General features: G+C 39.3%; 4 protein-coding genes across 9 annotated transcripts; 2 read left to right on the top strand and 2 right to left on the bottom strand.

Moving 5' to 3' along the window:
• Positions 1 to 6,675: 6,675 nt before the first annotated feature.
• Positions 6,676 to 33,880, bottom strand: LOC127432240 (dematin-like). 3 transcript variants are annotated; one of them, XM_051683159.1, is made up of 15 exons: positions 28,196 to 28,305; positions 21,596 to 21,656; positions 21,212 to 21,274; positions 19,180 to 19,335; positions 18,326 to 18,370; positions 17,654 to 17,786; positions 17,437 to 17,481; positions 17,118 to 17,261; positions 16,343 to 16,452; positions 14,568 to 14,673; positions 13,215 to 13,279; positions 12,653 to 12,712; positions 12,132 to 12,197; positions 9,644 to 9,724; positions 6,676 to 8,126 (listed from the first exon to the last, which is right to left on the bottom strand). In XM_051683159.1, the coding sequence occupies exons 2-15, from the start codon at positions 21,602 to 21,604 to the stop codon at positions 8,013 to 8,015; spliced, it is 1,197 nt and encodes a 398-aa protein (XP_051539119.1). In that variant the 5' UTR covers positions 21,605 to 21,656; positions 28,196 to 28,305; the 3' UTR covers positions 6,676 to 8,012. The 3 variants fall into 3 exon arrangements, with proteins under 3 accessions (XP_051539119.1, XP_051539116.1, XP_051539118.1); XM_051683156.1 differs by lacking the exons at positions 6,676 to 8,126; positions 9,644 to 9,724; positions 12,132 to 12,197; ... (3 more) ...; positions 16,343 to 16,452; positions 28,196 to 28,305 and adding an exon at positions 33,396 to 33,880 and having other exon boundaries at positions 16,484 to 17,261; XM_051683158.1 differs by lacking the exons at positions 6,676 to 8,126; positions 9,644 to 9,724; positions 12,132 to 12,197; ... (3 more) ...; positions 16,343 to 16,452; positions 28,196 to 28,305 and adding an exon at positions 32,609 to 32,744 and having other exon boundaries at positions 16,484 to 17,261.
• An 822-nt stretch (positions 33,881 to 34,702) lies between these two features.
• On the top strand, positions 34,703 to 36,470 carry LOC127432241 (protein PBDC1-like). The gene is made up of 6 exons (XM_051683160.1): positions 34,703 to 34,761; positions 35,214 to 35,279; positions 35,427 to 35,486; positions 35,574 to 35,714; positions 35,796 to 35,907; positions 36,105 to 36,470. Exons 1-6 carry the CDS (start codon positions 34,732 to 34,734, stop codon positions 36,215 to 36,217), a joined length of 522 nt encoding a protein of 173 aa, XP_051539120.1. The 5' UTR covers positions 34,703 to 34,731; the 3' UTR covers positions 36,218 to 36,470.
• Positions 36,471 to 36,827: 357 nt separating this feature from the next.
• On the bottom strand, positions 36,828 to 82,674 carry LOC127432236 (exportin-7-like). Of its 4 annotated transcripts, none has more exons than XR_007895729.1 (29): positions 82,599 to 82,615; positions 81,788 to 81,850; positions 67,487 to 67,633; positions 67,227 to 67,320; positions 66,493 to 66,659; positions 62,048 to 62,113; positions 61,806 to 61,910; positions 59,943 to 60,108; positions 59,285 to 59,358; positions 59,064 to 59,183; positions 58,098 to 58,244; positions 57,739 to 57,911; positions 54,564 to 54,757; positions 54,371 to 54,476; positions 53,711 to 53,846; positions 52,338 to 52,411; positions 52,174 to 52,254; positions 51,965 to 52,028; positions 51,761 to 51,869; positions 47,877 to 47,983; positions 47,611 to 47,699; positions 47,283 to 47,390; positions 47,115 to 47,197; positions 46,713 to 46,927; positions 44,364 to 44,502; positions 44,032 to 44,192; positions 43,520 to 43,664; positions 42,668 to 42,766; positions 42,416 to 42,543 (listed from the first exon to the last, which is right to left on the bottom strand). XR_007895729.1 is itself a non-coding variant. In XM_051683151.1 (28 exons), the coding sequence occupies exons 1-28, from the start codon at positions 82,614 to 82,616 to the stop codon at positions 39,063 to 39,065; spliced, it is 3,264 nt and encodes a 1,087-aa protein (XP_051539111.1). In that variant the 5' UTR covers positions 82,617 to 82,674; the 3' UTR covers positions 36,828 to 39,062. The 4 variants fall into 4 exon arrangements, 2 of the variants coding, with proteins under 2 accessions (XP_051539111.1, XP_051539110.1); XR_007895730.1 differs by having other exon boundaries at positions 43,520 to 43,569; positions 82,599 to 82,614; XM_051683151.1 differs by lacking the exons at positions 43,520 to 43,664; positions 81,788 to 81,850 and adding an exon at positions 36,828 to 39,156 and having other exon boundaries at positions 82,599 to 82,674.
• A 3,245-nt stretch (positions 82,675 to 85,919) lies between these two features.
• Positions 85,920 to 115,658, top strand: LOC127432237 (docking protein 1-like). Its single transcript, XM_051683152.1, has 5 exons — positions 85,920 to 86,226; positions 87,390 to 87,686; positions 89,240 to 89,348; positions 110,502 to 110,674; positions 110,967 to 115,658. The coding sequence occupies exons 1-5, from the start codon at positions 86,167 to 86,169 to the stop codon at positions 111,864 to 111,866; spliced, it is 1,539 nt and encodes a 512-aa protein (XP_051539112.1). The 5' UTR covers positions 85,920 to 86,166; the 3' UTR covers positions 111,867 to 115,658.
• The last annotated feature ends 28,521 nt before the right edge of the window (positions 115,659 to 144,179 follow it).

Raw genomic sequence — 144,179 nt, forward strand, 5'->3', positions numbered from 1 at the left:
CACCTTGGAAGGGGTAAAACCTGATGGAGACAAAGTTCAAGCAATTGTTAAAATGCCACCACCTGAGAACAAGCAGGTGCTTCAGAGATTTCTGGGAATGACCAGGTATTTATCTCAGTATATCCAAAATGAAGCAACACTAACTGCTCCGTTAATGTATTTGTTGAGAGAAGAAGCTGACTGGCATTGGAGCCCTGAGCATGATAAGGCTTTAGCAAGTCTCAAGGTAGCCTTAACTCAAGCAAAAGTCCTTAAGTACTATGATCTTGTCAAACAGTTGGTAATTCAAGCTGATGCATCAAAGGATGGCTTAGGAGCTGTGCTCATGCAAGAAGGGCATCCCTTGTACTATAGCTCACGGGCACTTACAGATACTGAGAAAAATTATGCACAAATTGCAAAGGAGTTGCTGGCCATTGTTTTTGCTGTCAAATACTTTCATCAGTATATGTATGGTAAAGTAGAGACAGTGCAGTCTGATCATAAGCCTCTTGAGAATATTTTTAGAAAACCATTGAATAAAGCACCAGCAAGAGTGCATCTTCGTTTACAAGGATATGATCTGAGGATTCAATACACACCAGGTAACTGTATGTGGATTGCAGACACAATGTCACGGACAGCAGTGAGAAAACAAGATGCTAATAAGGACAACGAAGACCTGTTTCAGGAGAAAGTAATATATTTGCTAGAAGCTACTGATTTTCTAAGTCCAGAAATGTTGAAACAACTAAATGAAATTAGTCAAACAGATGACGACACAACATCAGTATGCAGAATGATGTGTTAATGATGTGAGATAGAATCATCATTCCAGAGAAATTAAAGTCTACTGTGTTACAGAGGTTACATATTGGACATCAAGGTATACAATGAACTAAAGCACAAGCAAGTTGTGTTTTGGCCTGGTATGTCAAAAGATATTGAGAGCATGGTAAGCAAATGTGGCATATGTCAAAAGTTCCAACCTCAAAATCAAAGAGAACCTCTTCAGTCACATGACATCCCAGATGTTCCCTGGTTGAAGCTTGGAGCAGACATCTTTGAATTGCAAGGTCAGTCTTTCCTGGTGTTAGTTGACTATATGACAAAATACCCAGAACTGCTAAATTTGAGAGACAAATCTGCCCATTCAGTCATACAAGTTATGAAAGCAACATTTGCAAGATACGGCATACCAAAAGAAATTGTGAGTGGCCATGTACCATTTGCTATTCAAGAAATGAGAAAATTTGCTGATATGTGGGGAATAAGGCTTTTGTTTTCCAGTCCAGGATATCCACAATCAAACAGACTTGCTGAGCGAACAGTGCAAACTGTGAAACGTGTTCTGAAAAAGGCCCTGTGTTCAGGTGAGGATATACATCCAGCTTTGTTATCACTGCAAAATACACCAGTCACAGGATTAAGTATATCTCCAGCACAAATGTTGATGGGACGAATTCTTCACAGTACTATACCCTGTTCCACCAAGATGTTGCAACAAAGATCTTTTGTGCAGAAGCACAGTAGACTGGTAGATCTACAAGTTTGTCTGAAGAAGTACTATGATGTCAGATCTAGAAGATTGCCAGGGCTAGTAGCAGGTGAGACTGTACATATGCAAACTCGAGAAGGATGGAAACCAGCAACAGTACTATGTAAGAGAGAGGAACCATGGTCGTATAATGTACAGTCACCAAATTGTCAGATCTTTAGATGAAATAGATGTCATTTGAGAAAGATACATCCAGAGGTATTCAGAGCTGTTGAGTTAAATCCAAGCAGTGATAATGATTTATCTGATACAGTGGCACCAGACCGGCCTGATCCAGTGACCACTAATTCAATGCCAAAGACACCTGTATCTGAGGAAAATCTTGAACAAGCAACTTTGCTGTGTGTCAATGAGGAATCAACAATTCGCACAAGAAGTGGAAGAAATGTCAGACCTCCAGTAAGATGTAAAGATGATACTACATAGTGACTGACATTAACTGATGATATATGCATTTTAAACTCGTCTGATTATGATTGTCATCCTGTGGAAGGACTATTCTTTATGCTGTTCTGATTGTATTTATGACAGTGTTTGTGATGGGATATCATGATTCATGATTGTGGTTATTAATGCTTGTTGATGTGGTGATGTAATTGTATTTCTAATTTAAGAAAGGAGGATGTAATATGATGTTGTGTGTAATCACTTTCAGGTGTGTATGATCACATGGTCCTCTTTTAAGAGATGTGGTTTGAGACTAAAGATACACACAATAAGCATGAAGTGGCTGTGAGTCTGTCTGCAGCAATTTGAGTAGCTCGCAAACACAGAAAGAAACCCACATTAACGACAAACGTAATAAAAAAAATACCATGGTACTTTGCTATATGATTACCATATTCATATAGCCTACCAATGTATTAACATAGTGCGTCTAGGTAATGGTACATGTCCAAAACCATGGTAATGTCATGCTACTTTTTTGTGTTTTCGTGTAGGCTAATACATATTTTGATCCTCTTTTGGCTGGAAAATGTATTTACCTGCAGAAGTCGTTTACAAACTGCAAACGTGTTGAACTTTATAAAGACCTTCATCACTGGCAAACGATAAGACGCATTTGCAGGTTTCGTTTTCAATGATTGTAGATCCACTGCAACCAGCGTTATCTTTATTTTCCGTATTTTAAAATATTCCGTGGAGTTTATTGGCAAGTGAGAGCGCGCGCAAGCTTTGAGTCATTCAGATTGAATCGCGAACCGATTCAGACTGGTTTCCTATCACATGTGACCAATTCATTTCAAAGAACCGACTCAGATGAGCGATTCATTTGTGATCGGACATCTTTAGTTTTAATTCAAAACTGGTGATAGTAAACACCGGGTACAAGGCATGATGTAGCGGTGCAGCTTTTCTCAGCGTTACGCCACTACCTTGTCAATAATATAGCTGCGTTACTGAAAAGCTACTTGATTTAAAAACGAGCGAAGCTACCACTCACTACTCAGAAATGTAGTTAAGCTAATAGTTTCGCTATTGCCCATCACTGCGTGTAAAAATACATTTGATCAAACAGCGTGCCATACGTCTTTGTACGCGCAGAATGCGAATGGGCCTGGACATATTTGCACGCATTTGTGGATCCACAAGACTCCAACACATTTGAGCCATTGCTATAAAGAAACGCAAGAATATTTAACAGGAGACGAAGGTAAAAACAACAGAAGATATGCACGTCAAGAGCGCGTGTGTAAGAAAATCAGGAGATAACTGCATTTGTATAACTCGAGTCTGAAAGAATATTAAGACAACTTTATGAGTCTGAACTCCTGATGAGAAATAGTTCGGTATCTTACAGCAGTCGTAGCGCACATGCGCCAACCGCCTGTGTATGCACGCACAGGTTCGACTGTACGCCGTTCCCTTTCAAGAAGGTAAGTTTGGCTGTGTCTCGTTTGGAAGGCTGCGCAGGTCGCATTTGTCGGACGCATACGTCATCGAGGCTATCTCGTTTCATTTATAAAAAAAAAAAAAAAACGAGACAGCCTCAATGGCATATGCGGCCGACAAATGCGACCTGCGGAGGACGCAGCCTTCCAAACGAGACAGCCTTTGACGCTGCATCAGAAGCTGATAGAAACTGTCGGCACGGAAGCCCCGCCCACCAGTGGGGGAAAGCAAAGACCCATTACCAAATTTGGCAATGGATCCTTTTTACAGACATGTGATGAGACGTTTCTGCCTTATTTAGCCGTGTAAATTTAGAAAAAAAATATATTTGCAATTTTTACATTATTTTTAAATCATCTAATTAGTTTATAAATTATATAACATTGTATTTTATATTATATTACCCTGGATTCTGGAATAAGTTACCACAGATGTGATGAGGCTTCCAATACAGTTGCTGAGAGAGTGACAAAAAGAATTGCCATCTTTTCTTTTCTAACTGTCGTAATCCACCGCTCTGTATTTTTTCTTTCTTTGAAACTTTGTGGAAATGTAATATTGGCATATTTCTTTTGATGTTTAAGCAAATGAATAAGCAGAAATTATATTTCCCATGGTCTCCCATACACTTCCATTCACCACTATCGAAGTTTACCATACAATCCCTTACTTCCGCATTTCAAAACATGGAAGTGTGAAAAGGGTCCATTTTAACAACAAGAAACATGATAAAAAGCTGTTTTATGCACTTCAGGCAAAGCAAAAACCCAGAACTGATTTTTATTGCCTTTCAACCGAATGTAGAAACCTAAATAAGACCACTTCTCAAGGTGTTGAGCTGCAGAGCCGTACCATTCAGCACTCTCAGGACAAAGGTTTACATTTACAATTTTCAAGCTAAGGTTTTGTTATTCGATTGGTATCTAAAACATGCTATTGCGCTTGTGTATGATTCGAAAGGCATACAATGTCCCATGGGTATAAAAGCTTATTCTACCAGAAGTATAGCCTCCTGGGCATGATTGGCAAAGGGTGTGTCACAAGAAAACATATGTCTGGGTGCAGGTTAGGCTTCCCCTAACACCTTTGCCAGGTTTTACAACCTGCATGTATCTTCCCTCTCCTCCCACATGTTCACAGAGGAAGAGGGTTGATGACTGACCAATTGGTTAATATCGGTGTTAGATCAAAAACTTGGTCTCTCTATTCCCACTGGTGTAAATGAGAGCATGTGTGCAATGTTTCACTACCCTGTTGACAAGTGTCATTGTGCCAAAGCCCTTGGCCAGGTGATTGCTCTGCTCCCCTCTTTTCTGCTAACCAGGAAGATGTGCTAAGACATTGGACCACTACCCAACATGGTAGTGTCTCTGTCTTAGTGTCTCTTAGTGTGACCTAGTGTCTCTCTCTTGGCATCGAGCCATTGATTTATTGTTCCCATTTTCTTTCCTATTTCTCAATATGAAGGGGTGGCTACAGCAATGCTTTTGACTACACTGTAATGCTGCTATGCATTGCAAATCAGTACTATGGCATTATGCTATATGGCTCCCATATCACCAGCTTCTAATGCAGCATCAAAATTACCTTCTTGAAAGGGAATGTCTCGGTTATTCAAGTAACCTTGGTTCCCTGAAATGATGGAAAGAGATACCTGCAGCACAACTATGCAATACTGATTTTTCATGAGATGTGAGATACACTCTCCATTCCTTGTCAAAAATCCTGATGGTGTGGCGCTGGGCTCCAGTTTATATGCCTACAATGATGTCAGCACAGGGAACCAAGGTTGTGTGTTATCAGGTTTGGGGAGTAACGGAATACATGTAACGGGATTACGTATTTAAAATACAAAATATAAGTAACTGTATTCCACCATAGTTACAATTTAAATCATTGGTAATTAGAATACAGTTACATTCAAAATGTATTTTGATTACTGAAGAGATTACTTTGCATTTTATTGTCATTTGTTTCATTTAATATTTAGTCCTTTCAGATGGGAAACATTTATACATATAAATGATGCGATCCAAAGTGCATTTGATCAGAGGTGAAACACTTTCTTATGATGTGTTACATTCATACGAGCAGACAGAGAAGTAAGTTTGAAGTAAGTTTGGAGCAGAAGAAATAGAAATAAACCTTGTGTAAATTGTCAGCTTTACGCTAAGCTAAAATGCTATTTCTAGTCATTTTACATGCACATGTTTCCAGGTACAATCATTTGTTTTTATCAAGAAAATTCATGTTGGATCATAATTTCTATTTTTCTAGTAAGACCTTTGATGTTAGCGCAAAAATCGTATTCTTGATGCTAATTTTTGTATTGTTTTCCTGTAAAAATATCTAAAAATCCTTAAAACAAGATCAATTTGATTGATCTTGTTTTAGAAACAACACTGCATAAGATATTTCGGTTTTTCAGAGAATGTATTTTTAACATGTGTATTTTGTCTTACTGTACTGACAGAGTTTTTATAGTCAAAACAAGTGAAAAAATCTACCAGTGCTGAAGAAGTAATCCAAAGTATTTAGAATACGTTACTGACCTTGAGTAATCTAACGGAATACGTTACAAATTACATTTTACAATATGTATTCTGTAATCTGCAGAGGAATACATTTCAAAAGTAACCCTCCCAACCCTGTGTGTTATATAATACATAGACATTTTAATGTGGATGAGAGGCATAAATGAAGCAAAATGAATTAATGTAGACGTGGCCTTATTCAGTGACTATGTCTCATGGAAGTTCTAAAACAGCTAACATCTCTTACAGTACCTTTAAGTAACATCAGAGAAGCAAGGTTGCTGTTGTTCTGAATGCAGCCTTGATTGCGAGTGTGATATTGCCTTTATACAACAGTTCAACAAACATGTAAATAATGATGAATAACTTACATTTCAGACTGGCCAGTTAGTCTTCGTCTTCATTGCCAGTAAAAATAGTTCCAAAAGAAGCCTAAGCATTAAGCATAATTTCACTTCCATTGTTTTAGTTATTAACAACTCTGTTTTCTTATTGAATCAGTTCACTCAAGGTTCAGTGACTCAATCATAGCATAAAAGACACTCATTTGTCACCACCTGCTGGGATAAAGATGTAATCTGTAAAATATACCAAATTGGCATCCTGTAATACCGGAAACATAAAATAAAATAAAAAAAATCTTTTTTTTACTTAAAGATCTGGCAACATAGAACTTTGACAAACAAAATGGCACAAAATCTAACATGAAGCTTTTATTGTGAACATTGCACAATGTTGTTACAGAAAAATGGTGATAAAACTTATGAACATAACTGTTAGACATTCTCCATTGTAAGCATGCAATGCATGGTTTAGTAACACCTATGCAGTATTCCAGGACACTGCAATGCAACTACTGAATGCAGTAAAAAATCCGACAGTGAATGTAAATTCTAACATTAGAGTAGCAATGGATAGACAACTGACCAAACCAAGCTTCCAAACCCAAGTAAATTGGATTCGCTAGTGGCATTATGTGGAGCAAAGATCTTCTAGTGTAGTTTTGGAAATGTCATTTACTCAAAAGTTATGACCTATCTAGTGCCAACAGTGTATGAGGACCAAAAGCCTGAGCTTAGCACCAAGCCTGAGCTTAGATATATTTCCACAATATAAACACATATCTATATTTGCATGATTAGGAGTCATACGTTGTAGTGTCTTTTAATGGTCAAACTGAATAAATTATATATAGACTTAGGGTCCATGCATTATTTTAATGAATGATCAAGAATGTTTTTTTTTATTATTTTTTTATAGGTGTCAGAAAGTTGATCAAACGATTGTTGAAGCTGAATTTTTACATATCAACACCAACAATAAATAAAAAACATGAAATATGTACAGCAGCATACATGTTTGGAATACAATAAATTAAGTCTGATCACATTGTAATATAAAAAGTGTAGTATCAGTGACCACAATTGAAGAAAAGTGATGGTTTACGATTTAAACATTGTGTAAATATATAGGCCTATATAATACATTTCTCTGGGCACTTTAAGAATTGAAATAGAGACATAAGGCATAAAGATGGGGACTGGAGTAATTCCATTCAACCTGGTCTCATAGAATCATGTTAATATAACTACATTTCTGCAAAATGAGTTATGCTTAGTTCTACAGTATGTATCACAGCTGTTTTCTGCTGAAATAAACACAAGAGGCGCTACAAGTCATTTTCACATAAATCTAAAGTAAAACAACGATTTCAGCGCCCCTCAGTGGACATTTCACATTGAAACTGCCGCAATTCGTATAATGAACCACATAATATCATTTTGCTAATGTTTCCTCAGTCATGTAATTTTCATGAGATCAGGCTGATTCCATCACTTGTAATCTGCTTTTTCAGATATGGAGCTTGTCATTAATGTACACCGCAGACAGACACAGACTGCTGTATATGTGAAATATCATCTGGTAATGTGGTCATCTTGCTTTCTTATCTTGAAATGTCTGCATAGCATCCATATTAGATTAGAGTTGGTTTTATTGGTTTCTCAGGAGGGAGAGAGTCTGAGTGTCCAAGTCCAAATGTCCAAATGTTAGAAAAGGGACATATTCTTCTTCAGGTCATTCCGTTTCCATAGTGACAGACGATCAAATTCTGTGATGGACATTCCAAACAAGCTCTGGAACTCTTCTGGAGACAAATGTCTCTTTAAAGGTAGATACAAACAAAATAAAAACAATCAATGAGTTTATGTACAGTCAGAGCTGACACGTCCCCTCACCCAACTACGTGACAACATCAAATTGTCAATATTAGAATTGATATTGACAGTATATTAATTGAAATTGATTGTGATTGTAACAGTATACAATCAATACTGACAATACAGGCAATTTCCTGTTTATTGTATTCCTCAAGATGAGACGAGAGCTCCAATACAATAACCTAAATATATATATATACATGTGTGTGTGTGTATTAAGTCAGTTTTAAATCATAACCATTCCGCGGTGTTGCAGGTCATTTTGACACATTTTTTAAAATGACACTAAATGTAATAATTACATACTTCTGTTATTAAAATAAACACACTATAGTTTACGCTGTGTTAGAGAATGCTGCTAATGATTTTAATTGGATTTGTGAAGTCACTGTAGTCTTCTTTTCAAACTGAATTGAAATGCCTTTAAAAAGAATCTTATGCATTTTTCTTCGTCAAAATATGTAAGTGCCAAAACAATTAAATTTATATATATATATATATATATATATATATATATATATATATATATATATATATATATATACACACATACAAACACATATACAGGGTTGGGGAGTGACAGAATACATGCAATGGGATTACGTATTTAAAATGCAATATTCCACTACAGTTACAATTTAAATCATTGGTAATTAGAATACAGTTACATTCAAAATGTATTTTGATTACTGAAGAGATTACTTTGCATTTTATTGTCATTTATTATTTCATTTAATATTTAGTCCTTTCAGATGGGAAACATTTATACATATAAATGATGTGATCCAAAGTGCATTTGAACAGCAGTGAAACATTTTCTTATGATGTGTTACATTCATACGAGCAGACAGAGAAGTAAGTTTGAAGTAAGTTTGGAGCAGAAGAAATAGAAATAAACCTTGTGTAAATTGTCAGCTTTACGCTAAGCCAAAATGCTATTTCTAGCCATTTTACATGCACATGTTACCAGATACAATCATTTGTTTTTATCAAGAAAATTCATGTTGGATCATAATTTCTTTTTTCTTGATGCTAATTTTTTTTATTGTTTTCCTGTAAAAATATCTAAAAATCCTTAAAACAAGATCAATTTGCTTTATCTTGTTTTAGAAACAACACTGCATAAGATATTTCGGTTTTTCAGAGAATGTATTTTTAACGTGTATTTTGTCTTACTGTACTGACAGAGTTTTTATAGTCAAAACAAGTGAAAAAATCTACCAGTGCTGAAGAAGTAATCCAAAGTATTTAGAATACGTTACTGACCTTGAGTAATCTAATGGAATACGTTACAAATTACATTTTACAGCATGTATTCTGTAATCTGTAGTGGAATACATTTCAAAAGTAACCCTCCCAACCCTGTGTTAGCTTACTTAATAAATATAACTGAATACATTTCAAAAGTAACCCTCCCAACCCTGTATATATATATATATATATATTGCTTAGTGATTTACCTCTAATCTTGTCCTGTCAACACCTGGTGGAAGTTTACTGCGCCCTCTGTGGGTCACAACCAGCATTTCATATGGATATATCTGATGAGAGGGAAATTCATTAAGATTTGTGGACATCATATGCAGTACTTGTCCTTTTTGTTTCACTAGACACAGAAAACTCGCCATCTCATACATCAATGGCTTGCTCAAGGGAGAATGTGTTATACATGCTCAGCCTCCAAAGTTTTCAATTTTATATTAAAAGAATAGTTCACCCAGAAATGAAAATTCTCTCATAATTTACTCACACTCATGCCATCCCAGATGTGTGTGACTTTCTTTCATCTGCTGAACACAACTGAAGATTTTTAGAAGAATATCTCAGCTCTGTACAACAATGCAAATTAATTGGTGCCAACATTTTGAACCTCTAAAATCCACATAAGGGCAACATAAAAGTACTCTAGACGACTCTGTGGTTAAATCAATGACCACGTTTACATGCACTTAAGAAAATGGTTTATTCCAAGGTTTTAGCAGAAAGCGGCATTCTGAAACGTAATGTAAACAAGAACGCTAATTTACTTACGCCGATTAAGGGATTAAGAAAAAACGGTTTAACACACCTAGGTTTCTCTCGGAGAACGCAGCTTATTGTGGTCATGTAAACGCATAAGCAGCGTTCTGATGGGTGTTTGAAGAGTTTGTGTGCATGGAAAACACCGGCATAACAAACGTCATAGGATGGAGCCCAACAACATGTCAACACAGCAGAAAGAATTAAAAATTTCTGGGGGTACTCTGGAAAAATCACATACACATAAACCATATCCATTTATACACACCAATGTAAAATATCGACTGTTCTTTATGTCCGCATATATGCGCTAGTACACTGGGGGAATCCCGGAGTTTTATGTAAGAGGGAAACCTCCACTACTGCGTCGCAATTCAGCTGCAGGTCATGATAGTAAGTTAAGGAAACAAACACAGCGAGTACAATAGTGAAGTCTTCCTCGGACACCATGTGTGTTTACACAAGTGTCACAAGAAAATTACGTTGCTTTGGAGAAAGCTGCTTACTGACCAAGCCGCATGTATATGGGAGTAAAGAGCATGCCGTCTAAACTGTGCATGTAAACAGGAATGCTGTTTTCTCGCAACAAGCCACTTTCTGATGTCCATGTAATCGTAGTCAATATATTCAGAAGTGATATGATACTGTAGGTGGGGGTGAGAAACAGATAAATATTTATGTCCTTTTTTACTATAAATTCTCCTCCCTGCTCAGGCATTCTCCACTTTCACTTTGACTTTAACATTTTCCTTCTTCTGTTTTTGGTGATTCACATTCTTCATGCATATTGCCCCCTACTGGGTGGGGAGGAGAATGTATAAATAAATAAATAAATAAAAAAGACTTAAATATTGATGTGTTTCTCACCCACACCAATTATATTGTGTCTGAACACACAGATTTAACTACTGGAATCATATGGATTACTTTTATGCCCCCTTTATGTGGATTTTGGAGCTTAAAAATTTTGGCACCCATTCACTTGTATTGTATGGACCTACAGAGCTGAAATATTCTTCTAAAAATCTTTGTTTGTGTTCTGCAGAAGAAAGAAAGTCATACACATCTGGGATGCCAAGAGGGTGAGTAAATCATGAGAGAATTTTTATTTTTGGGTGAACTATCCCTTTAAATTCAATAATACTATTATATTGAATTCTACATTCAATGGATGCAAGGCTTAAAGGCAACATGAAATGTAATTGAATGCAAGTCATTGCGTTAGAAAAGAGGAAAATGGCATAAAAATTTTGGAGGTGTTCTTATTGTGAGTGTTAAGGCCGAAACCTACGCTAGTACGTGAACGCAGACGCTTCTAACTTCGCAAGCTTGATTTCATGTGTTGTCATGTTCCAAAATGATATAACTGCAGGCAGAGCTTCAAAAAGGGGTGAGAGCTCCAAACCGCCAGCAAAGCTGGCCTACAGAGCCCCTAACCTAACCCCAACCGTGTACGCCCCCTTTTGGAGTTGGAGTGTCGCCCCCTTTTGGAGTTGGCCCAACCCCCTTCTAGAGTAACTCTGCCCCCTTCTGGAGTTACCCCACCCTCTTTTGGAGTTTCCGTCCCATTTGGAGATCTCCAGGCTGCAGCTATACCTACTTGCCAAAACGTGTCAAACAGCAATTCTTAACACATGTACACGTTGCATTCTCAACGTTGCCACTAGGGGCGGTATAGTGGACATTAGTGTGAATGGTCCGCTTCTATGGTAATATTTCTCTTTTAAGTCAACTACTATCATGGCGGAGCAACAGTTTGAAGAGAATATAGCTGAACAAGAATGTTAAAGTAAATATACTTCTAGAAACTTATCTAAATAATAATATTCAATGTAATGACACAGACTTTTGAAGGTAACTCTATCGCCCCCTTGAGTATCAAGGTTTGTTACACAAGTGCATTTTATTAAGCATGTATATCTGCCTCACCTTCTGTTCCAGAATACTAGGAAGAGAGTTTCCTCTGTCCATTCTCCCATTCTGTAAATCGCCATTCTATAAAACACCACCCAGCCCATCAAAATGACCCCCAGGACAAAGGAGACCAGAACGAGACAGCAAATTTATTGAGGTGGGCCTCACTACACCCGCAATAATGAAAGTCATTTTTCTCATTATTAATAAGTATGCAAAAAGTATGTGATCAAATGAGTCTGAATCCATGGTTAAAGGTGTGTTGGCTAATGTCTTCTATACAATGCCAAGCTATATTAGTAGCAGGAAGAGGCAAACAAGAATGTGGTTAATTTATTGAGCCAGCTGTGGGCATATTCTAAAATGCTATAGCCATGCATTCAATTGAATTAAGAAAACCATCTTACCTGTACACCTGTGGAACATACAAAAAACATACATATAATAATATATTAAAAATATTAAGTAATTTAAAAAGAACTCTTAAAGAAATATTTATAATATGTGGATGGCACAATTTGCCTGCTTGTGCAAACTAAAACATTACCTGTTTTTGCTTTTCCGTTGTCTGTGGAGGTAAAGTCTGCTGATTGCAGCTACATAAATTAGAAAAATAATTAGTTCACCCCAAAATTTCAATTCTGTCATCATTTACTCACCTTCATGTTGTTTCAAAACCATATGACTTTCTTTCCTCCATCAAACACAAAAGATGATACTAGGTAGAATGTTAGTCTCAGTCACCATTCACTGTTATTGCATTTTTTCCCATTAAATTAAGTAAATGGGGACAGAATCTAAATCCCAAAGTATACTTGTGTTTGAATGTGTATGTGTACGAATATGCGTACAGAGCGTGTGATGTAAATTTTGTCATTAGCAGAGTGATTGAGCACTGTACAGCCGATTATTCTAACTGCACTTCCTCTGAACCCATAGTCTGTGCATGTGCCGGGAACTGTTTGCACTAATTAGTGGCTCCATATAAGAACATAAAAAATATAAAATAATAAAAAGTATAAAACATTTTTTTATTTTTTATTATATTATGACCCCTTTATACTGTATGAATTAACACAAGGAAAGGACCTCTCCTACCCTTGTGAGGCCTGTTCGACTGCAAGGAGGTAGAGAGGTGGATTTATGACCACTGGCTGATGATTCTGCAATGAAACATGAAAGAGTTGTTAGAAGAGCGGTCATTCTGATATTTAACTATCCATTTAACCATTTAAACTGGACAGGGACAATATGGGCAATTCATCATTTAAACACTAGGTGTCCTCTGTGAGCTGCTGATTGGGGCAACGTGCATTATATACTCTTTGAGATCAGCAGAATGCAGTGCATTTACTGATTGCATACAAACATGGACATTGACATGGACAGAGTACACCCATGAAATAACACAACCACACACTTACTGTTAAATCTTTAAAGGGATAGTTCACCCAAAAATGAAAATTCTCTCATCATTTACTCACCCACCATTTACAACCTGCCATCCCAGATGTGTATGACTTTCTTTATTCAGCAGAACACAAACAAAGAGTTTTAGAAGAATATCTCAGCTCTGTAAGTCCATATAATGCAAGTGAATGGCGATTAGACCTTTGTTGCTCCAAAAATTACATAAAGCAAACATAAAAGTGATCAATTTGTCTCCAGTGGTTAAATCTATATCTTCAGAAGCGATATGATTGGTGTGGGTGAGAAACAGATCAATATTTAAGTCCTTTTTTACTCTAAATCTCCACTTTCACATTCAGATGTGAAAGTGAAACTAAACAGGCACATGTGGTGACTTTAAGATGTAAAAGTGAAAGTGTAGATTTAGAGTAAACAAAGGACTTTTGATCTGTTTCTCACCCACACCTATTATATTGCTTCTGAAGATATAGATGTGACCACTGGAGTCTTATGGATTACTTTTATGGTTGCTTTATGTGATTTTTGGAGCTTCAAAGTTCTGATGACCATTCACTTGCATTGTATGGACTTAAAGAGCTGAAGTACTTTTCTAAAAATCTTCGTTTATTTTGAGGTGAACTATCCCTTTAAGGTAATACAATGATTCATTTAAAAAGCAATATCTACTTTTAGTAGATGGATCTTCTATATCAAGTAGGTTCTGGATACATATATTAAAGAGATAGTTCACCCAAAAATGGAAATTCTGTCATAATTTATTCACCCTGATGGTGTTCCAAACCCATATGACTTTCTTCCGTAGAAAACAAAAAGAGATGTAAAGCAGTATGTTAGTCTCAGCACTGTTCACTTTCATTGCCACTTTCATTGACAGAATTTTTATTTTTTGGGGGGTGAAATATCTCTTCCAATCTTCCTAAAATCACTAATGCTGAAGTGCATTACGTTTTCTAAAACAGACTGTGTTCAAATTAAATAACTCAAACACAATTTGCACACAGTTTTGAACACATCACGTACCCAAGTTTATATTTGTCCCATCTGGCAGGGAACGTTTTTTTCTGCGAATGAGCACTGATTTCTCTATTTCCTCTTTCAGAATTAATTTGCCCAAGTTGGACTGTATCTGAAAAACAAACAGGCCAGTCATGATTAGAGAGCTGCATTAAGCCCTGGCCTCATGTGCGTGCATATCCTTCCAGCACTCAATTTAATGGCCCCAAAACAAAACACTTAATCATCAAGATGAAGAGAAATTATTCCCAGTTCTGCTTTATTCAAGACAAACTGCCACCACTTTTTGAAACAGCTTGTGTCAGTAACGTGCCTAATACAGAGAACACATCTCCAGTTTTTGAGTGTTTGGTGTGTCATAGTAAGTGGCGATCCGGTGCTGATATTTGTTTTTTTTAATATCATGGGTGCTTGTTGTGGCTGTCTGGTCGCGATAAGTGACAGTGGCAATGTTAATTATGTGAAATATTCATTGGACAGCAAGAATGACTGTTTATGAAAACAGTTAAATATTATTTAAAATGATCAATGCATTACTTAAAGAGATAGTTCACACTAAAATGAAAATTCTCCCATCATTTACTCACCTTCATGCTATCCTAGATGTGTAGGACTTTCATTATTCTGCAGAACACAAATGAAGATTTTTCAAAAAATATTTCAGCTCTGTAAGTCCATACAATGCAAGTGAATGGTGGGCAGAACTCAGAAGGTACAAAAATGACATCAGTGACTCCAGTGTTTAAATCCACGTCTTCTGAAGCGATATGATAAGTGTGGGTGAGAAACAGATCAACATTTATGTCCTTTTTTAACTGTAAATCTACACTTTCACATTCAGCCACCTACTGGTTGGGGCTGGTCAAAGGTAGAGATTGATGGTAAAAAAAAAAAATGACTTACATATTGATCTGTTTCTCACCCACACCTATCATATCGCTTCAGAAGACATGGATTTAAACACTGGAGTCGTATGGATTACTTTTATGCCTTTATGTCATTTTTGGACTTTCTGAGTTCTGGACACCATTCACTTGCATTGACTGAACCTACACTACCGGTCAAAAGTTTTGAAACACTTGACTGAAATGTTTCTCATGATCTTACAAATCTTTGATCTGAAGGCGTATGCTTAAATGTTTGAAATTAGTTTTGTAGACAAAAATATAATTGTGCCACCATATTAATTTATTTCATTATAAAACTAAAATGTAATTAAAAAAAATATAGTTTTTAAAATTGATGACTTGGACCAAATAATAAAGAAAAGCAGCAAATAAGTGCCCAACATAGATGGGAACTCCTTCAATACAGTTTTAAAAGCATCCCAGGGTGATACCTCAAGAAGTTGGTTGAGAAAATGTCAAGAGTACATTTCTGCAAATTCTAGGCAAAGGGTGACTACTTTGAAGCTGCTAAAATATAACACAGTTTTGATTTATTTTGGAATTTGTTTAGTCACATCATAATTCCCATAGTTCCATTTATGTTATTCCATAGTTTTGATGGCTTTACTATTATTCTAAAATGTGAATAAAAAATTATAATAAAGAATGAGTAAGTGTTTCAAAACTTTTGACCGGTAGTTTACAAGAGTATTATTCTAAAATTATTCATTTGTGTTCTGTTGAAGAAAGAAAGTCATACACATCTGGGATGGCATGAAGGTGAGTAAATGATGAGAGAATTTTCATTTTTGGGTGAACTACCCCTTTAATTAATTCATGAGCCTCAACATTTTGTAACATCACAGCCAGTATGTCAAGACTTTCTGCTCTAACCTTCTGAAGTTCCTGTTCTTGCAATAACTTTGCATCTTCAGTCAGGTCTTCAAACTCATCATCCTCGATTGGTTTTCCCTGCTCGACTGCCTTTTTCCTCCACTCAATCTCTGAGAGAAACTGACAGGAATTAAAAAAGAAAAAAGATAGAAAAAAAAAACGCATCTTCCTGATGTCCTTATGAGAAGAATATGTTCTAATGAACTATATGACAATACACATAGTCATTATAACATGCTTTCTTCACCATAACAGTTTAAGACCAGCTATTTCCATGCTGGTCCAGGCTGGTTTGTGCTGTTTAGTACTGGTTTAGTGCTAGTCTTGCTGGTGAACCAGAATGGTATTGGTGCCATGGTGTTCACCAGCCAAATTTAGCTGGTGTAGGTGATTCACCCCTACATAAGCCCCTGAGCAGGAGATGTTGTCGTCAATACTTTTGGTCCATCTGGATTAAAAAGGCCATTCATTCTGTGATTTATTAGGAGAAAGTTAGCATATAGCCTCAAGCTAATAGACACGGAATAAAACCCACACAATTCCAATTTTGATTTCATGGGAGTCTTTAATATATAGCTGTGGAGCGGAATTTTGGACAAAAAGATTTCACTGTGGCACCAAACAACATAAATGAGTCTTTTCGCTTGTACCTTATGTTGTTGCTTATGTAAACAACACAGATAAACATGGAAGAGATGGGCCTGGTTAGGACACGGTACATTATATGAGACTGAGAGATGTGAACTTGGACCGATGAATGTTGGTGTGCATTTACCCATAGTAGCTCGAGAGGGTGGACATGGCCAGTACTCTGTCTCTATCTTTGAAGGCTGGTTGGGATCAGGCGGCTGGGCTGCTGGGAACTTGGAGGACTCAATGATATTATCCTGTTTATTATTGGATGTTCCAGTATGTCTTTCTGAAAAGAGGGAGAAGATAAATGTCAAAACATCACCAGCACAATGATACCAGTCATTATCTTTGAAAATCAATTATTCTATACAGTATGTAGTTAAACAGTCCCTTAATAAAATACTCAGTTTATTTATTTTTTTAAATCATGAATTAATAATAAATAATAAAAGAACAAATACCGTGTTTGTAAATTGGAGGCTTCTTATAGATATTGGTGCCACTGTCTGAAATAAAAATAGATACAAATCCTGTTATATATTAGTGCAGTAGAAGTACAGTTGTAATGCAATAGATCTGCAGAAACAGTAAGATATAGACACCCAAATTGCAATGGTAAGGTAAAAAAATAAATAAAAATTATTTGGTCAAAAGAAGTACTTTCATGACTTATCCGACCTGGTCTGTGGAAGTGGTGCAGGGGACCCTTGGATGCAGGGCTGATATTACAGAGCTGCACTGTGGAGCCCATGTTGGATCCTCCGGGAGACCACTGCTCGGGCCACTCCTTTGGCTCTTTTGAGGCAAATATCTAAAAAAAAAATCAAGAAATTTGCAAACTTATCACATGCCTTCTATTATTCTGTAATATGCTAAATTAAATGTTTATGCTTATGGTAACATAACCTTTCTTGTGCTGTGATCCAAAGTGCAGATTTTGACAACTAAAGCACAACTCAGCATGTTAACGAAAGCCAGACCATCATATTTCACTGCCTGCGTCAATAAAATGACACCGCAAACCTGTGCCTGATTGTAAACCATGCTAACAGCAGCTAGCAGCATTGAGCATTGCTTTATGCGATTCTTCATTGTTAAGCCAATAAGTGATATCTAGGTTGTATCATTAAAACATTATTACAGTCTCAATGTTCAAGAATATCATCTTTCATGTGATTCCCATTGATTCCAATGAAAGTTCTGTCATCATTTTAGTGAAAATCTTGTGAGTAAATGATGACAGAATTTTCATTTTGGGGTGAGCTATCCCTTTAAGTGTTTAGGAACATTAATGTGGTAGTTAGAGCTAGTGACCAGTGACTATCCTGATTGAAAGACTTGATGTCTCACCTCAGGGGAACGAGGGGGCGAGATGGAATGAGGTGACATTGATCTCTGGAGGAGACAGGGAGAGAAAACAGAACACACATATACATGCATTGTTTTCAAGGCCTGACATTCAAATGGCTCAGTATCAGGCACACAAACACAAACACACAATTATTTAACATGCATTAACAAAGTTTGACTAATAATAACAAATTAAAGTTTAAAGCTACATCTTACTATTAAATCTAGCTTCCTGTTGTCCAGAAGACTTGATTTCACTCTACAATAGCTGTTGTAAAGTGTGCAATAAACTTTTTTTAAATGCATCCTGATGGAACAATGAAACAAAGACTTGATCTAAAAAGAGACTCACAGGCAAATTCACTAAACAGTTGCGGCAGTTTTGCACATGGTATTTAAAGCGCAAAAACTTGCATTTTACTTACTAACCACCCGCAATCCAGTTTAACCATGTGCCTGATGCACGAGAATAGCGCTCCACTGTATTTAAGTAATTGTCATTGTCATTCTTTTCAGTGCAAACACACCTCCTATCTACGTAAATAAGGCTTTTTAGCTTGTGCCTTATTCACAAAACTAAAGTGGCCATTCACTTATGTGTCATCTTACGTGCAAGATGTGTCTTATGTGTGTCAGGTGTCTTAATGTTAGCAAACATTATGTCATTGCTCAGCTGTTTCAAACTCCTTTTTGCCCTAAGCGAAGAACTAAGAAGCACTTTGCCGTGAGTGTGCCAGGCCTTTATTGAATTGGGTGCTAAAACAACGCAGACAGCATGTGCAAATAAACAACGCTATTAATGGGTGCAATACATTCTTTATTAATTCACCCCTCATTCTCTTTGGTATGCTAACCTCTCTGCTTCTGGAGAGACCGGTCCGATGCAGGGCCGAGATATTGAAATGTGGCTCGTACACCATCAGATCGGGCCGTTCCACCTCGAGTATGGCTTTGTCTTTGGGGATGGCTGCCAAGTCCTTATATCCAATGACCTGATTGTCCATTCTTGCCTTTGGGAAAAGAGAGAGAGAGAGAGATTAAAAATCTGCTTGATTTATAGAGAAAGAAATAGTTGTCCTATGAAATGCCTCATGGGGTTCCTTGGAACTGGGATATCAAGCATGTGCTTTATGCTAGAAAATAGAGCGGAATTTGTTATCTTTGAAACCGAAAGCTTTTGACCTTTCAGGCCAGAATCGTACCATAATTGTAAGTCTCAGGACTAACTGACTTTAGTACAATGATTAGCATTGCCAGATTTAGCCAAAACCATGATACAGGTGCATCTCAATAAATTAGAATGTCGTGGAAAAGTTCATTTATTTCAGTAATTCAACTCAAATTGTGAAACTCGTGTATTAAATAAATTCAGTGCACACAGACTGAAGTAGTTTAAGTCTTTGGTTCTTTTAATTGTGATGATTTTGGCTCACATTTAACAAAAACCCACCAATTCACCATCTCAAAAAATTATAATATATCATAAGACCAATAAAAAAAACATTTTTAGTGAATTGTTGGCCTTCTGGAAAGTATGTTCATTTACTGTATATGTACTCAATACTTGGTAGGGGCTCCTTTTGCTTTAATTACTGCCTCAATTCGGCGTGGCATGGAGGTGATCAGTTTGTGGCACTGCTGAGGTGGTATGGAAGCCCAGGTTTCTTTGACAGTGGCCTTCAGCTCATCTGCATTTTTTGGTCTCTTGTTTCTCATTTTCCTCTTGACAATACCCCATAGATTCTCTATGGGGTTCAGGTCTGGTGAGTTTGCTGGCCAGTCAAGCACACCAACACCATGGTCATTTAACCAACTTTTGGTGCTTTTGGCAGTGTGGGCAGGTGCCAAATCCTGCTGGAAAATGAAATCAGCATCTTTAAAAAGCTGGTCAGCAGAAGGAAGCATGAAGTGCTCCAAAATTTCTTGGTAAACGGGTGCAGTGACTTTGGTTTTCAAAAAACACAATGGACCAACACCAGCAGATGACATTGCACCCCAAATCATCACAGACTGTGGAAACTTAACACTGGACTTCAAGCAACTTGGGCTATGAGCTTCTCCACCCTTCCTCCAGACTCTAGGACCTTGGTTTCCAAATGAAATACAAAACTTGCTCTCATCTGAAAAGAGGACTTTGGACCACTGGGCAACAGTCCAGTTCTTCTTCTCCTTAGCCCAGGTAAGACGCCTCTGACGTTGTCTGTGGTTCAGGAGTGGCTTAACAAGAGGAATATGACAACTGTAGCCAAATTCCTTGACACGTCTGTGTGTGGTGGCTCTTGATGCCTTGACCCCAGCCTCAGTCCATTCCTTGTGAAGTTCACCCAAATTCTTGAATAGATTTTGCTTGACAATCCTCATAAGGCTGCAGTTCTCTCGGTTGGTTGTGCATCTTTTTCTTCCACTCAACTTTCTGTTAACATGCTTGGATACAGCACTCTGTGAACAGCCAGCTTCTTTGGCAATGAATGTTTGTGGCTTACCCTCCTTGTGAAGGGTGTCAATGATTGTCTTCTGGACAACTGTCAGATCAGCAGTCTTCCCCATGATTGTGTAGCCTAGTGAACCAAACTGAGAGACCATTTTGAAGGCTCCGGAAACCTTTGCAGGTGTTTTGAGTTGATTAGCTGATTGGCATGTCACCATATTCTAATTTGTTGAGATAGTGAATTGGTGGGTTTTTGTTAAATGTGAGCCAAAATCATCACAATTAAAAGAACCAAAGACTTAAACTACTTCAGTCTGTGTGCACTGAATTTATTTAATACACGAGTTTCACAATTTGAGTTGAATTACTGAAATAAATGAACTTTTCCACGACATTCTAATTTACTGAGATGCACCTGTATATTGCACACAAATACGATTCTAAAACTAATGACTTACCACAATGGAGGTGGCCGGTGAGCCTGGCGCACTAGGACCCCGGGAGGAAGGGGCCGTCCCCGTCTGCAGCAGTAGGCCAAATCAAAGTGGTCACAGGTCATAATTAACAGGTGCGATTCAATGACATGTTGTTAATGAAAAATAAGATCTATATCTAATATCATCAATCAAACTGATGACACATCTGTCACTCTGCCACGCCCCCTTTCATTTCTTACTATGTGAAAAAACACAGCAGACCTTATCATACTTTAATGGGTTTACTGACAAAAATAAAATGGATCAGCCTTTAAAATAAATAAAAATAAAATAAAATAAAATGTCAATAACGTCCATTAAATTAAACAGCATATTCAGGAAAGTATCATAACATGCACATATTACCTTCTGCATGACAGGGGCAAACTATAAAACTCTCGTCTTTTGTTTTTCCAGTCACACAGTTCTGCAATAAAGCATAAAAGGGGCAAATGTGAATAGAAAATGGAAGCAAATTAGGTTATGGATCTTAAGAGGCAGCAGTAATTCAATTGTTACCTTTATATTTAGGCATGCTATCATTATTACTTAGGGTTGGGGTTGTTCAAACCTCTAAGCCAAAGTGTTACACTTTGGCATGTAACTGTCCTGTATACACTATTTGTGTTATAGACATGAACGATACCTCAAGTCATGTGGCTTATTGATAGGTTGTATTACTTTTCTAATTGCAGACTTGCAATTTAATAAACAAGTGAAAAATCCCATACACTTACATTCATGTCATAAATTTTATAGAGACTTGACTTGGTCCAGTATGCAACCACCCAGAACACCCTAGCAGCCACATAGCAACACGCAAACAACCACTCAGAACACCTTAGCAACTGCATAGCAACATTCTAACAACCATCCACAACAGCCTAGCATTGTGGTTATAATTTTTGGAAATATTTTCTTCATAAAATGTAACGATTAAATTAAATTATGCTCCTGTACAATGTAATACAATGTAAAGTTTTGATATAATTTAATATAGACCACAATATTACAAAGATGAAAGCTGAAATTACAGTCTCTGTACTCCAAAACAGCATGGTGAAATTCTGAGGAGTTCATCTCAATTCCATCTGAATGTTGCTGTTTCAGCATAAAGCATTACATTACCCCATCTTAGATTAGCAGACCATATCACAAGAACAGTCCTGAAATTCAGCCAATCTATTTCATTTCCCTCCCACTAAGGGTGTTCAACACACCCATTGATATTTGACACATTTCATTATTCATCTGAGGATATTTAGATAACAAGGTTATTTCAGATGTTGCATCTGTCACTGCAATCACATATTTAGAAATGCTTGTCCTTTATCCAAATAATTCCTCTTAAAGGGACAGTTCACCCAAACATGAAACTTCTAGCTTTATTTATGCAACCTATGTTGTTACAAACCCATACTACTTTCTTTCTTCCATGTAACACAAAATGAGATATTTGTCAGAATATGCAATGAAACTTAATGGTGACTGAGGCTTTGGAACAACATGAGGGGGAGTAAACGACAGAATTTTCTTTTTTGAGTGAACTATTTCATTAACGACTACTTTCAGTATGAACAGGCTTTGGGGAGTCGTCTGATTTCCACTAAAGGGATCAGTGGAATAATGTCTTTCTGAAATGAGACGCTAATTCATTTGATGCAGGGACATCCTGTTAATGTGGGGGAAAGGAGTGACATCAAGCTGGCTCACCCAGTTTCAACTTCACCAGCTTTATGGTCTTATAGGAATCTCAGACCTGAGCTATGCTACACTGTCCATAGAATTTACTAGGTTCTATCTGGCATCAAAAAACTTTTGAATGAGCTAAAATGGGAATGAAATATAGTACAGATGGTTTTGGGTTGGAACTCACTAACTGTGCTAATTAGCTTTAATAGTAATTTAAATTTAATATAAGGTTGAGGAACCAACAGCCCTGAATATTTTATGACAAGACACTCACTCGCCTAGGAAACAAGTTCTGAGTAGAGTACGAGAGCCTCAAGGCATTTTAAATATATTTCCTTGCTTCTAAAATTGTAGACAATGATGCTCTGTTTGCAAAAACAGATTTTTGATCCCAATTCGGGGGAAGTTCTCTCTGGGTTGCTAATGGTTTTCAATTGTTAGTTTGTTTTGGCCATTATTGACTTTCACACATGAGGTGAGGTGAGCTGAGCTTTCCATGTCATTTAAATAAAAAAATTATTTAGGGGTAAAATACGACCCGGGCATTTCTTGACAGTTTTCAGGGCATTCATCGAACCTAATTTCACGAGACTTCATAAGAATAGTACAAGATGGTGAATTCGTAGGAAATCAAAACAACTTATACCAACCAATCACATGCACTTCTCTCATCTCCTTCAAACCCCTCATATATCCTTTCTTCTGTCGTACACAAAATGTTTTTATCAATTACAATCAGGTTAAAATGTATGGTTAGGTTTAGGTATGGGGTTTAGGTCAGGGGTTCAAATTAAAAAATATATCACGAATGCACATTCTGATCCCGGAAGTTTAGCTTTATTCTGTAGTACACGAAATGGCTTTTTATAGTACTATCATGGTTAGGTTTAGGGTCTACGTAAAGTGATTACACTTCTTTGTAAGATTTACCTTTTGCAGTATAAGTCATACATTTTCACACAAACAAGGCTGTATACAATTTCTAACAAATTCACCATCTCATACTATTCTTATGAGTTCCCATAAGATCATCATGTTGGATTCATCCTTACACAGCCTAAAACCTTCCTTCTATAGTTGATGATTCCAAAGCCAAGAACAGTGTCAACAAAAGGTGGCACCTTAATGCTTGCCACTAAAATAATAGACCTTCAAGAAAAAAGGCAGTGGGTCATGATTTCTAATTCCAAACCAGCCTCACTGTTACTCTTATTCGGACAATATCTTTTTCCCCTGCCTGATTTAAATCATAGGGAGCTGTCCCTGCTGGTTAAGATGGTTAGTGATCAGCTCAGGTCGGGTCCACTCTGGCATGAAAGACGTTGTGAGACTGTGTGCTAAAAAAGCTCAGCGCCTCTTTGACAAGATTGATCACCCTGAGGACAATATAAATGGCCTGCCATCTGAGAAGAAGGGACCCATCTGCATCAAGCTGTCTGTAATTCAAGTCCAATCTGGCTAAAAGGGAGTCCTTGAGCACAATGCTCTGATGTAAAGTTTGATTTACCAGTGATTTAATCCTGGCAGGACCATTTCCTACTTCAATAAATATTTAACGTTAACATATATGGGCAACCTATATTTCCATTTGCAAGCATGGTCTTTCATTGTCCACTAGTTATCTACTGCAGTTGTTCTCAATCTTTTTGACTCCAAGGCCCCCCATTGTCTGAGAAAATATTTGAAGGCCCCCCATGTAGGCTATTAGATATTTATATTATAAGATATATATATATATATATATATATATATATATATATATATATATATATATATATATATATATATATATATATATATATTTCCTTAAAACTTGTGATTCCAGAAATGTCTAGAACTGTATATTCTTCATAAAAAGCAAGCTGTTGAAGGGAGTTATTACATTTTTAGCATTTTCAGTAAGTTGAATTATAATAATTATACAAATATTGTAAAAATCTTATCATATTTTAAATAATTTTAAGAGATTTATTCAATAATAGACTTCTAAAAGGGCAAACATTTATACAAAACAAAAGGCAAAGCAAAATGTCATTGAAATAATGACCCAAAGATTTTAGGAATGAGCTGAGTGAAAGCAATAGATTAGGTCCCGTATTCACAAAGATTTGTATCTTACCACTAGGAGTTCCCCAAATAGTTCCTAGCTAGGAGTTTTTGCTTAAAACCTATTTCACAAAACTGCTAAGAGCAACTTTTTGTACAGAAATCTTAAGATAAGAGTAAAGGCGGAGTTGACCTCGTTGCTATGGATGACGTCAAGTTTTATTAGCGCACTCTTTTAAATTGCCCTCAGTGATTGATGACTGGGAACCTCTATCTATCCATCTATATATATGTATATACAGTATATTATATATATATATATATATATATATATATATATATATATATATATATATATATATATATATATATATATATATATATATATAGTGTTCCACGGTTCGCCTGTTTTCAATTTCAGGTCTTCAGTGTTTTCACCCGCATCAGCGTTTATTCTTAGCAGGTAAAGTATTACATGTGTAAAAGTTGTCAAAAAACATGTGAATCTATAGCGCCGATACTTCACATAGTTAAGATGACCGTTTTTTATAGACAGTGCCTCACCTGAGTATGTAGATGTTATGAAGCGATGGTCCGAGGTTAGTTACCATATCATTAACTACTTTGAGTTGTTATGACAGCCAACAACTGCACAAGTTGAGCGTGAAATTAATTTATAGGCCTACTCCAAATAACACTTAAATGGTTGTTGTTTGTTCTCCGTCTGAATCGCTCGTTTCAATAGTTTTTACATTGTGTCTCGAGACCAGGGGCCGTATGCATAAAGCCGTTAAGAGTAAAATTTTAGTCTTAAGTGTGTCAAAATTCTAAGAATGACGTCATTTTGCTCTTATTCCTAGAATTAAGAATAAGTGTGATTCATAAAAGTTCATAAGTATTAAGACTTGGTCTCAGCTCCTAAATTATTTAAGATTGCTGGAGAGGTATCCTAACCTAGTTAAGAGTAGCACGATGACTATTATGTTAAAACCACGCACTCTCCAACAAATAAAGTGTGTGTTAGACTTACATGATCATGGAATTTGGGCAAATATGATTCTTAGGTGAGCAAACAGGTGAAATATATCAAAATTTTTAAAACTGCATCACTTTTTTTTTTTTTTTTCATTTAATAAATACATTGAAACCAGTTGTTGTGAATTAAGCATTTAAAAAATTTGTTGGGCCTAAATATTCAGAGGGATCCAACAACTAATCAATACAATCTAAATATCACTTAAATTATAAAAATCAATGATGAAAATGTATCCATTTTTTATCAACACAATTAATTGAATTATGATTAGTTGGACATCTTCGCTCTAGCATGATGAACCTCAAGTGACGTCACTACAGTAATGAAAATGTGTTTCAATGGGGAAAAAAAGACATTTGAAAAATGACAGAGCTCCATCTGAAAAGAACCAAACCCAAGCACTTTATATAAAATGTCAAACGTGGGGTGTCTAGATTTCTTCTGCAGTTATGCAGTTAGGCAATTAGGCCCCCCACCCACTCAACTTTTGGGTCAGTTTCTATGTAAAATCCTGGGCCCATTTCTCTTCCCAGTCCGCCCGATTCAGGCGATATCTTTCTAAACAGTCAATGTCATAATAATATTCTAATATATTGTTTTTAATGTGGACTGATGACAGCAGCATGCTTTGGGTCACCCTGGAGGACAGAATGAGAACCACTTAAGAAATACAACAGGTGGTATTCATCTACCACAATAATGCAATTTATTTTAAGCTGAATTTCAATCTGTATCATATATTTATTATAGGCCCTACATATAATATTTAGAAATATTTGAATTATTAGGCATTATTTAAATGAATTATCTTTATTTGGGTGCCTTTCTCAGCAAATAATTATGTATGCAATTAATTAATCTGCATGTCATGTAATTAATTCGATTAAAATTTGTAATCGATTGGCAGCCCTAAAAAACATAGTATAAAGCATACTGATCAAACTCCTAAAAAAAAACAGAACTTATCTACAATTACCAACGGTACTAAGTAGCAGTTTCAGACCTGTTTTAATGCTTCTTAACTTATTAATCATTATAGAAAAAAGATTGTTTATAAGGAAGCAAGGCAGTGCACTCATAAGATCAATAGCATGCCTTTAGCTCCCATCCAAGAGGGAGTTTTAGCATGCATGAGTAAGCAGTCAGAGAATATGATTGTTAATGCTTACACTCTCATTGAGGCAAAAAAGACCACGTTCTATCATCACACACACGTTGGTGCGGCTATCCTTATGAGGACTCTCCATAGACATAATGATTTTTGTACTGTATGAACTATAGATTCTATTCTATCCCCTAACCCTCACAAAAAAACTTTCTGCATTTTTACATTTTCAAAAAAAAAAAGCATTGTTTATTATGTTTTTTTAAGCGATTTGAATTATGGGGACACTAGAAATGTCCTCATAAACCACATTTATAGCATAATACCCTTACCCGTTTTTAACCTAAAAAACGTCCTTGTAAACCACACAAACCCACCCACACACATGTCCAACATGTAAAGCTTTCCCTTGCTTGGAATTTTTTTTTTTTTCTTTTATTTAATGAAATGAAAGCTATGGAATCTTAATATTTAGCTAGACATATGCAGTGAATGACTCAAATATGCAGTACAAAAATTTTAACTTGTCTTTTTAAGTTAAAGTAAAATCACTTGTCCCACCTCTCCAATTCTTTTAGTTAAACTAAAGCAAACCATTATTTATATCTATGTTCAAATTCAAATCTGGTCGCTATTATATTCAAACTACAACTAAAAATACAAAAATGCATGCAAATAAACAATTTTAACTCTCAAACACTGTTAAATCCAAGTGTTTGTCCAATATCTAAGCAAAAGACAACATCAGACTAAACCATTTTAAATATAAAAACCTAAATTGAATGTGATATAAATAATAATTAGGTTTGGTTTAACCAAAATAAATAGTTATTTGACTCAAACTAAATTGATTATATATATATATATATATATATATATATATATATATATTTTATTATTCATAAAATGTTCTTTTTTTTATTCTGTATTTGAGCCATAAACTGCACAGAACTCAGCATCAAGATCCAATAGCTTAATTAAAACAAATTAATCAAATAAAAAAAGCCAGTTTTAAGGAAGGGACCGACCAGAATTACTTTAACAGGAAAGGGTCATTTTTGGAGGCAAAACAAACCACAATACACACCAGGATTCCACCTCAGCTCCCGCTCTATGACGAAGAGGAAATCCTATGCTGAGAGATCCAGACTTCCTCTCATCCCTGTCCTGTTCTCTTCAGTCCTCATCGTCTCTCGCTCTCTCTCTCTCTCTCTCTCTCCCTGCATGTTGCCTATAAGACCCCACCCACTTTTCTCTCCACCCAAACTGAAATGCACTTATCTCTGCAGAGAAAGAGCAGCCAACGCCCAATCAGGCACGTCGCTTGTGTCACTGGGGCAATGCTCCTCCACATCTGACGAGAATTCTCCAGGCAGCCCTGATGGATACAGGATACAATCCTCGGTGAGGCCTTTCTGCTCCATCGGGAGCACATGTGATAGGGTGAGGGCTTGGGAGCTTCTACACCGCCTTTTTTGTATTACTATCTAGACATAAACAGCCAGAGGAAGCCCTCCTCTCAAAAATCTCTTTCTTGTTAGAACAATGCTGCACATCATGGGCCATAAACAACCCCTTCCTAGCTCCACCCCATTTCTTCTAAACAGACTGTGGTGCACGTGATCTGAGCTGCCATGTTTCTGTTTTCAAGCTTTGTTTTCATTCCGTATGAAGGACTATCCAGGTCATATGCCTGGAAGCTGTGTCTGCAGTTTAGCAGAACTCAAGATCTTGGTTTGTTTAACTCAAGAGTCTAACTGTGAAGATCAGACCAGCGAGGAGACTGACTGCAGGATTTGCTCAATCAGATTAGTGTCCCATTGATTAAACCTGTGATTTTTCCCAGTTCCCTTTCATAGTAAAGCACTCCACTGCAATCTAAATGACAGGAGGTGAAAAACTATTATTCATTTTGACAGTTCATTTGACAGTTTTTGAGAATAGAACAGAATATTGGGCCAATTCTGTGAATACAACATTAGAAACGCACTGTATCCTAAACTACGCTATCATTTCAGATTCAACCAGGAAAAACAGTTGTCAAAGAAAATACTGTGGGGTCCAAAAATCTAAGACCACATTAACAAATCAATGATTTAAAATGTAATGTAAACCAGAGAACAAACGGAACGTTTTTTTTTTTTTCTGATTAGATCCCTATCAGATAAAGATGTATGACATTAACCATGTCAACTTTCTACAAAAAAAATCAGATTTCCTTGCTGCCACTGAATCACACAAGATGCTCTTTGAAACATTCTTAAATCATCTGGGATAAACATGGATTATAATTTTGAATAAGCTTGCCAGCTTGAGTACATGCAGTCATTAAATTAATAGTATAGTAAAAATGTTAAGAAATTCATTTAAACTCAAATTGTTATTCTGGTAATATAAGTTGTGTCTAAAACATTTGTATTAAATATGCAAAATGCTAAATTATTTTACTAGCGCTCTCAGGCTTTTAGATCCCACTTTAGATTGTTAATGTCTAGGAAAGTGATCATATTATGATCCATATTTTATTGCAGTATAACTTCTACAACAAATCACCCTCTGCTCCATATGGATCCTAAATAACAACATTCAGACACATCACTTGCATTAAAGGAATAGTTTACCCAAAAATAACAATTCTCTCATTTACTCACCCTCATGCCATCCCAGATGTGTGTGACTTTCTTTCATCTGCAGAACGAAAACGAAGATTTTTAGAAGAATATCTCAGCTCTGTAGGTTCATACAATACAAGTAAATGGTGGCCAAAACTCTGAAGCTCTAAAAAACACACAAAGGCAGCATAAAAGTAATCCAAACATGTTAAATCTATATCTTGTGAAACGATATAACCTAATAGGTGTGGGTGGGAAACAGATCAATATTTAAGTCTTTTTTTATATATATAAACCTTCACTTTAACTTGCATTCTTCTTTTGTTTTTGGCAATTCGCATTCTTTGTGCATATCACCGCCTACTGGTCGGGGCTGGTCAAAGGTGGAGATTTCTAGTAAAAAGGACTTACTACAATTAAATATTGATCTGTTTCTCACCTACACCTATTAGATCACATCTAAAGACATTGATTTAACCACTGGAGTTGTACGGATTACTTGTATGATGCTTTTTTGAGCTTCAAATTTTAGCAACCATTTACTTGCATTGTATGAACCTACTGAGCTGAGATACTCTTAAATAAAAATCTTCATTTGTGTTCTGCTGAAGAAAGAAAGTCCAACACAAAATTCCAACACATCTGGGATGGCATGAGGGTGAGTAAATTATGAGAGAGTTTTCATTTTTGGGTGAACAATCCCTTTAAGTTCTGTTATTTTGCAATGGCACTGATCTTCCATGCAAACCCGATCTAAATCAAACAGCAGGAAAGAGAGGTCATCTGCTCTCTAATTGGATTTGTAATATCAAACAAATGTTTAGTCAATAACTTGTTTCATGAATCTCCATCACTACATACCCTTTTCATTTTGTTGCCTGATCTTCACTATCATTGGAGAATGTGAAATAAATGCGCATCAATATTCAGCTACTGGTGAAAATACCAGGTGTTCAATGCCAGCAGGGAACAGGCCATAAGGAATTAAGGAATCTCTGGATCTCTAGACAATCAGCATCTTACTTTATGCTCCTTAAATCGTACATCCTTTTATATGATGATGAGAAAGTCACTGCCTCATCAATGCAGTCAAATCACAGTGTCATCAGAGGAAATATAACAGCAAAGAGCTCATTTGTGTGCAGAGTCAATCCTTTGATTAATATTTCCACAAATATAAATCAAAGCTGATGGTATTTGTTAAACACTGGTAATCTAATTTAATTAGTCACCTAATGATGACTGATTACATGGCTTTGAATTTTAGAGCTTAATACACAAACATTTAATAGTTACTGCAACATATAAAATACATCTGAATTTATGGATTTTAGAAGATACACTGTAAACCCCAATGCTCAAAGTAATTAATTGTAATGAGTAGGGAAAAATTAAATAATTCAGATCAGTTCAAATAAATTAATCTTGATGAGTAGGCCTATTTAGAACATTCTCTTTCTTTTGAGGTCACGAAACTGTCACCTTTTAAATACCTGAATTACATTTTTTTTTTTTTTTTTTTGGGGGGTAAACTCAAATTGGGCAGGGAATTTCTTGTTCCCAGCATGCTTTGCATGGGACTCGATAGGGAAAGTAAATGTTAAAATTATGTGTTATTTTATGTGTTTTTGCAACATGAATGCAAAGGGGGAAACTTATTAGTGTTTAATGTTTTATGTTGCCATTTAGAAAAGTATCTGTTATGTTGTAGTTTTGGGGGTTACCATTACGGTGAAGAGTGGAGCTTGAGCTTAGCTTGAGGACTGATCGCAAGTGTGTATCTTATTACTTTATCCATAATTAAGCAAATCACTAGTCAGACTTAACTTATGTGAATAAAGTGATGGAAATAACTGGTTTGTGTTGGAAAAAAAAAAAAAAAAAGTTAAGTGCCATCAAAATGTATGAGTTAGCCGACTTAATTTTTCAAGTTAATCTAAATCAGCATGCATAAATAGTACAAAATCAAAACCTGACAGTTCCACTTACTTAAATTTGGAATTTATTAACTGATTACCTCAAATTTTTTGAGTTCTGCTAACTTATTCAGGTTTACAGTGTTTATGGGTTTGATAAACTAATAAAACTGTATCATTCATAAAAATACATCCATATTTTATATAAATTGATACGCTTTATAAATATTTCATTTTATATATGGCAAACAATATCACATTTAATCATCTAGGCCTAATAAAATCAACTAATATAAAAATAACTTAGAAAAAAATAACATATCTTCTAAAGAAGTATTCCAATAAGGTATTCCTTAGGAAGGAGCAGTTTCCGGTTGCTTTTGACAGGAAAACACTAAAGCAGCGGGAACACACAGCTGTCGTGTGAGTGGCAGCAATGGGACTGTTGCTGTTTTGGTCTCTAATTTTTTTTAAATTCAAAAATCAAAAAAAAAGTTTGTTTGCCATTATTTCGAGACACTGAAAAAAAAAAAAAAAATCTACCAAAACGAATGTGTTTTGCCAAACATTATTACATACCCAGGTCTAGAGACCCGACACGTATATCTATCACAAATGTATCAACAAAATGCCCAGATAGTGTCAAATTTTCAAAACATTTTCAAGACAATTAAAATAAAAAAATGAGAATAGAATATATTCTGATATATTTTGATGTTTTATTTTTTCAACATAAAAAATGCATTTGCAACAAATATAGAACTGGATTCATTACTTCCACACTGAAATTTCATGAGATGCAACTGTCTGGCTGTCAAACAAACACTGAGCTACATATGCTACACATACAGTATATATTTTCCTCAGGCACTTTTTGAGTCTAAGTAGACGCACAACTTACATAATTTCAGTAGTACACTCAAATAACAATAGCTATCATACTGTTGATGCATTACACTTGCTATAGTTTACCTCCATGTTGCTTCTTCGTCATATAGTAATGTCAAATGTAAATCAAGCCAAGAACTGAAACAACAGCGGCACCTTGAGGAACAAATAACATTTATAAGATGTATGTGTACACGCATATGGAATACTGACAGGGGAGGACTGGGAAGAGAAACTGGCCCAAAAGTTGTTGAGTGTTGAGATATTTTATATATATATATATATATATATATATATATATATATATATATATATATATATATATATATATATATATATAAATTTGTGCAATTTTGCCCTTTTTTTCTTTTTGTTACACTATTAAGAAGAGAAAGATTTCATTATTAGTTGATTCATGAATAATTAATAAATAAGAACAGTCAAAGGACAGACCTGTATAAAGCAGGTTCTTCATAAGATCTGAACATATTGTTGAAGGTTATTGCCGTACATGGCCCAACCAAAAGCACTCAGGCAAATGTTATTTCCATATTTGACTTTTAAAACGCTATTCCACATTTTTCAAATTAAGATACAATTTCTAGTTCCCTTCTAGTGGTAGTGAGGTTCTTGTGTGCATAAAAGACACATTTCCGATGATGCTTTGCATCTGTACATTTGATATGAACGCTTATGATAAATTACTTAAAATGTTCACAAAAAGTCACACTCAACATGAACACAATACCTGACTTTTAAACCATAAATGAATGTAAACAATTCGAGCATTTCTAGACTTGACAATAATTTAGTCCCACGCATCCCCTGCCAGCCATATGTTGGAGGAAATAAACATCACGCGCATGCCTACCTGTTAGATGCTAAACCAGCTGTTTGTTCTGTCCTTCACGTCCCAAGATGCAGAATTTTAAAGGTCCACTCAAGAACATCGCGTTTTACGCGTTCATTTGCGCTTGCCACATTAACCGTGTCTCAAACCCCGGTTAGCTGCATACCAAGGCGGCATATTTGGCCGTCGTAGGGACTTTCGAGTCACCTGATTTAAAACGCGTCGATGATGCTCAAAACGCTGCGCGCGCCTATTTGCCCTACGCTGTCGCTGGATTGGGACGCGGCCATTGTGGAGGAAATGCGGGTCAGAAGCAGCTTTTACAGTAGATAGCGAAGCAATGAGCGAAATTAAAGTTAAAACAACTGTACTCCAGACGGGACAGTAAACACGTCTCCTTATGTTAATCCCCGGTCACACACATAAGCGCTGAGCACGAGCGCATGACATGCAGACTGGAACTGACAGAGATATGCAATGAAGTTATTCAGTCTTTAAATGTATGAGATAAATTATGAATTTTACATACGCTGTTATATTTATTTAAATAATATATGAGATTTAAGCAACTTGAGACATAAGCAACTTAAGATAAAGCTATACAAATTGGTTTAGGACGATTCTATCACATTACTAAATTGAAATGCGCATGATACGGCTGTTACAAAATTTAACCACCAGAGCTTCCTCTCTAGAGGGCGTAAAGCCTCTTGTGGAATTATCATACATAGATTAGTATTCTAGTACACTAATAATAATAATAACAAATAATATTATTAATAATAATTTTAAGTTTGAGACATTTCAATTTTATAACACAATTCCATAATATTGATGAGTAATCTTTAACAAAATATAATTATAATTATAATACTAATTTTAAATTTGACGCATTTCAATTTCATAACAAAATTCCATAATATTGATGAGTAATCTTTAACAACATTAATATTAATAATAATTATTATAATACTAATTTTAAGTTTGACATTTCAATTTCATAACAAAATTCAAGATTAATAATATTGATGAGTAATATTTAACAATAATAATAAAAAACGTAATAATTGTAAGAATTATTAATTTCAATGTTAAAAATGACAATTCATTTGGATGGAATTTTGTTATGAAATTGAAATGCATATATTTTAAAAATAGGCAAAATATTTTTGAATGTATAATATATTTAGTTTTATAAAAAATATATTTTTATATTTCACATAAACATTTCCATTATTCCAAAATCAATTTAATCACTGTTACAATCTGAACAGCCGACTAAAAACCGCACAACGCTCTTAAATCACATGGCCGTTTATCATGACGTTTGAAGTTAATCCGGGTCAGAGGCGTCAGCATGGACACTGGGGATGTACTTGCATCTCTGGTAGGGAATGAGTTATTATTTTTAAAGTATCAGCAAAAACACACCACGTTACATTTGTGCGGCAGTCAAAATTGCTACTTTACTGACGCGATGTTTACATGTGACGATTTTCCTTTACCCTTGTGGATTCTCTCGTTAGCATGCATGCTAACAAGCGTGTTAGGTGCGTTTGACAAAACACAAACAATACAGGGATAGCAAGTCATATCCGTAATAACCACAGATATATATTCATCTGAAGTTGAAATGCTGTAAAATGCATTGAATGTGGTTCAGGAGTCAAAGCGTAGCTAAGACATTAATGTTGTACCAGCTGTGAACTTTAAATAATGCAGTCTTTTTAAGCATGAATTGGTTTTCAGTGTTCTGAACGTAATATTAGATTTGATGGAGAGCTGAAATGTTTTTGTTACATTGGGCTTAATATTTCTTTTTTTTATATATATGAACAGGGGGTTGAGGGAGCAACGGCTGCTGCGCACGCGCTCTCTCTCCCAGCTGAGGCATATGGAAATGATGTGAGTGGGTATATTTGCCAATTAATACGTGGATTCATATGGTACTTTGATTTGCTTAAAAGAAAATGGGAACATTAGAGAATGTAACTTCAGATTTTCAGTGTCATCACCATTCATTACTAACCTTGTCAAATTTGTCTCATCCAGCCTCAGTTGGAGGTAATGTGGGCAATGAAAGCCTACAATCATGCAGAAGTCTACTTTAATGTGAGTGATGGAATTGTCCAAATCTGTCATGTTACTTGATCGCTCGAATGTCCAGCTTCTCTGACCATTTATTTTTCCATTCTACAGCTCATTTCCTCGGTTGATCCAAAATTTCTAAAACTAACGAAATCAGATGATCAGATCTATACTAAATTCAGGGACGCATTTCCTGACCATAATATTCAAGTTCTGGATCCAGAGCTGCTGAAATCTGCAAAGGCTAAAGAGGTTTGTAAAGGTAGTCTTATATTTGCCATGTGTTTCTCATGGAGAATCAGTTAACTTCACAATTTTTTTTTTTTTTTGCAGGAATGGAGGCCCTTTTGCAACCAGTTTGATGGTGTTGTAGATGACTTCAACTATGGCACATTGTTACGTATTGATAGTCAAAAGGACTACACAGAGGAGAATACAATATTTGGTATGTGATGCCAATTATCTGTACAGTTTGATGTTGCTTACATCAGTTAACTTCATCTTATGAATTAAAAAAAATGCATATCAGAAGGAAATATAAATCTACAGTGTTGCTGTAATCACTTTTTGAAATTGCCCATATATCTAAAGCTGCCAGTTGCCTGCAAGTTTTTGTCAAAATATGTTTAACTTTTGTTTCAGCTACCAGAATCCAGTTTTATGCCATTGAGATTGCGAGAAACAGGGAAGGCTGCAATGACGCTGTCCACAATACCAACTCAAAAGCGAAACAACAGAAGAAAGATCAGAGTTAGTCGTGCCAACATATTGAAAGTTGCCTTCTTTGTGTAGTGTCCAGAAACTTACGCATTTTCTCACTCATTTTGACAGTGAAAAAAATATCCTAACAAATGTTTAGTAATAGTGTACTTTGGAACAATAACTGTTAAATATTCTTGTGTAAATGTGTGTAAAAGTTGTTTTTCTCATTTGTACTCAAATGTCAAGAACATGGTGGGCAGTTCAGTTTTGATATGTTTTTGTAATAAATATTCACTTTTCCTTAAATGGAATCTTTGATTTAATATAGTTCCCTATAATTAGTTCCCTTGTGTAACTTTAAAGTCAACATGAAATCAAAATTGACCCCAATAATTGTTCCTGTGAACAATTCATCGGTGTACATTATTCTAAAGAAAAACAAACATTTGTCATCTTTTATCAAAATGTTACAACTTGCTTGGAAATCCCTTAGTTTTCAACCCCTCCCCAACCACATATAGCAACCACTTTCTGAAGGATAAAATGATACCTTGTTTCTTGTTGAATTTCCTGTTTGACTCAGAAATACATGATTACAGAAGTAAAATGGGATGTGAACACCGTTCCCTGAGAACTGCCAGTCACAAAACGTGCACATACTAGTACAAACCAATGATGTTTATTTTGCAGTCACAATGCTTACACTATATGTAGCATACATCCAAACAAACAATTCAACCAGCTACCTTATCACTCAATGGACCCAACACACAGTCGCCAAAAAACACATTCATATCAGGGAACCAAGAGAAAGAAAAGAACTCAAGTGAACATCCGTAAGTGTTGGCTGTGGTTAAGAGATGAGCTAGTTCTTTACAAACAGTTAGCAGCAACATGTTGAGTAGCACAAGTTGCTAATATATTCAATTCGGTTTCTGTATTCAAATCTACCATATTCTGATGCATTACGTTTTCCTGTTATTAAAAATAAAACTGGAAACCTTCTGAGGGAGGGGGCAAGAACAGAAATAAAGGAAGAGGTTAAAGCTAGAGACAACTGTCAAGAGTGATCTGCTCCTGTTGTGATTCAAGTACCAGGGTCTTTTTTTAAAGGACACGGCTTCATTCTAGAGGCTTCACTACCAACAATAAAGCCACAAGAGTGCGGAAGCCTGTGAGGTTAAACAGCAGGGAAGTTGAAGAAAGCTCAGAGCGAGCAACTTCACCACAACCATGACTCACATTTTCTAATCAAATCCACAAAAGACATGATCGAACCCTTTGGAATTCTTGGAATGAATTAAACACCAGAGCGAGGCTGTCATTCTAGGATTGTTCCCAGGTCAGCGATGATACTAAGAATAACTCGACGATGAAGGCAGGGGGATGTCACGATGGCCCAAACAGGGCAAGTTGTCAAATGACTGACTTCATCATACCAAAGGTTAAGGAAAGTTCTGGGTTCAAAAGAAGTTAAACTCAATTAACAGCATTAATGGCACAATGCTGATTTCCAAAAAATAAAAGTAGATTTGGTCCTCTATTTTATTTACAAAAAGCAACAATTCTTTTTTTTTTGCAGTTACAATGGAAGTAAATGAGGCCAGTCGAGAAATCCAACACACACCAAAGACTTAAACATACATGTTAACATGATTTTAGTGTGATAATATCACTTGCTAACCTTATCTGTGCAGTTATTTCCAATTTTACACTTTTGTTGTCAAGTCAACAAAACCCTGTAATCCTGGTAATTTATATAACTTTACACAGAAAAGGTTTGCAAGCAATTTTATAATGTTTACATCTTGTGGTTATACTTTTAAAACGGTGTGTATTTTACCATTTATGGACTGACTGCATTCACTTCCATTGTTAGTGCCTCAATGAAATCGCAGTTTTTTTTAATAAGCTTGGGGTGAACTGAAATTATTTTTTGTGGTAATTAACATAATGCCACAAATTCGGTCAATTGAGCTGAACTTCTATTGAACCCAGAATATTCCTTTAAATGAGGGCAATTGAATCCCTCTGGCCCCCTTATAGACGTTCTGCTTGAGAAAATCTGACGGGCAGAGTGTATTTACAAAGTCCTTTTTGCTCCCAATTTTTGTTCTATAGGTACAAACTGAGGAAAATGTACAACATGCGATCCACCTGTGACCCCACCTTGCCCTGTCCACCCGTCAATCCCACCACTCACACCACAATTCCACATATTGTCAACCGGATATAAACGATTCTCTCCATACAGACAAAACCACACTTCACAGTTGCACTAGCGTACTAGACTGTAAAAAGTTTTCAATCACACTCATTATTTTTCTTAAATTGTAATCATTATAAACATTGTTGAAAATGTTATGAAAAAAATGTACACTTTTTTTTTTTCCTTATGTGTTTCTATACAAGGCAGGCAAAAGCAGAGCACGATGTATACCAGCTCATCATAACCCATCCTCCCACAGACATGCTCTCAAAGACACTCACACACACACACTATGCCCAGTTCCCATCATCCCTATGAGCAGGTCAGACGTGCTCCGCACACTCTCGAGTCCACACTGGTGCCGTCCCACATCCCAAACCCATTCCCCAGCATTACCCTCTCTCTCTTTGGACTTTGAGCCACAAATGACAAGAGAATGATCAAGGAGAATGACCTCTAGAAACTGGCTTTAAAATATGTATATATTTATAAGTGTATATATAAAAAGGGGATAAGAGGGAGAGGAAAAGGAATGAGGTGTGAGGGGACAGTTGGTGGTGGGTTTTAATTTAGGGGAGCAGGAGGTGCAGGCTTGAGAAGCGGTGGTCCCCCAGCATCCGGGCCAGGGGAGTGTGGGAGTACAGGGTGGGGCTGGCCCACATGGGTGGGGCCTGGTTCTCTATGGAATGTCAGCTCATCATATCGTTGCTGTTTACCCCGTATGTGGAATTCTTCATGGAGTCATTGACTTCTCTTCTAAATACTGAAAGATTCTGTGTAAACCTGCAAGAAGAGATATAAATCTGAGTTTGCTGTAACAACAAAAACGAGGTTTTAACATTTTATGAAGGAAATGTAAGGTGTCGGTTCGGGCGAATGTCGCATCACAATGCTAGGGTTCCCAGGGCGTTGCTAGGATGTTGTGGGTGGTGCAAGGGTGTTGCTTACTGGCCCAAGTCAAAAGAGCCCACATGAATGTATGTCTGTGGGGTTTGTTTTGCATGTTTTTCGTCTACAAGGTGAAAATTGTCTGATCACAAAGTAGTAGGGATGTCCTGGTATTGGAATCGGGTCCAATACTGTGCTCACATACTTGTAAAAAATGCTCAGATACCAAAAACTGATATTGTATGAAATACATCAATTGCATAAAAAAATCAGCGCACAAATGAAAACTGCGATATGTTCTAGTGTGATTATTAAACTGTAAAGTCTGTGATGTAATGAAATAAATATTTAGTCTGCATTTGGTGCATGCTTCAAAGTGAACGCATGAAGCCCGCCGCTCGCTCACTGAAAACACCTAATCATAAGCATCAAGGCACTCTTGTGTGTTATATGAGAGAGAGAGCAGAGCGCACATTCACTCTACAGTGTGCGGCAAATACAGACTACATATTCATTTAATTAAATCGCAGCCTTTTGGAGTTTAAAGTTGCTGTAAGCGATTTTTTCATGAAAAGTATACAAAAAAATATTTCTACTCCCTTAAAGATATTAATGAAATAAGTATCCTGAGATATCTCACCAGTCTCTGTGACAGCTGTAGACTCTGTAAACAGCAAACAAAAATGTGTCGCGGACCACGGACATTGACGCTTTTCACCTGTCCATCATTTTGCTCATTCTCACAGTGTTATATTTGAAGCACATCATTGAGGCTATGATTCATAATGTTTGTCAGTTGAGGGCGCCATTGTGTCACTGTTGAATTTGACAGCCACAGGAACAAACAATGCTGCTCTTTTGCTCTGTTTTGGTGTCAAAATTATCTTTAGAGGGTGAGGTTTTGGAATGAGGGGCCGTGGCTAATTCAACGGCTCAGTCACATGACAGCTTCAGAACGCAAAAATCGCTTACAGCACCTTTAATCACACTGCGCCATGAAGTGACCTGCTTTTCCAGAGGTGTGAAGCGGTCATCAAGAAAGGGCTTCACTCTGATTTACAACAATATAAAAGCTCCATTAAAGTAATAATTAAAAAAAAGACAGAAATACAAAACTACCGTATCCTTATGTAATATTCACTATACTACTACTACTAATAATAAATTCATAAAAATATATTTCAGTAATATCTCACAGCACTTTATTTGACAAAAATATCTGTTGTATTTTGGATTGTGCTGAGGATCTGCACAGCTATATATATCTATATTGTGTGTATCTATATATCTATAGCTATATATATCTATATATGTATATAGTTGTGCTCAAAATTTTGCACACCCTGGCAGAAACTGTGAAATTTTAGCATTGATTTTGAAAATATGACTGATCATGCAAAAAAAATTGCAAGTCTTTTATTTAAGGATAGTGATCATATGAAGCCATTTACCATCACATAGTTGTTTGGAGAAATACAGGCTGCTCTGGAAAAATACCCCACTTTTGACTTTTGATCAGGGCCATTTGTGTGATTTCTGTTATCATTATGATTTAAAAAGGAGCCAAACAACTATGTGATGATAAATGGCTTCATATGATCACTATCCCTAAATAAAAGACATTTTTTGCATGATCAGTCATATTTTCAAAATCAATGCCAAAATTTCACAATTTCTGCCAGGGTATGCATATATATATATGTATTGAAAACTAATTGTTCTGTTTTTATTGATTAAAGTTTAATGAATTAAACCTTTTTAAATATAAAATTGAATTAAACTGCTGAATACAGAATTGAGTAAAAATAAAACACATAATTTGTGAAAAAAAAAAAACAGATTTCATAGGGCACTAAATGTTAAAATGAAAAAGAACCTGCACCTTACATTTGTAAAAGAATCTTAGTGACTACGGTTCCATGGACACTAGAACGCGGCTTATTGCGAGAAAACAGCGTTCCCATTTACATGCATTATTTAAGCGGCGTACACTTTACTCCCACATACATGCAGCTCCATCAGTAAGCAGCTTTCTCCACAGCAATGTAATTTTCCTGCAACGCTTGTGTAAATAACAAACATGACATCCGAGGAAGAATTCACTATTTTACTCTGTTGATTCACTTTATTTCCAGATATTCCAGAGTTGTTGCTGTGTTTGTTTCCTTAACTTACTAATCGCACCTGCAGCTGAATTGCGAAGCAGTAGTGGGGGTTTCCCTCTTACATAAAACTCTGGGATTCCCCCAATGTTCCAGCACATATACAGCTTTTAGGGACAGTCGATATTTTATATTTGTGTGTATAAATGGGTATAGTTTATAGTATATGTGAATTTCCCACTGTACTCACAGAAATGTTGAATTCTTTACGCTGTGTTAACATGTTGTTGGGTTACACCCTATGGTGTTTGTTGTCCCGGTCTGTTCCACACACACGCGTGACCATTATTATGTGTTTTTAATTTTTTTTCTGTGAAATTGTAGATTTTTTTTTACCATTTTTGATAATGTGAGAGCTAAAATTATGACAATTTTATTTTTTGAGTTACAGTCCCTGAAACCAATCAAGTCAGCAGGTCAGATCTCTTGGTTTTGTTTATATTTTTTAAATAAAATTTAAATAAAAAAATAAATAATTCAAAATGAGTGATTCTTTATAATTTTGTGATGGCTATAAATGATGCAGATGATGTTTGATGATGTCTTTTGAGTAACAGTTGCTGAAACAAACACCCTGTTCTAAAATCATCAGCCTCACAGTACTGTATTTGAAAACTGCAACATTACATATAAATATCGTATTGGCTAGTATCGAAAACGAAGTATCGGTACTCGTGCTCGTCTCCAAAAAAATGGTGTCGGGCATCCCTATAGAAAAGTAATAGTACCCATCCCCTCAACAAGCTGCATGATTTGAAGTATCATTCATGTCTGTAGCAAGTTAATCAGTTATGTAAAGTTTAAGGGGTTAGGGGTTTGTTAAAATAGCAAGAGCAATAGTAATATTAGGACTTGCTTTAGCATGCACCTCTAAATATGCTTTATCATGATCTTTTCCATAGAAAGCAAGAGGACACTCCAAATCTGCTTCCATGAGAGATTGTGATCTCTTAAATGCAAAACAGGTTGGAAATCTTAAGGAATCAAATTACCTGTCTCTGTTTTTTGTGAGCAAGTTTCGCTCTATGCCCTCCATGAGATTTTCAAAGCATAAGTGCATGGCTTGCTGCTTTTCTGGTGGCTGGCTGTTCACAATGCTGTTCCTCAAATCTGCAAAATACTGTTTACACAATGTTCTGATTCAAGATGTAGTGCTCAATAGAATGATGAGGCCTCTTATTCAACTGACCCCAATGATTTGATCGTTTGAGATTTTATTCTTTATATATAAGAGCATCACATACCTTCTCATTGAGTAGAATCAAGCCTAGCAGCGGCCGTGACATTGACCACTGATTCCTACAATCTTCAAAAATTATGATATTCAACACTGTGGACAGCATCTGGAAAGTAAGATGGATGATAATTCTGTCAGATTAAATAGCTCTTATACACTTTAATATGTAAATTTTTGATAAAGAAAATAGTTTTATAATAAACAAATGGTTGTGAAATTTTCGCAGTTTTTGCTAACTTTGGTCCCCTAAATATTTCAATAGGTCAATCTGAACAGCACTTTGGCCCAGGTTCCTGGGCTCTACCATCTCTCAGGACCTGAAGTGGGACACCCACATAGACTCCATTGTGAAGAAGGCTCAGCAGAGGTTGTACTTCCTTCTCCGGCCATCACCGAGTCTGTCCTGTGTACATCTATAACTGTCTGGTTTGGTTCAGCCACCAAATCAGACAGAAGGAGACTACAACAGACAGTCAGGACTGCTGAGAGGATTATTGGTGCCCCCCTGCACACCCTCCAAGACCTGTACGTCTCAAAATCACTCTGGACCCCACACACCCTGCCCACTGCCTTTTTGAACTGCTGCCCTCTGGCCAGAGCTACAGAGCACTGAGAGCCAGGACATCCAAGCACAAGAACAGTTTTTACCCTCAGGCCATTTTCCTCATGAAAAATAAAACTGCCTCAGGACTCCCCTAGTGCAATAATGTAAATATATATCTCATGTACATATGTAAATTCACATATTTAATTCAATAACTGTACATGCCCCTACCTTGCACATACATTACCACTTGCACATGTACATACGCCATTCTGTTATATGTCCTATTATTTGTTTGTCTATTTATACTCTTACCTTGTTTTATATTCTGTCTCACTGTATTGTTCTGTGTGCACTTGTTTCTCCTATCACCAAAAAAAAAAATAACTCCTTGTGTACGTGAGAACACTTGGCAATAAAACTCATTCTGATTCTGATTAAAAAACACAAATGCAGTGACCTGCGAAAAGGTATGAAATCCTATGAGAAACAACACAATAAATGTATACTTCTAAACCATTTAACTGAATTCAACAACCAGAAATTGTATATGGGTAGAAAGAAGAGGAGCTGCAATCTTTAAATCTGAAGACTTTGAGAGAAAAGGAGCCAAAATGTTAAAATATGCCCCAAAAAAAAAAAAAAAAAAAAAAAAAAAAAAATGCTACAAAGGGGACCTCAATAGCTCAAAAGTAACACTGTGCAACATCAAATTATGTTTTCATGTTTTAAACATGTATTTCTTGGCAACAATATTTGTATGCATCTCAGAACTCCAGTTGTACTGCCGTGTATCAAAGCCTCAGACAACTGCATATGGAGCTCACCTGTTGAATCATCTCAGGGTGCTGCTGCATTATGTGAAGGAAGCGATCGCTCTCCTGTGCCATGGGTGCCGTTCTTTTCTTAGTACTGCGTGACAGCTGCTTAAATAGATAAGTAACTATGTGGTCCAGGCTGGAGCAGCAACCAGTGCAAACCATTGTGTCTGTGAGAAGAAAAATGGACATATTAAAACACCATCTGTCTAAAAGAGTACTTTAAGCCTCTAGACTGACAACTTAAACAGCCATCACCCATGTAAGGAACATCTTTGGGAGGGGAAAGAATTTAAGTGCAGTGTTTCCGATGGCAGTCACACTGAAGGACTACTTCTTACCAAGTGCTGTGAGCCCCTCTGATATTGAAGACAGGATGTACATGACCACATGAGGTTCCAGACTGGCAATGAAGTTCATATGGTCTTGAGTTAGCACCTCCAGAAGCGAGTAGAAAGACTGACTAAGCTTTGGATAGTCCTGCAAGAACAACAACCGACCAAAATAAACCAATTTGAATGATTACTGATACTTGTGATCATGTCAAGAAGAACTGAATATGCATTAGTATTAGCTGCTATGGTTAAATACAGAGAGAAATGCTACCTTCAAGTCCTTCTGAAGATCCTACTAACGAGCAGGCAAGTAGTGATTTGCAATGTAATGTGCGTTCAAGTAATTTTGGTTGGAACTAAATGGACGTGTTGGACCATGTCAAATTTCTTGAGACTTGTGTCACTGCAGAACAAAAATTGGCATTTCCCAATCAGTGGGCATTTTCAAACTGGGATGGGCATTTTTCAACCGCTAAAGTTTGGTTTATTTTTGTTGCAGTGAACATTTTCCGAACTTGGCTGAGTTTCAAACTTGGATCACGCAATCGAAAATCAAAGCGCAAAAGCACCCTAAAATTAAGACAGCAAGCAACACCAGTCTAGAAGTGTCTAAATTAGTAGTATTTTCTGCTGAGCTTTATAGCTAGAATTCGACAGTAAACAAAATGCATACAAACTAAACTGTAGTCAACATTCACAATTTAGTTTGTTACAACTTACGAGTCCAATATCAGTTACCTTCTGCCATTAATTATGCTGGCTTACCAAAGCCAATATACTGCTATTCTATAAACTTTGTTTTTTCAAAATTCCTAAACCGAGACCAAAGTTTCTAACACTATCTTCTCCTTGAGCTTTCAGGCTATATTCAACAGTATCGGCACAGTCCTGGTATGTAGTGTGCTGTCTTTTCTGACTGATCGGACAAATGGTTTTGGCACAATGGACGATCAATAATCAGAAAAATCCCATTAAAGGTGCTGTAAGTGATTTTAGCCATTCTGGAACATTGTATTAGCCACGCTCCCTCTTTCCAAAACCCAGAACCTAAAAGATGCTGTTGAACCGCTAACAGAAGCGGTTGTCAAAAACAACAGTAGCACAATAGCACCCTCAACTGACATTTTTTTATGTATCTGAAGATGGCAAACAGCCTCAGTGATCCGTTTCATCAATAACAATATGAGAACACGCAAAATGATTGACAGGCAGAAAGCGGCATGGACCGCAGCCCGCTGACACATTTTTGCTTGCTGTTTACAGAGTGTGGTACTGTCACAGAGACTGGTGAGATATCTCAGGACATTTATTTCATTAATATCTTTCAGGGAGTAGGAACATTTTCTGCATACCTTTCCATAAAAAAATAAAATAAAAAAATAAATAAAAAAAATTGCTTACAGCACCTTTAACTTACATTGGACAGAATTTTCAAGAGGGCCAATGGAATGCTCGTTAATTCAAACTCCAACTGTCAAAACATTCTAATGTAAACAAACTCACAAAGGGCCTTTGATCTGCTTTAAGTTGACCTCTCTAAAAGTCCCTTTTAAAGCAAGTCAGTCCACTCTGCAGCCATATTTAGAATGCTAGAGTACAGCTATTTTCTATGTAACCAAGCAGCATGAAAGTACAGCTCCTATTTACTTGAATGGGGAAAGACCGAATTCTCCAAAACGGTTGGTCAAGATTACGATCAAAAACAAAACCAGTGGTAAAATCTGACAACAATGGTATCATAAATTGGGCCTATTAAGATCAGATCACACACACTAAAAAATTCAGGCTGGTTCAGATAATGCGCATGTGCGTTCTCAATTTGACTGACAGGTGATGTCTGTATCTAAAAGGTGATTGGCTCTTTACCTGCAGGACTTAATATTCTACATCTGTTGGCAGTTCTAATTTCTCCCATTCAATTTAATTCCAGTGGTCTGTCTCTGCTGAACTGTCTCTGCTATCTCGCTCTCTGTCTCTAGCTAGTCTGTCTGACCAGCTAGCTCTTTGTCTTACTGTATTGATGTCTGTATCTTCAAACTTTAAACTCTTAAAACTACTTTTAACTCTTAGACAAGGCTTTGTCAAGCCAACATCAAAGTTTGTCTTGACAAACTTTAGCTATCTAGCTCTTTAATTGACATAATTATAGCTTCGGCTATGAATAATTTAATTGACAATTCAGAAAGTTCAGAAGCTCAAAGAGTTTCCCACCAGTAATCACAACAGTCTACTGTGGTGTTTGTTCACGTTCGCTCATCTTGTACACACAAGTATTCCAAAGTGACTTGAAGGCAGCATAAGTTCTGTGCTATTCCACTAATCTTGGTTCAATATGATATGAGTAATGGGTCTCACCAGCAGGTCACTGTGAGGGATGGACAAAAGCAGCTTAATAAAGGTCTGCAGGGAGTTGTCCAGGGCATCATCGCCATACAGACGGAAGACACCAAAGTTGACATAGTTGCCGCTTAGTACGGCTTTCAGCATGGAAAAACAGATGGAAATTCCTTTCAGTTTCAAAGCGTACACCTGATCTTTTGGCAAATCACCTAGCGTCAGGATCCGATTACCTTGAAGTAAGGAAAAGATAATATGATAGTACCTATATTCTTTTTTTAAGACATTATTACCTCAAGTGTCTAGAATTTATTCCGGAACACAATTAACGAGTCAAACAAGCCAAAATGTCCATGTGGGTTAACATTTGCTTTGCTTTGCAAAGAAAAAGGAAAACAAGGACAGCAATAGAGAATGTACCATATGTTGTTATCATCTTGCTCGTCTCCCTAAACAGCAGTATGCCATTTGGTGATGACACGTCAAATTGTAATCTCTGTGACCTATATGATGAAAAAACATTCTTAGTAGCCACAGCACATGCATTGCTTGTAGATGATATTAGTGCACGTACTCCTGTTTCTGTACCTGTTGTGGACAAGCTCAGCCATCAGTTTGAGGACCGGTGTGGTGCAGGCGGGTACATGGTACCAGAGCTCTATCGCCCTCTGTAAGATGGGCATATAAGAGGGGTAACTGTGCAGAGACATGTCTGTTAAGGAAGATTTTGAAATTAGCATCCCGTTACAATCTAAAATGGCCATTATCTTAGGAGATTTATATTTGTAACATTTTACTCACAACATTTGTTTACATTCAATTTGAATAAATGAGTTAAAAACGTAGAGCGTAATGTAAAACTCAAGCCTGATTAAAAACTAAATAGAGCCTAAAGTGACCAAGCTGTAAAGGATACATCCAGTCAAATAGCATCATAAAGCTGGTCTTGGCATTGAAGGCAAAGGCAATTCCCCTCAGATCTCTCACCAGTCCTACTAAAGTCCTCTGAATGGAAAGAGAGAGACCAGCAACAAAAAAAAAAAAAAAAAAAAATTATCTCTCACATATCTATCCCAGAAAACACTGGGAACATATCATGAAGGTCAGTTCCAAATGGGAAGACATAGGGCATTTTGCAAATGCTGCATGGCATTTTGAAGAGGTGTTGTATGAATATCTCACTTTTGCTTCTTGTTCATTGAAGGTGTTGGTGCTAAACATCTGAGCGACGGTCTCAAACGCAGCAGTGAGAGGAAGCATGAACTGCTCAAACTGGTCCTCATCCTCTCCTGTTAAAGACATGGCAGAGCATAACTTAGTGTCCTTTTAAATTATATGGTAATGTACATCAAACCAGCTCTTCACATATGCATCCCTGAAACATTGCGAGTACAATATATTAAAGGGGCCATTTAATCATTTTATTCAAAAGAGCTTGATGTACTAAGAAAACATTCTGAAACTTTCAGAACCCAAACCTTGCTCCTCAGTCCAAAGTTTATTACATTAATTGAAACTATGTTGCAAAAACGATTTGTTCTGAATCTTCTTACGCCAGCAAGTTGAATACATTATGACATGACTGTCCAAGTTTACACGTTAACTAAACAAATGACACTTATGATTTTTGCCGAAACATTGGCCTGTTGCATCCAGCGCGGTATATTCACCGAAGCTTGCAACGGGGCTATGTTCCCTCATCTTTGACCTCCGTCACTGTTCCAACGTTCCAGCGAAAGACTAAAAAAAAAAAAAAAACAGTATTCTGCTGGTGCTACCCTTAATAACTTGTCATCACTTGTCAGTGTGGAGCTCAGACCCCTATCACTGGTGACATCGACCTCAATTAAAGCCGCGTTGTTTAATGTACGTTCTGTAAACAACAAGGCTCTCATTGTACCTGATATTATTATGGACAACAACCTGGACATAATGTTTTTAACTGAAACTTGGCACAGACAAAATGATTGTCTTTGTTTTGCTCAGATTACACCTCCAGGTTTGATTTTCCTCGACTCTCTGGCAGAGGTGGGTGCATCATTGTACTATACAACCTGAAATATAACATAAGCTCAGTATCTATATCATAGCCTACAACATTTGAATGCCTTGTTTTGAGTATCTCTGCCCCACAAACTACAGTCATTGCTCCAGTTTACAGACCTCCTAAGCCAAATGATGCTTTTATGTCTGAGCTTGCTGATTTATTGTCAATGCTGTGTCTCAAGTTTAAGAGAATTATTTTCTTGGGGGACTTTAATATTCACATTGATCAAGCAAATTCTGTCATGGCTAAAGACTTCTTGTCCTTATTGGACTGTCTTAATTTCACTCAATATGTAACTGGCCCTACACACTGTAAAGGTCACACCTTAGACCTAGTGTGTGCAAATGAATCATTTGTATATAAGCCTGTTACTGTGGATATTGGCCTCTCTGACCATTTAGCTGTTTTCTTTACTTTGGAATTGCCGCTTTTATGTTCATCCACGTCCAGAATTGTTAAGTTTCGGAAATGGAAATCAATCAACCTGACTGAATTTACAAACGCTGTTGTTTCATCTTTAAGTACTTTATACCCCATCCCGCTGGAAGAACAAATACTACAGTTAAATAATGTTCTTACTACTAATTTGGATTCCTTTGCCCCCCAAAAGTCGCGTAAAATCTCACATACTCGTTCTGCTCCATGGTACAATGACAAGCTGCGCTCAATGAAAGCAGATTGTTGTCGAATGAAAAGATAAATGTCTATCTGGCTTGAATAGTTATTATCTGCCGTGGAAAAATTCACTGAGTGACTACAGAGGAGAAATTGAAACTGCTTGATCCTCTTATTTCGCACATATCATTGTGGATAATCAACAAAATCCAAGACATCTTTTTCAAACCATAAATAGACTTCAAAGTCAATGATGCCAACATCTTGACTGCTTCTCATCAGTTATGTACACCTTTCTTAATTATTTTAATTCTAAAATTGCTAACGTCTGTAAACAAATACTCTCTTCACCTGATTCACTTACATCCCATTTTTATTTGTCCAGTTTTTCAGGTACTCCTTTTTCACATTTTTTGCAGCTTGATCATGCTGCACTTGCTATAGTAGTATCAGGTATGAAAACTTCCACTTGCATACTTGATCCTTTACCTACAAATCTATTCATGTCTTGCTTTGATTACTTATGCCCAGTGGTGCTCAATATAATCAATGAATCGCTGTGCACAGTGTCGTTCCAGCTGTATTAAAAATTTCTGCTGTTACTCCGGTTGCAAAAAAGCAAAATGTTGCCTTGGATAATCTAAATAACTTCCGTCCAATCTCTAATCTCCCGTTTTTGGCAAAATTTTTTAGAGCGTGTCGTTGCCACTCAGTTGTACAATCATCTCGCTGTCAATAATCTCTTTGGTCCACTTCAGGTCTGGTTTTCGAAAATTCCACAGTACAGAAACGGCTCTGGTTAAGGTCACCAATGACTTATTAATGGCATCTGATGCAGGATCTTTATCCTCGACCTTAGTGCTGCATTTGACACTATTGATCATAATCTTTTACTCACCCATCTTGAAACTGTCTTTGGTGTTTCTGGGACAGTTTTGAATTGGTTCAAGTCTTACTTTTTTTGAGCATAGACAGTTTGTTATTTTGGGTGAGCACAGGTCTGAGACTGGTCTAGTATACACTGGTGTCCCTCAGGGTTCCATTCTGGGTCCCCTAGTTTTCAGCCTCTATTTATTCCCATTAGGCCAGTTCCCAAGATCTCTTGGTCTTACCTATCATTTTTACGTGGATGATACGCAAATTTATATACATTCCTTGCATGGTCAAAACAAAGTTGAAACATTCCTCTCCAAATGTATTTCTGAGATAAAAATCTGGATGTCCAATAATTTTCTTTGTTTAAACAGTGACAAGACCGAGGTGATGTTGCTTGGCACCCATCATCAGCTTCGTAATGCTAGTCTGACACTCTGTACTTGAGTTTCAGAGAAAACTGAAGAATCTTGGTGTGATCTTTGATTCTTCTCTGACGTTTGAACCGCATGTGTAAAATACAGTTAGGACATCATTCTTTTATCTCAGAGACATTGCAAAGTTGCATCCAATGCTATCCTTTTCTGTAGCTGAAAAGTTGATCAATACATTTGTATTCTCACACATCGATTACTGTAACGCACTCCTTGCTGGGGTTTCAAAGTCTACCTTAAATAAACTGCAGTATGTCCAAAACTCAGCAGCCAGGATTTTAACTCTGACTAAAACAGGTGAACATATTACCCCAGTTTTGGAATGGCTCTCTGTTAAGTATCGGGTCGACTTTAAGGTTCTCATGCTTACATATAAGGCACTTCATGGTCTGGCTCATGAATTATCTTTCAGACCTTCTAATTAATTATACTTCAAAGCGTAACCTTCGTTCATCTCAGCATGGCCTTTTAGTAGTCCCTCAAACACGCATGCGCTCAATGGGTGATAGGGCATTCTCAAATTATGACATTCGTGAGTCAAAGTCTCTTGGTATTTTCAAATCTTGCCTAAAAACCCATTTTTTCAAGTTGGCTTTCAGTTGATGTTTTATGTTTACGTAGTGTTTGATTCACTTTTATTGTATATGTGTGTATTTTCATTATATGATTATGTGTATTTTGTTGTTTTTGGATTGTTTTTACTTAAAGCACTTTGAGAAGCCACTTTTAAAGGTGCTATACAAAATAAAAGTTTATTATAATTATTAACTAAACTAACAATATAAGAGTAAAATAAGAATAAAATGTGTGAAAGTTAGCCAAATCTTTAGCTCTTTATGATTGTGTTGCACCTACAGCTATGCATATCTTTCTGAAGGATACCAATATTAGAAACGAGTGGTTGAGATTTATATTTTATACATGTTGAAATTTGGGATTTTCTAAGTTCATTTTAAGTTCACATTAAGAGAAAAAAGGAGTAAGAAATGTACGAAATTACCACTTTATAGTTTAGTTACAATAGGATTACAGTGCAAAATTAAATTGGTATTAAGAAAGCCCACTGTATTTGAAATGTGAACTTGAAATACTCTTACCCAAATCAACCATAAGAAGTCTTCCCAGGGCTGTGTAAAAAGTGGTACGACACCTCATGTCACTGAGGTTGGCCTGATTGTTCACACCCAGGAAAGAAAAGTGCTCACTCTGTCACATAAAAGAAATGAGAAACTGACAGTTTGTTACAGTTCTTACAGAAGAAATTAATGCTATGAGGGGGAAAGCTCATGATGGTGACTTACTGTATGGTTGTTTAGCATGAACTGGACAGCGCTGAGTTTCACTAGTTTTCTAACACTGCTGTACGTAAGAAAACAGGTAAAGGAAAAACACACAAGTGTGTATTCACTGTCAAAACATCTAGCATCATTCAATATGCTTGCATGAAATGAAGGTTCATCAGTTTCAACTGCAATGCTGAAATTATCTAGTGTTGTGTGGATAAGGATATCCAATAGAAAGGTCGTTGAGAAGCTGTAGTGTCTTTGATGTGATTGGTTCACACTGTCCCCAGTACTTCAGGTTGGTGATTCTGTATTAAACACAAACACATTACTTATTAGTTATTAATACAGGTTTTATTATTGTATATATCATGAGCCAACATATACTCACATTTTTCCAATGAAAACACTGAGTACCATGGTCTCATCATTTAGGCCAAGAACTTCTGATAGTCTCCGATACAACTGGGGATCAAACAAACTTATTGTTATTTCTTGTTATCTCGTATACTTTTGCATTTTACACCAGATACCTGTTAAAGGTATGAAAAATAAAATTATATTAGTGGTTGACCGATATTGGTTTTTAAACGGCCAGTGCTGATATCTAGAGAGTAGACTGGCTGATAAAATACTGAAAGACATATTAGTTTAACAATGCAACAACACCAAATCGGACATGCACAGAATTGTGAGAATAAACACTTTTTATTCAATATTCATCAACAACACATTTGGTAAATTTTGAAACAGACACAATGGGGACCTTTGAATTCTGTTAATCAGCCAAGTGGGCATTGTTATTGGCAGATGTCAATTATCTCAAAATGGCCAAATGTTTGCCAATTTGGCCTGCCCAATATATCGGTCTATCACTTCTAAATCAAGAGGAACATGGCCAAGAGAAGCAAGCAACTAATTTAACAACAATTTACAAGGGAGTGACACAAATCCATAAAGAATATAGATTTGGTGAGAAAAGGAGGATAGCAGCTCAGATTCATAATTAAATTTTGTTGACTGCACTTGAATACACGACACACAAAGCTTGGAATTTAAACATATTTATATTAAATACTAAGGTTTGGATCATGTGCATCTATCAATTATCTTGAATTATCAATACCTATTGGGCCTGACAGAACATATTGTTCTGTATTCAAGACTGTACATTATGTAAAGGAGCAACACTTTGAAGGTGTTAAATTCCAGGTCTAAATACTGATTAGGCTTTAAGCTTATTAACAAGCTAGAGCATTACTAAACAGTTTTAAAGGAGCAGCTAGTCTTTCTAAATCACTTATCTTCGCTGATCACAGTTTGGAAACTGAACAAGAGAAGGAAAGAACTTCAGCTTTTTGGTTAGTTGAGACAGAACACTTTCATCTCCAACATAATTTTTTTTTATTTTTAAGCTTACAGGTCCATTTAAAAACCCAGACTACATAAAGAAAAAAAACAAAGCAGTGAAAGGACAACAAAGCATTCAGTACAAATCAACTGCTGAGTCAACCGTCTCTTTTCAAAGCCCAGACACAACACCATTAAAAGAGACGACCATTCATAAGTGTTCAAATGTAAAATCCAGTGAATGCTTAGACATATCAATAACAAATTCACTGCTAGGTGATTTTTGTTTTTTTTTGCTTTGCTGTCCAAACAAACAAGTAAAGGAGTAAATCTAGCTTTGCTGATCTTGAATTTTGTGCTCATGCACATAGACAAATAGGTAAAACCCACAACAAATGTGCTAGCTCTAATTACCTTTGATGATTTTTGCACCTGGTCACCGATGTAGATTTTGCGGAACTGTTCGAAGAAACTAAGCATGGCTAACTCGAGCTTCTCATTTCCTGCTTGGGCCAGTCGAGAGTCGGTGAGGTTCATCAACTGCAAGACTCTGAAATTATTAAATACAAAATGTACTTAAGAGCAATAAATCACAAGAGGCTGTGCATTACAATCAGTACATTTACATGCACTTTAAAAGTTTGATTTCAGTCGGAATAAAACAAACTTAATTCATCTTTTTAAAATGTCATGTTACTGCTTTAATCCGATTGAATCAAACCGATTGACCAATCCACTTTTTGAAAATTGGGGCTAACTGACTTAATGTGATTGTAGCTAAGCTTTGTCCAGCATGGTTCACATGCACCAAAAGACAGAAGTGATGCGCAACATGTATTTAACACAGCTGACATCCTTCCTTCAAATATTTGATTATGCATTGTGTCATGTATACTTGGACAGACAGATGAAGACAGTAGTTCGACTATGCAAAAACCCACTGTAGTTCAATTTTAATTGCGCATGTACAAGTATTGAATGATTTTACGATGGGTTTTCAGTCAGAACTATCCATTTAATCACACTCTGCTTGATATTTAAAGCACTAGTCAATATGTTCAGACGATTCCTCACCGACACACAAGCTCTCCATCCATGGCATCCTGCTCATCTGTGCTGGCGAAGGACACTCTTCCTCCAATTACTGCACCAATAATGTATACCAGCCACGTCAAACGACCTGGACAAAAACATGATAGTGTAAGCATACTATCGGAAATTGTAAATTATGGTAGGTGAGGATTTTGAGAATGTGCTTTAAGCTCACCCTCCTGCACTGCTATGTCTATTGTGCTGGAGTTGGTGGACTGCAGCAGCTCTTGGTAGGACTGGGCAGACTGATCGAAGAGCTGGACCAGCAGGGCGCAAGTCTTCTCATACTCGCATCGCCCAATAGTGGACAGCTGGTCCAACTGCTGCTGCACCAAGCCAGCATCATCCAATGGGTCTTCAAGACCATCCCTATGTAGACCAGACATGACATTAGAATAACACCTGCAAATACCACAGGTAACAGTTGTCCCTGTCTTATTATCTTCCATTAAATTTTAATTAGATGAGCTGTTGTCTATTACCTAAAGTTACACCAAACTAATTGTGAAAACCTATTTATCAAGTTCAAATTCACATCAAATAAAACATGCGGAAGGTTTTAAAATGCAACAATGCATCTCTTTGAAGTCGCTCACCCTGAGTCTGGATTATTAGTGCATTAATCTGTTTTTTTTTTCTTTTCTTTTTAATCAAGAGAATGTTAATTTGGACAAATAATGCACTTATTCAGCAAATTTGGCATGTGAAAAGTTTTTGTACCAATAACGGTTTGCAAATGCTTTATACTTCAACATTTGCATTGTATTTTGGTGTGAAATGTAATGGAGGTAGACCAATATATCAGTTTTACCTATTAATCGTTGCCAATAGTTGCTTTTTGAAATTATCGGTAATCTGCAAAAACCGACACGGATAGTTTTTTTCCCCCCTCCATGTTCCTCTGAGGTAAAACCTTCATCTGGTGAGTATATAGACTACAAGAAGCTTAATTAGGTGAATATTGACATATAGTGCATTGTACTGGAGCCAAGACTCTGTCACCATCACTGCTTATGGACTAATTCACGAAAATTAATGCAAAATGTTATAAAAAAGACACATGACAATTGACAAGCGATCGCTGATGATCTGCTATTGATGAATAAAGATCTACTGTTAGTTACTGCTCATTCAGCATTTATATGCCCATTTGACAATGTTTACTTTAAGAATGAATGAATGTTACACTTATATAGCGTTTTTCTAAGTGTCTAACAGTGATATTTTATAGTGATTCTACTGTAATATATTGCAGATGATTGTAAAGGCCTTTTCACACCAAACGCGAACCTTTGCCGTGATGTCTTGCCGTGTTTAACACTTTTTCACAGAAACAATGGAGTCCTAACGAGCCCTTCACACCTGGAATGAACGTTCGCTCCCAATCGCACACCGACAAAGCCAAGATTTTTCTTTACCACATGTCAGGAGCTGCTGCAGTTCCAAAAACCAGCTGAACAGGTGGCGCTAAAGCACAGAAAGCTGTTTTGACCACCAACATTAAACGTTGAAGGAACTCCTGAACCAGCAGTGAGAACGTGTTTCATTTGCATCAAATGCATTAAAGGAATAGTTCACCTGAAAATGAAAATTCTCTCATCGTTCACTCACTCTCATGCCATCCCAGATATTTATGACTTTCTTTCTTCTGCAGAACACAAATGAAGATTTTTAGAAGAATATTTCAGCTCTGTAGGTCCAAACAATTCAAGTGAATGGGTGCCAAAATTTTGAAGCTCCAAAAATCCACATAAGGGCAACATAAAAGTAATCCAGTGGTTAAATTCATATCTTCAGAAGTGATGTGATAGGTGTGGGTGAGAAACAGATCAATATTTAAGTCATTTTTCCTTCACTTTCTCCTCCTGTTTTCGATGATTCATATTCTTAGTGCATTTCGCCACCTACTGGGCAGGGAGGCGAATTTGTGATGAAAAAATGACTTAAATATTGATATGTTTCTCACCCACACCTATCATATCATGTCTGAACACTTGGATTTAACTACTGGAGTCATATGGATTACTTTTCTGCTCCCTTTATGTGGATTTTGGAACTTTATATTTTTGGCACCCATTCACTTCCATTGTATGGACCTACAGAGCTGAAATATTCCTCTAAAAATCTTCATTTGTGTTCTGCAGAAGAAAGTAAGTCACACATCTTGGATGGCATGAGGGTGAGTAAATGATGAAAGAATTATAATTTTTGTGTGAACTATCCCCTTAAAAATGGAAACAGTTTTTTTTCTCCTGTGGATTCTCTTAACATGTAAATAATATTGCGCCATCACTGCCTTGCATCCCCTTTAAAAAGCTCTCTGATCTTACACGGATTGTCTTCATAATGTATTCCATATTGCTGTATTTTTTCTTTTGCATTTAATCTTATATGAGTTCTCATATCTCTAATATCAGTATAGTTCAAATTGACAACATTATGCAGTGATAAAAAAATTTCATTAACATACACGCATGGCAGTGGCATATAATCACTTATTTCAAAATGATAGCATGTTTTAACTTTTAATATGATTTTTTTACACAAAATTTTTTGTTATCACCCCTTAGACTGTGTACACATGATAATACTGCCAGTCAACTCAGGCAGGTGAACTAAAATAGTTTGTGAAGTATCTCAAATGATTTCCTTCTCATTGAGCAAATCAACAACAAACTCTTCATCACTGCTGCAGCTCGCAGAGAAATGAGTTTTCTTTTTTCGATCAGCTTGTAAAGTACTACTTCTTCTCCATCTGTCACAGGCAGAGGGCAGACCAGCTAAAAAGGTGCTTTGCGCCACCAACTGTAACGGGGTAAAATTGCTTCTTGATTAGCTCCACCTATTATAAAGGCATGAATGTGCCAATGACGGACATCCGCATCGCTTTCTATGTGCAAGGGCCATTCTCCGGCGATTCGCCTCTCATAATCGTGTCGCCTTTGGTGTGAAAAGGCCTTAAGGGTGCATGTTTTGTTTCCCTTGAGTGTTTGTGTGAGCTGAAAGCATAGACATTTTAAAATAATAGTTCCTGGTGTATTTCGGGCTTGTTTATAATTAAAAGTCCAGCGTTATGCACCAAATCTTCATATTTTTATAATTTTTTTGGTTATTACTGAGATTATGTCTGTGCCCGTCACTGTAAGGAACGACTAAGATGTTTTTTTAACATTCAATAAATCGATTTTAAAAACTATCAGCCAAATAATCCTCAACCTTTTTTACCACCTTAGTTATTGTTATCAGCAAAACCCAATATTGGTCGACCTATAAGATGTATGCATGTATATTACAAGCTGCACTGCAAATCAACTACTCTGCTTTCATCTCTAGATAAGAGCTTACTCTACCTCAAAATGATGTGCACGGACTCTAGGCGAGAGGTGATGTAGGCCTTGGTCACCTCAGGGGTGTAGGTCTCCAGCATGTGGGGCTCCGTGGCCTTCACGTAGGGGACGGAGGCTGCTAGTCGTTGCCACAAACTCAGCAGATAGTGCACACTGTTGGGGGCAAACTCCCAGTGCTGTGAGACATTAAAGCTATTATCATCAGTCTTTGAAATGATTTTCATTCTATTTCCATTTCAGCAGTAACATTACAATTAATTAGCTACTGGTTGGTTTTAGCCTCTGTAAAAATTCAAACCTTACTGAAAGCAAAATAGACGAGTAGTCAGCTCTGTGTTTAGTATTCAAGGACTTTCACTCACCTGCAGACTAGTTACAGTGAAGTTTGCAATCAGTCTTATGACCTCGGGGTAGTTCTCTACTTTAACAAGTTCTCCCAGCTGATAGTTACTCTTGAGTCGAGCCAGCAGTCGGCAGAACTCATGGTAGTTGTTTGGGTCCGACAAACTCTACAAAACCAAATCAGGACAGAAACCGCATAAATGCTGTTACCTGAATAACCACATGGGTGAATCTTACAAAACGGTAACATTTTACAATAGGGTTGCATTTGTTAACGCAGTAGTTATGAACTAACATTGAATGATATTTATAACAATAACAAAAATTCAGATGTGAAAGTGAAACTAAACAGGCACCACATGTGACTTTCAAATGTAAAAGTGAAAGTGGAGATTTAGAGTAAAAAAAGAGGACCTGTTGTTCTGCTTCTCACCCAAACCTATTATATCGCTTCTGAAGAAATGGATTTAACCACTGGAGTATTATGGATTACTTTTATGTTACCTTTATATGATTTTTGGAGCTGCAAATGTCTGATCACCATTTACTTGCATTGTATGGACCTACAGAGCTGAAATATTCTTCTAAAAATCTTTGTTTGTGTTCTGCTGAAGAAAGAAAGTCATACACATCTGGGGTGGCATGAGGGTAAGTAAATTATGAGAGAATTTTCATTTTTGGGTGAAATATCCCTTTAAATCATGAAGTACTGAAACAGCATGGTAGTATTTGAAGCATCATGGTAGTATTAGTGAATTTATTTTATCCTAATTAAAAAAAAAAATTTGTCTGGACTGGATGATTTTCATTTTTGTTATTATATTGTTATTGATGTTACATTTTTTGGTATTAAAGTAATTAGAATTTGGGGGGTAAATGTGCTTAATTGTCATGAAAATAATGTCACAATGCACAAAGATGTATATGTTCACATTAGCTAATTTATTATGAATTAACATGAACGAACAATGAACAAGTGCACATACTTGAGGGTTCTCCAATATTCTCTTCACACCATCTACTAAAAGGGAGAGGAACTTTGCTCTCTCTGCATTGTTGAAGAGAGACCTTCGAACAGATGCTATTTGGACTAGACAAGACAAAACCTGGAGAAACAAATGAGCAGCACATTTAACACTGAACAGCTAACACCGCATGGTGTTGTTTTTTCCTCATGTGCACAATAGGCTGTTTATCTAACACTCACCAAAGGAGACAGTGAGGGAGGGATGGAATGATACAAATCAAAAAACAGCTGCAAGGTTGAGGAATCCAAAAAGGCTGCAAATGAGAGAAAAAAAAAGGTAAATATGATAAGCACAAAACATGAAGCTTTTTGTATTCAAGTGCTTCGCAATGATCAAAAGTGTAAGAGATAACAGCCCTAAATACTTCAGTGTTCCCACCCTTTTGACTAACAAATTTCCATGATCTTTCCAATTGTTCATGATGACAGAATTTTTTTGTTTTTTTCACCTAATTTTAGAAATTAAAAAGAACATGCTTTAGTCAACATTCACATCTTTTTTTCCCAAACACTGAAAGGGAATGGTGACTGAGGCCAATATTCTCCCCTAACATCTCTTTTTGTGTCAGTCAAGCAGATTTAGAAACCTAGAAAAAAAAAATTAAACTAGAAAAAAAAAAAAAAAAAAAAAAAATCTTGTTTGGAACTAGAAAAATACAATTCACTCAAAAAATGTCAACAACATTTTTAAGATTGTACTCCTTTTCGTGACTTTTCCATCTGGCCTGGCCATCATGTTATTAAAATTCTCTTATATTTGCAGGACACGGTACCAAAACATGATACCCAAACAAAAAAACACCATTCATTTATTGTTTGACAGGAAATTAAAGCTCACCTGATCTCCAGCTGGTGGGGATCTGGACAGTGCACAGATCATCTGAGGACTCATCGGTGGATGTACCAATAAAGTCAAAGTTTAGGCAATTGTGTGCCAGTTTGAGTAACTGCATGAGCAGCCCGTGCTGGCTCTCATCATTTAGATTCAAGTTCTTCCCAGAGGCCTGCAAACATACAGAACAATTTAGTAACTATGACTAATGACTGTTCATCGGTTTAAGGAAGTAACGTTGAACATTTCCTGCTAGTTGTCAAAACTCAGTCAAAACAACGGCGGGAGTCACTTCATTCAGTAACTTTACCATGATTAATGTTATTAACATGAAAAGTCATAAAATGCCATTATTCGGTGTTTGGTTGTTTGGTGGCAGGATGATCTCTGGATACCTGGAACTAATGGAAATTCAAGTGTTTAGATCTCAGAAAAAGCAACCACAAATGGATGCATTAACCACAGCAGTGAAGTGAGATGGCTCCTAGCTTATCTCTGGTAGGAGAACAACATTTTTGCCAACTAATTGTAAATTGTGGTGGGGTGAGCAAGACAGACAGAGTGGGTTTGGTGTCAAGCTTTGGTGAGGCATTTATTAGAAATAATACATAAAATGTTCATAAATGGGAAAAATAGTGTCCAAGGGGGAAAGTGTCCAAGGAATGGCCCAGGATGGAGCAGTGTCCAACAGCCGCACGCGCTCCCCTCCTTGGTCCGTGGTGCATAGGGAAGCAGTGTCCTTGGCGACCTGTCTTCCCAGGCTTGCAGCAAGTGAGAGGGGAAGGTGGCCCAGCCTCTAGCCTGTCGGCCACGTGTGCTGTCCTCCCCTGCAACGCATCTAATTTGCACCGGGGGTCTGAGGAGTTCGTCCAGCGACACATCAAACTCGGCTGAACCCTCCCCGCTCTGGTCCTGGGCGTGCAAGGATGCCAGTGTGTGCACATATGGAGAATAGAAGCCGGTTTCCCGAGAAGAGGTGCACTGTTAGTTTCTTTGGCAGCGGTGATGAGGTCAAACACACATCAGGTGTGCCTTGTTCCAACTGCTGCCCAAACGAGGCTTATTATTTATGCACCTCTTCTCTCTCCTGCCCACTCCCGTCATAAACCTGGCTGAAGTACGGTCCTCAGAGGTGGGGCGATGATGACGAGAGGGAGGGGCGGGGTGTTCCGCCACGAAGTTTTATAAGTAAAGCTATAAAAGTGACTATAAATCGCTCCCATTATAATGAATGAAGCTGAGCAAGTAATTTACATTTAGTCATATAGCAGACACTTTTATCCAAAATTACTTACACATGAGGAAAACAACAAGCAATTGTCACACAAAGGTCAACAATAACTGCAGTATCGAACTGTTAAGTTCTCAGAGTAGCTGGCGCAGTCTAAAAACTAGCGCAGAAGAGACAAGGAAATTATTTTTATAATAAAAAAAAAACAGATCTTTACCTTGTTCGCAAGTCAAGCAGACAGCTTTATTGTATGGTTTTATTCATTATAATAGGAGCAATCCAATGTTCCAGATCTCTCCGCTGAGGAAATAATTGTGAACATCTAAACTACAATACGATTTAATCGCCTCTCTCGCAAAGACGCTCAGAATCAACAGCACGTCTGGATAAATCACTTCAGGTAAATTTTTGATGTTCTTTGAGAAAATATGTTAACTCAGAGCCTTATTTAAAGGATCCTGTAATGATACCGGAAATGATTCAGGGCTAATATCGCTCCAATTCTTTGTTATTGTTTACATCCTTGAAATGGTCTATAAAATGTTGCAAGCTGGTTGAGTAGTCAAGAATCACAATACAAGCCTAATGCAGCTTTCCTACTTGGTCTATGAGGAGTCACCATTCAACATAAACCTCACCTGCTTGAGGAGATTGCAGGAAAGGGTGAAGATGTCAAACAAAGAGGAATCACGAAATGATGATGCAATCTTCCTGTGTTTTGTAAGCGGATGTGTTGAATCTGCCTGGATAAGGAAAAGGAGAGTTTAGGAAATCTGTGATCCAATTTAGTGTCTGAATATTTGTTAAACTCTGATTGTATCACCAAACATTGCAAAGGTGGCAAGGTGGAAGTCTTGCTGAAGAGAACAGAGAAACTTACTTGGTTAATCTCATTGGTTAACTGGGAAAGAATTGTGACTCCTATGATGCAATGTTCAACACTATCCTGAAATAAAAAGCAGTAGTTTAAATGCTTACAAATAGCTTTATAACTTGTGGAATATAAGACGAAATTAACGTTCAATAATAAATGTTTTCCTTTGGCATTCTAACATGGATCAAGATCATCATTTATGTATCAACAACTACTTAGAATCTAAGAGTAAGCTTAGATTCAGTGATGCACTGAAATAAAAAATATTGGCTGAAACACACAGGGTTGAAAACTGAAAACGAAAATCCTAGATGATAAACCCTTCAAATTATCTACATTGATCTCTCTGATATTACAACCACATTTAGCCCGCAACAAGTGCATAAGAATATACAACAAAGCACAAAAGGCATTCAATGTAGTGATGTTTGTTTTTTTGTTTCATTTTTTACGCCATGCCAGCTTCTATGGCTATTTTCATGACGGGAGCCAGGTTTAGTTATTTAGAGTTAAATAAGGTGTTTAAGATTCATTTTTCCTAAAAACCTTAAAACTAAATTTGGATTCACTTGATTAAAAACCTTTTCAAAAGTATCAACTGAATAATACAGGTTCCTCAGATGTGTAGAGGTATGACAGTCCAGTAAAATACACTACCGTTCATAAGTTTAAGGTCACTTACTCATTCTTTATTTTTTTCACATTTAGAATAATAGTAAAGTCATCAAAACTATGGAATAACATAAATGGAACTATGGGAATTATGTTGTGACTAAACAAATCCAAAATAAATCAAAACTGTGTTATATTTTAACATCTTCAAAGTAGTCACCCTTTGTCTAGAATTTGCAGACATGTACTCTTGACATTTTCTCAACCAACTTCTTGAGGTATCACCCTGGGATGCTTTTTAAACAGTATTGAAGGAGTTCCCATCTATGTTGGGCTGCTTTTTTTAATTATTTGGTCCAAGTCATCCATTTCAAAAACTTTTTTTTTTTTTTTTTTTAAATACAATTTTAGTTTTGTAATGAAATAAATTAATATGGTGGCGCAAATATATTTTTGTCTACAAAAAGAATTTCAAACATTTAAGCATACGCCTTCAGATCAAAAGGTTTTTAAGATCATGAGAAACATTTCAGGCAAGTGACCCCAAACTTTTGAACGGTAGTGTATGTTTAATGGATAGTGGGTTCTGACAAGATGAGCACTTTGGTGAATTTTCTCCTGATAGTAAAAATTGGTGTGCGAGTCTTGTATGTCCTATCTGGCATCGTGTGTAAATGACTTGATCCCAGTGATTATTAAAAGGGAACACATATCTTGTTCCAACAACAAGATTTATTTCCCATAATTTGTTGTTTAAACACTGATCCACTTCGACTGCCATCTGTTTTTGATATATACATTCAGAGTTGGTTTCAGATCTGTGGAAGGTATAGGGCATTTTACTGGTTCAGTAGATAGTGCTTCTCTGGCAGCTCTGTCTGCTTATTCATTACCAGAGATTCCTGAGTGATACTTTCAAAGCCAATGAGCTCTATTTTGAAGTGTGAGACTGCTTTGGTGGCTTTTCATGCCTGTAAAGAATGACTATAGCTTGAGCCAATAGCATTCCAGAGCGGGCAGGGCAGGAGTATATATCATTGGTTCGACCCGCTGAACGAATCTGCCTCTTCATTGAACTAGTACTAGTCGGTCATTTGAGTCTGAACGAGATGAGACGTCATTCATGAACGAACTGAATGTACTGGTAAACTGGTTCGCGAACGAAATGAACGACTCACTCCATCATCTTGTTCATGAATGAGGATCTGCTGAATGACTGAATGAGAGGTATGTTGTTCGTTCTGTTCGGCATGTGAGTCAATCATGTTCAACAAGGAAAGAAAGGAGTGAAATGCACTAAGACAAGTTTATAGGTATGCACAAAACATACAGTAATCTCCAATTTTTAATTTACAGTTAAAATGGCATGAATTACGGATGGAAATCTTGTATATGTCATTCGTTCACTTTGTCAATCTCGTTCAACAAGAAGAGTCTAGATTATGAATAAAAGTGAGTGATGACCACACTTTACAATAACATATGGACATTACTGAAACAATTATTTTAGGCTAGTATTGTTGTCTTTTTTTGTATACTGTAGCTTGATAAGTCGTACTCAGCAGTTCACAATATGATATGCCTTGTCATTTGTGGGAAAAGGCTTATGATGCTTAAACACTCCATAGTGCTGTCTCTTAGTAGAATTGTGGACACGCAAATTTTAATAAAGGATAATTAGACTTGTTCTGGTCATGAATAACTGCTTGGTTCTGACTTTTGGTTCAATGCAACTACTTAAACTTTCATTTGGAACCATCTACAGTCGTAACTGTGTGGCTAAAGCACATAACAGGTAACCAGAAGGTTGCTGGTTTGATCCCCACAGCCACCACCATTGTGTCCTTGAGCAAGGCATTTAACTCCAGGTTGCTCCGGGGGGATTGTCCCTGTAATAAGTGCACTGTAAGTCGCTTTGGATAAAAGCATCTGCCAAATGCATAAATGTAAATGTAACTAAGGCGCAACTTGAAGAAATGGTCAATAAATGAATCAATGAACGAACCTGAACAAATCTTTTCGGTGAACAGAAATCAAAAGAATCGAGTCACTGAAATTATTCAAAATCAACACCACTAATACAATGTACATTGCTTCTACTGATCGGGAGTTTAATAGCAAATGGACTTTGTATTTGAATTTAGCAAACACTGTACTAGGGCTTCAACAAATTATTATTTTGATAATCAATTATTCTTTGATTATTTCTACGATTAATCGATTAATCAGATAACAAATTACATTTTCCTGTATTTTATTAAAATATGATTTTTCAAAAAAACTGAAATGATAAAAGGAGTAAGGATTTGGTTTGATTTACATTACTGAATTCACGATTCTATACTATTACAAAACGTTGAACAAAGCCTGAATCATGAAGTTAAGTTGGAATTTATTATTATTATTACTTTCAGGACATATGCGAAACAGCTCCTTGTAAAACTTAAACAATGCTCATCATTAAAGAGTAAAATGAACCAATGGGGCATGGAGTGAAAAAATAAATAAATAAATAAATAAATAAATAAATAAAAAATCAGCCCAGCAGAGGGCAATAGTGACATGAAAAAAGAAATATTAATAATTCTGCCCAGCTGAAAAATGCATAATTATGTTAGATACTTATGCTTGTACACGGTCACTGATTACATACATTTAAGTATTTTATTATTATAGTTTTTATAATAGTATTTTCACTGATTACATGTTTCTAAACTATTCTTTTCAAAACAATTGTGTAAAATAATGTTTGCCATAGTATAAATTTACTAGCAAAATCAGACATTACATGTGACATTAGCAGAAGGACTTTCAAATATCAGGACCCTTAGCATTATTACACATTATATTCAGCATTACATACAGTTTAATATAGTATAATCATCTGCAAACCCTGTGCAAATTCACTCTCGCGATGAAAAGACTCATCCCGGTGCTCGCTGTATTACGAGATTACATGAGGAGGAGAAAACACTTTAAAAGCCAGCACACCTTGACTGCTGATACTTCAGTCTGATATCCATGAAAGCTGCACAATTGATTACATTGAAACTGAAATCATGGTATGACATTGGACAGTTTAATCAAAATGATTGCACTCCATTTCTCCATTGCGATCGGTTTGATTGACGCGAATGCGCAGACTCGCTTGCTCAGAGTTTAACTGAGAATTGCTTGTGGTAAGAACAATCAGTTTTGTGAAATACGTGGCTGATTTTGAATTTATAACAGGTTTACATTATAAAACAGAAGATAGCAGTAAAATGCAAGTGATGCGCTGGAGAGAAACAACTCTCACCCATCAAACAGCACAAGCCCTCTATCAACGCACCTGACGCAGCAACCACTCCACATTAAACTGTATGCTTATTATGATCTTATTTAAAGTGTTTATAAAGTGCTCTCATGCGCTGGATATCTTGGTTCATGTTTTTTTCCACTTCAATTTGTCTCTGTTGTTTTTCAAATGAGTTTCATAATGCAACATTTTTCACTTGGCTGTGAAGTGACGTCACTGACGTGGCTTCTCCATGATTACCGCAAATATTCATCTAATCGATAATGAAATTTGTTGATGATGATTTCCATTATCGATTTTATCGATTAGTTGTTACAGCAATTTTTTAAAAATCACTGTCAGCCAAGATTTTCAGTCTATTTTCTTTTTTGGCCAAGCACCAAAAATTGCATTATATGGCATTTTGGAGTCCGCGATTTTGGTGCATTCCTTCTTAGCTCATAAATGCGACAGAAAAAAAAACAAGGAAACATTTTCGTAATGGGTTATTGTAAATTTACGAATATTTTTCCTCAAAAGAAAATTATATAAATTATCTTACCTGCAGGAATCTTGTCACATCAACTATGACGTTCCTGAAGACGTAATCTTCCTTTTGGCAGTCGAACCAGCCAAGCTTGGTGATTCTGGCATAGAGCTGGATCAGGGCTTGTGTCACAAAGGCAGCAAGCTTTGGCCGGGTTGCCAGATAATTAAGAACATAATTTCCTGTGAAACCAAAGGGAGATATCGTTTGTGTGAAAAATCATTACAAAGTTGGTTTAAAGGAAAAGTTCAGCTGCCATTTTACTCACCGTCATGTTGTTCCAAACCTGAGTGTTTATTTTTTTCTCTTTTTTTTTTTTTTTGGTGATTTAACAACTTGACTTTCTAACAACTGCATGACTTTCTTTCTTATGCAGAACACAAGGAGATGTTTTAATGAATATCGCAGTCCACGTTTTCGATACAATGGCAGTTAATTGTGCCACATAAAAAACAGAACCCAAAAGTAGTCCATGCGACTCCTGTGCCATATTCAAAGTCTTCTGAAGGCATCCTATAGGTTTCAGTGAGAATTACAAAGTAAATTTTCAGTGACAATCTTGACGTCCATAGCACATTCATGAGAGATCATTTTGTGTACCAGATAAGAAAGTCATACAGGTTTGGAAAAACATGAGGGTAAATGATGACAGAATCAAAAATTCTGGGTGAACTATTACTTTAATGTCAGAAGCTTCAAGGTCTTTGATACAACTCAATATCAAGTCCTTGTCCATTTTTTAAACTTACGAATGTCAATGCGTTGCTCCAGGGGAAGTGGGTTGCTTGTACGCGATACCAACTTGGACAGACATGTTGCAGCCAACAACTGCGAGTACGAGGACTGTAAATATTCCACAAACACAGTGTCAGGTTAGCAATTTGCAATGCAGGAAAAATGGAAGCATAGTTCCATTTCAATTGCTTAACTCTGGGATTTTTTTGAACATTGATGATAGATCATTCCAGATATCTTGTTCTACACAGTTCCCAAAAGGTTTAATTCTTACGCTTCCTCTCTCCAACAACAGCTGGCATTTACTCAGGCAGTCAGGACTGTTGGTGAACTCCACCAGGGCTTTCTCCGCCTGCAGACGTGTGGTGGTGTCCGTGGTCTCATACAGCTGCTTGCACAGGATCTCTAGCTGGGCTAGGCTCTACGAAAAGAGACCCATGAGTTGAATGGCAGCAAAATAACACACAGAGGATATTTGTGGAGACGAAGCAACAAAATTCCAGTTCTCTTTGTAAGAACATGAAGTCCTATAAACTCCAGTTGTGGAATGTCTTGATGGTCAAAGAAGGTGAGATGACAAAAGATAAGGTTCGCAAGTGTCATGATTCATTTCAAGAGCAGCATGATTGTAAACACTACTATCTACGCTATACCAAATCAACCCAAGAAATTGATAACACATGAATGCCTAGCTATGACCAGTTCTTACTGTTCCATTAGTGTCACATACTTTCAAGTTATTTAAACATTAAGCAGTGCTAGCAAAATTAGACATATTTTGCCTCATGTTGAACAAATTCACGATTTAAACTTGTTTTGAAGAAAATGTGAGTGGTGCTTGCCTGTGCAAATCTTGCTACCACAGTGCTAAGGTGTTGTGTGTTGTTGACGGAAAATTGCTATGTGGTTGCTAAGATGTTCTGAGAGGTTTTCAGCTTGCTGCTATGCAATTGCAAGGGTGTTTGGGTGGTTGCTTACTGGTCCATCGAACGAACGGGCCCAACCGCTAGTCTCTATTACTGCATTCACACCGCAATGTTTAATAAACAGATCCAATCTTTAACCATATCCAATTTTTTGTCCCACCTGTTTACATTCACTTAACTGACTGCATTTACATTAATTACCCCCCAAGACACACTAGGCTGTCACTCAGCACTATTTAGTGTTGTTAGAACTGCTGTATGAATGGCAACGAATATGCATTTTACTTGCAATCGTTCTTGGAAATATCAATAAACATCACAAGAATACAATTAATTCTTCAAAGACGACTCCCTCTGCAATTCACACATAAGAATTTTCCATACACGCATTCATTAACCTTTCCTGAGCGTTACTGAGTGTTGATTTCATATCGGTCTGTCTGTCACGTAACTTTGACCACATTTCACAGATTAAGGTAATTATCCTGGTTAAACCTTTATTCCAAAAATAACCTTACAAGCTAAACAGTGTATATCTGTTCAGAATATTCCTGTACATGTGGTTATCGATAAACTAAAACATGCTCATTATTTTCCCGCTATTCTCTTCAGGAAATACTGGAGATGTTCACTGCAATTTATTCCACTGCATCTCACCAATTCTGCACATGTAATTTTACTAAATAACTATAATTCATGTCCTCCACACTATGGTAAAATTGTAAAAATTTCTGATTTATCTGCACATTTATTTTCATCAATGCAATGACTTCTCGTTGCAAAATGTGCTTTGCATTTCACAATTGCTTGACACCTCGTACCTCCAGTATAATGTTACTATAAATGCACAGATATTAAACGAAAACTTTGTTTCAGCAGATTTTAATGTCAGAAATACGAGGAAAATCAGACACGTGTTTAGATGTAGGTCAGATGTCCAGATATTGGATATGTATCTGATTTAAAACCAGATTTCAGATGCAAAAAAATCTAATCTTGTGCGTTATTTTTTCTGTTTACATGTGTGCTACAACATCCAATCTGTGTTGGATCAGATTAGAATAAAAAAAATCAGACTGGCTGCATTTACACGGTCCCAAAAAACAATGATATTCTAGTCCCTAGATATGGCTTAAGCCGAAAGTATACTTCAATTTTGGCGCGAACGCTCAGCGTCTGTGTACAGTCAAACGCGAGCCTTTGAAAGCATACTCCATCTGACTGTGCGAGCATACCCAGGCGTTTGGCACATGCGCGCTACGACTGCAATTAAACAAGACTTTTCTCTTCAGGAGTTTAGACCCATAAAGATGTCTTTATATTCCTTCAGACTGGAGTTATACAGATGCAGGACTCACACACCCAGGGTATGAAATTCACTTTTTTGCCCACCAGCCAGAGTGGTGGATGAATGCACAATTTTACCAGCCACTTCGGTATTTTACCAGCCACTATTACTTTATTTATTATGATATATAATTATTATATAATACATTTAATACCATAATTAAATATAATCTGTTTATTATACTGTATATATTGTTTTAACAATGTTATTTTAAATATAACACATAATATCAGGCTATTATTATCAACATTCAACATTCATGCAACATTCAAATGGAGGCTAAAGTGTAGACAAGCACAGAAGAAACTTCTTGTTCAAGCACCATTTCAGTTGTACTGAATTATGACAGATGTGGCAATTCACCTGTAGTACCAGTGTCGTTCCATTCTGAGATGGTCTGCGATCATATGCAGCGTTCTCATAGACGACACTATTCTTGCAAATCGTTCACAGATGACTGACAGAGAAGAAACAGTGAGACCTCAGCATATGCACGTGTTCCGCGAGATGCAGCACGAGTGCCAAAGCACCAATAAACCTCTGAACACAGCAAATCACATACACGCATTGATGGCTTTTCTGTCGTTTGTTCTTCAAAATATAATCAAGAGTGCTCCTTCAAACCCACGTCTTTGTTTCTTAAGGCATTTCTTGTCATGTATCACTCCGAGACAGGTCTACAGGTCGCCTGCCACAGTGGCAGGTAGATGAGCAAAATGACCTGCCACTGCGCATGAAATACCTGCATTTGGCGAGTGGTGGGTGCTAATTTCATACCTTGCGCGTACACACGTGTTCTTGACGTGCACATCTACTGTTGCTGTTTTTACCTTAGTCTCCTGTTGTTTACCGCCGATTACATTTTCTTCTAGTGCTTCTTCCAGACAACAATGGCTCAAATGTGAGTGTTACCACCTTGTGGACACACTTATTAATGCAAATAATTGCAAATAAAGATGAGCGGTAAGAAAAATTGGGCTACGCACGTTTAGTGCTTGAGCACTCATCTGATGACGAGATTTGCATCAGGAGTCCTGTAGTCCTGTGTGTCACGAGTACACTTTGCATACTTTGGGCTTTAGGCATCCACTTAAATGCAAGTGTATAGAATTTATTTTCATTTGTTAGGCTATATCATTCACGAGTCTTATTTAAAAAATATATAATAATAATAAAATAATATTAGTACAAATCTGTTAAATTAGCATCATCATTTGAGGTATCATTCTTGTCTATAGCACAAACAGTGCATGACAGATTTTCTGCTGAAGTATGTGACTTTTTCCTGTATTAAAATACTTTCTTCTATCCCAGCTTAATATGCAGAGACAACTATAAGTAAGCCACTCATAGTAGAGATGGGCATTTTGGTCATTTTGTCTACTTGAGTACTTGATGTAATTACTTGAGTACTCATCGGGGGTAAAATAGTCTGTTCTAAAAAGTTCAAAAGATGGCATAATCAAAATATAATGCATCATATTTTGTCATTATGTAAAGACTTGCTGGCCAGTTAAATGAAACAATGATCAGAACCCGCATCTCTGTTTATCATTCAGGTTACCATTATACGCTTAGTAAGTGCGCACCACTGTTTCTGAACTGTTTGTATCTGCAAACCACGGTTGGCGTGACTGGAGACGCCATTGCCATCACGTTTTTAAAACACTGTGTTAAGTAGTTTTGAAGACCCTACGTTCTGTTACATTCAGCTGCGCTCCAGTTGTATGAAAGAAAGATTTCGCCTTGTGTGTGTGTGCATGCAGTGTAGAGTGCTGTCTTTGCCCCGGACAGATGGAGTTGCTGTGTTGCTGTGATGATTTATGCTGCCTCCTATTTAACTTTGAATTTCAAACTTCCTACCTGGAAAATTGCCAAGGAATGGCACTTTACATCGAACTTACAAAGTTGTACAGAAAACTTTAGCTCTGATTTCGCCAAGATGCAGGTGTGTGACTTCATGCAAACCAGGGCCATGGCCACAAGGGTGGCAGCTGCCACCCTAATTAGAAGCTCTGCCACCCCAATTTCAACAATTAAAATATCACTAGTTGTATACTGATGTAATGCTACATTTCATAGTTTTTAAATTTAAAGTCTCCTTTTTTGCTGTTACTCAAGTGAGACACTGACAGAGTCTGACACAACCACACATACATAACCATGGCACACCTTCAGTCCTAGTATCTGAGGACTACAAAGTTACATAATGGTAAGGCACAAACAAGAAAATTTTAATATGGCAAATTCTGACAGTACAATCAACTATAAACACTCCCCTAAACCCATTCTGAACAATTTTGCAAAATGGCTCATTTATTCAGTCCAAACTTAGTCAGTCCTTCCCCCACCGAAGTGCATGCTGGGTACCGGACGGCGCTACAGTATGTATTGATGTGTAAGATTACTTCAATGTGTTCACTTTAAAAGCACATTTCTTATATGGACTATAATTCGCAATAGTTGTAGTACATGCTATTTTTATGTTCGTTGTAACATAATCAGATAAAGTTACATTTCAGCCCCCTGCAGTAAGTGTAAATGCAGATCGGTAGATGAGCAGTCTGATCAGAGGGTGTATGGAGGAACAGCCCAGAACAGAAGGTAATCTCCACACATCTAACATACCACAGCAAACTTTTCATTTGAGTTGCGTATTCTGGCTGGCAGGTGTAAAGTTATCGAATATTTTTTTTACTTGTATCTATCTTGAGAAATTCCCAAATTTTAATCATTACATTTTTTTTTGTTTTGTTTCTAATCGTATCTTGATGTTAAATTGTTGACAAACGTTTCGACATCTCCGAGATTAGCAACAGACTTGATTTCAGGATTAATTACTAACTAATTTTAAAAGGTAACGTTAAAATCAAACATTAAGCGAACATTAAGATGGCATATCGATAAAATGTGAGAATAATATTCATTGGGGCAGCAGTGTTCGTTGGGTACACTTATCTTCACCCCCTCCCTCACTCAACTTGTTTCGGTGCCACTTAGTTAAACATACAAAAATGGCAGACTAGCCATCACAATAACAGCTCGATATTATTCCTTATCATTCCTTAATTAACGTTAATCAAAATTAATCACCTGTGTGGTTATTTTACAGGAAATTGTCATTTACACTGTATATGACATTTCAATACACTTCAGTATTTATGCTAACTTGCTGCTTCTTGAGGCAATTAAAACGCTGTGCAATTAGGATAGATGAATTATTATGAATCTTATTTTTTAGGGTACCTTTAATTGTCATTAATGTGCTTTTTTATGTTGCTGTTACCAATGATGTGCGACAGAATGAAGCCCAAATGAAGAGGGAGACATAGACAGCAGTTTTGTTAAAAAATCAAAGCAGGATGAAGAGGAAGCAGGAGAGCAGAGGCAACTTTACAGGTTGAATTCAACAAAGAGAGGAATGCAGTGGAGGGGAGATATTTGAAGGAGAAAGTGACACAGAAGAAGAGGAAAAGCAAAGCAGAGAGGCAGAAGGCAGCATCAGGGATACACCTTTTGCATGTCCAGTAGGTCCTCATGGGATGCACATTGTTAACAACAGTGTTGTCATAATTCTTCATTTAGATTAAATCAGTGCGTAAATATAAAGGGATACTTCACCTTAACATGAAACTTCTGTCATCATTTACTTACTCTCATGTCGTTCTAAACCCATTTGACCTCTGACATTACAATTATTGTAAATATTATCTATTTACATAGTATGTGTAATATAAGAGCCCGACCGATATGGGATTTTTGAGACTGATACCGATTTTAGAAATTCACATATTACTGATATGGTGGCCAATATAGTTAATTTTTGAGCTGGAATGAAAACAGACCTTTTCTATGTGGATTGTGCACCGATTTTGCACCGATATGACTTTGCAAAGGTACTCAGAAGGCTGCTTTCTTAAACAAATATTTTTAATCACTGAATATTTGACATTATTATTATACATTGTCAACAAATTCTAGAAATGAACACTGAGAAAATAAATAAATAAAAATACAATAAATAGCTTAATAAACACCAGTACTGTATGTTTAGTATGTTAATTGCTGACCATTTAAATAAAGAATAAATAAAAATACAATAAATAGCTAAATAAACATCAGTATTACTGTTTAGTATCAGTCAATTGCTGACCTTTAAAATAAAGAAAAAATATAAAACAAATAGCTAAATAAACATCAGTACTGTTTAGTATCAGTCAAATGCTGACCATTAAAATAAAGAATAAAAATAAAATAAATAGCTAAATAAACATCAGTATTACAGTTTAGTGTCAGTCAAATGCTGACCATTTAAATAAAGAATAAAAATAAAATAAATAGCTAAATAAACATCAGTATTACTGTTTAGTATCAGTCAAATGCTGACCATTAAAATAAAGAATAAATAAAAATAAAGTAAATAGCTAAATAAACATCAGTACTGTTTAGTATCAGTCAAATGCTGACTATATTAATACTGCCGAGTCAAGATAAACATATAAGCAGCGGTGTTACACCGTATTCTGCTATGAAAGTTCAGGGGAATCTTTCAACGGTGGAAAACCAGACTTTTAAATATGACATTTTGTAAATGCAACAACTGGAATTGTTCGGTTGAAGGGGGTACCAAACTGTGAATCCTGAACAAAACAGTTCGGTGAATACACAGTGTTTCCCATTAATTGACTAGACTCTGGAGGCCCGCCACAGTCTCATAATGAACCGAAATTTTTTTACACTTCTCATCTAAAATATTTTTGCACTTCTCAGTCTCATAACAACATAAAATAAAAGGTTGTGTTTTGCGCTCTCTGTCACGCACCAGTCAGCTCCAGTCAGTTCAGTCAGCTCCTCACCCACTGCTGTAAACTCACACGCTCACACACACTCGCACTGGAGTATTCCTGGATCCGTCTAATGTTATTTGGTTGAGGAGAATGACAAATTTTTGAGGCAAGTAACATTAACTAACATTAAATGTATCCACTGCATTTATACACTAATCCACACACAATATCATCAGTGTACAAGAGCAAACAGATAATATTACTGCCGAAGTTAGAATCATGATTAGGGTCACCATACGTCCTCTTTTTCCCGGAAATGTCCTCTTTTTTGGACCTTAAAAAGAGCATCCGGCCAGGATTTCTAAATTTGCGAAAATGGCCGGGATTCGGCTTTAGTTGCATTATGATGTGCATCTGGTCTAATACTTCATTGTGTGTGCACGCATATTTGCATTGCTTTAACCCCTCTTTGTAAGTCCTGCCTTCTCGCACACCAATTGGTCGATTATAAGATGCTTGCAGCAACTATTGGCCAAATTCCTTCCTGTCAATCTCTCCGCTAACGTGCAAAGCGCTGTTGTGTTCGGCATCAAACAGATTGACAGTAGCAGAAAATGACAGCTGAGTGGAAACAATGCCCAAACGAAAGTGCTAATTTACAGAAGATTTGCAAAAAAATTCCCATGCTTTTGTCCAGGTCGAGATCCGTGAGAAGAAGAATGTATGACATTTAAAGCTGGCACTTATGTGTCAGTTGCTAATAAAGGTGCAAGTGATTTAGAAGCACACATTAGCTCTGCAAAGCATAAAGGGTCAGCAAAAGGTGAAAGTTCATCAGGTAAATTAACGGACTACTTTTTGCGACCACGTAAAATTATCACATTGGCCATGGAAAATGAAGCATTCAAAATAATACTATTAGTAAATGAAGGTACATTCATGGCATCAAATATTTTATTTTAGTACATGAACATTCAAAAGAATGTTGGAAATTTTTATTTATATATATTTATGTTATGCTAATAGAGTGTCTTTTTCACTGTATTAATGTTTGCATTCATAGTAACACTGTTTTGAACCCTGTTATTACACTGCACCCCAATACCCCCCCCGGCGAAAAAGGTTTCCTCTTTTTGGAAAACCAGAATATAGTCACCCTAATCCTGATGATTAACGTAAATTAACATTAGCGTTACTAGGTTAATTGGCATAACGTTACACTGCTTACGGCTTCACTAGCTAGCTATCATTAGCAGTCTGAGATAACGTTAAAAGATAAAAAGCTGAAACTGACATCCCTAGTTTGTACCCTGTGAGAGATTAGTTAGCACCACAGACTCTAGCTCTGAGTGAAAATTGTGGGTCGGGTAATGACAATCCAGCTAATTTTAGCCAATCGCTTTTGGCAAGGCAGGCCGTGGCTCTGTTTGTGAACAGCTGTCAATTAAACCCTGGCTGGTGGTGAAGAGCATCATGTATATGGGGAAGAATTGGGGGCGCTGTTACTCACAATTCGATTTATTTCAAAGTTGCCTAGTGCAGCTTTAGGAGCACAAAATTGTTTACAAGAGCACGACACTAGCCTCTTAATTTTGCTCTCAAAGTGCACCAGATGGAAGTACTTAACTTTAAAATGTACAAAATTTTCTTATGGAGGCGCATGCCCCTGGACCCCCCTAGAGGGTCAGAGGTCCAACCCCATAGTCTCACAAAATCCTGTGGGGAACACTGATACATGTTTACACATTAGCTTCCACTCAGCTGACAACAATGAAAGTAGCTACGTGATTAGCTAGTTACTTATAAGCTCGCTGTCACGGAGAGTAAAAGACGGACGTTGTTTATTTTACTTTCCAGCATTGTGTCTCACCAACTAGGTAATAACATAGTGTGAAATCAACACTCAGCAGACACAATCCACCACCGCACCATTGTTTGCTGAGCTGCAAAAAGATGCTCTGATGTTTACCTTTCAATCTGCTACATTACTGACTGCACTGACAAACTATAGCTGGCTAACATAGCAAACAATAGCAAAGATAAACATGAGTGACATGGTTGTCAGGGACAGGGTTAACGTTATATTTGTAATATTGAAAATGGAAAATTATGGGGTCATTGTTTATTAACTTTCCAGTATGTATTTCACAAACTAGTTAACAACTTACCACGAAGACACCGCTTAACTCCGCACTGTCTGCAGAACCACCATCAGCTCAGCTCTGTTAACAATGGAGTCGGAGCACGCTCTGCTGGACAAACTATGTAATGAAACCAATTCTAAAGCATTGTTTTCTGCATTATATGTTCTGAAAAAAAGTTTTCATATCGGCACATATACGCCGATACCGATATATCGGTGAAAGGCTAATATATATTGGTCGGGCACTAATACACACACACACACACACACACACACACACACACACACACACAGGCGACCAAAAGTTTGGAATAATGTACAGATTTAGCTGTTTCGGAAGGAAAATGGTACTTTAATTCACCAAAGTGGCATTCAACTGATCACAAAGTATAGTCAGGACAATACTGATGTAAAAAAACAGCACATCACTATTTGAAAAGTCATTTTTGATCAAATCTAGACAGGCCCCATTTCCAGCAGCCATCACTCCAACACCTTATCCTTGAGTAATCATGCTAAATTGCTAATTTGGTACTAGAAAATCACTTGCCATTATATCAAACACAGTTGAAAGCTATTTGGTTTGTTAAATGAAGCTTAACATTGTCTTTGTGTTTGTTTTTAAATTGCCATAGTATGCAATAGATCAATAGCATGTCTTAAGGTCAATATTAGGTCAAAAATGGCAAAAAAAGAAACAGCTTTCTCTAGAAACTCGTCAGTCAATCATTGTTTTGAGGAATGAAGGCTATACAATGCTTGAAATTGCCAAAAAAAACAGAAGATTTCATAGACAAAGGACAACTGGCTCTAACAAAGACAGAATGTGGAAGGCCAGATGTACAACTAAACAAGAGGATAAGTACATCAGAGTCTCTAGTTTGAGAAATAGACGCCTCACATGTCCTCAGCTGACAGCTTCATTGAATTCTACCCGCTCAACACCAGTTTCATGTACAACAGTAAAGAGAAGACTTAGGGGTGTAGGCCTTATGGGAAGAACTGCAAAGAAAAAGCCACTTTTGAAACAGAAAAACAAAAAGAAAGGTTAGAGTGGGCAAGAAACAGACACTGGACAACAGATAATAGGAAAAGAGTGTTATGGATCTTAATCCCATTGAGCTTTTGTGGGATCAGCTAGACTGTAAGGTGCTTGAGAAGTGCCCAACAAGACAGCCACATCTATGGCAAGTGCTACAGAAAGTGTGGGGTGAAATGTCACCTGAGTATCTGGACAAACTGACAGCTAGAATGCCAAGGATCTGCAAAGCTGTCATTGCTGCACGTGGAGGATTTTTTGATGAGAACTCTTTGAAGTAGTTTAAGAAGTTCTGATTTTTTTTTTTTTCCCAAATTGTAATAGTAATGTTTCATGTTATTAATGTCCTGACTATACATTGTGAACAGCTGAATGCCACTTTGGGGATTAAAGTACCAATTTCTTCCCATAAGAGTAAAATTTTTACATTATTCCAAACTTTTGGCCACCAGTGTGTGTGTGTGTGTGTGTGTGTGTGTGTGTGTATATATATATATCACACATACACACACACATTTAAAGGAATAGTTCACCCAAAAATGAAAATTTGCTGATAATTTACTCACCCTCAGGCCATCCAAGATATATCTGAGTTTCTTTCTTCATTTCAGGCCTCCGCGTTAACGTTCAGAAGAACTTTATTTGTCGACTGGAGTCATGTGGATTATTTTGATGCACCCAAAACATGCATTTTGGACCGTCAAAAAATGGAGTACATTCACTTGCATTGTTTAGAGGAGGAGGCCTGAAATGAAATCCTAAAAGTCTTAAATTCTGTTTTGATGAAGAAAGAAACTCACAACAGCAAATTTTCATTTTTGGTTGAACTATTCCTTTAAGTGGTGTGTTGCCACCCCGTGTATAAAATCCTGGACACGCCCCTGAGGCAAACATGTCATCACCGAGGGAGATTTACAGTCAATGATAAACCTTCACTTTTATTAAATAATATACACTAATGAGTCAAAGTTTCTACATTACTTGATAATAAAACTTGTTCAGCAAACATCTGCATAGACAGGTGTTCGAAACAAGGCGAATTAAAATTTCTTTTGATTATGGTAAACCTGTAGAACAAATGCTAACTTTGCAGCATTTTTTTTATCAGTTTGGGTGCTATGAGACGTCACTGTTGACAATCAAGGTACAAAAAATAAATAAATAAAAAATTAAAAAAAAAAAACCCCACACATAATCAATCTCAAAATTAAAAATAAGGCCACTCTTTGACACGTTTGTGTTTAGTTGTCATGTAGTTGTCACTGAATTTCGAATTTAGTGAAAAGTCACGTCACGCATTTTCATTATCAATCTTTGTTTTTATGATCGATCATTGCTGTTACTTCCGAGTACTCAGGTACTCGAGTACTCGTGCCCATCCCTAATTCATAGGTTAATTTTCTTGAAAACGGAAAGCATTCTTCTCTCTGGTGCTCTGATTCCTATGTTCCTATGTTTGTGTAGAGCGACCTGCCCCAACAACGTTGATCAACCAATGCCGTGAGTTGGAGGCGGGACTATCTCTTTGTTTTACCAGCGACAGATTGGGGGGTGGGGGGGTATTCAGAGAGCTGTTCTGAAAACAAATTTTTACAATACCATTTGGTGGCACTAGTGGCGCAGAAAGTACATCAGCTTTAATACTTGGGGATAGGGGTTCTAAAGATAAATGCAATACAAGCACCGTTAATAAATAGCCAAGCAAAGACATTGATTAATTTCTGCCATTAGAGAACTTGTCAGTTGCAGGTGTCTCACCATTTCAATCCAGAGCCTGGAGAGCTATTGTAACTACCATTTAAAAGCCAACTAAAAACAGAAACTAATATTGCATAAAACATATTAGTATACATCCTTTATATACACATCTCATAAAATTACAGCAATATTTTGAAGTTATTGTACTTTGCCACTGAGGGAATATCTGTTTTGAATAAACGAATGAAACACTAGACCTATATGGTGACTGGAGAAAATGTCAGTGTGAAACTTTGGTAATACACAGAAAGGCAATCGAAGAGCTAACTCGAGTCATGTTGTGCAGCAACAAGCCTCTGACTCTAAACAGCCCTTTGTTCCCTTGTGAAGCATACCTATACAAAATCAGAATCAGCAGAAAAAAACAGCAGCTGCAACAAATGCAGCTAAAAAGTTGGAGTTTATTTACCAAAAAAAAAAAAAAAAAAGTTCTGAACTAAAAACCTATTGTGTATGTTTTTTTTCTTTTTCTTTTCTTATTGCAGTAGTTAAATCATATTTTTAGAAGCACATTCTGGCACATTTTGCAACTTGAAGTGTGCCTTTCATGCCCATGCTTGATGCAACCTGCCAATAACTGAATCAAGAGCCCCTAAAAGAAAAGGGAGGACCCCAAAAGATATGAGGAAAGAGAGATATAATGCATTTTGCATCCTAAAAGATAAAATGCAAGTAGTATATTCAAGGAACTGGTCCGAAGAGATAAGACGACTTGAAGTTGAAACACAATATATGAAGATGCCATGCATGAATGTCTACTAGAACTAATGCCATAAACAACATATAATATGGTTATGCCTACTTTGACCCCACCAGTTAATGGTTACACTGCAACATTAACATGTTTTCTGCCACTTGTTATACTCAAAAAAAGTACGGCCATATTTCACAAAGCTACAGTTAGTTGTCAAGACTTGAAACTTAAAACTACTAAAAATGAGTATGAAATGCTGAGTCATATCAACTCACTGGCCTCAGAAAATATTCTTTCATAATTATGTAAACATGATAGTTTAGATACAACTACATTACACCACCAAGATGCAATCGATGCCACCAAAATGGCTTTAAAGACAGAGGGCTGTGTGCGACGCTTAGATGGTTATTAATAATCTATTACTGCAAATGGAATGGCTGCTTTACCAGCTACAAGGTAATAGGAAGCTTGACAACAACACTGGAAAGCTCATGTTTACTGTTGCCTCTGCACATGAGAGTCAGGTTAACACCAGAAACATCCCCCAACACAAACACTTCAATAAATTTCATGGGAATAAACAATTATTATAAGTCCTCCTTAACCTTTGCCCTCATATATGACATGTTCTGACATTTGTCATGGACAGCTTTTTTACAAGATGATGTGCCTGAAAAACTATGAAACAAGCCATATTGTATGCATCAAGAGCAACTACTTATGATCCGAGAGAATGAGTGGTAGCAAAATACAGTTCATTACATGCACTTTATATGTCTTTAAATAATCCCCAGTTAACACAAGCAATAACAGTATTAGCTAATGAAACTAGACAGGATTTAAACTAACGGTAAGGTAACTTGACAGTAAACATATTTCGATACAATATTTAATTATATTAAAGGTGCACTTAGTAACTTTTTTATTTGTCATCTTGGACTTACAGTGACACCTAGAGGCGTGGATGAAGCATCATTCAAAATCAATAGCTTTCTGTTAGAGATGCCATTGTAGACATTACTATTCACAGTCAGCCATGATTAATTTAATCCAAGAGTGAAAGTGTCCAGCGGTTACTGAGATTAATGCTGCCTTCATGTGCTGTTGGAATATCCTACTTCACACTTCTGAAATGGTAATTACGAGTAGCTGTGTAGCGTTCAAATGCTTTGTTGTCGGAAAGAATAAGAAACATGGACAACGCAAGGTTTGTTCATGCATATTTCTTGAGGAGCTTTTATTTTGACACCATAATAAACATTACTCAGCTTGCTGACGATAAAGGAATTTTGGTCAAATACAAACTATTTTCATTTCATCATAATCCAGTCTGCGAGGCATGACGACGCGCTGGCCAGATTTTCTCAACTTGCGAACGCAGTCATCGTCTGTGCACATTGTCGGTGCATGCTCTGGCCATTGACTCTACTAAAAGAGTATCACAAAGAAGTTGTAGTGCATATACACCAAACGCATTTGCTCACGGTCAGAAGAGTATACTCACAAAGGCAATGCGGACGACCAGGCGCGAGCAGATCCGCAAAACTAAGTATACCTGGGCCTTTACATGGCTGCCTCCATGAGGGGACCCCCTCCATGTACAATAAAACTGCTTTTAGAAGCTTACTGATAAGACTGGAGTCTTCATCTCAAGTGAATGCTCATGATTTTATACACATGTTTTAAAATTACTATGTATTTCTTTAGGAGTAAAACTTCGTAATGAGGACAAAAATAGTGAGTGCACCTTTAAATAATATGCAGAGCAATAATTATTCAAATATCGCGCCTAAAACCATTATAAACGAAACAAAATATGTAATATTACTCATATCTATAAAAAATAAAAATAAAAACTTTCTGGTTCGCGAACTTACCATTATGTCACTTAATCTAACCATGGCAGTTATTCAGTCATGTAAATGTCCTCTACCGCTACACTGAAAGGAATACAAACAACATATTTTAAAACGGTAACTTAGGTTTAATGGGAGATGTTTAAGTATTTAGTTTATATAACTTAAAAGAGAAAACGTCTTCTAGTTGGACTTTTGGTTTGGCGCGCGGGAGAAACTCATGAGCTAGCACGCGAGCTACAGGCTAAAAGCGCGAGGAGGTGCAGAGCTGAGCAAACTGAACACATTTGCTTACCGCGATGACAGAATGACAGCTAACTGAATGCAACTGTGCTGCTGGGCTTATTGATAGGATTTAATCTTGGAATAAGGCTCGCTGAGCCCGAATTACTATCGCATGTGTGTAAGGCCAGTGTAATCATTGCATTGCAAGCGGCTGGATGAGGGATGATGCCTTGTTTACAATGTAAAACATGACTGTCGCTACAGAGTTGCATGCAGTAGAAAACAAACGATATCTCAGGTTCTGCCGATCTGTGCTGCTTTAAAATACAGTATTTGTATCTTGCTTTAAAACAACTTTCATCCATGCTGTAGAGTTGTGTCTTATCCTGGACCAGAGAGTTAAAAATCAACATGATGACAGGCCACAAGTCAACACTTGGTAATCGAATCCCAATAAAGCATGCGAGTCAGCATCTCTCGCCACGCGACGCATGCATTTAAAATAAACAGAAACGCATAGCTGAAATAAGCCTCAGAATGTATCATTCGACTGCACTAAATCAAAATGTATTAATTTAATAACACCATAACAAAATCGCTTACTTACCTGCACATGATCCGCCATTTTGCTCCATTCATGCTCCTCTCACTCCCCCTGACAACGAGCATGCGCGTATCTGCCCACAATCACTGGAACATTTACGCAATTGACGCACGTAGTAATAAAGCCAGATGAGCGCCCGATGCTTCGAGAATACCGTTACGGCGGACATCCAACGCCGAAACTAACCATTGTTTACAAAGGTCTTAAAGTGAAATAGCGAATTCAGCTATTAGAGGTCACGTGGATTCATGATTCTAATCAATCGAAATCTAATCTAATCTACCAAAGCGGGATTGACAGTGCTTATTTTGAAGTTGAGAAATAACTCTATTAAACATTAAAGGAGGCTTTTGTGTATCTTCTTGAACACGTTGACCGACCTGTTTTAAAATGTGATGCTTTCGAAAAAATGCCAGCGGCATTACTATGTGCAAGGTCATCTTTTTTAGTGTTTGTATTTTGCCAATGGCCTGAATGCATGCAGTATTTATGTATATGTCTGTAATTTATTTTATGACTAACATATGGGACTACATGAACTAACATTATAATTTATTTGGATATATCAATGATGTTCATTAATTTAGTGACACATAGTGTCCAAGCATTTTTTTTTTAAATTATTATTAATAATAATAATAATTATTATTATTATTTTATTGACAACAAACACATTGGACATGTACAATATTCAAAATAAAAGGAATGCAGATAAAAAAAAAAAAAGTCATTTAAATCGATGACAAATAATACAGTTGGCAAATTTTACTAAAGCATTTTAACAGTTCTCACTGCTCTACTTTTTCTATAGTGATTAAATAATTTTGGAATTCTGAATGAATTTTGAATTATTTTTGGAATAATTACTTAAGAAAAAATTTAAATATAAGCAATTGAAAAGATAATACAAAAGAAAGCTTGACATCACTGACCATAGGATGAAAAAAATAAAATAATACATCACTTTTTTAAAAGGAGATACTGTAATAAGTTCTTCTGTGCACATGTTCGGAGACATCCTTTATTTTACAGTTAGGCAATTCCTAAACAGAAGAGAAATGTGTTCTGTATTGCACTAAACAAACTAAACCTTCAACATCTTGTGACACATGGATTTCAAAATAAAAGTCCAATGTGAATGACAGGTAGTGGGCCTGTTCTTTAGCCACCTTGAAGCAATAGTAATCAAATAAAACATTACAGGAAAGACCCATTTAATCAAGCCATAATTTTCACTCTCCTCCTGAGTTCTCCCTATGATTTGTGGCACTCTCATTGTGACAGTTTGTCTCTATAGAGCTCATTTACAGTTATTGATAAATTATTAAAAACTAATTCACAATTATTGGATTCAGAAATAAACTTAACCTAAGTAAAGTTTTACAAAAATGTGTTTTGGTAGGCCATGTTTTCAGATTTAACATTTCCTTAAAGGCAAAGTAATGGGTTAAGCAAGTGAAATGATTTAGTGAGAAAACCAATGTCGAATGAAAATGCAGTATTTGCTGTCAAAAGAAAAGACCCGTTAAAAATGCTGTAATGTGACATTTTGCTGTCATTATTTTCACATTGAGGTCTGCAGTAGTCTGATAACATGATTTATTCAGATAATTTTCTATACTTCTGTAAGGAAATACAGTATGTGTTCTGTTTTTTCATATGTTCAGAATGTGATATCTCACCGCTGGTTTGAGCCTCTTGGTTGAAATGTAAAAACGTGTCAAAAGTGTCATTTCTTTTCATGTGTGCTTTTGGTTGTTGTCACATATATCGGAATAGCACCCAAATCTACATTCAGAAGACCATTATTTAATTTGATCTTTTGGATGCTTCTAAAGTAGGTCAACAGAAGCCGACAAGTTGTTTGCTTGTTTCTGTTTTAAAAGACAGGATATAGTCTTCACTTAAGTTCCTCAAAACTAGTTGAAAGTGAGTCAAAGTGTGATAAACCCTTTACAATACAAGGAACACAAACTGGGTGAAAACATATCTAATCCTGTTCCTGACTTCACAATCTTTCACTTAGGCCAACACTTTGAATGATCCATCCATCCATCCATCCATCCATTTATCCATCTGTCCATCTCTCTCTCTCTCTCTCTCTCTCTCTCTATACACTGTAGGTGCATACTTATCTTACAGTCTCGACAAAAATCTTTAACCTTTTCTTGCCCAGGAAAAAGTTAATTTAATGCACATTTTGTGACAACATGCCCCAATAAAATGTTGCAAAGTTGAAGTAAGCTGTCAGCCAAAATGGAAACAGTAATATGCAAAAATATATAAATATTGCTTTGGCCAACATACTGCATATTGTAATAAATGTTTTTACAAAATGACAACATATAACACATTTGACAACCTAAATATAAATGTGACAGCTTGCCCTGACCAGACATTTATGTGGACACCTACCTTTATAATAAGCTGATAATACATAATACAACATAAAAACACAGTAAGCCTCGCCATTGTCATTGTGGTTTATTTATTGTGTTCACCTGTTTTCAGAGCTAATACAAAAATATAGGCTAATATTGGAATTTTAGTTTGGAGCACAGTATTCACAAAAATATCCTACTTTAAAAGGGTTTAAAACTAGTTTTGCGAAACCAACAAAATGAGAAAAAATAAAATGCTCTTCCATCTCAATAGCTTGCAGCAACTGTGATTTAGCCCTTGTGACAACTTCTGTGTGTGAAAACTAGCCCCAGTCTACCCTTCTATTTATGCCACAGTTTTGATATCATATACATGGATGTGTCTTTGTGCATGTTTTGAAAAGCAGAGAAAAATACATATGTGACCTTGTTTGTGATATGATTTCATGTTAGTGAGGGCACTGTAATAGCCCCCATTTTTCACAGAGGGGCACTCTAGATGCATGATCAGAACTGTGTGCTAAAAAGGACATCCATTCTAGTTCAGCTGATGTGCCCTTCACCTGAGACAGTTTCCTGTGGTGTATTCACATGATTGAGTTTACAAAAGTGCATATGTTGTATAACTGTGCACAAGTTTCACAGTAAGATAAGCTAAAGAAGAGATCCTGATCATTTGCAATGCTTTCAGTTTTATGTCCTGTTTGCAGAAAATTTTAAGTTTTACAGGCTTCTTGAATGTTAATCTAATTTGGGCTGACAAATGTGTTATGATGTGTAAAATATGTAGAGCATTTGCAGTTGTAAGATGTGAGGGGAAAGTGAATCTTTTGCATGATCATGTGATTGATTCTGATGTGGTAGCAGTAGGATGTTCAAACTCGTTTAAAACGTTTTACAGATGTCAAGATAAGCAAACTTCACCCCTAAATAGTGTCAAACAGGAAGAATCATACGAACCTAAGCCACAGACACACACCCACTCATCTGACTTCTCCAAGTGACTGATTTAGACTTCATGTTAGACAGGAATAAGACTGATTAGTCTCCTAAGGTCAGTCCACCATTCACAAATGCCACAATCTGCACAGCAATACATCTTAAATGCAAACATACAGTTTAAAGGCAAGGAAATCTGAACATAGTGAAAGGGTGGATAGGAAAACGACGGAAAGTCCAGCTGAAGAATCATGGAGGAGGACATCAGGAGAAAAGGAATGCTTTACCTTCACCAGCAACGCTTTGGCAAGGTAAGACTCAGTGTCCTTCTGAGAACTTTATAAGAAACCAGTTTCAACATAATTAGCAGTATTGTAGTATTTTCACAAATTAAGCTCAAGAGCTGCATTGGTGGATGCATTCACCATGCATTGGTGGACTGTGGGCTGAGGTCAGAACTGCAGCCCCTGATACTGCAGTAGAGTTTTATAAAACAATACATTTTTGAGCGCAATCATCCATAATAAAACCTCATAATTAAATAAAAATCACGTCATGTTTTCTACTTGAAAATATATTTTTTTAAATATCAAAAAGTGACTGAGTAAAGGTGGAACAATATATTAATTATATTCTACATAGATTATATTTCTACTGTGTGGCATCAGTACAGAATATTAGACAAGTTGGCCAGATTCAGAGTAAACCTACCAACATTTTTCTTTTCTTAAACTGAAAGCAATCTCATCCATGTTCGTTGCTGTTTGCAGTTCCAAATAAAAGTGTTTGGGGTGGTAATGATACAATGAGCATCAAGGGCATTGGAGTGATTTAAAAAAAGTGGGTGGTTGGGGATCTTCAGTGATGTTTGAAAGATGATCTCAGAATTAGTGAGGAGACAAATATATAAATATCTTATAACAATAATGCTTGCTACACCCTGATGAATTTGGAGTTATATAACAATATTAATAGACAGGATTCCAATGTAAAGCACTGCTTGTTGTACAGTATACACCAATCAGCCACAACATTAAAACCACCTGCCTAATATTGTGTAGGTCCCCCTTGTGCCACCAAAACAGCAGCAACCTTCATCTCAGAATAGCATTCAGAGATTATATTCTTTTTACCATAATTGTACAGAGCAGTTATCTGAGTTACCGTAGACTTTGTCAGTTCAAACCAGTCTGGCCATTCTCTGTTGACCTCTCTCATCAACAAGGCATTTTCATCCGCAGAACTGCCGCTCACTGGATGTTGTTTGTTTTTGGCACCATTCTGAGTAAATTCTAGAGACTGTTGTGCATGAAAATCCCAAGAGATCAGCAGTTACAGAAATACTTAAACCAGCCCGTCTGTGTATCTTTCTTTAAAATAAATGCCATTTGGTTTGATATTTTGTTAACCAATGCAAAGATATTAAAACATACTGAGCATTTTATAGACTATAATGTGCTTTTATCCCCCTCAGAGATGGAGGAAGGTGTGGTGTGTGGTGGTGGCAGAAGGCAGGCGCAATGTGGCACGGTTGGAGCTGTATGAGCACAAATATATGTCCTTCAAGGAGGGCTCCAGCAAGCGCAAACCTGATTACAAATGGGTGATCATACTGAGAGAATGCATCCGGATATCAGAAAACGACATGGCTGACCGCCCTAAAGACTGCACCACCTTTCTTCTGGAAACCTCAGAGAAACTTTATGTGTTTGCTGCTCACCATTCAGAGGTGAAAGGCTGGATCATGAGCCTGTGTGAGCAGGCGTTCCCTGTAAGTTGATTCACATCAAATCACAGCACATAATGATGATACATTATCACAGAACATTTGCTAATTAGGGGAGACTGGGGGCAATAGACTCTTTTCACAGACTGTGATGACGCATTTCCACCTTAATTTAGAAGCGTAAATCTAGCATTTAAAAAAAATATATTTTCAAATTTTTATTCATGTAATGTAAATGTATCAAACATTATTCTTTGTGTACCATTAACCTGGCATTCATTGAAAAAAAAAAAAACAACAACAACTAGTCAACACTGCTGCGATGGGGTTCCAAATGCAGCTGTTGAGTGAGTGACAGTAAATTTGTGCATCTTCCTCTATTCTGACTGTTGTAATTCATCTGTCTCTATTTTTTTCCTCTTTTGGAAAGTTGTGGAAATGTAATAGTGGATGTTTTCTTTTGCTGTTGGAGAAAATGTGAACACAAAAATATTATGTGCTTTTGGTCTCTAATTCACCATTATACTGTATATGCTTACCCCACTAGAGTTTACTTCTGTATTCCAAACATGGGAATGTGAAAAGGGTCCATTGTAACAGGAGCAATTGTAACCAGTGTTGGGGAAGATACTCAAAAAAGTAATCCACATAAAATCACTAATTACTTTTTGAAAGTTGTAATAAGATTACACTTTTATTCCTTCATATAAAAGTAATCACATTACTGATTACTTTAATTTTAAGTTACTTTATAAAATACCTTTTACAGAAAAGTTTTTTTTTCCATTTAACAAATGTAAAATAATGTGTATATTTCCATGTTCATACACTTAGCGCCACATGTTTCTGTCTTGCAATGGTTTGTTTAAGATTCTTCAGCTGTCACAGAAATGCAAACAGTAATTACTGACAATAATTAAAAGTAATTTAAAAGTCAATTTTAACTTAAAAGTAATTACCTTATTTGAAAGTCAATACCTGCAATCTGATTACACAAATTTGCTATGTGTTACACTACTTTTTGGCTAAAAATAGTTAGATTTCAGTAACAAATTATTTTGTAATTAGATTACACCCAGAACTGATTGTAACACAATAGATTTCACAAGCAAGCAAGAGTATTGACACTTATAATGTATAAGTCCAATTTTGACAATTGCTTTTAACGCACATTATTCCTGACTGATGAAAGAATTAGCACTATATACAGGTGAAAACTATTCAACAATATTAATAGGTATTAAAGTAATGATATTATTACTTTGAAGGGTGATTTTATTTGAGATAGTTAATACAATTTATTTTTCAAGTGTTATAATTGCCTCAGTAAATTTTTGCAATTGTAACACTCTGACTTCTTGTACTGAATTCCATATTATGATTCCGTATTTCTCATTGAAAGTCTATTAATGGTACAGTTACATGTGGTAGATACATATGTTTCTTACACAAAAATATGGAGATTTGTAATAGTCTGTGAGTTATGAAGGGAAATGTAAAAAAAATGCCCATCTCTCCTTCTGACCACATACAGTAATACAGACTTTCAAACACATACTGTATGCTAGATATGTTTTAAAACCAGTTATGTTTTTCAGGACACACAGTCTGAACAAAAATTACGAAGACAGAGTAGCACCTACTCTGAGTCTGCGAGCAGTTACAGGGAGATGCAAGAAAACACTCTCTATGAGACAGCAGACAGCAGTAAGGCAACTACAGTCATACTTACAACCAACGATCTATACATGTGAAATACATGTTCTATGAAATCATATTCTTTACTATTCTACCATCTTTATCACTTTAAATGAGGTTGTAGAGGCATAATGACCCTAAGAAACTTTCAAATTGAAAAGGGTAAACGTGGTCTTTTGTTATTACAAAACTTTAATCAAGATTTGAATAGTCTTATTATTACTCCGAACTGCATGCAATATCATATCCATTATAGACGCCATGTTGTTAAATATGAGTTTTAGTCCATGTATATTAGCTTTGAAGCAATCCACACTTCTTAAAGATGACAAAATTAACTTTTAGCAAATATATGCAATTATGAATTTAAAATTTACAGTCTTTCCAAAGTCATTGATGACTAATCTTGCACTAAACAGTTTTTCATCCAATAAAATGCTCTGAGAATATCTCTCCAGCAATTACCACCTCTAACCGATGTAACAAGCCTATTGGCTATTAAATAAATCGTCATGGTTACTTGTGTAACCTCCGTTCCCTGATGGAGGGAATGAGAGGTTGTGTCGATGTAGTGACACTAGGGGTCACTCTTGGGAGCCCGAGACACCTCTGATCTTTGATAAAAGGCCAATGAAAATTGGCGAGTGGTATTTGCATGCCACTCCCCCGGACATACGGGTATAAAAGGAGCTGGTATGCAACCACTCATTCAGGTTTTATGCTGGGGAGCCGATATAAGGTCCGGCCATTTCAGCGGGTAGGTCAGCATTGTGGCAGGAGGGACACAAGTAACCATGACAACATTCCCTATCTGTCACTCACTCGACATTGTGTCGATGTAGTGACACTAGGGGTCCCTATACGAAACACCACAACTGGCTGAACTGTGTTACGTGAACTGGCGGTGTGTGGTGGGCAGACTGCTGTGTGCCTCATAGCCAGCGCACCAAGTCGACACGTAACCTCCCCCAACATAGTTATGAGTGTCGAACGGCCCTTTTTGGGGACAAGTCGACTACCCAAAGATAGAGACAGGCTTAACCCAGTCGTGGCCTCTTTTCCTCTTCTCTTTTTCCACTCCCTAAAAAAGAAGGGGGATTATCCGACTGGGCCGCCAGGTCTAGTCGGGGGGTGTCCCTCCCAAGGGGAAGACACCGCGGAGACCACACCTTGCCCAAAGAGAGGGGGGGATATTTAAGTGGAAGAATACGTCACATGGTCTTTCCAACCATGTGGAGAGCCTTCAAGGTAGATCCTGCCCAATGGGGAAGGAGTCACTACAAACATGGAGACTGGGGCAGAGGGGTTCTGCTCAAGGAAGACGCAGTTTGCCAGCAGGGAAACGAACTAGCATCGCATGGGGTTAGCCTTACTGGGAAACGCCACATGCGGAGCACCTACCCCAGAACAGGGCTCTTAGTTAGCGTGTGTACTGGGCCGGCAGCGAGTCTCTCCGAAAACTCGACTGCCACAGGGCTCGGAGGAAGTCAACCAGGGAATAAAGTTTGTGAACCCTACTGGGAATTAATGGCGCACGTCTTCAGCTCCAAGGGAGGTGGAAGGCGCTATGTGCAAGCGATACACCCGGCCAGCTATCCCGGGCTTATCCGCTTGTGTTGCGTGCCACTACCTGGGATGAAACCGGTTCCACCCGGAGGTTGTAGAACCTTGCACAGGTGTTGGGTGTTGCCCAGCCCGCTGCTCTGTAAATGTCTGTTAGAGAGGCACCCCTGGCCAGGGCCCAGGGAGCTGCTACACCCCTGGTAGAATGGGCTGGTAGCCCTACCGGGGGCGGCATCTCCTAGGCGACATATGCCATAGTTATGGCGTCAATGAGCCAATGGGTGATCCTCTGCTTAGAGACAGTGCTTCCTTTCCGCTGTGCACCAAAGCAGACAAAGAGCTGCTCAGAGATTCTAAAGCTCTGCGTGTGATCCAAATAGATGCATAAAGCGTGCACCGGACACAGCGACGACAGGGCTGGGTCTGGCTCCTCCTGGGGCAGCGCTTGCAGGTTCACCACCTGGTCCCTAAAGGGGTGGTGGGAACCTTGGGCACATAGCCCGGTCAGGGTCTCAGGATCACGTGAGAGTAATCTGGACCGAACTCCAGGCACGTTTCGCTGACAGAGAACGCTTGCAGGTCACCTACCCCCTTGATGGAAGTGAGTGCAGTCAGGAGGGCAGTCTTCAAGGAGAGTGCCTTAAGCTCGGCTGACTGCAAAGGCTCAAAGGGGGCTCTCTGTAGACCCTGAAGAACTACAGAGGTCCGATGAGGGAACGAGGCGCGGTCTGGAGGGATTCAGCCTCCTGGCGCCTCTTAGGAACCTGATGATCAGGTCGTGCTTCCCTAAGGACTTACCGTCGACTGCGTCATGGTGTGCTGCTATGGCGGCAACGTACACCTTCAAGGTGGAAGGGGACAGCCTCCCTTCCAACTTCTCCTGCAGGAAGGAAAGCACTGATCCGGCTGCGCATATCTGGGGGTCTTCCCAACGGGAAGAACACCACTTAGTGAACAGGGGCCAGACATGGAGATTCCAGAGGTCTGGGCGCGAGTGCCAGATGGTGCCCCGTCCCTGAGAAAGAAGGTCCTTCCTCAGGGGAATTCACCAGGGGGGAACTGTCGCGAGGAGCATGAGGTCTGAGCACCACGTCTGGGTGGGCCAGTAGGGTGCTACCAGGACGACCTGCTCCTCGTCCTCCCTGACCTTGCACAGGGTCTGTGCAAGCAGGCTCACTGGGGAAAACGCATATTTGCACATGCCAGGGTGCCAGCTGGGTGCCAGCTGTGTGCCAGCGCGTCTATGCTGAGGGGGGCCTCGGTCAGGGCGTACCAGAGTGGGCAGTGGGGAGGATTCTTGGGAGGCGAACAGGTGCACCTGTGCCTGTCGAATCGACTCCAAATCAGCTGGACCACCTGAGGGTGGAGTCTCCACTCTTGTCATGACAGTGCATCCGCTGTAGTGTTGAAGTTGCCCGGGATGTGAGTGGCTTGCAGCGACTTGAAGTGCTGCTGACTCCAGAGGAGGAGACGGCGGGCGAGTTGTGACATACCACGAAAGCACAAACCGCCTTGGCGGATGACATATGCTACCATTGTCGTGTTGTCTGTCTGAACTAACACGTGCTTGCCCTGGATCAACGGTCGAAACCTCCGCAGGGCGAGCAGAATTGCCAACAACTCGAGGCAGTTGATGTGCCAATGCAGTCGCGGACCTGTCCAGAGGCCGGCGGCTACGTGCCCATTGTAAACAGTGCCCCAGCCCATTTTGGAGGCGTCTGTTGTGACCACGACGCGCCTGGAGACCAGTTCTAGAGGAACACCTGCCCATAGAAATGAGAGGTCAGTCCAAGGGCTGAAAAGACGGTGACAGACCGGCATGATGACCACGCGACGTGTCCCATGGTGCCATACCCATCTCGGGACTCGAGTCTGGAGCCAATGCTGAAGCGGCCTCATATGCATCAACCCGAGCGGGGTGGCCACCGCCGAGGATGCCATATGCCCCAGGAGCCTCTGAAAAAGTTTCAGTGGAACCGCTGTTTTCTGTTTGAACACCCTCAAACAGGCCAGCACCGACTGGGCACGCTCGTTCGTAAGGAGCGCCGTCAAGGAGACTGAGTCCAACTCCAAACCGAGAAAAGAGATGCTCTGAACCGGGAGGAGCTTGCTCTTTTCCTAGTTGACCCGAAGCCCTATTCGGCTGAGGTGTGAGAGCACCAGGTTGAGCCCGAAGGGAGGAGCCCAGCTGAGGCTTCCGACTGGACGAGCCCACTCTCCGATGCTGCGCTCAAGAGCTCATCACTTTCACGGGCTCCGAATAAGAGGTCGAACTCGCCATGAGACGAGCCGGCGGACTCATCCGGAAGCCCGATTGGGGCAGACGAGCGTGCTGAGGAATGGGAGGTCCACAGGGGGATACCCGGCAGAGGCGGTCCCACTGGGGTCCCCAAATCGCCCCCAGTGCTAGCCGCGCTGGCCTCTTACCCGTGGGTAAAAGGACCGAGGCGGGAGCCTCTGGGGTGTCTTGCTTTCTTACAAAGGCGAGCCGCGACCCCAACGTTGCCATGGACATATTCTCGCAATGAGAACATGACCATCCACGAACGCTGTCTCCGCGTGAGCAGTGCCCAGACATGAAAGACAGTGATCGTGACCGTCAGAAGGCGAGAGATAACGAGCGCAACCAGGAATAACACACAATCGGAAAAGCATCTTTAAAAAGACGTTCCGTGTGTGCCGCTCTTTTAGAGAAATATACTCTTTTATTTCTGCTGAAGCGCCCAGGGGCATTCTCTGCAGTGCACCAGTGCAGAGGGGGGAGAAGCCGCTGAAATGCGCCGTCAGATCCAGTAGAGGTGAATGAACAGTAGTATTCAGCTCAGTGAGCATGACCGTTCGACTCCGAAGAGAAAATCTGAATGAGTGGTTGCATACCAGCTCCTTTTATACCTGTACGTCCGGGGGAGTGGCATGCAAATACCACTCGCCAATTTTCATTGGCCTTTTATCAAAGACCAGAGGTGTCTCGGGCTCCCAAGAGTGACCCCTAGTGTCACTACATCGACACAACGTCGAGTGAGTGACAGTTAATATTTTCTACCCAAAATTCCTTTTCCAATAAGAAATATATTAACATAGGAAAGAAAACTGTATTTGTCAAGCCATTTCATGGGGTCTTTAACTGTCCTAATACAAAGGTATAGGGAAAAATATCTAAAGAAATTATTTTTTATATACTGTTCAACATGAAAATTAATTTGTGTGTGGTATTTCCGATAGAGAGAATTAGAAATGTATAGTATCTACTATCCAACTTTTTTTATTTTTTATTTTTGTATTTTTATTTGATACAAAATAATTAGTTTTAGTTTATTATTTCACAGGCTGCAGAGGGATATTGGTTTAATTTGTTCCACCCTAAAATAAGTGCCATTGGAGGGACAGATAGGAGAGAGAGAAGATATTTTAGTTTGTCCTGTTGCAAGGATGAACTGTTTTTCGAGCAAAACCTCAGGCCTGAGTCAAATTGTCCATTTGGGCCACAGGTGGCCAACGTTGACTCCATTAAAGGACAGGAAAGAAGGGACACTGTTTTTAGGTGTATGTATAGAGAGAGCTCATTCAGGGGAGATGACAAATGAAATGAAGTAGAGGGGTTCAAGCTGTCACAGATTCAGGCAACTTCTTATTGACTTCCTCCTGCTTCCTTTTCATCCAGCTCAAGACATTTTATTGGCCCATGAGTATCATTGATATAGGGCACAACTTTTGCCATGGGTGTTTTTTTTGTTGTTGTTTTTTTGTTGTTTTTTAAAAAAATATATAATCCCCAATTTGGACCAACGTAGTAGGTCCTCGTAGTGGCGCAGTTACTCACCTCAGTCCGTGCATCTTATCACGTGGCTTGTTGTACATGACACCACGGAGACTCCGGATATGGAGGCTCATGCTGCTCTCCGCGATCCACGCACAACTTACCACGCGCCCCATTGAGAGCGAGAACCACTAATCATGACCACAAGGAGGTTACCCCATGTGACTCTACCCTCCCTAGCAACCGGGCCAATTTGGTTGCTTGGGAGACCTGGCTGGAGTCACTCAGCACACCCTGGACTCGAACTCATGACTCCAGAGGTGGCAGTCATCGTCAATACTCGCTGAGCAGTGAAATTTTCACTGTTTTCAGATTTAGATACGTCCTCCTTTTGACCCTCATCCTCTTATTGTATTTAGGATTAAGGATTTAAACAAACCCCAAACACCTGTTTTAAAATTTGGTGCATAACTCGTCCAACATCCATTTGTGCTTCAACTATGAATTATACTTCAAGTCGTTCGACATATTGAGGAGGACTGTGTTGGAGACTTGGAGGTGGGCACTTTTTACACAACTACTTAGGACAACTTAGGAGCTACTTTTGCAAAGGCAAGTGTTCGCCATCCACATTTTCCTCTGTAGTTGATAAATTGTGTTGTTGCAAGTCCAAATCTCAACATCAGGTGCCAGTGAGTCTCAGACAGCATTGGTCAGTTCATTTTGTGAGCTGAAAGAAGAACAGTAGGCCATACAATAGCTCCAACTTCCGTTTTAGCATTGCGGGTGAAAGAGCTCAGACTGTCATAAGGGCCTTGTCTGGGTTCTGTTGTGCTACTTTTTAGAGCAGAACATACAACATGTTAAAAGAGAGGAGGAGAGAGAGGTGAGCGAAAATGGAGACTAAAAGAGAAAGAGAGCTAGAGAGAGAGAGGAAGGAAGGTGGATAAGGAAACGTATCTAACTGAAAACCAGTACTTCATGAACTTCAAGACTTTCTATTTTTGGCAGAGAGGTGACAATTCCTCATTTTGCTGTATTACATGCCATCATAAGAATTCTTCAGATAAATCCAAACTTCTCCATTTACAAAGAAAAAAGAGACTATTAGAGGCTATTATGAGAACTAAAGACTATTCAGGTTATGTAACTTATCCTTGAATATAAAAACGTGTAAAACTCTTTGCATCAAACTACACCAAAAGAACAAATTTTCTCTCTAATATTCGCTTGGTATCTCACTATGGGAATTCACCTCAGGCGTATCCAACACTGGAAGCAATGACACCACATCTGTCAGCTGACAGACCAATCACAGCAGTGAAAAGGGAGCCCCACCTCCCTATATAAGACACTGCCACAAGTCTCTTCTTCATTCTAGTTCTCTTACCCGTGAAGATTATTGGAAGCTATTCTCAGCAGGACTTGCAATGAGTGGTCGCTAAACAGTTCGTTAGATGAGCTTTCAGGTACGTCACAGAGCGTGTTTTTTTCTTTTACGAATATATTCACTGTCGATGTGAATATGCTTTTCTGCTGTGTCGATATTGTTTCTTCAGGCGTAAACCAGCGCATCAAGGTGGAGTTATATATTTTTTCCATAGAGTCAAAAGCGGTTATAGCTTCTACCCTCTCCTGCATGTCGTGGTGGTGTGGCAGATCGGCTGGTCTTATCACATTAAGGAGAGATCCGGGAATTACCACAGAATCGAGTGACATGTTGTAATGAACTGGCTCTGTGTTCTTGAGCTCAGGTTTCTGTAATGGTGATTGTGAGCTCACCGAACGGCAGAGCGAAGGGGAAGGATCCCTACCGTCTGTGCGCTTGTGGATCTATGATCTCGCCCAAGGATTCCCACCTGCTCTCTGTCACCTGTCTCGGGGTCAGGGTGCAGAGAGAGACTTGTATGGCGATAAACGGCTGCCGTCTCGTGCTGCCCCGGTAAAACAATTGATTCCTGCCATCCCTGTGTGTGTTGCGGAGATGCAACGTTTCTGGGACAAGCCGTTAAAGGTTTCTCTAGGCTGGATGTGCACGGGATGGATGATCTAGGGATGTCCACCCCCCTCCGGCCGAGGCATCAATGGCAAATCACTTCCACCCCGATCGTTGGGCGGCCTTTTCGCCCACTCCCCCTTCATTGCCAGGATGTGATGGAGAGATTGTCGGCCTAAATTTGGAGGTGTTTGAAACTTGCCTTCCCCAAAAAGTCACTGCTTAAGCTCCACAGCCATCATGTTCTTGGTTCCCAACCCATTTTAGAGGTGGGAAATCTGGATTCAGGACCCAGACCAGGCCCCCCCCCCCGCCCCAGCAGTCAGTGCAGGGAGGGCCACAGCCGAAACAGCCCCAGCTGAGAAGTTAGTCTTCTTTTGCGGCGGTGGCTGCCAAACATCGCCCGTCTAACCCTCAGGGGAACAAGAAAAGGCGGGCAACACATCCAGTGTTCTAGTTTGGGATATGAAGTGGGTGAACAGCACTCCCGGAGTCTCTTTTCCACTCCTTCCTCAAGAAGAGAATTTGTTTTCCCCCCCTCCAGCCAAGAGGACTCAGCAGGGGAGTCGAAACTAAGTTTCGTGTTGCACAGCTCTTACAAAAAGAGTTTAAGGAGAGTGTTGTCACCAGTCACCCCAGTGCCTCTCAGTTTGCATTTCCCCTCTCCACCCACGGGGTCAGAAAAGAGAGACAAGGACAGTTTGCACCAAATCATGAGTGTTACAAAAATAAAATGACTCTCTGTATCCAAGCAGTGGGCCGAGGGCACAGCAATGTGTGAAAATAAACACAAAAAGCTCCCAAATAATGTAAAATTTGGATTTGCAATCCCCAGCTCTGTTGCTAGATGGTGCCGCAAAACCATTGGTGAGCGAGAGATACAGTGGGCCCCCCTCTGCTCACGCTGAAAGTTGTCATGCATGCGCAGTCTACCCCTGGGTTTTTATCGACAATAGAACAAGGTTATCGCCTGCAATTCGCTATAAAACCACCTCTCTTCAACAAGGTGTTAATGTCAACAGCAGAGGGGGAGTCGGCTCAGATTTTGGAGGAAGAAATAGCCAATTTGCTGAGCAAAAGAGCTATGAGGGTGGTGCTGGCAGAGGTCATCCCCAAGAGAGGGGGAGGTCTCCGTCCCATTCTGGATTTGTGAAACCTCAACAAACACCTCAGAAGGTACAAATTCAAAATGCTCTCACTCAAAACGCTCTCTAAATTTGTTCATCCCAGAGACTGGTTTACATCAGTCAATCTGAAAGACGCATATTTTCACATTGGTGTTTAGTCGTCACACAGAAAATTCCTAAGGTTTGCTTATCGGGGAGTAGCCTACAAATTTTTGATGGTGCCTTTCGGACTGTCATTAGCACCGAGAGTGTTCAGCAAGTGAGTGGAAGCAGCGCTAAAGCCACTGAGATTAATGAGTCTGCTTACCTAGTCGATCTACTGCTCTGTGTTCTGTCGTGGCAGAAAACAGAGATAGATACAAGAGTGCTGGTGTCTCATTTAAAGAACATAGTTCTCAAAATAAATGAGACAAAGAGCTGTCTAGTGCCCTCGCAGGAGATAATATATCTGGGTCTCAGATTAAATTCCGATCTGTATCGAGCGTTTCTGTCAGAGGAGCGCATCGGATTGATTCGCAGCTGTTTATCCCTTTTTCAGAGAGCGAAAAAAGTCTCATTATGACTATGCCTGTGTCTATGCTTATTGGGTCTGATGGTCTCGACGGCATCAGTCATTCCATTGTGACTATTGCGAATGAGAGAGTTTCAGCACTGGATAGCAGCGCAGCACTTGTGTCCTCACCGTCACTTAAATCACAAAGTAAGAGTGACGTCAGAGGGGATGCTCGCTCTCTGTCACGGGATAATCCCCGCTTTCCTTCACAGGGGAATCCCTTTGGGGTGGTCTCTCTGAGGAAAGTGGTGACGACAGACGCATTATTCACAGGTTGGGGTGCGGTGTGCGAAGGCAGAATAGTGAATGGGGTTTGGCCCGCATCACTACGCAATGCACACAAAAACTTTCTGGAGTTACTGACAGTGTTTCTAGCATTGAAGCATTTGCACTGTTCCTTCAAAGCCACCATGTGCTAGTCAGATCAGACAACATGACAACAGTGGCATACATAAACAGACAAGGGGGCACACGTTCACAGTGACTTCACAGCTTGGCACAAAAGCTGATTGTGTGGAGCAGTGTGCGCTTTCTCTCATTGCGGACAATGCACGTTCCGGGAGTGATGAATATGGGAGCTGATCTCCTGTCCAGGAGGAATCCTCTGTATGGAGAGTGGAAGCTTCACCCTCAGGTGGTGAGTTTTGTTTCCCCCCCATACATTCTTTGCAAATTTATTAGGTGGTTGTACATTAGACACTACAAGTCGGTTGACGGTCTGCTTCAGACAGCATATCTGCAATACGGTAGTTGGTTATATCCCATAGTGAGATACCGAATGAATGTTAGAAAGAGAACTTTAAGTTACTCACATAACCCTGGTTCTCTGATAACTGGAGTGAGGTATCTCACCACACTTCCCTCCTTGCAGCTGCATGGAGAAGAGATATGCGGAGAATGAAGAAGATACCTATGGCAGTGTCTTATAAAGGCAGGTGGGGCTCCCTTATCACTGAATGAATGAATGAATGAACATTACATTTATATAGCACTTTTCTGACACTACACTCAAAGCGCTTTACACAGTGAACAGAGGACTCTCCTCAACCACCACCAGTGTGCAGCATCCACCTGAATGATGTAACAGCAGCCATAGTGTGCCAGTACACTCACCATACAGCTATTGGTGGAGAGGAAAGAGTAGAGTTATTGAGCCAATTAATGGATGGGAATTATTAGGAAGGTTACACCCCTACTCTTTTCAAGAAGTATCAAAGGATTTTTAATGACCACAGAGAGTCAGGACCTCGGTTTAACATCTCATCCAAAGGATGGTGCCTTTTTACAATATAGTGTCCCTGTCACTATACTGGGGCATTGGACCCACACAGACCACAGGGTGAGCACCCCCCACTGGCCTCCCTAATACCTCTTCCAGCAGCAACCATAGTTTTCCCCAGGAGGTCTCCCATCCAGGTACTGATCAGGTTCAACCCTGCTTAGCTTCAGTGGGCAAACGGTCTTTAGCTACAGGGTGATATGGCTGCTGACAATCACTGCTGTGATTGGTCTGTCTGCCGACAGATGTGGTGTCATTGCTTCCAGTGTTGGATACACCAGAGGCGAATTCCCATAGTGAGATCGCTCACTCCTGTTCTCAGAGAACTGGGGTTACGTGAGTAACCTAAAGTTTCTGTGTCCTTGATTGAGTATCTGAGCAAACTGCTTTCAATTTTGAGTAAACCACTAGGCTCAAAGATTAAGTGATTATTAATGGTGCTTTCTAAAGCAAGAAAGCAGCACTATTACTATTGCTCTATTAATCATGCAACTTGTTGAGGAGAGGTGTATTATTTTTTAAGTAATTTTCACCTGATGGACGATTAAAATGGAAACAATTCTCGTACACTTAAACTGAAAGAGGGACCCGAACCATATATAGGGAACAGATTATTATAGAGACTTGGAGGCCAGTAAGCATCTACCTAGCAACCAACCATAACACCCTAACAACAACATAGTAATGTACTAAAAAATCATCAGAACACTTTAGTAACCGCATTGCAATGTTCTGGCAACTACCCACAAGCATCCCTCACACCTATGTACAAAATGAAACAATCTAGTATTCATAATCATGATCAAATTCCTTAACTGTCTCTTAATGTTCCTTATAATTAATATTCTGATATGTACATTCAACAAAATGCTCATTATTAAATAAAACATACAAACTAACAAAGTTTTGAAAGAGATCTCAATGTAGTTGTCAAGCTAATCTGCAATACATTGCAGTGTAGCTGCCTGTCTCTTAAATCCAATGTGATGGTTAGTTTAAAGATATCTGCTAGAGGTCAGGCTCGCAGCAGTTTTGAGATAATTGGATTGCAACCACCCCCTGACAGATTTGATTGGATGAGCAAGACTGTTTAGGGTATGGTTGTGGGTGGTGTATGATGTTTTTGAAAGAAGCTCGACATCAAAGAAAACACCTGCGTGCAGGTGCAATCTAAACGTTTACAAGGTGCTTCATGAGTCGCTGAAATTCTCGCAATCAGAAAGGCAAACAGATGAGGCACTTTTGGCATCTGTTTTAATGTTTACAAAACCATTTAAATGGCATCAATGACTTATTCATTCGATCTTTAAATGTTTCAGAGTGTTTATGTGAATGTTTTTGAAGACTGTATGATTGACAGCGGACGCAAAGCAACATTTGAGTGTCATCTGAGACTTTGTAATGGTCTTTAACAGATGCAAAACTCAAGCTATGTTCATAATGAAATAATAGCATGCTGCTTACTACATACTGGACAGTATATATAGAAAATGGCCTACATTTTTTTTAAATAGTATGTGAAACAATACAAATTATGCATCATGCAGCTATTAATTCTGGTCCTCGATGTAATATTAACGTATGTGTCACTCATTTCCTGATTTGTGTGTGCTGTCGCAATTGTTCCAAAATGTCCGATTCTTTGAACCACAAAGGATTTGTACACATTTGTACCACTCTAAAGTTGTTTACGCATATGATGCTGTCAGTACATTGATATTGTAAATGTTGATGTCGAAGCAGTTGTGTGAAAATACGTATATGTGATAGAACCACACTTTATGTATGATACCTATGAATATTAATGAGGTCATGCAGGGCTGCAGTTAGAAATTCTTGGGCCCGGTACAAAACGTATTCAGCGGGCCCCCCTTCCGTCACTTATCGGCGGCCCTGGGTCATGTTGCCCTTACATAGAAATGTGTATACTGTGCATAGATAACACCCTTTGTACTGCGGAAATAGTATGAGTAGTAGCTATTATGAACATAAACTAATGTAATATTAACGTGTGTTTCATACATTTCCTGATTTTTGTGTGCCGTCATAATTGTTCCGATTGAACGAAATGATTCTTTGAACCCCCAAAGGATTGGTAAACATTTGTACATCTCTAAAGGATTTACGTTTTAAATTTTCGTTTCGGAATCTATGGAAATTTACTAAATTGTACAGTGTGATAGAGCCACACTTTACACACGAACACCTATGATTTTTAATGAGATCACATTGCCCATGCATAGAAATGTGCATACTGTGCATAGTATACAGTACATTCTGTATACAGCAAAAACAGAATGAGTAATATGCCATTACAAACATAACCTAATGAAATATTAAACATGTTTCACACATTTCCTGATTTGTGTGTACATTCCCAACCCCAAAAAGATTTGTATCATTTGTACATCTCCAAAGTTGCTCATATGTACTCTAAAAGGGGTACGCTTAAGATGCTGTCAATATGTTGATTTTGTAAATTTCTGTGTCTTTGCAAATGTACAGAATTGTACATGCAATAGAATCACAGTTTTTGTGCTAATACTTAGGAATATATGAATGAGATCACATTGCCCATGCACAGAAAAGTGTTTAGTATACATCTTGCAGAAATGTCATGAACAGCATGCCATTACAAACATAACCTTAAACTTGTCCATGCAAAACAAGATGAGAATCTTGATATGTTAAGGGTTGGTGTGTCAGATGAAGATGGATTGCTATGAGAAGCAGGCAGTTTTGGGTTAGTGTTGTAGTTCTTCTAGTCTATTTTGAGCCCATAGATGCTCAGTGTGTACACCCATGAGCCAGATAGGAAGGAAGTGGTATGCTTTCTTTCTTTTTTCGTTGATCTATAGTTTGAGAGTTAAGATAGTATCTGTAGCTCGCAACTGGGATTGCATTTATCTTGCCTTCCCTTACTAAAAAAACCCCAGACGCATCTACAGGAATCCACTGTACAGTCCCTGAATATCTTATTTATACAGGTGTTGCAGTTTCACTTTGAGGTGAACTTCACACCAGCTTTGTGGTGGCCTCTAATAACACCACTGGTGCTGCTGCAGGTTTAAGCATGCCTTTGATACAACTGTTGGCTTAAAGCTTTGCACATGCAGACACCCAGTTAGTGGCAGGATTTTTTTGATCACACGTTGTTTGTGATGTTTTAAATTAGAATACAGATGATGCTTGAGAAATAAAGCGAGGAATGTATAAATAAATATATAGATAATTGCACTACACTTCTGCATATTTCACAGCTAACTGATGTATCATCTCTTTTGATCTGTGTGAACCGCATGATGATCTGATGAACAAGGGACATTAAGACTCTTTTTAATCAGTGACCCAACAATCAGAGACTGATTAACACTCACCAGTTCACATCAGACACCCTTGAAATCATGATGGGCACCAGGAGTCAATTTAGCATACATGAACACATAAAAGTAACTGTCTTGACCTGGTTTGCGTCAAAGCACTGATCAAATCTGGGAAAAAGTGTTGCATCACTGATAAAAATGTCTTTGTTACTGATGTAACCTCTGTTCCCTGATGGAGGGAACGAGACGTTGTGTTGATGTAGTGACACTAGGGGTTCGCTCTTGAGAGCCCCAATCACCTTTGCTTTATTCAGAAAAGGCCAATGAAAATTGGTGAGTGGAATATGCATGCCGCACTCCGCCCAGGACATATGGGTATAAAAGTAGATGACATGCACCACTCATTCAGATTTGTGCTGAGGAGCCGAGAGAGAGTCCCGGCCATGTCAGCGGTCGGTTCAGTGCTGCGGCAGGAGGGACACAATGTCTCGTTCCCTCCATCAGGGAACAGAGGTTACATAAGTAACCAAGACGTTCCCTGTCTGTCACTCACTCGACGTTGTGTTGATGTAGTGACACTAGGGGATCCTATACGAAACACCGCAGGCACTGAACCGTGTCACGAGGTATGGAGGAGCGGATACAGGCAAGCTGCTGCGTGCCTCACAGTGAGCGCTCAACCATGTCGTGACCTTCCAGCGAGTTAGGTAAGGCCTCTCCCTGGTCCTGTTAAGGGTGGGAGGAGGCACATACCCGAGGAGGCTACAGGCAGTAGCCTTTCCTGATTTTTGTATTAAGCAATTTCCCACCGAGCACCTGCTAGAATAGCGCTGGGGAAGTGCTCTTCCCTCTCCAGGAGGGAGAGCACTATGGAGACCACATCCTACCGGAGGGAGGTTAACAAGTGGAGAATACCTCATATGGCCTTACCGACGGGGAAGTTCACATATGGAATGATGTCACTGGGGAGGACCCTATCTACGGAGAGTGTATACAGCAACAGTGGCCGAGGCAGAGCGAAGCTCTGTCAAGATGGGGGTTCACCTGAGGGGAACCAAACAGTGGAAACGCATCATACGTGATTACCTAGGGGGGAATCACCATGTATGGAGCACTGAGCCCAAGTACACAGGCTCACCTGAAAAGGGGCATACCACGAGTACTGGGCCTGGCGGCGTTACTCCTCCACCAAGTTTGTCACCGAACAGTGCTTAAGAAATTAAAGAGGTGTCCAGTGTTCACCAGTTGCGGGGGAACTGTTGTAGACAAGATAGTGCACATCATCACCTTGAAAGGGGAAAGGCGCAAATGCAAGCGATACACCCGACTGGCACTTTGGGCACGTAACCGGGCCGGGATCTCAAGATCACATAAGAGTGTGCCGGCCCGAACTCCAGGCGTTCGCTGGTGACAGAGAGCACCTGCAGGTCCCCAACCCTCTTGATAGAAGTGAGCGCCACCAGGAGGGCCGTCTTCAGTGACAAAGTGCTGAGCTCTGCCTGCTCCAGGGGCTCAAAGGGGGCTCTCTATAGGGCAGGTAGGACCACAGAGAGATCCCAAGGGGGAATCAGGTGCAGCCTAGGAGGATTCAATCTCCTTGCGCCCTTGAGGAACCTGGTGATCAGGTCATGCTGCCGTGAGGGTCTTCCACCCAGAATATAGTGATACGCTGTTATAGCAGCCACATACACCCTCTTTCAGCCCCTCCTGTAGGAAGGACAACACAGACCCGACCGCGCATCTCTGTGGATCCCATGGGAAGAACACCAATTTGCGAAGAGACGCCACTTCAAAGCGTACAGCCACCTCATGGAGGGGGCTCTGGCCTGAGTGATCATGTCTATCACTGCTGGCGGAAGGCCTGCTAGGTCTCCCGTGTCCCATCCAGGAGCCAGATGTGGAGGTTCCAGAGGTCTGGCCGCGGGTGCCGGAGCGTGCCCTGCCCCTGAGTGAGAAGGTCCTGCCTCAGGGGAATGCGCCAGGGAGGGGCTACTGCCAGTAGCATCAGGTCTGAGAAAAAAGTCCTGTTGGGCCAGTACGGTGCAACCATCAGGACTTGCTGCCCATCCTCCCTGACTTTGCACAATGTCTGTGCAACAAGGCTCACTGGGGGAAACGCGTACTTGTGCAGCCCCCAAGGCCAGCTGTGCACCAAGGCATCCGTGCCTCGGAGAGCCTCGGAGAGGGAGTACCAAAGGGGGCAATGAGAGGACTCTTGGGAGGTGAACAGGTCCACCTGCGCCTCCCCGAATCTCTCCCAAATTAGCTGGACTGTGTGGGGGTGGAGCCTCTACTCTCTGCGGAGCGTTACATGTCGTGAGAGCACATCCGCTGCATGGTTGAGGATGCCCGGGAGGTGAGTGGCTCGCAGAGACTTCAACATTTGCTGACTCCAAAGGAGCAGGCGGCAGACGAGTTGCGACATGCGACGTGAGCGTACGCCGCCCTGGCGGTTTATGTACGCCATGGTCGCTGTGTTGTCCGTCCGGACCAACACGTGCTTGACCTGAATCAATGGCCGAAGCCGCCACAGAGCCAGCGATACTGCCAGCAACTCTAGGCAGTTGATGTGTCATTGCAGGCAGAGCCTCGATACTGCCTGCCTGTTGCACGGCACCCCAGCCCGAATTCAAGGCATCTGTCGTGACCACGACGCACCTCGAGACCTGCTCTAAGGCAACCCCTGCCCATAGAAATGCCAGAATTGACCAAGGGCTGAAAGTATGGCAGCACCGTGGTGTGATAGTCACACGCTGGGTGCCGTGGTGCCATGCCCACCTCGGGACTCGAGTCTGTAGCCAGTGCTGGAGCGGTCTCATATGCATCAACCCGAGGTGGAGTCCGCAATGGTGGCTGAGGCAGGCGAGCGGCCCATTACCTGTTTGCCGGCTTTGTTTTGTGATGGAGAACAAGGGAATGTGAGATACTGCTCATTGCGCCACAGCTGGATGTGTTTGATGGCCTCCGTCTGCTTCTTCACCGTCGAGAACTGATGGGTTCTCCCTTGGGAGATAGGTGTATCGTGAACGCGGACCTTCTCAGCGTCACGCATCTCCGCAAGGTTGAGCCACAGATGCTGCTCTTGGACCGCCAAGGTGGACATCGTCTGGCCCAGGGCACGCACCATGACTTTCATCGCCCGTAGAGCGAGGTCGGTCGCAGTGCACAGTACCTGCATAAGCCCTGGAACTGTCCTACCCTCGTGCAGATCTTTAAGCGCCTTGGCCTGGTGGACATGCAGGATAACCATGGCATGCAGGGCGGAGGCGGCCTGACCCACGGCATTGTAAGCCTTCGCCACTAATGATGAAGAAAACTTACACGCCTTGGAAGGGAGCCTTGGTCGGTTCCTCCAGGTGGCTGCGCCCTGCGGGCATAAATGCACCGCATCAGCGCGCTCTACCTGGGGAAGCTCAACATATCCCTTAGCCGCTCCACCGTTGAGGATAGTTAGGGTGGACGAGCTCACGAAGCATGTACGAGCAGAGAAAAGCGCCTTCCATGACTTCATGAGCTCCTCGTGCACTTCCGGGAAGAAGGGCACTGGGGCCCAGAAACCAATCATCCAGCTGCAAATGCTCAGGGCAGGGCGGAGGGTTCCGCTCAAGCCCGATATTCGCAGCCGCCCAGGCAAGCATGGCTGCCATCTCAGTATCTGCCTCATCCTGAGCTCTACCACACAAGAGTGGGAGCTCAGAAGATTCGTCCGCTTCCGAAAGCAGAAGCCCACCCTCCGATGCTGCGACTGATAACTCATCCTTGTCGCAAGCCCTGAACGAGATATTAAATCCACCCTGAGGTGGACCACCTGCATCGCTTGTGAACTCTACTGGGCAGAACGAGCGTGCTGGAGGATGGGAGGACCGCGGGGACTGAGCCGGCAGAAATGCTCCCATATCCACATCCAGATCGCTCGCCGACCCAGCCGCCTGAGTTTCAACCCAGGACGGACCGGGTCGAGAAGCAGCCGCAGTGGCTCTCTGCTTCACGAAGAAGGAAGAGAGCTGTGACCGCAAAGTTCTCATGGGCATGTTCTCACAGTGAGAACATGACCCCTCCACAAAAGCTGCCTTGGCGTGCTGGCAACCCAAGCACTCGAGACAGATTTTGTGGCCATCCGGTGGGGAGAGATAACGGCCACACCCTGTAGCATAAAGGCGAAAGGACTTCTTTAAAAAACTCCAATTGTTTGTGCAAGCTCTTTTAGAGAAAATATACTCTTTTGAATATACTCTTTTTTACACTTGTGGACTCAGCCGCCGAAGCGCCCAGGGGAAGCACAACACTTGACCGTGCGAGGGTGATCGCTGATACGTGCCGTAATTCCAGTAACAGATAGAGAGGTGACGGGATGAACATACACATGCACTCAGCTCCGAAGAACAAGTCTGAATGAGTGGTGCACGCCATCTCCTTTTATACCCGTATGTCCTTGGTGGAGAGCGGCATGCAAATTCCACTCACCAATTTTCATTGGCCTTTTCTGAATAAAGCAAAGGTGATTGGGGCTCTCAGGAGCGAACCCCTAGTGTCACTACATCTACACAACATCGAGTGAGTGACAGAAAGGGAACAGCATTTTCATGAGGTATGCATGCATTTTTGACAACCTAGATAATGAACAAAACTCCTTAACAATAGCATTATAAAAATCAAGGGCATTCAAGTAAATGTGGAAGCTGCCTTCTAATACTGCAAACACACTACACGACTTTCAATGTCGTCAGATTGCTGTTCTTTTCACACTACACAACTGTCTGTCTATAATGGGGTATCTTGAATTTGCTGTGGATTGCACATTATATGAGGGATCGGCGACAGGGGATCACACATTACAAAATATTTCACTAGGAAGAATCCCTGACAATTCTTGTTTGGTCTCCAAACTACATTTCACAACAAAACACATGCGAGAAGTGATACAGGAAATGACGTAAGATTAGGCGTGAGACAGGAGTTCTCACGCGAGACTGGAGTTCTTCCCTCTAAAAATGGTGGTCTGCAAGAAGCTTGCGATCCAAGTTGTTTGTGCACTGATTTGCAGCGAAAAACCAAAAAAGAAAAGAATATGGAGGAGATAATGGTTGGGGAGATACGGGCAGCAGAGAGAGTTGGAGGTAAATAAATAATTTTGCAATGAATGCAGGTAGCTGCCTGCTGGTGTTGTGGCTCGACAAGGACGTGTTTGTACTTTGTTTCAAATAATTGAAAAGCTTATGTGTATGCAAATTTATTCTGATAGAAACTCTATTTAAGCCAATTTATTCTGATAGAATCTATATTATTGTGCTCACCATACAAATAGAGGCATGAAAAGACTGGGTTCAGGGAGCAGCAGCAGATGACACATCAAAACACATTTCACACTCCAGGACTTGGAGTCGCAGACAGGTCTAGATATTTAACCTGCTGAATATCTCTCGGGTATCTGCAACACATTGGTGCATCTCTCAGATCGCATCTTTGAAAATTCACACATAGCGATCGTCGTTCACGGGGGCGAGCACCGATTTGCCTCTGATTTCAGGCTTTTGTCGGCAATCTCCATTAACTGTCGGCAGGTGGAAAATCAAGGCTAAAATCATGTAGTGTGAACATAAGGCAGTCTAACAGAAATGGAACCTCCTAAGTGACTGATTCGGAACGTTGTACATTGGCAGCTTCTAATTTTTTTAATTACTATTTGTGCTAATTGAACTATTTTGATCAATTAGCGATTTATCAAAGTATTTTGTTCAATGTATTTAATTGTTGAAAGAATTACATTTATAATCAATACTTCTTTCACTTCAAAATCCATTTAGAATGAGCTTGTGACACTGTATTATGGGATTGCATCCACCTTTGCAATTTCGTGACGTCACACGCCACCCCCCCCCCCACCCTTATTAAAACAAAGTGACACCCATAGAGTCATCACACAGTTTTTGTCTTTAAATCTAAAGCTTTAAGACTGAAACTAACAACATCATGTGTCCAGTGAGTCATCCAGGTTAACTGAGTCATGCTTCATGTGTGTTTCATGCTTCAACACTGCGTGGCTGCTTGTAGCTTTCTCCCTGAGCACCGCTACAAACAAAAACAAGCAGGAAAAACAAATAAATCTGACATACATGGTCACGGGTGAAGCCTCACAGGGCAGTAAGCCAACACTTTGTTTCATCCTGGAAGATGTAGAACGGGGAGGAAGAGGCTCAGAAAATGACAGCTGTGAACATATACTGAAGGAACAAAGGCTGAACTTAGACAAGGCTGCCTCCTCTGACTTCTGCCTGCTCCCATGGACATTCAATTTTAAATTTGAAAGCTTTCTCCAGAGGAAAAGCAATAGGTTGTGTTCCCTGCTGACTTCTGGTATAAGTGTGCGTTTAAGTGACAGAAAAATGAGTGGATACAAATACTCTACTCACTTTCAGTTGTTTTGTTGACTTTGCAAGACTAGCCAACACAGTTTCATGACAACTCGTAATAATTAGTACAAGATGGCGAAACCGTAAGGTTTCACATGACTTGTACAAAAAAATACGACTTTTATTCCCATACAGACCAACCATATAACAAACAGAATTCTAAACTGATACAACACAGATATCAAATGCTCCAACACTTTATAATTAAGGAAATTTTAGTAAACAAATTTGGTAACTAGTTCCATTATTTATTAAGTCAATAACCTGTAACACGCTTCCCTTGTCTCATTCCATACCCCTATGTTTTCTTTCTTCCGTGGTACACAAAGGTTATTTTCCTATTAAAATCATGGTTTGGTTTAGGATTTGGATATGGGGTTAGACTTTTTGGTTAGGCTTAGGTTTTGCTTAGGGGTTAAACTGCATAATAAAATAATTAATTGGTTTGTTTCTTTTTCTCCATTGGAGTAAAAGTTGTACCTTTTTTGTTCGAGCCAACTTGCGATTTCACCATCTTGTTATTTCAACACTGAATTAGACTGTCCCCATCCCTTCAATCACATGCCCTCACTCCAAAACCCCACCCTCCAAACACATGTCAGCAAAATTATTGCCAAAGAGAGCCTTTCTTGTTGGCTAAAAATGGGTAGGCTCACTTTTATTTGACTGTTTTGGACTTTATACTGACATCTGTTGGTGTGGATACAGCATTACGCAAAAAACAAAAAAACAAAAAAAAAACATTACTACTTAATGCACATGTATTTGTAACCACTGATTAATTTATTCTGTAACTGACTATCAGTGTTACCAGTAATGGGTCATTTTCAGCTGGCCATCTGATCTCAACATGAAAGCCAACATGATGTGGTGACCCTCCATTTGCAAATTAAATAGCTTTTTCCAGTCCATTGATACAACTGGGGTCTTCTCATGAACGGTGTACGTCATTTTAAACATATTTGTCAATAGCACTATTCATTACTTTAGGTGTAAAACTCTTTTTAAGCTGAATGAATTACTTGGTGCACTTTAATAAATGTAAATTAAGTTTGAATTTGAATTGACAAGATGTTTCCCTGTATTTTCTGATGTCATACTGCATTAAGTGTAGACTGCAGAGACTCATGATTACGTTTTTTTTTGTCTTGAAGTTCGAGATTTTCTGGTTATAGCAGTGGGAACAGAGGCTGCACTTCGGTGTAATCTGTATGGGGAATATATCCTTACTCCACAGCCTGATTGCTTACTGCTGAAGCACTATAAAACTAAGGAGGTGCTTTTCAAATGGCCATATTGCTACGTTAGAAAGTTTGGACAAGACACGGTAAGCTGACAAAGATTTGAGCATTCACTAAAATTTTTGGTGAACTATCCCTTTAAAACCTGATGTAAATGTATAATTTGCTTCCACTCATTAATTTCAAGAGAGCTGTCACTGTGCAGGTGTGAGTTTTTATTTATGATTTCTTCATTTAATTGCTTTTAATTTCATTTGCAGGCCCTTTTCTCATGGGAGATAAACAACCTGTCTTTATTATAACTCGAGTGACTGTGGACAAATATCTTGGGTCTGAAAATAGATTGAATAATTTTCTCTTCCCTTTTCTTCTCTGCAGCTGTCTTTCTCCTTTGAGGCGGGCCGCAGATGTGATTCTGGGGAGGGGAATTTCGAGTTTGCAACTCATCAAGGTGAAAGGCTGTTCAATGTTGTCAGTGCAGCCATTCATAATCTACCCAGATCCTCCACAGCACATCAAAGCAGCATTGACCATGTAGACCAAAGTATAGTCCAAGAAACTGCAACCACAGATGAAATCTATGATGACACCACAGTCGCCCTAAGTCTCAAACAATCTGACTGTTTACCTGACAGCAATCTGCAGAGTGCGGTTCAGAAACAGCATCCACCAATGCTCAACCCCGCTTTGAGGAGCTTTTCTTTGAATGCAATAGATCCACAAAACAAAAGTCAAGTGACAAGCATAAATTCTTACCTTGAGAATCAGGAACCAGTGTACGCCACAGTGTCAAAAGCTACTTCCCCTACAGACCCTAAAATGCACTGGCAAAACTTAAGAAAAGATCTCCATGATTCTGCATCTTTTCGAGACTCTTTCAAAGCCGACTCTGTCATATCACAGTCATCTGCTCTTGCGGTCCCCCATGAAGAAACAGTGACTGAAGATCCGACTGACTTGTTGGGTGATTCCATCCACCAATTAGCAATTGATGATGCATTAAAAAACATCAGTGCAGAAGCAATTTACGCAGAGCCACAGGACTACCAATTCAAAGCTGAGTGGGATGTCAGCGCTGTTTATGATGAACCAAAGGAGGTCATCATGGCCAATCAAAGATCTCATGATGGGGCAGATCACATAGCTGAACATTACTTTTTCTACAGTCCTGACATTGCCTCTTCACAGGCCATGGCTTCCCAATCCAATCCCAATCAAAGCTCGGCTGAGACATTTTCAACTTATGACAATTTTAAGTTAAAGGGGAGGCGAATATAACATGGTGTGATAATTTCCTTAAAATCAAATCTAAGGGGGGAATACGCTACTAATGATTTGATTGATAATTGATAATTGAATTGATAGCATGGTTTATTCTTTCTGGTCTCATAGAATCATGTTACTGTATATGATTTTTACATTGCTAGTTGTTTTATGTATCTCAGTAGTTTCCTGGTGAAATAAACACTAGAGGTGCTACAACAATGACTTTTATTCCCTTTCACACAAATCACAAGTTAACGGCAAAATATCAGTTCATAAACTTACTTTTTGACCTGTTCCTCACACAATGCTGTCTTATGACATCTAAGCACTTTTAATATAGCGCTTGACTTGTAAAGCTATACATTTAAACACTTGCATTACATAAACAACTACTTTTAAAAGGTTATTAAATTGTGCAGTAGCTAAACAATAAAGCATTTTGAGCATTAACCTTAAAAACCTTATCTCTTTGGGAATTTTTCTTTACTCCCTTTTAGTGCCACACAGTGGACATTTCACCTTGAAACTGCTGGGATACATGTAATGAACCATCTAATATAATTTTGTAAAAATGTTGCCACGGTCACTTCATTTTCATGAGATCATGCTGTGTTTATGAGCATGCGCTGTCTGTACTATTTTAACAGCCATATTTTTATTTTTTTTAAAGGAATTATGCAATTCAGGTAAAGGTGCAAAAACAGCCAAAACCTGCAGTGCAGTCACCTGAATTAGCTCAAAACTGTGCTCAACTACAGCACACATCTGAATAATTGCTGGTTATAGCAATCATTTAATCATCATTTGATAAATTACTGCTGCCATGATCGTTAAAAAATATGCACATTCAAATGTCCCTTTTAAAAGAATTCTGTTTTCCAGCGCAATTCTAGTGTATAGTTAATTGCGCCAGGAACTTTAAATGTAATTTAATTTAAATACACCGCTATATTTCAGCACATTTAGCACCTGTTTAAACTGGATTGTGAGTGGTTAGAAAATAAGATTTTCTTTTTTTGCACTAAAATATTGCACACTAAAGTGACGCAAATGTTTAGTGAATTCGCCCCTGATCCTCTTTGCTTGATCCTCTTCTGTCATTTCATCTATCCTGCCTTTCCCTTCAACGGCTCTTCCTGGAAATCTATGATTGCTAACCTGAGAAATTTGGAAGAAATCTGCTTGTCTGAGTTAGTGGTACACACATTGGTGGCAGTTCAGACTGAAGGGGGCTTTTTCAGTTCAGACTGATTTAATTGACAGTGCGAGGGGACCTGCGGCTTGAAGCTGATTGGGATCCCGACCTGCCTGAGAATGAAGAAGTCACAGCGCCCCATTCATCTAGTGCTGTCTGTCATTCTCTTTGTAGAGATAGATGCCTGCTGTACCTGACCAGTGCGCAATGGTGTGGGATGGAGTGCCTTAATTTAATACATTTTACACTCAAAAAGTGTGTTTTCATTTAATCAGAGGACAATTATTATAAGTAGGCTGATTGTAAGAGTAAAAGTGGTAATCATGTTTTACTAAATGATGTATTGCAATTGAAATAACATGTTATTGAGAGCCAATCACCTTCTCCAATGATATCTAAGCCATAAAGAGATCATACCAAGGGTTCAAGGTTTGGCTGGCTAGCAAGACCTGTTAGTCCCTGCTGGTAAATACTGTAACTGCAGCATTATACTGCCAAAAAAGCCTGTTTTTCCTTTACAAGCATCATATTAATTTCATTTTTATTGTAGTAGATGTTATGCCAGTATTCAATAAATAATAATCAAAATAATTATAAATACACAGTAATATAATAATATAGATAATTCAAAGACATACTGTATATTGTGGCAGATGAGTAAAGCATTGATTAGACAATACAAAAATAAGTCAATATATTGTTTGTTTTATTACCATATCATCGAACATGAGCCAAACACTGGCCTCCAGTCCACAGCAATCCATTTAGCAATTTTGGTTGTCAAATTGTCCGAGGTAGACTTGAACTGTTTTCATACACAGGAAGTGTTCTTGTGTTCCACATGAGCTATTTTTGCATGTCTGTTCACATTCGTCAGATGGACACTTTTGGATTGTCTCACTTTTTGTTAGGTCGTAAATGCCACGTTTTAGGACATTGTGCCAAGTTAATTGTAATTTGAAACTTTGAAAAACATTTCTCGAGACCCCAGCATTCTGCTCCGTTCAGCATTGCCTGCACAGCTGGAGTTGCACTGAGTGCCCTCTGCTGACTACAACTCACAAAAAACATGAATGTGGGACTTGAAGCTTGAATTTGAAAATTCCTTATTACAGAATTTATCTACGGTCAGCGTGCAGGTTGTTTACTTCCAGGGGTTAATGCGCCAGCCAAGCAACTGCCATTAAGATGAATGTGAAAGCTAATGGATAGCTTTCTCCAGGTATAATAGACCAAACAGAGCAAGACAGTGCAGATCCACATTAAATAGTGGCAGAGGACATCAAGGACAAATCAACTCAGACTTTTAGTGGCACTGAGCAAAGAGAACTCACATAGACATAATACAAATCAAGCAGCCACACATAGAACTAATATTTCTGCTTATTCATAATAAAAAGCATACAAAAAGAATAATTCCTTAACTTTTAGTGTGTACTTTAATTCCACCTTTTAGTGTGTACTTTGATTGACTGACACTAGGGGTCAATCTCTCTCTCCCAACTCATATTGACTGCAAGATGTTAGTGTGTGTTTTTCTGAATGCAGTAAACTGTTTTGCAGATCTAAAATATGAAATGATCAATTTGATATGAGTCTCTTGAAAACCAGTGAGTTTCCGTGGCTCTGATTTGATTTTGCATCTGAAAACAACTCCACTTGAATTCTGATATACAGTTTTTCTGTGAAGGTTGGATCAGGCAAAAACACAGTTGCATAACTGTGAGAAGACACCATATGTTTAGTATGCACCCGTGTAATCCCCACAAAATGCATGGTAAAAGGCCAAAAAACATTTGTCATATATTATTTTCCATCTGCCTCTAAATAATAACAGTATTTCCTGCATACTCCTTAAATACGTACTTGAATTGTCTTGTGTACCCTGATTAAAATTCCAAGAGAAAATGAATAAACAGAATTTGGCCCCAAGAGGTTTTAAATGTTTTAGTGAATTTAGCAATTTGAAGAAAAAAAAAAAAAATGTAAATGTCTTATTTGATGAACATATTCACTGTTTTGTTCTATTCAGTGCTGTTTTGTCATTTTTTACAGATGCATAGAAATACAATGCTTAAAAGCCTTTTTTCACCCCACACACTACAATATAATAAGTGGTAGTAATGGGATAACTAGATAATGAAATTGACACCAGCTCTATTAAGAACCTAGAATCTTGACATATTGTGGAGCAAGCACTTTAATGCTTTACGCACCCTCTTCATACTCTCCCCGTCTACTAGTGACAAATGTGGCACGTCCTGCGTACCTCAGGGTCTGTCAGTACAGTTCACCATGTGCTTTCACACTGAACACTCATCTCCAGTTTAAAGTCTCCCACAAATGTCTCCCATACTGCTTCAACTGTGGCCATAATTACAAGTCAGATCTATGGAAGCTCATCCACCCCTGTCATCCAACAGCTTCAGAGGCATCTCACTAATAAAACCAGCTGGAGAATTAATGAGCCTTTACTTTCTCTCCCCGGTTGTTGGTGTCACACTGTGGCTTTCACAGTGCTTACTAAAAGCATGTATAACCCCCATCCTCATCCAAGTTTTCACTGGGAAAGTGCTAAGGCATCCATAAAAGGGTAAGGTCTATTCTGTGGACATTTCATGTGGCAACTGGAGCTCACACATGCCCATAAGTTTAGCAACACCTCCAGCTTCGGCCACTAGGGGCAGTGATTCAAATTTTGGCAATCACAGACTGACTTTTGCAGCAAAATGTTTAACATACTGTTGCCGACTTTGCAGTGTGATGAGTTTGTCTGGATATATGGTCACTTTTAATGGAATTTTCCATTATTTGATCACCATTTGATTATAACTGCTGCTATGATCAATAGAAAATCTCTTTTAAATAAAATTCAACTTAACTCCTGCTTTCTGTGGGCATTAATTGTGAAACATTAACAGTATTGAGTTTTATGAGTACGCACAATCTATAACAAGCCTAATTTACATAGAAATGAGATGTGTTTGTGCCAACGATGTGGCGAAGCACTTTAACGCTTTTACCACTTAAACTCAGTTGGGAGTGGTTAGAATAAGATGCAGGTTTTTGTGCAGAAAAACTGTGTGCAAGAAGTGACACAACTGTTTAGCGAATTTGTCCCTTTGTATTTGCTTGCAATGGTGGATTGTTGTTGGATTACATAAACAAATATGCAAATGAAGCACTCATGGCTTAATCTCGGCAAAGCCACTTGGTTAATTAGCAATCAATTATGTATCGGGAATTCACAACCCTGTCCACCCACAATATACAGAGAGCTGACCATCTTCAATAAACGAGGTTGCCAATATCCAGATATTCTAAAAAACATTTAAACAACTAGATTTTGGCCTGTCTTGATATATGCATACATAACTCACCCCTCCTTGCAGCTCAGATGAAGTTTGACTTCAATTTCCTTAGAGCCAGTTTCCGAATTAAGGTGTGAAATATATTTACAAGTGTTAAAATCGAAGATAAAACAAACAGCACATTTTCATCTGATGCACATTGATTTTCACTGCAGGATAGACATGCTAGATTCTGAAGATTGTGTTGATGCAACACCTGGAATGAAATTGTCTGGTGAATGTACTGAGTCCTGCACATTCTCTAAGAAATGTCTTAAGGAAAAATTAGTTGTTTCATTTGCATGTGTGTACAAACACATATTTGCAAGGAATTCAGAAATAATAAACTATTAACTATTGTTTCAGATGTATTGGGTTTACCTACAGTAAGAGTGACATAAAATGTCTATATGGTGTATTGGCAAAACAATCTCTGCAAACTGAAATGTGCCTGTAAAAGCTCCACAACAGTGTAGTTTGAACTTGACGGTTCTTGTCTTACAACCTCTCTCTGAAAAAACTCGTCCAGCTTTACACCTGCAGAGTATTGTTGCCAGTTTAACATTCAGTAGGTGAGGGAGGACACAAAATTGCAGCCACGTGATTTACAGAGAGGTCATTAGAGACAATGGTGCTTTAGCAGTTTAGCAGTTTATTTAATTCTTGAGTTTAGCAGGTGGTCCGTGAAAGAGGAAAGGCCCTTGCTGCTTTGTAGCATATTTTGGAATAGTGCCTTACAGTCAGTGATGGTATACTGGCATTTCAGCAAAATAAAGGAAAATATGTACATTTTTAGAAAAGATTCCAAAAGATCCTTGTGGCAGCGGAGGCGTGGTCGAGCGCCCGTCCGGAGAGAGAGAAAGCGGTAAGGGCGCTTACACCTGAGCTAGATTATGTCTCTGTCACCTGTCTCTAATTCCAGTGAGCATGGGGAGAGTGGCATATAAACGGCCACACCATCAGCAGAGAGGCAGAGAGAGTCTGGCACAAGGGAGTCTAAAGTGCTTGTGGAAGCTGATGTGTTTATGTTTGTGAAGCTAATGTGTTTACGTTCGTGAAGCTAATGAGTTTGAGTGCCTACGTGCCTCTGAGACTGTTGAGTTTGTGAAGCTGTAAAGCATTGAAGTGGCCGATTAAAAGCCTTACCTGAGTCTGGAAAAACCCACTTCCCTGCATCCTCCTTCCCTTCTGTTTGTGGAGTACTTCACAATCCTATATGTAAAATTTAGAAAGAATTCCAAAGAATCATTTAATGTTCATACAATTTAGAAATAATTCCATAGGTTCACTTGATGCATGCGTAATCACATTGGCATTTGAAACATGAGGCATGTGTGTCACAGCCAGAAGAGCAGCGCTGTTTACAAGCGAGGAGAAATGCTGTACAGAAGCTTCGTTGGTTTTGGTTTAGATCTGTATTTATTGGTTTCTTTACTCACAATGGTGCGTTTGTGTGCTCATCCTGGATGTCTCAACCGAGTGGAGAACGTGAGATTACATCTGTATCCATGGCAACGCGAATACATCACACGAGAGACCGCTTGGACTCCACCCTCTCATGAAGCTTTGGATTAGTTAAAATGTACTTAAATATTGATATTTTTTCGCACCAAAAGCAATCGTGTTGCTTCAGAAGACATTAATTTCACAGCTGATGTTGTATGGATGACATTTATGCTGACTGTCTGTGATTTTTGGAGCTTCAAAAGAGAAATCTCCATTCACTTGCATTTTAAGAACCTACTGAGCTAAGATATTTTTCTTTCCCTATCTGTCACTCACTCGACGTTGTGTCGATGTAGTGACACTAGGGGTTACTCTTGGGAGCCCCAAACACCTCTGATATTTTTTTTAAAAGGCCAATGAGAATTGGCGAGTGGAATTTGCATGCCACTCCCACGGACATACGGGTATAAAAGGAGCTGGTATGCAACCACTCATTCAGATTTTCTCTTCGGAGCAGAGTGGTTCTATTCATTGAGCTGAATTCATCCGCCGAGTTCATTCACCTCTCTCTGCTGGATTTTATGGCGCATTTCAGCGGCTTCTACCCCTCTGCATCTGTGGTTTGCAGAGAACGCCCCTGGGCGCTTCGACAGAACATTTAAAAGAGTATATTCTAAAAGAGTATATTTTCTTTCTAAAAGAGCGGCACACATGGGACATCTTTTTAAAGATGTGTCTTTTTAAAGATGCCTTTCCGTTTGTGTGTTATTCCTGGTTGCGGTCGTTATCTCTCCGCTTCCGACGGCCACGATCGCTGTCTTATGTGCCTGGGCGCTGCCCACGCGGAGACATCTTTCGTGGATAGATCATGTCCTCATTGCGAGAACATGACCATGGCAATGTTGAGGTCGCGGCTTGCATTCGTAAGAAAGCAAGCCACCCCAGCGGCTCCCCGCGCCGGTCCTTCTACCTACGGGTTTGAGGCCGCGTCGGTTAGCACTGGAGGCGATTTGGGGACCTCAGTGGGACCACCTCCGCCGGGTATCCCCCCACAGACCTCCCATTCCCCAGCACGCTCGCTTGCCCCGATCGTGCGCTCGGACGAGATCGCTGGCTCATCTCAGGGCGAGTTCGACCTCTCGTTCAGAGCCTGGGAAGTGGATGAGTTATCGAACGCAGCATAGGAGAGCAGGCTTGTCCAGTCAGATGCGGAGGCTTTGACTGGGCTTCCCCCTTCAGGGATGGTCGCCCAGTCCTAGGCCGACGTGGAAATGATGGACATGCTTTCCCGGGCGGCCGTGAGCGTTGGGCTAGAGTGGGACCCTCTACTCCCCCCTGAAACCTCACGGCTCAACGATTGGTTCCTGGGCTCAGGGCGCCACCCACGGCCATGCCCCGCCCTCGTTCCTTTCTTCCTGGAAGTGCATGAGGAGCTGACAAGATCGTAGGAGGCACCTTTTACTGCCCGGTCCCGATCTTTCAGCACCCCCACTCTCGCTACCCTCGATGGTGGAGCGGCCAGGGGGTATTCAGTCATCCCCCAGGTGGATAAGGCACTCGTGGTGCACTTATGTCAGCAGAGCGCCGCCACCTGGCACGGAAGCCCGAAACTCCAGTCCAGGGCCTGTAGGTTTATGTCGTCCCTGACGGCTAAGGCCTATGGAGGCCTTCGAAGCGCCCCCGAGACGGGCGACCCAGGGGCAAGGAGACCCACTTCTCTAAAGTTGATGAACAGACCACTCCATCCCCCGTTGGAGGGCCAGGAGGAGAATCTTTTGTCGCTGCATGGACCAGAGGCTGCGGTACCCAGAAGTTTGACAAAAGAGTGGTTTTCTCATTTCCTGGGTCACAGGTCCGGTGCGCACGCCCGTCGTCACGACCACCATCCATCTTTTGCAGGTATGGCGCTCCAGCGGCGGACCCCCCGCCCCTGTGCGCCCAGCTGTGGCACAAACACGCCCACACAGGGTTGGTTCCGGTGGACTACGGGGACGAGGTTCCTCCCCCCCGGCCAATCTTATGGTGGGCGGCAGGAGCCAGGTAAGTGCTTCGATGTCCCTGGACTCAGCACGGCCACGGGGCTTGAATCCCCTCGACCTGGCACCTCGAGCTCCCGCCGGTACGTCCGATGTGATCATTCCCTTGGTCCCCCTCGCCCGGAGTTTGGGCGCGTGGCTTGCGCTTTCCAACCTGTCGCGATGGCTGTCCCGGACCGTCCGATTCGGCTACGCATTTCAGTTCGCTAGGTGCCGCATCTTGGTGAAGGGCGAGAACACCGCTACCTTGCGTGCGAAGATTGCTACCCTTCTGTGCAAGGGCGCGTTAGAGCCTGTCCCTCCCTGCCGAGGTGAAGAAAGGGTTCTACAGCCCTTACTTCATCGTACCAAAGAAAGGCGATGGGTTGTGACCAATCCTGGACCTGCGAGTACTAAACCGGGCTTTGCACTGACTCCCGTTCAAGATGCTGACGCAAAAGCGCATTTTAACAAGCGTCCGGCATCAAGATTGGTTCGTGGCGGTAGACCTGAAGGACGCGTACTTCCATGTCTTGGTCTTACCTCGACACACACCCTTCCTGCGGTTTGCCTTCAAAGACCAAGCATACCAGTACAAGGTCCTCCCCTTCGACCTGTCCCTGTCGCCTCACGTCTTCACGAAGGTAGCAGAGGCAGCCCTTGCACCGCTAAGGGAAGTGGGCATCCGCATCCTCAACTATCTCGATGACTGGCTGATCCTAGCTCACTCTCGAGAGTCACTGTGCGCACGCAGGGACCGCGTGCTTCGGCACCTCAGCCGACTGGGGCTTTGGGTCAACTGGGAAAAGAGCAAGCTCTCCCCAGTTCAGAGCATCTCTTTTCATCTCTGAGTGACAGATAGGGAACGTCATGGTTACTTTCGTAACCTCTGCTCCCTGATGGAGGGAACGAGACGTTGTGTCCCTCTCGCCACAATGCTGAACTACCTGCTCAAATGGCCGGGACCTTATCTCGGCTCCTCAGCACAAAATCTGAATGAGTGGTTGCATACCAGCTCCTTTTATACCCGTATGTCCGGGGGAGTGGCATGCAAATTCCACTCGCCAATTCTCATTGGCCTTTTAAAAAAAGATCAGAGGTGTTTGGGGCTCCCAAGAGTGACCCCTACTGTCACTACATCGACACAACGTCTCGTTCCCTCCATCAGAGAATGGAGATTATGAAAGTAACCATGACGATTTTTCTTCAGATGTGTACTGGTGAAGAAAGAAGGTCATACACAACTTGGATATCATTAGGGTGAGTAGATAATGAGAGAATTTTCATTTTTGGGTGAACTATCCCTTTAATTGTTGGTGTATGCAAACAAGCACTAGCTTACCAGTTGGATGCGTTTCTGGCCATCTGCGCCTCAGTGTACTATGTGTGTGCATCATGTTTCACTGTGCTGTTGACTGTGTTTGTGCTGCTAATATTGGGGGGGGGGGATTTTTCCCCTTTCTCTCCCAATTTGGAATGCTCAATTCCCCATGTGCTTTTAAGTCCTTGTGGTCGCGTAGTGATTCGCCTCAGTCCGGGTGGCGGAGGACGAATCCCATTTGCCTCCGCGTCTGAGACCGTCAACCTGCGCATCTTATCACGTGGCTTGTTCAGCGCATAGCGCGTGTGGAGGCTTCACGCCATCCACCGAGGCAACCACATTCAACTCACCACGCGCCCCACCGAGAACGAACCACATTATAGTGACCATGACGAGTTTACCCCATGTGACTCTACCCTTCCTAGCAACCAGGCCAATTTGGTTGCATAGGAGACCTGGCTGGAGTCACTCAGCACGCCCTGGGATTCGAACTAGCGAGCTAGCGATCTCCAGGGGTGGTAGCCAGCGTATTTTACCACTATTTCATGACCTCTTTAAAAGGAATTCCATAGACTCTTTTGATGTGCATAGGAATTATAAAGAATTCCATAGGATGCTTTGATGTATATAACAATTTGAAAAAAATCCACAGAATTCTATGATGCATGTATTATCTATAAAAAAATCCATAGAATCCTTTGTTGTAAATAGAATTTAGAATGACTTCCATGGGATGTACACAATATAAATATGGTTCTTAAGATCTTTTTGCAAAATGTTTTCCAGAAACCACCCATTCTAATATTTTAAATTCCAAATCCATATGATATTTTTCTTTGCATATGAAAGCAGGAGGCAAAGGCTTTGTTGGTTGTGATCTGGCCTGCATGGCTAGAGGATAGGTGGTGAGAAGTATGAATTGTTTAATGTGCTTTCCAGAGATGCCACTGAACGGCATGTCAACTCTGCTCTGTCAACTTGTGAGGACCAGGATCCATTGAGGCTTTATCACATGTGGCCAGGAGAGCTGACAGTGAACCGAACTGATGACTTCATCGCAGGCCACATGACAGTGGCAGGCCTGTAACTGATGAGCCATTGAATCGCTCCTGACTGCGACTTGTGGAGCGGGGCACGAGGGCTAACAGGACCGCTTAAATAGAATTCTGTCCCTCTTTAAAACAAGACATCTCTAAAAATGTCAGAACCTCTAAACAAATCACTGAAAAACAAATAAAAGGTTAACAGAGGGAGATAAATAAGGGGCAATCACTTGTCACTGAAAAAGATGGTGCAGACATCCATTGTTAGTTATAACAGGCCTTCAGATTACAGCTTGTTCTGCAGGCTGTTTAGAGAAACAAACAACGACAAAATACAGCCAAGCGTTAGACACAGAGTTGTCTCTCTTATATTTGCTTTAAAGGGACAGTACACCCAAAACGGTGTCCTCATTCACCTTATTCCAACCCTGCGACTTTCTTTCATCCTTGGAAAAAAAGAAGTTTAGAAGAATGTCTGAGCTGCTCTCTTCCATACAACGAAAGTAGATGGAGACTGGGACTGTAAAGCTCCAAAAAGAACAAAAAGCACCATAGAGCCCTGTAATAAAAGTAGTCCATATGACTTGTGCACTGTTTTCCAAGCCTTCTGAAGCCATACAATCGCATTATGTGTGAGGAAAAGACTAACATTTAAGTCATTATTCACTGAACACCTTGCCTTTACAGCCGTGGTCACCATTCATTTACTTTCCTTCCTTGGAAAATTTATAGCAGACATTCTGCTATAAATACATTTTTAGGCTCAAATAAACACATATATTATAGCCAAATTGAGGCCACAATGTGGAGCAACATCAAAGATGCTTGTTCTAGTCTTCATTTCTATGATAAGGCTTGATGCTGTATTTCATTCTTATGTGTATTTTAATGAGGGTATTTTTAAATGTAAGTCATGCTTGAATGCCCCTGAATGAGCTGCATGGTGATAATCAGATTAAGAGATAGCACAGTGTATCTGTAAACCAGAATTATCCTAATCCATTTTGCAATCTGCCTGCTACCCTGATTCAGGAAAGCAAGGGTTTATTCATCTTTAGCCCTCTATGGTACGCAATATGATATCAATGAGGAAAAAATTATTTGTGATGTTTTTCCTGCTTAAAATTGGACACTACAACAATATCAATAAACATTTTCATTATTTTGAAATTTATTTATTAAAAGTTTGTTGCCTTAAGGCAACATTGTACCTCAACGGACAAATTGAAACATTTGACATTTTCATGCTGAAAAAATAAATATATTTATTGAAAACGTCAATTTCTTTAACCAAACACGTGAACAAACAGATTTATTTAGTTTTTAATGTATTACACATTTCATATTTAATAAAAAATAACATTTAATATCCAGCTGTTGCTCTCAGTCAACATTGTACCATCATGGAACACAAGTATTACCAAACCATCATTTCATCAAGTTATCATTTCAAAACATTACAATCAGTGTTGTTTCCAGGTAAAACATTAAAAATCACCATAACCTTATCCTAATATGCACCTTATCCTTACAAGCATGCACATACACACACAAGGACCTGCATGTACTAGCACATACAAAATCTCCTTCCTCACTAATGGCACCTCACTGCTTGTGAAATTTGAGGATGCAAGGCCATGGTGTTTGCAACACAGTCGATCCTTGTTGCTTACTGCCAATACATTCGGCATCCTGGAAGTCCAAAGATTGACATATAGAAACAAATGCCAATGAATTGCTCAATCTTCTCAGACGTGACTTTGAGTGGTTTGCTAGGATCAAACTGTATCGCATAGAGGTTTGTTTGTTCTACTGTATTGTCAATACAGCTACTAGTGAGAAGGCCTCTAAAGTCTTCAGCAGGATGTTTCACATCTGCCTCTCCATTGTGGTACTGGAAGGATTGTCTTGCATTTTTTCCACTCTAAATTCTTAGCTCATGTGTATTGCTGCTGGCAAGCCTCTGAAAAAAACAAAAAAAACAAAGAAAAACATGAGTTGCAAATGACATGCATTTTAATGAATTTACCAATCAACCTACTCTAATCAAGCCTGCAACTGTACCTCCATTTTCACCATCACCAGGTTCCTCATTCTCACTCTGAACTTCTTCCTGTTGATTTTTCTACCAATATGGTACTTCTGTCTTCATCCTCATCTCCATCCTCGCTCTCACTCTCTCCCACCCGGATTGTCACTATGACCTCATCTTCCTCATCACTATATGACACCTCATCCTCACTCTCATCAACTGGCAGTGCTTCCTGTGCTTTATACCTTTTTGAAGTACCATAGTAAACGTGCGGATTCATCTTCTGTATTAAATCATATGTGCAGATATAGTATGTGAATTTCTATTCTTATAAACGCATTACAAAATCATGCAAAAATGCAAATACATTTAGATAATTCTAACTCTTTTCTTTACAAATAAAATATACTTTTATTCCACCCTAGTATGCCTGGTATGGCCTTATGCGATTCCATTACGGTACAATGTTGCCTCGAGGCAACATGCGGTTTTTTGTAATGTCCTACGACACATTTGATGATATATAATGTAAAGTTTTTGAAAATACTTCTTACTTATCAATGAAGGTGACTCAGTTTTTTTTGTAGGTGATTATCTGGATGAAAATTAGTGAAAAATGCACTTTTCATTGGAGAAAATATGGAGCCATGTAACATGTGCACATGTGCTGAAAGAGGAAACAAAATAGACCCCTGTGGGTCATGTGAACACTCTTTTGCATTTTCATTGGTTAGCATTTGAGTTCTCCTCCCCTGAGATAGCACTGACCAATTAAATGGGTGTCTCATTTTATAAAAAAAAAACAAAAAAAACAAAACAAAAAAAAAAAACAATTAGGCTATGTTGCCTGGAGGCAACACGGTACCATAGAGGGTTAAAATAATTTCTCCCTGCATACTGATTATGATATTAAAATCAAAGTTAATTCTCACCTACAGTTGCAATTTATGTTTGATAATAATTGAATTATACAACATCCATCTTATGTTTTTTCTGTAAAAACATCCAATATTTGAATTTCTAAACAGCAAGCATGAAGAAATATATTCATGACCTCCCAGTTTCTGATAAAAAGAGAAGTGGAAGGACATGTTAAAGGAATAAACATTTTGATGTATTAGTTTGACAATCATGCTATCATGCTATCACCCCACTTGGGTGACATGACTGTTGTTAAGAGAGTGTCTGACCAGAAATGCATTTATGCATTTAAAGCTTCTACAACTCATACTGTAGCTACAAAGCTTCTTTCAGTACTGAATCTCAGGACAGCTTCAGGACAGAGAAAATACTCCCGAGACTACAGCTGAAAGTCTGAATGAGGGATATCGTTGTGTGCATCAGGCTCATTGACAAAGGACAGACAACTACCTGTGCCTGGAACACTATGATAACCCTGTACTCCAGGGCAATGTCAGTGCTGCTCTCTGCAGCATGCCAAAACTCTCTTCAGCTCAAAAAACACTGCACACACAACCCAAACCAGATATAAGGGAGTATTACAGCTGGGATCACTGTGGTTTCTTCCTACTAGAATACTAAGATAGGGATGAATGTTGTTTCCTGAGGTAGCTAAATGCATCATACCTATAGGCTGGCAAATCCAGTGCTGACTGAGATGTTTTTATTGTTCCTGTGTTTGTTTGCTGTGTTTTTATTGGAATAGGAGTTATTCTTCAGACCAAACACGTGTAAGATTTGACAGATACATAGCAAAATCCCCACAACACAATTCTGCACTATGAATATAGATAACAGCCATATATATATATATATATTCTATCTGGCATCTGTAAATGAAAAGCAAATAGTAGAATGTGGAGATGAATAAAATGACAGAATCAAAGAACTGAGCAAAAGAACATTGTAATAGAGCTGGGAAATGCATGTCTCCTAGGCAGATATGATATAAATAAATATGAGTATATAAACACTTTATTGGAATGGTGCATAAAAACCAAGTTGGTGCTATAATCAGGAAAATTATGTGGTACTTAAAACCCCGTTGATTTCAATGATAAAAATGTACAAAACCATGTTATAATTACAAGTCATCCATAACAATCATGTTTTCATTTCAATTAATGAAACCCATCTAATAGTACAATCACAAAATACAAATATATTTGTACTGGAAGAGAGAGGATAATTACAATTCAAAATTCTTAAATAACAAAAATGAATAACTAAATATCAATCTCCAGAGTCCAGAGCACCAAGACAGTATCTATTAAACACATCAACAGATTTTAAATGTTCCTTTGACCTGTGCTTGTTGTCAAATTTTTACTCCAGAAAATATTTCTCAGAGTAGTGTGAGGACTCGACATGGAGGCGAAGGTAGAATCCAAATGCAGGAAGTTTAATACACTCAGAAGACAAATCCAAAACACAAGGCAGAGATGTAGTCAATGAAGCAGGCAAAGTAGTAGTGACAAGTAATCAGTCCCACAAGGCAAACAAAGCAAAACAGTAATCCAACAATCGGTAATCCAATAAGACAGGCACAATGGTCATAACAAGTAGGCAATGAAACAGGCAAATGGAAAAATTCTCGGTAGTGAAATAACTGGCAATACTTCGCAAAGTATCTATGGAAAGGCATGGCTATTTATACAGTGCAAACATGAAGCGACCTTAGAAGAAACAGTTCATGGCTAGTATTCGGGAGAGGGCTCCCTCTGACGGTCAGCTGAATGGATACCAGCCTCATTCGTTACAAAAAGGTGGTAGGTTTATTTTTTAAAGTCATATATCTGTAGAGCAACATGCTGTACACTGAAGTCTTTGTCACTCCCCCATGTGACAATTAGCCCTCGTCTCCCTATATCAGAATAATTTCGCTTCAATGATTGTATCTTTTTTTTTTTTTAAATAATTAAAATATTTAACATATAGAAATGGCAAACTAACGTCAATGAATAGATCACACTTATTCAGCATCATGGGGTAGGGACTGGGAAAGCAAGAAACAAACAGAAACAAACTATGATTATTAATGACAGGTTATGTAGCAGGGGTGTGAAACTTGGACTAAAAGACACCTTATGCAGGCAAAATTATTTTATTTTATTAAACCTTGATGCACCCATGGATGGAGAGTGCCTAAATAAAAATACACTGCACAGATAATCGTTCTTGTCCAACTCTGACATCGTGCCTGTTTTGATGCATCATATCTAATAATCTTTCATTGAAGACCTGAAAATAACTGAGAAATTCACATTTACTTCTATGAAGTATATATACTTACTACAAAAGTAGGGAATCTCAATGTAGCAGCCAAATCCTGTATAGCGGATGAAAAGCGCCCACGCCGGTTTGAAAATGCCCACTGATTGGAAAATGACTATTTTTGTTCTGCAGAGACACAAGTCTCCTATTTTTTCATGTTGTCATTATTGTGGTTGAGGAAAAATAAACTAGGTTCTCTTGTGACAGTGTCACTCACATCCAGTGTCTGATGAAAAATGCGGGGCGGATAAGATGTGAATAGGAAGCCAATAAAATGTGACTGTATTCTAAAAAAGCCCAAAAAGCCCAAAGCAACTCCAGTGTGCCCGTATTTATAAGCAACTTTATGAAAAACAAGCCTAATGTTGCTAATAATGAGCAGAGTTGGCAATTATGCATGTCAGATGCAGAATCACTGCACGTGGCCATGCACTACAGTAGCCATACGCCGCAGCTGTAATCAATCACATGATCAGCAGTGAGAGTCAAGTACCGCGGTAGTAATTTGTGTTCGGTTAGAGTTGAGACAGTACGACAAACTCTTACATAATGTCAGCATGAACTATAATATTCTTACATTTTTATATTTTAAAAATTAGGATACCAATGCTGGGGTGGCAGATTTTTAGGGTTGCAGGTACCCTTGAGGTAGATGAGATAAGATGTATTATAAAGGCTTTTCTAAGGATGCATCAATGTACACATGCTTCAGACCAGAGTATGTGAGCGGAGCGAGGAGTGGAGCGGCATGATTTTGCCTGGAGCAAGGAGCGGGTTTTTAAAAAATCGGAGCGTCATTGTTTTCTCTTATTCCACGAGCGCTCCACTAATGCTCCATCACGGGCAAAACACCTACTAACGGACCTTAGTGCAATAAATCACCACGTGTTAAGCAGTGTTAAACACTATTGGCATGAAGGAAAGATGGATGTCTGATATAACCAGAAAGAATGTGATAAAAAAAAAATACTAATTTAAAATCTAGCAGCACTTGGTAATGTTCGACCTCCAGCGCGAAGGTTACTTTCGCTTTCTGTTCTCATGCTCCCTATTATTGAGTTAAGCTTGCGGTAAAGCTTGACTTAACTACATACATGTGTCTTGTCTATTTATTCTTATGTCAACTGGCATATAGTGAAAATTAATGATGGGATGGCAAAGGAGAACGTGAGTGGGGAGGTGATTGCCGCGATCAAAGGTTTGTTGTGAAATCCTAAAAGATGTGTCCAAAAAACACGATGATAATCCGTTCACATGTGGAGAGAAAATCTAAAGGTCAGTAATACATATATCCCCTATTAAATATTTTGAATAATCATAACATTCTAATCTAATGCATCTCAATCTTAACTGCGTGGAGGACGTTGTTCCGACCAGAACAACACGGATCTATCCAAACCAGAAGCTATGGATAAATAGCGATGTTCGCGCGGCACTTAATGTGTGGACCTCCGCTTTCAATTCCGGGAACGCGGAGGAGCATAAACAAGCCAGTTATGCCCTCCGAAAAACTATCAGAACAGCAAAACACCAGTACAGGAACAAGATTGAAGGACAGTTTAACACCACCAATTCTAGAAGCATGTGGCAGGGAATTAACATCATCACGGACTTTAAAGGGAATAAAAACTCCGCCATGAACACCGCTGCCTCTCTCCCGGATGAGCTAAATACTTTTTATGCTCGTTTTGAGGGAAATAACACCGCCCTCGCGGAGAGAGCTCTCGCGGCCGAAGCTACAGAGGTTAGTTCACTCTCTGTCTCTGTAGCGGATGTAACCCGATCCTTCCGACGGGTGAATATCTACAAAGCCGCGGGTCCAGTCGGCATTCCGGGCCGCGTCATCAGAGCATGCGCGAACCAGCTGGCTGGTGTTTTTACAGACATTTTCAACCTTTCCCTCTCTTTGTCTGTAGTCCCCACATGCTTTAAAACATCCACCTTTGTGCCTGTTCCAAAGCAATCAAAAATAACTTGCTTAAATGACTGGTGTCCTGTTGCTCTGACCCCCATCATCAGCAAATGCTTTGAGAGACTAATCAGAGATTATATCTGCTCTGTGCTGCCTCTCTCTCTTGACCCATTGCAGTTTGCTTACCGCAACAACCACTCCACTGATTATGCCATTGCATCTACACTACACACTGCTCTCTCCCACCTGGAAAAAAAGAACACTTATGTGAGAATGCTGTTTGTAGACTACAGCTCAGTATTCAAAACCATAGTGCCCTCCAAGCTAGATGAGAAACTCTGGGCTCTGGGCTTAAACAGCTCGCTGTGCAGCTGGATCCTGGACTTCCTGTCAAGCAGATGCCAGGTGGTTAGAATAGGCAGCAACATCTCCTCACCCTCAACACTGGAGCCCCACAGGGCTGTGTTCTCAGCCCACTTTTGTATTCCTTGTACACACATGACTGTGTGGCAACACATAGCTCCAATGCCATCATTAAGTTTGCTGATGACACGACGGTGGTAGGTCTGATCACTGACAATGATGAAACAGCCTACAGAGAGGAGGTGCACACTCTGACACACTGGTGTCAGGAGCACAACATCTCCCTCAACGTCAGATTGACAAAGGAGCTTGTGGTGGACTTCAGAAGAAAAGACAGAGAACACAGTCCCATCACCATCAATGGAGCACCAGTGGAGAGAGTCAGCAGCTTCAAGTTCCTGGGTGTCCACATCACTGAGGAACTCACATGGTCCATCCACACTGAAGTCGTTGTGAAGAAGGCTCATCAGCGCCTCTTCTTCCTGAGACGGCTGAGGAAGTTTGGAATGAACTGCCACATCCTCACACGGTTCTACACCTGCACTGTAGAGAGCATCCTGACTGGCCACATCTCCGCCTGGTACGGCAATAGCACAGCCCACAACCGCAAAGCCCTGCAAAGGGTGGTGCGAACTGCCAGACACATTATCGGAGGTGAGCTTCCCTCCCTCCAGGAAATATATACAAGGCGGTGTGTGGAAAAAGCTCGGAGGATCATCAGAGACTCCAGCCACCCGAGCCATGTGCTGTTCTCACTGCTACCATCAGGCAGGCGGTATCGCAGCATCAGGACCCGCACCAGCCGACTCCATGATAGCATTTTTAAAAATGTATTTATTTATTTATTTTCATCTAGCAATTTATTTAACTGATCAAACCCAGAGAATGCTGCCGATATGTTTCAAAAGTAAGCTATAAAAATTATTTAATTTAGTCTTGGGATAATGTTAGTGTTGTAATAAAGCACATTGTAGCTTTTCTTCTAATTGTGTATTTATTTTTCATTTAATACACCTTCTGCATGGAAGGTTGTGATATTAAAAAGCATACTGAAATTACTTTACAGTGGAGAGGTAGTTATGCGCTAATTTTGCCATGGAGCGAACACGGAGCGGGGTTTCTCTAATCCAGGAGCGCAGAGCGAGCGACGAGCGGGAAATGGACAACCTGGAGTGGAGCTGGAGCGGAGTGATTAAAGAATGCTTTGAGCGCGGAGGGGAATTTGTTGCCGCGCCACTCCACTCACATACTCTGCATCAGACGGACGCTTTTGGAGTGCCTCACTTTGGTTGCGTTGCGTCATAAATAAAGAGTTTTTAGGTCACTGTGTCAAGTTAAACCTGGTTTGAAACTTAGAAAAATACGTCTTAAAATCCCTGCATTCACAGTTGCGCTCCATCCAGCTGTGTTTGTCGGTATGTGTGGTTTGTTGCCAGTACAGGTGTGCATTGCCTATACACCTGGAATTTTGCTTACTGCCCCTGCTGACTGAGGCTTGTAAAAACATGAAGGTCTTCAATCTTAAATTGCTCCAATGGTAGGAAAATTCCTTATTATTTTCAGGAGGCATAGTTGACATTTTTTAACATATTATGTTTTATATTAATAATCACTGAATTTATGCATTAAATTGACAGCCCTACTTGTAATTAACTTTGGAAGCCCAAGTAATATCATTACAAAAAAATCAACTTTGATCAATAACAATTTTGTCTAATGTTGTCTAATGCAAAAACAAACATAATTTGTGATAATGACAGCTCAATCAAGAAGTCACAGTGCTCGTCGCTGCCTTGAGAAGAACCTGTCTGTTTCTTCCCCAAAGAGAAAGAAAATCTATTGAATCATGGTACTCTTTTCCTAGATACCATTTTTAAAGCGGATCGAAAGCCATTTTCTGTGCCCTTCCAACCCACCCAAGATAGCAGTAATAACTGAGCCAATGTGATTCAGAAGAGCAAAGTTTTACCAGCCTAAAGTTCCACATCAATGCTTTATCAGCTGTAACATTCTAGACAACAAGACCTCTCAGTCCATTACTAGCCAGAAAAGAGCATTACTGATGACACTCAAATCTAAAGTGCCAAAATGGATTTGAATAAAACATAAAATATGTATAAAATGCACCAATTGTGCACCATTAACATAGCATAAACTTTCTGGTAGATATTTCATGGAAATAATGCAAAGGGACTTACAAAATACGGAATAAATAAAACACCTTGCTTTAAACCAAGCATGCAAAGGAATAAAAACCAGACAGGCAAATAATAACAAGCTGTGAAATGTCTCTGGATACTGGAATGGAAATATCTTGAAAACTAATGCCAAACTCAAGTTTTCTAAATATGAAAAAACTGTCTCATTACAAAGTCACCAAGTTTATTTACTGTAAATTTTTACACTCTGTATCTACAGTACCTAGGGAATTATTTAGATTTTCCAAGGCTGTCTTGGCTAGAGCAGGAGCACTCAGAAGAAAATGACGATGATTGCTTCAGATTTGTTTGTTAGAGAATCTAACAATTCACTATGAAGCGTCCCCACTTGCTTTCACTCTTTCTCTTAATCATTGGACATAAAAAGCATCTGCTTCTGGGGAGAGCAGAGTCTTTACAGACACAGATAAACAATTCAAATGAGCATGAAGTCATTTGAATATGCTCACCAATCCTCTAGTAATTAGGCTTGTTCAGAGTGCTTTTCCACAGTGTCCTTTGCTCAAAACTCCAGTGAGGCATGAGCCTCTTCTCCGCACTAGATTACCAGTTGTCTCTGAGCATAAATAGCTACTTTTTGCTCCAAAAAGTCAGTGACAGATATACATCTTTTTACTGCAACCTTTTGAGACAACAGAGCAAGACTCCCTTGTTTCATCTGAACCACGCATTCTGGTAATGGCTGTAGCATGGACTTGTTGGAGCTGTCAGTTGCTACAGGGGAGTCTACAGTTGACTGGCAATAGAACAAACAGGCATGGACTGAAGACGATGTTCCAATTTGGGAGAAATAATAATAATAATAATAAAACTTTGTCATATCAAAGTTTTTAAACAGGTCTACAACATCTCTGTGTAGCTACTTTTTTATGATTCTTCCAGGAGACATTTCAGACTAGAAAAGTCATAAGCACAGATATTATATTTTGACACGTATGTGATTTTAGTCTCGTCTGTTTACATTCACTTTAGACATAACAATGTGTCATTTCTGTTCTACTAGCATCATTAAAAGGAATTGCAAAAATAACAAATAGGTTGTGTCCCAATTCACACATTTCTGCACTATTCTACATAATTTTTGGACTGTAAGTATTGTAGGTTGCCCTTGGTCGTTGCACTGTCCAACTGTCTGGCAATGCACCCCCTCCCCCCCACACACACACTTAGACCTGGCCATGCCCCATGCTGTGTTAATATGAACATTATTTGAGATATAAATGCTAGAATGAGGCTGGCTAAGCCAAAGCTAGTTGCAACCCAATTTTATTTAGCTGAAAAATTGCAAACGGTTACGTGTAGTAAAAAAAACATTTGTGTTCCATTTGAGACAATACTACACTTTGAAAATTCATACATTAGATGGCTGAGTGCATTGTGCATGGTGTACTGTAAATGGACACTGTATAGTGTGTCACTTGATACACAGCTAATAACTGTTTTCAAACAGGTGTCCAAGATCAATTTACCTGAGAAATATTATTGGGAGATGCTATTTGCAACCCAGTGCAAATAGTGACTGATATTATTTGCACCCCTACCCAGGTGCAAATAGTGTCAGACACTATTTGCACCCATATTTAAATACTAACATACAGTATATGGACATCACTGCAGTGTTTATTTAGTCTCACAGACACACTACAACAACCCCTACCCCTTAACCTAACCATACCATAGAAAAAATTACCTTGGTTTCACTACAGTATCCATTGTATTTTTTGTAAATTTACAGTAACCACAAAATGAACCATGGTTACTATATTACCACCATATTACTGTACTAACACTATGGTTAATTGGATTAAAACTATGGTTTCTGCCAAAAAAAAAAAAAAAAAACATGGTTACTGGAATATTAGTAATACAGTGATGCAATTTACGCACAAGCGAGATCGACAGACCCCGCCTCCGGAACAAACCCATCTCTGCACTCCCCGACATTCACCGTGAGCAAATCACTGTGATGAAATGAACATTTATATTCATTTTTATCTATTATTTTAAGTAGTATTAAACGAAAATATTAAGAGTGGAAACAGGAAATGGGATGGGAAAAAGAGTGGGACAAAGACAGATACAAACTGTGGTCACTACGACAACATTACACAATCACACAGTCTTTACACCCCATGCCACTGCAGCGACACCTATTGTTCAGTTTGTTGTATATTTCTGTGGTTCCACCAGACTACTGGGGTGCAAACGTGGAACGTGAGTCAATTAAACTGAATTTGGCTCAGGGCCCAAAGAGACTTTGCATCTTACGTTCCTCAGTTCAGTTCTCCCCAGGAGTATGAATCAATCCTCAAATAATTTCCACAAGACAAGATAGGTGGAAATCAATAAAGTTGGCTAGAGGCACCTTTGGTGCTGCAGGTACAACTAAAGTATGCTTCTTCTGCAATGGTCGCCATTCCACTCTACTTCAAATGTTTATCCAAAGCAAAGGTGGTGCCAGCGTTTTTACTGCTGGGGGAATTTATTTGGAAGGAGTACAGCATCTGGATCTAGTAAAGTTGTTAAATTTTTTTGAGAATTTAATGAGGTCGTATGGGAGGGCTCTATTGATTCATATTCCCTTATTGCCAGCCACTCAGACCTGCCTTAATGCCAGCTATGCAGTGAGGACACTGCACCGCCAGACGGCTGTCCTCAGCCTACAAAGCTGTTAAGTTCTTAATGAGAACTATTAAATCAAATTGGAGTCACATCTAATTGACCGCCCAACTTTAGTATCCATTTGAGAGGTTGAAAAGGATTTTGTATTAAAAGCAGAGGCACAAAAAGTCTTAGGGGCATGGGGCTCAAACTAGGGGGGTGCTAAATCATAGTTATTTTAATGGACCTATTAAGCATAAAAATAACCAAAACCGCAACTTGAAACAATAACAGAAAACAATACTTTTGTTCATTTGTCTTTAGGATATTTTTGCATTTTAGAATTGGTTCATATGCATCTTTTTATCCCAGCTAGATGCCTGTAGCTTATTCGGCAACTAAATGGAAGCTCATATAAATTATGTCATAGCAGAAAATGTGTTGACTGTAGTTTCCCTCCATCAAGAGGTAAAAAGGACTACATTTTTCTGAGACATGGGTTCTGGTCCTGTGGAAACCAGGAAGTAATTGCATTCACATAAACAATTGTGAGCATGTTTCCGAGGTTGCATTTTCCTTCTAAAATGACATTTACTCTAATGACGATTAAGTTCAGGGTTTAGGTTAGGAGGTATAGGTAATAAAATATACATTCCTGTTGACTATATTACTTCATTTTGAACTAAAAATACAACTCATTTTTGGCACCCCTCTGTGGAAATTTCACCCAGAAACTGGAGCTTATTCATGCCCATTCATTCAACAACACTTCGAGCTTTGGCCACTGGGGGGCAGTTCTTTGAATTACGGTAAGCACAGACAGATTTTAGCAAATTTCGAACTACTGTTGCCGAATTCACAGTGTGATCAGTCTGGGCCATTTTATGTACACCCTCACAAGTTTTTTAAACTTGTGGGGGTGTACATAATGGAAAAATGCAATGTAATATTTGACACCACAGTGAGATTTATTGCATATATTTATTCATATGTACTTAATTTAAGTGATTTTTATATTAATAATAATTGTCAATCTACAAAGGCGTTTAAAAGTCATGTAAATTACCTTTGGGTTTTTGGCTATGTGACAGTATTTTCTGTACTTGTGTGTGCGTTAGTGTTGCATACCTATCAGCTAATGGGTAGTTCCATTCCTGTCTAAACGCAAACAAAACTAGTCTCTCAAATGTTAAATCATGCAAGAAACCAAATCAGAATTTTTCATCCACCTTATCCCTGCACAGATTATGTATGCATGATAGAGGACAGTAATGAGGTGGCAACTAGGGCAAGAGGCTAGCTGGAGGAGGAACAGTGTCAGCAACTCCTGAGCTATAATGAGGCATGTTGGGGCCCAGACTGTTCCACTGGGCTTTTCCCATGCTCCCTGTGGGACCTGATGTGTGACAGAAAGCCAAATGGCTCCACATCCTCATCCTGAGGTAAAGGAATGCTCAAGGCAGTCTTCTGACAATTTTGTGTGTATTTATACAGGAAGAATTGTAATCTGATGCCCAATGAGGCATTGACTCATTGCTGTGGAGGGAACTCTGCAGTGATGGCAGCTCCATGAACACTCAGATAAACCTGTCAGTATGCGATATGAAAACTCTTTAAGCTGAGCTTGAGGGAAGGCCAAGGTGAGCTTTGTGGAAACTGGAGCTTTGTTTTGGCCAACCCTAAAGATAAAGGTTCTCAAAGCCTTGTACTGTAAATATTCAGTATATTTCCTAAAACCATTACATATGTTGGAGACGTAGCCTGGCGGGGGGTGCACTCCGATGGGCGATCCAAGATTCAACTGCTTTCCTCCTTTTACTTATGGTTTTTGTCACCTCGCCACTATCTTATCCAATTACGGCAAAAGCCCATAAAATTAAAGGAATAGTTGAACACAGGGACGTCACTAGACTTCTGTGCCTTCCGGGGCTTTGCCCACAGGCCATATTATAATATAAAAATAAGAAGAATCCTTCCTTCCATGACTTAATCTAATTATTATTTGACAGGTAGGGTGGTTATTTTTTAAGTGCAACACTGACACCGGTTCAGAAGTTTATATGAGCAAACGTCAGGTGCACAATAAACGAATCAAACACGTTTTAGTTTAAATTGCAGAAGATCAAATTGAGAATTACAACTTGTTGGCTCATTGTTCATTGAGCAGAAACTAACGCTAACAATAAAATCTAAGTAATTTAACAATTTAAATCTAGTTCTTTCTCCTGAATAAATTAAGTTTACATAACCGCTGCAGTGTCCGGATACTAATAACTCTGTACTAATGAGCCAAAAGACCAAGGATTTCTTTATTGCTAAATCCTATCCTAAAGTATGATTTAACTACACCCTACATCTCTTGCATTAACGAAGCTGCTGGTTCGGCATCCGTTCTATCGTTGTGATAATGACGCTCTGTTTAGCCTAATATTGAGATTTTTTTCTCTAATATTTCTAGTTTATTCACACAATATAGGCTACTACTTTATTCTAATAATTTTTACTTTTGTCAAAATATTATGACAATAATCTCAAAATGCTATGACTTTGTTCTAATAATTTTGACTTTATTCTCATACAAAATTTAATATCATAATGCTACGACTTTATTCTCAAACTATTACGACTTGAATCTCTTAATGCTACAAAATTATTCTCGCAATTTTTACTTTATTTGCAAAATATTATGACTTTATTATCAAAATCAAACTTTTTTTGTATTTTATTTAACGTGGCAATAAAATGCCATCGTGGTGTAGGGCCTTGGCCCACTTAAAATGGCAGCAGAGACCGCATGGCCCTTTGTTCTATGGTCAAAAGGAGAGACATTGAACTCAGTTTCCCAAGGTCCTTCACAAATTCACAACTGGATGTGAAGTCCCGCCCATGGACCCAGGCTTAAACGCCATTGGTCGTGTGGCCTACGACCGATGACGTCATCTCGTCAACAAAACCCGCGGACAGATGAATTTCGCTCTCTCTGTGCTAAGCTCTGCCTGGCTCTAAAGGGACATCTGTACTGTGCACGTATTGAAGGAGTTTTTCTCTCCGTTTGGACTGAGAACAAAGAGACCACGTTTTTCTAAGCTCGCCATTTGGCCACGGTAGAGTAAGATTAACTTAGCTTTGTTCAAGTCTCATAGTATACTTATATCAACCGGTTCAGTTCACTGTAAAGCAACAGTGAATTTATTTTGGAAAACGGAAAGGCGACCAGTTTCCCTTCTCCCTCTTTTTCATTCAACGTTGACTATCTGCATTCTTCCCCACCGCTGGATCCGAAGAATAAAGCAGAGACGCGTCTTTCCGCTGACGAGCGTAAGACAAGGAACCATCCAGGCCGTTTCTCCTGACCGCTCAATGCAACAGGAATTCCAACGGACAAACCTACTGAAATCACACAGGATTTCCCAAGTAAGGCTTGATATCTGGGCAGATTTAGTTTAGAAACTGTGACTTTTCTTGTGAATCTAAATCTTATTTTTGACTCAAAATGCTGATGTTTTGAATATATATATATATAGTTGTATGTTAAACTCTGCTCGCTGTTTCAAGTGGGGATATTTGTTTTAGTTTCTTTTGGGGTTACGTTTGTTTTGTTGAGTGATTTGAACTGGTAATTCAGTCCCGCTGTTCCGAGCGGTTACCCTTAAATAAACTGCATGCATTCTTCCTCGCTCCCGCTCGCTCTCACTCTCTCTCTCTCTCTCTCTCTCTCATTGATATTCATTGAGTGAGCGGCGCCTCAGTTCGTGTTCGACTCAGGCTGGTGAACCAAATTCTCCCGCCTGTTTCGTCAGTTCCTTTGTGTGTCCGCTCATTCCTATTCGCACATGGGATCAGCTCCATTTTGGACTTAACCCTCCATTCTGAACCTGATCCTCCATTTTGTATTCCTTTGTTACCACACCTGGACACATACCCACACACACACACTATCATATAACTCCACTGTTATCTTAGGATATCATTGATTTTATTTTCAGATTATATTCAGATAGTATTGGCTGTGTTCACTGGCTGGCCGCCAAATTCTCCCGCCTGTTCTGTTAGTCCCTTAGTGTGTGTCCGCTCATTTCCACCCGCACGTGGTATTAGCTCCATTTTGGATTTAACCCTCCATTTTGAACCTGATCCTCCATTTTGACTCCTTGGTTACCACATCGGGACACACACACACACACACACACACACACACTAGCATATAGCTCCACTGTTAGCCTAGGATATCATTGATTTTAACTGGATTATATTCGGATAGTATTGGCTGTGTTCACTACTGCTTGTGTATAATAAATCCTGTTATATTATAAGTACTCCTGTTTGTTTTTGTTTGAATGTTGTGTTGAAGCCAACCTCTGCCACGTGAAGAACTCCCAAGTTACCTCAGAGTACTATTGTTGTTGGTATTAGGAACTAACTGTAACTAGATTACTGTTGGGTTGGTGTATCAAAATAATTGAACTAGGTTTTCCCTTTGATTATTTTGATTAACAATTAAGACACTCAACCTACAGGTAAATTTTATTCTACGAGACTCAGTCAGTAACTTGCTATCATTTTTCTCTTTTCAAAGAGTGGTGCCCCGAGAATAGAGTTTAATGAATTAAATTCTATTTAATTACTATTTAGCTATTTGATTATTCCATAATTAATAACAATTAATTATTGATCATTTCTGGAGAATAGTTTGTTAGATTCTATTTAGTTATTTAATTGTTATTTGATTATTCCATAATTAATAACAATTAATTATCGTTTATTTCTGATAGTAAAACTGATTTAAACAACCAGTAGCACCTACATAATAATTGGTGCCCCGTGTGAGGCACGTGATAATTGTTGGCTTCCTCCAATATTCTTGCAAATAACTAAATATTTTAGAGTAGCTAAAGGTTTCTCCTCTTGGATCCCTTTTTCTACAAGAAAGTTCAAACTGCTAAGACACAAGGCTGTTTGTGGTTGTGGATCACTGCAAGTGTTGTGTTAGTGGTTGCTAGTTTGGTACTAATTCATTACTCCTGTTTGTGTGTGAGAGATTCAGTCACTAGATACTAACAAAGTAGTCTGACGTGCTGATAGTCATATGTGATTATTTCACCTAAATTAGCAGCTCAAGGAACAGTTAATAATACAAAGCAGTTGCTCGTGAGTGACAGGTAAGTGGTTCCCCCTGTGCATTCTTTCCTCAGGATAACGACTGGTGTGTCAGTGTTTTCCACAGAGCAACAGGTGTCGTAAGTCGCCACCCTCAAAACTCAGCTAAGTTTCAAAATCGTGAACTCATAAAGAGTTCCTAGAGGGGTTCACTGGACATCACCCTCTCACCTGTCAAACCAGGGAGACATGAGTAGCCAGTCCCCATCAGCGTCCGGAGCTGAAGCTCCCAGGTCAGGTGAGGAAACCTCCCTGTCCAACTGGGTCGCTGACCTCCTCCATGTTTCTAGAGAAGAAAGGAAGGAGCTTAACAGCTACACACCATCTCAGTGTGAAGCTGAAATGGCCGCCGTGGTAAATAATGCACGCAATCCTCAAGGTAAGGTAACCACTATCCAGGAGGTAGTTGGTAGGCTGTTTCTACTTTACCACCACAAGGCCCAGTTGCAAATAGCAACACTCAAGGGCGAGGTAAGAACACTTACAGCCCAGTGTAGTCGGCTTGATGCAAGCAATCGTGCTCTACATCGAGACCTCCAGACTACAAATACTATGCTGGAGGAGTGTGTAGAAAGACTCCAGTCGGCCGAAAAGGAAAGCCGAGAGGTCGCTGACGACCGAGTCCGGCAAGAAAGTCGAGACATACGTGCTAAAGCTCAAGAAGCGCTCCGCTACCCCATCTTTGACCAGAGTGGGGCAGAGGAATCAGAGGATGGCGCTACTGCGAAATACCCTACCCCTGGTTCAGGTAGTATTTCAAAACCGTTGATCCAACTCCCGGAGTTAGAGCACATCCCTGATCGGGACATGAGTCCACCAGGTTTCGGGGGCAAGGCCACATTTCGGCAGTCTTCCCCTCAGGCATCTTTTAGGCCCCGCCCCAGCAGGACGCCTTCCTCCCCGCAAGGAGGAAGTGGTCTCGCCCAACGCCATGGCAATGGGGGCAGGCATTGGTACTCATCCTCTGACGAGTCAGATGGATACAAGCGGGACCAAGACACAGGTCTACGCATGCGCCAGCTTGACTCCTTTGCGAAGGACATAGAACGTTTCAACCCAGCAAGCTGAGATTCAAATGTCAACGATTATCTTAGGGAAATTGAACATTGTCTTGCCGACTTGCCTCATGCCTCGGCGCGTGAGAAGTTGAAACTCATCTGGAAAACAACTTCCAGAAGTGTCCACGCTTTCGTCAAGACTCAACCGCCGCGTATTCGTGACAGCTATCCGAGGCTTTGCAGGGTTCTGTGCGAGGAGTACTCGCCATATACTGATGAAACATCAGCCACCCTCAGTGCCATCCGCATCCAACAGAAGCGGTTGGAGCCTCCTAGGGAGTACTATAGGCGTTTAAGAAATGCATACTTCCAAGGAAGTAATGACCAAGGTCTGGAAGAAGAGCGAAGATTCAGGTCTCTCTTCCTCCATAACCTCCACCCCTGTGTGCGAACCCACATTACACTGATGTGTAAACAGGGTAGACCGACCATGCAGGGAATTAGGAAGATGGCCCAAATGACTTGGGAAACAGTCGTGCGTCCGACTGATAAACCAGAAGACGATGTCAGGGTCCTAGACATCCAGTCCTCGGAGAGGACAGACTTAAGGCTTGAGGGCTATGAAATACCTCAGCCTAGAGTAAGCTGCGATGCGGCAGCCCCAAAACGTTTGCCCAACTACCCACAGGGGGGTTGGAGAAACCAAGGGAATGACCACAAGGGTCCCTCCCAGGGTCAGAAAAAACAAAAAAAACAGAATCCCTTTCCAAAGAAAAAGAATGTCGGGTTTGTAAAAAGCCCCAGACAGTGGAATGGAAACAAAGGGAATCATTCGGAGCCTCCTGGAAAGAGTGATCTGAAGCGTCAGCTCAGCCTCATCCAGAAAAGCTTAGCGGATGTGACAAAGCACATCGAAGAATCAGACGATGGCCAAAAAAAACCCGATGGTGACAGTCCGTCAGCATGACTAGCCCGTACTCTTCCCTGTTCTTTCCCCAAAGTCTACTTTGTAGGCTGGGAGAAGAACACAGGGAAGACCCAGACGCACCCAGTGGCAGTCATGCCCAATACCCATGCTCCGTTTTTTAAATTTTTGGGAGACCTTGTCCACAAGGTTAATGCCAGACGCATATATACCTCAGTGTCGGTAGGAAGGTGTATAGACATCCATGCGTTACTGGACACTGGGTCTGAAATCAGCCTAATGTGCGAGGAGACTTTTGCAGAAGTTGCCAGGGCAATGCTCTCTCATGGTAAACCACTGCAGACAGAGTCCTGTGAGGTGAGCCTTGTGAGCTACACACGAAACAGAGCCCCCATCACAAAACGCGCTTGGCTTGATATCACCTTCCAGGAGACGACCCTAAATCATCCCATTTACATCTGTGCTTTCGACACAGAACAACTTCTTATCGGCCATGACCTATTGGACCGACTGGCCCCGTTGATCAACTGCCTTCGCGGGCACATGTGGGCCCAGGTCACAACCCCGAATCCGGTCCGTCTACCCCATAGCCGTCACGCTTCAGACGATCGGGTCACTTATATCCGGGAGTCAGGAAAGACCACTTGTGACACTGTTCATGAGTCGGTGCTTTGTCATTACCCAGACATCCAGACTCATTTTGGCTCTGAGCCTCTTGAGTTATCTGTGAGTCCACCGACACCGCAGCTTGGCGGACCCGTGAGCACCCACGAATCATTCCTTTGCTCACTAGAAAATTCAAACCCCGCATTGTACAGCCCCTGCGTATCTGGAGGCGTGCATGCTAACGGTATCTTGGTACCTGATGTGTTTGTCGCACTCTGGTCTGAGAAGTCTGCTGTTAGTCAAGCTTTGTACGACAAGTTGTGTCAGAACAGCTCTTCTCTGTCTTTCGTGCGCAAAAGTCACCACCTTCTTTCTGCAGAGTCACCGCAGAGGCCCATCAAGGCTATTGGAATATGTGCTCTTTCCATTCAAATTGGAAAGAAGAGGTTTACACACTTCATGAGTGTGATTCCCCAACTTGATTCCTCACTCCTTGTGGGGGCCGATATCCTTGTTAGGTTAGGTGCTCTACTGGACACTGTCAACCAGGTCCTATGGTCTCAGGCATGCATTGAAAACCATCCGGCAGTGGTTGATCCAGAACACATGTTGTCTGATCAGACCATCCCTCAGGCGTGTCAGGCAGCGAGCGAGTTTGACCTGACTATCCCAGCTAGAACTGCAGGTGCCTCTGTCCGCCTCATGGTCCTCAAGGGACAGATGATACCTGGTTCACAGGCATTCTTCCAACCCTTGCCATACTTCTGGGAACTCGGCCTGACCGTCTGTGGGACACCTCTGCTTGAGCTCAACAACCGCTCAGCTTACCTGCTTGTCCAGAACCTAACGAACATACCAACTGTTGTGACGGCACGTAGACCATTAGGGTTGCTGATCGACAGCTCGTTTCATGACTTCGAGCTGACAGTGCCCGTGATTGGAGAGCTGCCTCCATCCTTGATGAGGGGGGAGAACCTCGAACCCCTCCTTCTCACCTTCCCGAACAAAATGATTACAGTTGCTTGTCATGAGGGGCTACACAATAAAGAAGTCTGCAGTACTGCCTTGGGTACGGAAACGGACATGATTGTGTATGCCCTCACTGCTCACTCGGGTGACATGATTTCAACTGGTGACGAAGCCGGTTCCCCACCAGAGGAACCTTATCCGGGATTCGAGGATGAAATAGCACAACAACTCACTAAGGCAGATGCCTTAACGACAGAGAATCAAAGACAGGAACTGCGGAAGTTGTTTTACGACTTCCAACAGATCTTTTCAAGGGATTCCAACGACTGTGGAATCACCGAACTCCATACAGTTCGTATCCCAACTGACCCAAATGCACCACCCACATTCGTACGCCAGTACAGAATTCCTTTAGCTGCCTACGAGTCCACGAATCCAAGAGATACTTGACGCGTTGCTAAGGAAACGCATTATTCGGGAGTGTAACTCCACATACAACTTCCCATTGTGGCCGGTATTGAAGCCAAATGGAAAGTGGCGCTTGACAATTGACTATCGACAACTGAACAAACAGGTCCCTCTTTCACGATGGCCCATGATCCAACTGGATCAGGAGCTTGCGAAAGTGAAAAGAGCCTGTTTCTTTTCGACCGTCGATGTGTCCAATGGGTTTTGGACAATGACAGTCGACCCAGTAGATCAGTACAAGCTGGCTTTCTCTTTTGGCAATCGACAGTTCACTTGGAACCGGTGCCCATTCGGATATTCAAACTCTCCAGCTGAGTTTAATATCTTCTTGCACAAAGCCATGAGTGATGCTGCTGCCCGCGGCAACCTGATTTATGTGGATGACATCCTCATGCGAAGTCAGACATTTGAAGAACATCTGACTGAAATACGATACGTGCTCAGCCAGCTCTCCAGAGCAGGAGCCAAGCT

The sequence above is a fragment of the Myxocyprinus asiaticus genome, chromosome 42 (genome assembly GCF_019703515.2).
Source record: "Myxocyprinus asiaticus isolate MX2 ecotype Aquarium Trade chromosome 42, UBuf_Myxa_2, whole genome shotgun sequence".
NCBI lineage: Eukaryota > Metazoa > Chordata > Actinopteri > Cypriniformes > Catostomidae > Myxocyprinus > Myxocyprinus asiaticus.

Bases quoted from the DNA above. Each gene is read 5' to 3' on its own strand.
- LOC127432240 (XM_051683159.1), bottom strand. The intron at 17,482-17,653 runs GTCGGATAAGTC...TTTTTATTTCAG, and splicing joins GCACCACTTCCACAGACCAG to ACAGTGGCACCAATATCTAT. The intron at 9,725-12,131 runs GTGAGGCAGATA...CCCTCTCATCAG, and splicing joins CTAGTATTCTGGAACAGAAG to ATATATCCATATGAAATGCT.
- LOC127432241 (XM_051683160.1), top strand. From the start codon at position 34,732: ATGGACACTGGGGATGTACTTGCATCTCTG. The intron at 35,715-35,795 runs GTTTGTAAAGGT...TTTTTTTTGCAG, and splicing joins AATCTGCAAAGGCTAAAGAG to GAATGGAGGCCCTTTTGCAA. The intron at 35,908-36,104 runs GTATGTGATGCC...CTTTTGTTTCAG, and splicing joins AGAGGAGAATACAATATTTG to CTACCAGAATCCAGTTTTAT.
- LOC127432236 (XM_051683150.1), bottom strand. From the start codon at position 81,811: ATGGTTAGATTAAGTGACATAATG. The intron at 53,847-54,370 runs GTGAGGAATCGT...TAATAATTTCAG, and splicing joins GATGGAGAGCTTGTGTGTCG to AGTCTTGCAGTTGATGAACC. The intron at 47,984-51,760 runs GTAAGAGTATTT...TGTCTTTAACAG, and splicing joins ACTTCTTATGGTTGATTTGG to GAGAGGATGAGGACCAGTTT.
- LOC127432237 (XM_051683152.1), top strand. From the start codon at position 86,167: ATGGAGGAGGACATCAGGAGAAAAGGAATGCTTTACCTTCACCAGCAA. The intron at 86,227-87,389 runs GTAAGACTCAGT...TATCCCCCTCAG, and splicing joins ACCAGCAACGCTTTGGCAAG to AGATGGAGGAAGGTGTGGTG. The intron at 87,687-89,239 runs GTAAGTTGATTC...TATGTTTTTCAG, and splicing joins TGTGTGAGCAGGCGTTCCCT to GACACACAGTCTGAACAAAA.